Source organism: Oncorhynchus mykiss, chromosome 8 (genome assembly GCF_013265735.2).
Source record: "Oncorhynchus mykiss isolate Arlee chromosome 8, USDA_OmykA_1.1, whole genome shotgun sequence".
In the NCBI taxonomy this organism is placed as follows: Eukaryota; Metazoa; Chordata; class Actinopteri; order Salmoniformes; family Salmonidae; genus Oncorhynchus; species Oncorhynchus mykiss.
In genome coordinates, this window is record NC_048572.1 from 42607063 (window position 1) to 42751241 (window position 144179).

The 144179-nt window shown below is 43.6% G+C and overlaps 1 protein-coding gene across 1 annotated transcript; it reads left to right on the forward strand.

Moving 5' to 3' along the window:
- The first annotated feature begins 39197 nt into the window (after positions 1 to 39197).
- On the forward strand, positions 39198 to 92024 carry fam49ba (family with sequence similarity 49 member Ba). The gene is made up of 11 exons (XM_021612588.2): positions 39198 to 39366; positions 54981 to 55070; positions 56938 to 57059; positions 57772 to 57877; positions 61720 to 61856; positions 86757 to 86834; positions 89264 to 89380; positions 89776 to 89855; positions 90140 to 90266; positions 90695 to 90765; positions 91525 to 92024. Exons 2-11 carry the CDS (start codon positions 54998 to 55000, stop codon positions 91592 to 91594), a joined length of 981 nt encoding a protein of 326 aa, XP_021468263.1. The 5' UTR covers positions 39198 to 39366; positions 54981 to 54997; the 3' UTR covers positions 91595 to 92024.
- Positions 92025 to 144179: the final 52155 nt, after the last annotated feature.

A 144179-nucleotide genomic window follows, 5' to 3' on the forward strand; every position in this document is an offset into this window, starting at 1 on the left:
TGTTATATACCCTTTGTTGGCAATGACAGAGGTCAAATGTTTTCTGTCAGTCTTCACAAGGTTTTCACACACTGTTACTGGTATTTTGGCCCATTCCTCCATGCAGATCTCCTCTAGAGCAGTGATGTTTTGGGGCTGTTGCTGGGCAACACAGACTTTCAACTCCCTCCAAAGATTTTCTATGGGGTTGAGATCTGGAGACTGGCTAGGCCACTCCAGGACCTTGAAATGCTTCTTACGAAGCCACTCCTTCGTTGCCTGGGCGGTGTGTTTGGGATCATTGTCATGCTGAAAGACCCAGCCACGTTTCATCTTCAATGCCCTTGCTGATGGAAGGAGGTTTTCACTCAAAATATCACAATATATGGCCCCATTCATTCTTTCCTTTACACGGATCAGTCGTCCTGGTCCCTTTGCAGAAAAACAGCCCCAAAGCATGATGTTTCCACCCCCATGCTTCACAGTAGGTATGGTGTTCTTTGGATGCAACTCAGCATTCTTTGTCCTCCAAACACAACGAGTTGAGTTTTTACCAAAACTTTATATTTTGGTTTCATCTGACCATATGACATTCTCCCAATCTTCTGCTGGATTATCCAAATGCTCTCTAGCAAACTTCAGATGGGCCTGGACATGTACTGGCTTAAGCAGGGGGACACGTCTGGCACTGCAGGATTTGAGTCCCTGGCGGCGTAGTGTGTTACTGATGGTAGGCTATTATGTTACTTTGGTCCCAGCTCTCTGCCGGTCATTCACTAGGTCCCCTCATGTGGTTCTGGGATTTTTGCTCACCGTTCTTGTGATCATTTTGACCCCACGGGGTGAGATCTTGCGTGGAGCCCCAGATCGAGGGCGATTATCAGTGATCTTGCATGTCTTCCATTTCCTAATAATTGCTCCCACAGTTGATTTCTTCAAACCAAGCTGCTTACCTATTGCAGATTCAGTCTTCCCAGCCTGGTGCAGGTCTACAATTTTGTTTCTGGTGTCCTTTGACAGCTCTTTGGTCTTGGCCATAGTGGAGTTTGGAGTGTGACTGTTTGAGGTTGTGGACAGATGTCTTTTATACTGAGAACAAGTTCAAACAGGTGCCATTAATACAGGTAACAAGTGGAGGACAGAGGAGCCTCTTAAAGAAGAAGTTACAGGTCTTGTGAGAGCCAGAAATCGTGCTTGTTTGTCGGTGACCAAATACTTATTTTCCACCATAATTTGCAAAAAATTCATTAAAAATCCTACAATGTGATTTTCTGGATTTTGTCTCTCATTTTGTCTGTCATAGTTGAAGTTGTACCTATGATGAAAATTACAGGCCTCTCCCATCTTTTTAAGTGGGAGAACTTGCACAATTGGTGGCTGACTAAATACTTTTTTTGCCCCACTGTATGTGTATAGATAAACAAATCTATGTATGTCCATGTAAGTGTATCTTTGTACATACATATGCACACCTAAGAGTGTATATTTCTGTACTTAAATACAAGTGTGCAGATGTACATTGACCCTGCTTGCTCAGAAAGGTAGGGCTATCTTCTTGTTCCAACGGTCTACCATTTTAGCTTGACTGTTTTATGTCATTATCATCTCTTGAACTCTTGAAAGTAGTTCATGATCATGAGATTTGATAAGGAGTTTGTTACTCAGATAATATACAGTATATTAGCCCTTATGGCACATATCCTCTCTCTCTCTACTGGCCTGTTTATTTGGCAATGCAACAAAGTGAGTTTTGAGATAGCTGAAAGACTGAAAGGTTGGAGGAAGTATTTATTCATGACAAATATAAACTGTGTTTGTTTTATTTTTGCTTATAATGGGATCCATTTGAAGAGACTTTTCTGTCACGGTAAATTATACAATGCTAATTTGAGCGATAAAGTGATTAACAGCCTAGGAAGTCAAACCATTTGTTGTAGTGCTGGGGGCTGCCACAGTTACTGCATCAATCCCCCAGTTGTTAGTAGTTCTCCTTCACCTTAATTGTGATATTATATGTATAGTGCGAGAAATATGCATTTAACGAATCTTGAGATTGTTGTGAAACGTGCATTTTCATGGAAATCTCCCCTGCTTGACCAGAGTATCAATCCATGAAGTGAAAATGGTATTACACACACACACACTCACACTAATGCACACACATTGTTTCACAAGATCAACTATGAAAATTGTAACAAACCAAGCATTGTGTGTGATACAAATTTTAGCTTGAGGATAGATGCTTCGTTTCGTATCGGGCTTCCATCAGTATTGGTCTGCAAGTTTCAACGGAGAAGGATGAAGTTGCCCAACTAATGGTTAAAGGGGGGCTGAACTTCCTCATTTAGCCACATTTTTCATATTGCCCATTAAGAAATGCAGCAGCCATGACTGAAGCCAAATGAGAGTTGTCTTGTACATTCACTCCGCCAAAACAGTACACAATTAGTCACTCACCCTTATAGATAACTTGAAACAGTCAAACCAGGTCGTTTTCATGTTGCACACCTTTTAGTTTTCTTAGTAAATGCTTTCAATGTTTGTATATGAATTTCTATAATTTATAGCTGGAGGTTTTTAAGTCATAATAATTTGGAGATATTGTCGTTTTAAAATTTGAGGTTGACAATCTCCCCCTTCCCTGCTGATGACAAGCACACCCATAACATGAAAATACAGACAGTTTCACTTTGCATTTGATTTGACCCAATACTTTTGTTTTTAATTTAGGCCAGAAAGTTAAAATCTTTGCCGAGTTGTTTTGTTGGAAACAGAATGGATGATTTGTAGTGCATTTTTTAATACAGGCCGAAGCATGAGGTCATGTTGTTGAGCTTCAGGATTATTATAGCATTTTTTTTTTTACTCTTATTCAATTTTACGGTGGAATATGATTCATTTTTATGTTTGTTTAGATTTGTCATGGAGGAATTTGCTGTGACTGACAGAGGTGTGAAAATGACTCTGAATGACATGCCATTTTTAGGTACACGGTTTCGCCTTAGTTTAAAATAATGCTGTTGTCGTATTAACAGGAAAGAAATGATGAACTATTAATGCTTCTTGTATTATATTTGATGTTGATGGTCAGTGACATTTCTTATGACTATAGTTAGTGATTGCTAAAGGGAGACACCTTTTATTGTGTATTGAGTGTATGTTTGTTTCTGTTTGGGGTAGGAAAAAAACTGTGTCATTGACAGCTACACCACTATCCTTGTGTTTGGCATTGACTGTTTACAGTAGCTCATTCAGCTAGGTTATTCCTTGTGGGAGAAAATTTGTTAGCACGTCTTGTTATTGTTCCTAATATGTGTGATGAGAATTGAAGCTTTCATCACAGCCCCTTTAGACTAGGCTTTTTGTTACGTTTCTCAACAAAGTTTGTGGGATTTCAGCACAGGCAAAATCAGTGGGGCCCCACTGATGAAGGAGTGATTAAGCCATGGCAATCAATTGGCTGATTCCCAAATCCTCTAGATTTTTACATTTACTTGAATATTTATTTAATCTAGAATTATACCAGGTGCTGGACATGGGTAATAATAATTAATTAAACATATTCTAATGCATCAAATTCATGTCAGATTCCGCGCCTGTGTTATTCTGTGTTATTCCTCACTCAAGTTGGATGTATATTGGACTGGCACTGCCAAACTGTGCTTTTTAGAAGGCTAGTTTGACATTTGTTTTATTGTGAAATACAGTGCCTTGCGAAAGTATTCGGCCCCCTTGAACTTTGCGACCTTTTGCCATATTTCAGGCTTCAAACATAAAGATATAAAACTGTATTTTTTTGTGAAGAATCAACAACAAGTGGGACACAATCATGAAGTGGAACGACATTTATTGGATATTTCAAACTTTTTTAACAAATCAAAAACTGAAAAATTGGGCGTGCAAAATTATTCAGCCCCTTTACTTTCAGTGCAGCAAACTCTCTCCAGAAGTTCAGTGAGGATCTCTGAATGATCCAATGTTGACCTAAATGACTAATGATGATAAATACAATCCACCTGTGTGTAATCAAGTCTCCGTATAAATGCACCTGCACTGTGATAGTCTCAGAGGTCCGTTAAAAGCGCAGAGAGCATCATGAAGAACAAGGAACACACCAGGCAGGTCCGAGATACTGTTGTGAAGAAGTTTAAAGCCGGATTTGGATACAAAAAGATTTCCCAAGCTTTAAACATCCCAAGGAGCACTGTGCAAGCGATAATATTGAAATGGAAGGAGTATCAGACCACTGCAAATCTACCAAGACCTGGCCGTCCCTCTAAACTTTCAGCTCATACAAGGAGAAGACTGATCAGAGATGCAGCCAAGAGGCCCATGATCACTCTGGATGAACTGCAGAGATCTACAGCTGAGGTGGGAGACTCTGTCCATAGGACAACAATCAGTCGTATATTGCACAAATCTGGCCTTTATGGAAGAGTGGCAAGAAGAAAGCCATTTCTTAAAGATATCCATAAAAAGTGTTGTTTAAAGTTTGCCACAAGCCACCTGGGAGACACACCAAACATGTGGAAGAAGGTGCTCTGGTCAGATGAAACCAAAATTGAACTTTTTGGCAACAATGCAAAACGTTATGTTTGGCGTAAAAGCAACACAGCTCATCACCCTGAACACACCATACCCACTGTCAAACATGGTGGTGGCAGCATCATGGTTTGGGCCTGCTTTTCTTCAACAGGGACAGGGAAGATGGTTAAAATTGATGGGAAGATGGATGGAGCCAAATACAGGACCATTCTGGAAGAAAACCTGATGGAGTCTGCAAAAGACCTGAGACTGGGACGGAGATTTGTCTTCCAACAAGACAATGATCCAAAACATAAAGCAAAATCTACAATGGAATGGTTCAAAAATAAACATATCCAGGTGTTAGAATGGCCAAGTCAAAGTCCAGACCTGAATCCAATCGAGAATCTGTGGAAAGAACTGAAAACTGCTGTTCACAAATGCTCTCCATCCAACCTCACTGAGCTCGAAATGTTTTGCAAGGAGGAATGGGAAAAAAATTCAAAACTGATAGAGACATACCCCAAGCGACTTACAGCTGTAATCGCAGCAAAAGGTGGCGCTACAAAGTATTAACTTAAGGGGGCTGAATAATTTTGCACGCCCAATTTTTCAGTTTTTGATTTGTTAAAAAAGTTTGAAATATCCAATAAATGTCGTTCCACTTCATGATTGTGTCCCACTTGTTGTTGATTCTTCACAAAAAAATACAGTTTTATATCTTTATGTTTGAAGCCTGAAATGTGGCAAAAGGTCGCAAAGTTCAAGGGGGCCGAATACTTTCGCAAGGCACTGTAATTGGATGCAGAGCTACCCATGTTCCGCATGTGTGTTGGCTTCATTGTTTGATATTGTGTGTTGAGAACAGAACCATGACTCTATTATTCATCGAATAATAAAGATTTTATGTTGAATTATTGTGAATGCTTGTTTCATTTAAAAGCTTTAGGGGGGACTGAAAGATAGTGATGGACTCTGAGTCATGGGTGGCTGGAAGGAGAGAGTGACAGAGCCTAGGAAAAGGCCCTGTGGCCGAAGCTATGGAGCTTCAACCTGGGGGATGGTAAGGTGGCCCGCTGTGGGGGAACGGAGTCTGCGTGTTGATTGGTGGGGGAGAAAAGGTTTGTAGGTCAGAAGGAGGAGCTTGTAATCAATCAATCAACTGTATTTATAAAGCCCGTTTTACATCAGCTGATGTCACAAAGTGCTGAACAGAAACACAGCCTTAATCCCCAAACAGCAAGCAATGCAGATGTAGAAGCAAGGTGGCAAGGAAAACCCCACTAGAAAGACCAGAATTTAGGAAGAAACTGAGATGAACCAGGCTCTGAGGGGTGGCCAGTCCTCTTCTGGCTGTGCCAGGTGGCGATTATAACAGAACATGGCCAAGATGTTCAAACGTTCATAGATGACCAGCAGGGTCAGATAATAATCAGTGGTTGTAGAGGGTGCAGCAAGTCAGCACCTCAGGTGTAAATGTCAGTTGGCTTTTCATAGCCGATCATTCAGAGTTAGAGAGAGAGAGTCCAAAACAGCAGGTCCAGGACAAGGTAGCACGTCCAGTGAACAGGTCAGGGTTGCATAGCCGCAGGCAGAACAGTGGAAACTGGAGCAGCAGCATGATCAGGTGGACTGGGGACAGCAAGGAGTCATCAGGCTAGTTGTCCTGAAGCATGGTCCTAGGGCTCAGGTTCTCCAAGAGAAGAGGGAGAGAAAAAGAGAGCGAATTAGAGGGAGCATACTTAAATACACACAGGACGCGGGATACGACATGATAATTACTTCAGATATAACAAACTGACCCTAGCCCCCCGACACAAACTATTGCAGCATAAATACTGGCGGCTGAGACCGGAGGGGTCGGGAGACACCGTGGCCCCATCCGACGATACCACCGGACAAGGCCAAACAGGCAGGATATAACCCGACCCACTTTGCCAAGGCACAGCCCCCACACCACTAGAGGGATATCTTCAACCACCAACTTACTTACGAAGACCTCCCCCATGGTACGAACCCAAGGGTGGTGCCAACCCGGACAGGAAGATCATGTCAATGACTCAAGTGACGCACCCCTCCTAAGGACAGCATAGAAGAGCACAAGTAAGCCAGTGACTCAGACCCCATAATAGGGTTACACTCAATCATAGGACCTACTGAATAAATGAGTCTTCAATAAAGACTTAAAGGTCGAGATCCAAGTTTGCGTCTCTCAATTTCATTGGGAGCCAGTAGAGTTCACAGAGGACAGGGGTGATGTGCTGCCAGGACTTAGTGTGGGTGAGGAGTCACTTTGGAGCTTATGGAGGGCCCCTGATTTGATGCCGGAGAGTAGTGAGTAGCAGTAGTCATGAGGATTTCAGCAGCAGGACGGGTGAGGCCTTTGGCAAGGTGGAAGAATGAGGATTTGACAGTCTGTCTAATGTGGTGGTCAAATGAGAGGGTGTAGTTGTGTGCATGGATGGAGATTTCGTGGTGTCATCTTTGGTGAGGATGGATTTGGTGCCTATGAGGAGGAGTTCAATTTTATCACTGTTGAGCTTAAGGATGTTTTGTTGCATTGATGTTTTTATTTTATTGTTATTTAACCAGGTAGGCCAGTTGAGAACAAGTTCTCATTTACAACTGCGACCTGGCCAAGATAACGCAAAGCAGTGTGACACAAATAACAACACAGAGTTACACATGGAATAAACAAACATACAGTCAATAACACAATAGAAAAATGTATATACAGTGTGTGCAAATGGAGTAAGATTAGGGAGGAAAGGCAATAAATTGGCCTTTGTGGCAAAATAATTACAATTTAGCAATTAAACACTGGAGTGATAGATGACAGAAGATGAATGTGCAAATACTGGGGTGCAAAGGATCAAAACAAATACATAACAATATGGGGATGAGGTAGTTGGATGGGCTATCTACAGATGGGCTATGTACAGGTGCAATTATCTGTAAGCAGCTCTGACAGCTGATGCTTAAAGTTAGAGAGGGAGATATGAGTCTTCAGCTTCAGTGATTTTTGCAGTTCGTTCCAGTCATTGGCAGCAGAGAACTGGAAGGAAAGGCGGCCAAATGAGGAGTTGGCTTTGGGGTTGACAGGTGAAATATACCTGCTGGAGCGCGTGCTATGGGTGGGTGCTGCTATGGTGACCAGTGAGCTGATATTCTAGGAAGCCGATTCTAGATTTAATTTTGGATTGGAAATGCTTGATGTGAGTGTGGAAGGAGAGTTTACAGTCCAACCAGACTCCAGGTATTTGTAGTTGTTCACATATTCTAAGTCAGAACCGTCCAGAGTAGTGATGCTAGACGAGCGGGCTGGTGCGGGCAGCGATCGGTTGAAGAGCATGCATTTAGTTTTACTTGCATTTAAGAGCATTTGGAGGCCATGAGTTGTATGGCATTGAAGCTCATCTGGAGGTATGTTAACACAGTGTCCAAAGGGCCAGAGTGGTTTCCAAAATGGTGTCGTTTGCATAGAGGTGGATCAGATAATCAAAAGCAACAAGCGAAAAGAGTCGGCCTGAGAATTGAACCCTGTGGCACCCCCATAGAGACTGCCAGATGTCCGGGCAAAAGGACCTCCGAGATGACACACTGAACTCTGTCTGAGAAGTTGTTGGTGAACCAGGGCAGGCAGTTATTTGAGAAACCAAGGCTGTTGAGTCTACCGATAAGAATGCGGTGATTGATGGAGTCAAAAGCCTTGGCCATGTCGATGAAGACAGCTGCACAGTACTGTCTCTTATCGATGGCGGTTATGATATCATTTAGGACCTTGAGCGTGGCTGAGGTGCACCCATGACCAGCTCGGAAACCAGATTTCATAGCAGAGAAGGTACGGTGGGATTCGAAATGGTCGGTGAACTGTTTCTTAACTTGGCTTTCGAAGACCTTGTAAAGGCAGGGTAGAACGGATATAGGTCTGTAACAGTTTGGGTCTAGAGTGTCTCCCCCTTTGAAGAGGGGGATGACCGCGGCAGCTTTCCAACCTTTGGGGAGCACAGACAATATGAAAGAGAGGTTGAACAGGCTAGTAATAGGGGTTGCAACAATTGAGGCGGATCATTTTAGAAAGAGAGGATCCATATTGTCTAGCCCAGCTGATTTGTAGGGATCCAGATTTTGCAGCTCTTTCAGATCATCAGCTATCTGGATTTGGATGAAGGAGAAATGGGGGAGGCTTGGGCAAGTTGTAGTGGGGGGTGCAGAGCTGTTAACCGGGGGAGGGGTAGCCAGGTGGAATGCATGGCCAGCAGTAGAAAAATGCTTATTGAAAAAAATGCTTATTGACGCAGGCAATGAGGCAGTGATCGCTGAGATCCTGGTTGAAGACAGCAGAGGTGTATTTAGAGGGCAGGTTCATCTGGATGATATCTCTGAGGGTGCCCGTGTTTACGAATGTAGGGTTGTACCTGGTAGGTTCCATGATAATTTGTGTGAGATTGAGGACATCTAAGTTAGAATGTATGACGGCCGGAACTACTTCAAGATTGGTGGGTCCCCTGCGGGACGGTTGAGCTAATGTAGGCTAATGCCATTATCATGAGGTTGTACGTAGCAAGAACATTTCCCAGGACATAGACAAATCTGATATTGGCAGAAAGCTTAAATTCTTGTTAATCTAACTGCACTGTCCAATTTACAGTAGCTATTACAGTGAAATAATACCATGCTATTGTTTGAAGAGAGTGCACAGTTTTGAACATGAAAATATATTAATAAAATAGGCACATTTGGGCAGTCTTGATACAACATTTAGAAAATAAATGAAATGGTCCATTGGATCAGATAAAAACCTTTGCACATACATTGCTGCCATCTAGTGGCCAATATGTAAATTGCACATGGGATGGAATAATACATTATGGCCTTTCTCTTGCATTTCAAAGATGATGGTACAAAAAAAATACAAAAGAGCGGTTGTTTTTTTCTTTGTATTATCTTTTACAAGATCTAATGTGTTATATTCTCATACATTCCTACCACATTTCCACAAACTTCAAAGTGTTTCTCTACAGGCCGTTTGGGTATGTCATTTTAGGAGAAAATTGTAAAAAAGGGGTCGATCCTTAAGAATTTTTAAGCATATCCCAATTTAGGTCGCCGAACAAACTCTGAAGATAGATGGGGGGCAATTACTTCACATATGGTGTCCAAGGCACAGCTTGGGGCTGAGGGGGGTCTATAACAAGCGGCAACAGTGAGAGACTTATTTCTGTAAAGGGGGATATTTAGAAGTAGAAGCTTGAATTGTTTGGGCACAGACCTGGATAGCATGACAGAACTCTGCAGGCTATCTCTGCAGTATATTGCAACTCCACCCCCTTTAGCAGTTCTATCTTGGCGGAAAATGTTGTAGTTGGGGATGGAAATTTCAGAATTTATTGTGGCTTTCCTAAGCCTGGATTCAGACACGGCTAGGACATCAGGGTTGGCGGAGTGTGCTAAAGCAGTGAGAAGAACTTAGGGAGGAGGCTTCTAATGTTAACATGCATGAAACCAAGGCTTTTACAGTTACAGAAGTCAACAAATTATAGCTCCTGGGGAATAGGAGTGGAACGGGGGGCTACAGGGCCTGTGTTAACCTCTACATCACCAGAGGAACAGAGGAGGAGTAGGATAAGGGTACGGCTAAAGGCTATAAGAACGGGTTGTCTAGTGCGTTGGGGACAGAGAATAAAAGTAGAAGATTTCTGGGCGTGGTAGATTAAATATTCAAGGAATAATGTACAGACAAGGGTATGGTAGAATGTGAGTACAGTGGAGGTAAACCTATGCTTTTGATGAGAATGAGAGAGGTTTCTTCTCTGGAGGCATCAGTTAACCTAGGTGAGGTCTCCTCATGTGTGTGGGGTGGGACAAAAGAGCTATCTAAGGCATGTTGAGGGCTCTACAGTGAAATAGAACAATAAAAACTAGCCAAGCCAGGAGTAGATAAGGCATATTAACATTAGAGAGAGGTGTAAAGCAATCACAGGTGTTGATCAGAAGAGCTAAAACCACAACGTGTAAATGGCGATGAATGGGCAGAGCGGGTCAGCTAGGTACATACAGGACCTGAGTTCGAGGCTGGGGCCGGCAGGTAAACAAAATGAGGTACCATGTAATTGAAGCAGTCCAGGGGGCATCAGCTGTGTAGCCGAGGGGTCATAGTGTCAAAAGAGCAGCAATAGGTGAGTCAGGGTGCTGTTCTGTAGTCAATGTGGACACCAAGGAACTTGAAACTTGAAACTCCCGACCCGCTCCACTACAGCCCCGTTGATAATAATGGGGACCTGTTTTGCCAGTCTTTTCCTGTAGTCAACGATCAGCTCCTTTGTCTTGCTCACATTGAGGGAGAGGTTGTTGTCCTGGCCCCACACTGCCAGTTCTCTTACCTCCTCCCTGTGGGCCGTCTCATCGTTGTCGGTGATCAGGCCTACCGCTGTTGTGTCATCAGCAAACTTAATGATCGTGTTGGAGTCGTGTTTGGCCACGCAGACGTGGGTGAACAAGGATTTCAGGAGGGGCTCCAGTGTTAAGGATCACCACCTGAGGATGGCACGTCAGGAAGTCCAGGATCCAGTTGCAGAGGGAAGTGTTTAGTCCCAGCCTAGTGATGAGCTTTGTGGGCCCTATGGTGTTGAATGTGATTGAGATTGCGTAATCTGTGGATTTGTTAGGGCGGCGTGCGAATTGGAGTGGGTCTAGGGTGTCCAGGAGGATGCTGTTGATGTGAGCCATGACCAGCCTTTCAAAGCACTTCATGGCTACCGACGTGAGTGCCACGGGGCGTTAATCATTTGGGCAGATTACCTTCGCTTCCTTGGGCACAGGGACTATGGTGGTCTGCTTGAAATATGTAGGTATTACAGACTCGGTCAGGGAGAGGTTGAAAATGTCAGTGAAGACACTTGACAGTTGGTCCGTGCATGCTTTGAGTGCACATCCTGGTAATCTGTCTGGCGCAGCGGCTTTGTGAATGTTGACCTGTTTAAAAGGCTACCGAGAGCGTTATCACACAGTCATCCAGAACAGATGGTGCTCTCGTGCATGCTTCAGTGTTGCTTGCCTCGAAGCTAGCATAAAAGACATTTAGCTCATCTGGTAGGCACTGGGCAGCTCGCATCTGGGTTTGCCTTTGTAATCAATAATAGTTTTCAAGCCCTGCCACATCCGACGAGATTCAGAGTAACATATGAACAAAACCTGTAGTAGGATTCAATCTTAATCCTGTATTGACACTTTGCTTGTTTGATGTTTCGTCTGAGGGCATAGAGGGATTTCTTATAAGCGTCCGGATTAGTCTCCCGCTCCTTGAAAACGGCAGCTCTATCCTTTAGCTCGATGTGGATGTTGCCTGTAATCCATTGCTTCTGGTTGGGATATGTACGTACGGTCACTGTGGGGACGACGTCGTCAATGCACTTATTGATGAAGCCGATGACTGAGGTGGTGTATTCCTCAATGCCATTGGATGAATCCCGGAACATATTCCAGTCTGTGCTAGCAAAACAGTCCTTTAGCATAGTATCCGAGTCATCTGACCACTTCTGTATAGAGTAACTGACTGGAATAGTTGAGTGTATTTGTATTTATTATGGATCCCAATTAGCTTCTGCCAAGGCAGCAGCTACTCTTCCTGGGGCCGGCAAAATTAAGACCGTTATCCAAATTTTTAAACGTTACAATACATTCATTACAGATTCCACAACAGACTAAGTGTGTGCCATCAGGTGGGTTTCTGCGATAGTCGGAATATGAATGCCATCTGTTACAAGCAAGTCATTGACTTCATGGACCTTGTTAATAATCATGCTGCATACGTTAATATGGGCTATTTTAGCACTTTTCTGGGTTGCTTGATTGTTTGTAATGCTTTACTGGGAAGCTTATCAGAAGAAGACTTGATAGTGTATGGTGAGCTGCACAAAGTGTTCTTCCTAATATTGCACACCGCCTCAGTGCTAACAGTGTAACTCTGGTTCATAGGCTTATGATTACTGCATCCAATAGCCGTAGGATTAACAAAGGTATTCAGGGCAATTATTGTCACAATGGTAGGGATTGGCTGAGCTGGTCTTGGGTCATTGATAAATCATTGTTTCAACGCAGCCTTGAAGTGCGTGGACAGGAGTCCAGGAGCCAAGATGATTTGGATGGACTCCGTCATCCCTGTAGAGTATCTTCTCTTTCCAGAAGGTGTCATCAGCAAAGCAGTGGAAGTCAATGTTGAAATGATTGAGGATCTGACCAAGGGGGAGGATGTAGATGATGAAGAGTGAGGGACCATAGCACAGAGCCCCAGGGGACAAACTTTATAACTGCAGCTGAGTCTGGCCATTGAGGGTGATGTAGTGGGTCCAGTTTGTGAGGTATGATTGTAGCCAGGAGAGGGCAGTTCCCTCAACACCCAAGCCCTCAGCAGAGGTTAGGAGGTCATTAATAACTTTGAGGAGTGTAGTTTCACTACTGTGGAGGGGGCGGAAACAAGACTGGAGGGGCTCAAACAGGTTGTTGATTAGCAGGTGGGTTTGTAATTGGGAGGCAACAGTATGTTTCCAGAATCTTGTCAAGGAGGGGGGTTTGGAAATGGGGCGGAAGTTATTGAGGATGGTGACTTCCAGTGCTGGCATTTTTAAGATGTGGGTGAGCAGCTGTTTCATAGTTAGAGGGGACAGTAGCATGTGTGAGAGAGAGGTTGACGATGTGTGTGAAATATGGTTAGAGAGCAGGCAGGCAGACTTTGATGAGAACAGTAGGGAGAGGATCCAGGGAGAAGGTTGTAGTCTTGGATGACATGATACGTTTTGAGATATAGGGAGAGTCAATGGGGGCAAATTAAGAGGGCTGGGTTTCAGGGGTGACTGTTGGGAGGTTGACAGAGGGATGGGTGTCTGAGTGAGATTGATCAGTCATTGATTAGTTTATTTTGGTGATTTGTCCTTGAAAAACTGAAGGAAGGAGTTGCAGAGTTCAGTGGAGAGAAGGTGTGGTCACAGGGCTGAAGTAATTTGCTGACAGTTGTCTTGACGTGGCCCTCTTTGGGTATAGCGAGTACCATCCCCCTCTCTCTCACAATCTCTCTCCTTCCCCTACACCCAGGTTTTGTTATCTCAGGTCGTAAATTCCTGGAGGAGACTCTCTCCCCTGGCCAGTATAGAGAGAGAGAGTTTCACAGTAGAACAAAGGAACTTCTTCTACATCACAGAACTTGAGAACTGAACAATATCCATGTTTTGGAGAATGTGTAAATGGTCGGTGGAGAAGCCAGCTACGACCTGGCCCGTTTTGTTTCATTTTGTGACCTTATGAAAGACCCCCATCTGGAGAAATCCACTTCAGACCAGGCAAATGCTTGACTAGAGACCACAAAAACCTCAGTATAGGCTAAGGTTGTAATGGTTGTTGAATTCCTAACCAAACCACGTGAAGCATTGGCTACACGAGTGGAAATGGTTAAACTCTGAGACTATCGATGCCGACAGAATAAGAGCAAATCTTCAATACCAATTACTAGTCTGCAGCTATAAATTATGTACCATTTAATGCGAGGACCGACAACCGCCAAAACATCTATACTATAAGAACATTCCTGAATGGGACTCTGGAGTATCCATTATAACCACAAAAGACTTCTTGGAAGCAGATGGATCAAATCAAAAATCAAAATCAAATTTATTTATATAGCCCTTGGTACATCAGCCTATATCTCAAAGTGCTGTACAGAAACCCAGCCTACATCCCCAAACAGCAAGCAATGCAGGTGTAGAAGCACGGTGGCAAGGAAAAACTCCCTAGAAAGGCCAAAACCTAGGAAGAAACCTAGAGAGGAACCAGGCTATGAGGGGTAGCCAGTCCTCTTCTGGCTGTGCCGGGTGGAGATTATAACAGAACATGGCTAAGATGTTCATAAATGACCAGCATGGTCAAATAATAATAATCACAGGCCGAATAGTTGAAACTGGAGCAGCAGCATGGCCAGGTGGACTGGGGACAGCAAGGAGTCATCATGCCAGGTAGTCTTGAGGCATGGTCCTAGGGCTCAGGTCCTCCGAGAGAGAGAAAGAAAGAGAGAAAGAGAGAGCATACTTAAATTCACACAGGACACCGGATAAGACAGGAGAAGTACTCCAGATATAACAAACTGACCCTAGCCCCCCGACACATAAACTTCTGCAGCATAAATACTGGAGGCTGAGACAGGAGGGGTCAGGAGACACTGTGGCCCCATCCGATGATACCCCCGGACAGGGCCAAACAGGAAGGATATAACCCCACCCATTTTGCGAAAGCAAAGCTACTACACCACTAGAGGGATATCTTCAACCACCAACTTACCATCCTGAGACAAGGCCGAGTATAGCCACAAAGATCTCCGCCACGGCACAACCCAAGGGGGAGCGCCAACCCAGACAGGAAGATCACATCAGTGACTCAACCCACTCAAGTGACGCACCCCTCCTAGGGACGTCATGAAAGAACACCAGTAAGCCAGTGACTCAGCCCCTGTAATAGGATTAGAGGCAGAGAATCCCAGTGGAAAGAGGGGAACCGGCCAGGCAGAGACAGCAAGGGCGGTTTGTTGCTCCAGAGCCTTTTCGTTTACCTTCACACTCCTGGGCCAGACTACACTCAATCATATGACCCACTGAAGAGATGAGTCTTCAGTAAAGACTTAAAGGTTGAGACCGAGTCTGCGTCTCTCACATGGGTAGGCAGACCATTCCATAAAAATGGAGCTCTATAGGAGAAAGCCCTGCCTCCAGCTGTTTGCTTAGAAATTCTAGGGACAATTAGGAGGCCTGCGTCTTGTGACCGTACGTGTAGGTATGTACGGCAGGACCAAATCAGAGCAATAGGTAGGAGCAAGCCCATGTAATGCTCTGTAGTTTAGCAGTAAAACCTTGAAATCAGCCCTTGCCTTGACAGGAAGCCAGTGTAGGGAGGCTAGCACTGGTGTAATATGATCAAATTTTTTGGTTCTAGTCAGGATTCTAGCAGCCGTATTTAGCACGGGTAGCCGGAAAGTAGAGCATTGCAGTAGTCTAACCTAGAAGTAACAAAAGCATGGATAAATTTTTCTGCATCATTTTTGGACAGAAAGTTTCTGATTTTTGCAATGTTTCGTAGATGGAAAAAAGCTGTCCTTGAAACAGTCTTGATATGTTCGTCAAAAGAGAGATCAGGGTCCAGAGTAACACCGTGGTCCTTCACAGTTTTATTTGAGACAACTGTACAACCATTATAATTAATTGTCAGATTCAACAGAAGATCTCTTTGTTTCTCGGGACCTAGAACAAGCACCTCTGTTTTGTCCGAGTTTAAAAGTAGAACGTTTGCAGCCATCCTCTTCCTTATGTCTGAAACACAGGCTTCGAGCGAGGGCAATTTTGGGGCTTCACCATGTTTCATTGAAATGTACAGCTGTGTGTCATCTGCATAACAGTGAAAGTTAACATTATGTTTTTGAATGACATCCCCAAGAGGTAAAATATATAGTATATAGTGGTCCTAAAACGGAACCTTGAGGAACACCGAAATTTACAGTTGATTTGCCAGAGGACAAACCATTCACAGAGACAAACTGATATCTTTCCGACAGATAAGATCTAAACCAGGCCAGAACTTATCCGTGTAGACCAATTTGGGTTTCCAATCTCTCCAAAAGAATATAGTGATCAATGGTATCAAAAGCAGCACTAAGGTCTAGGAGCACGAAGACAGATGCAAAGCCTCGGTCTGATGCCATTAAAAGGTCATTTACCACCTTCACAAGTCAGTCTCAGTGCTATGGTGGGGTCTAAAACCAGACTGAAGCCTTTTGTATACATTGTTTGTCTTCAGTAAGGCAGTGAGTTGCTGTGCAACAGCCTTTTCTAAGATTTTGGAGAGGAATGGAAGATTCTATATAGGCCGATAGTGTTTTTATATTTTCTGGGCCAAGGTTTGGCTTTTTCAAGAGAGGCTTTATTACTGCCACTTTTAGTGAGTTTGGTACACATCCGGTGGATAGAGAGCCGTTTATTATGTTCAAAATAGGAGGTCCAAGCACAGGAAGCTCTTTCAGTAGTTTAGTTGGAAAAGGATCCAGTATGCAGCTTGAAGGTTTAGAGGCCATGATTATTTTCATCATTGTGTCAAGAGATATAGTACTAAAACACTTGAGTGTCTCTCTTGATACTAGGTCCTGGCAGAGTTGTGCAGACTCAGGACAACTGAGCTTCGAAGGAATACGCAGATTTAAAGAGGAGTCCGTTATTTGCTTTCTAATAATCATGATTTTTCCTCAAAGAAGTTCATGAACTTATTACTGCTGAAGTGAAAGCCATCCTCTCTTGGGGAATGCTGCTTTTTAGTTAGCTTTGCGACAGTATCAAAAGGAAATTTCGGATTGTTCTTATTTTCATCATTTATTTTTTTGTAAATTGAAATTTGCTATTGTAAATGTTAGCAACACCTCCGCCTTTGCGGAATGCACGGGGGATATGGTCACTAGTGTAACCAGGAGGTGGGGCCTCATTTAGCACAGTAAATTCATCAGGCTTTAGCCATGTTTCAGTCAGGCCAACACATCAAGATTATGATCAGTGATTAGTTCATTGACTATAATTGCCTTTGAAGTATAAGGGATCTAACATTAAGTAGCCCTATTTTGAGATGTGAGGTATCACGATCTCTTTCAATAATGACAGGAATGGAAGAGGTCTTTATCCTAGTGAGATTGCTAAGGCGAACACCGCCATGTTTAGTTTTGCCCAACCCAGGTCGAGGCACAGACACGGTCTCAATGGGGATAGCTGAGCTGACGACACTGACTGTGCTAGTGGCAGACTCCACTAAGCTGGCAGGCTGGCTAACAGCCTGCACCCAATTTCATTGTGAAGCTAGAGGAGTTAGAGCCCTGTCTATGTTGGTAGATAAGATAAGAGCACCCCTCCAGCTAGGATGGAGTCCGTCACTCCTTAGCAGGTCAGGCTTGGTCCTGTTTGTGGGTGAGTGCCAGAAAGAGGGCCAATTATCTACAAATTCTATCTTTTGGGAGGGGCAGAAAACAGTTTTCAACCAGCAATTGAGTTGTGAGACTCTGCTGTAGAGCTCATCACTCCCCCTAACTGGGAGGGGGCCAGAAACAATTACTCGATGCCGACACATCTTTCTAGCTGATTTACGCGCTGAAGCTATGTTGCGCATGGTAACCTCTGACTGTTTCATCCTAACATCGTTGGTGCCGACGTGGATAACAATATCTCTATACTGTCTACACTCGTCAGTTTTAGCTTTAGCCAGCACCATCTTCAGATTAACCTTAACGTCAGTAGCCCTGCCACCTGGTAAACAGTGTATGATCACTGGATGATTTGTTTTAAGTCTAATACTGCTGGTAAAGGAGTCGCCAATGACTAGGGTTTTCAATTTGTCAGAGCTAATGGTGGGAAGCTTAGGCGTCTCAGACCCTGTAACGGGAGGAGTAGAGACAAGAGAAGGCACGGCCTCAGACTCTGACTCGAGAATGAGCAACACTGGTTGAGCATTCGTACAGCATTTCCATCCAGAAGCCATGAGAAAGTTGTCCGGCTGCAGGGACCGTGCGAGTGGTTTTATACTAACGTTACTATCTGTACTTACTGGTGGCACAGACGCTGTTTCATCCTTTCCTACACTGAAATTACCCTTGCCTAACGATTGCGTCTGAAGCTGGGCTTGCATCACAGCTATCCTCGCCTTAAGGTGATCGTTCTCCTGGATATTATGAGTACAGCGACTGCAATTAGAAGGCATCATGTTAATGTTACTACTTAGCTTTGGCTGGTGGAGGTCCTGATGAACCATGTCCAGATAAAGCGTCCGGAGTGAAAAAGTTGAGTGAGGGAAAAACCAAAAATATAAACGGTAATTAAAAAGTAAACACTGTAAAGTTGTCAGGTAGCAAAGTAAGGTTGGCAACAAAACGCACAGCAACACGTAAACAAGTCTGCAAGTTGTGACCGGAAATGGCGTGGAGAATTGAACGGATTAACTTTCCAACAGGAAGACGGGCAATTCCAACAGAGAACTCTGACGACACACTGAGCGTAAATATATATCGATTGCAATGATTCCTGAATATCCAGAGAGTCCAGGGATGGGGATGGAGTGACATGCCTGTTGCTCCTGGTGACACACCTACTCTGGCAGATAACTCTGACAGAGGCGCTGTCCAAGGGGACAGAGAAACAACGACAGGAGAATGGGAAGGAGACTCCCTACCATCAACATCTCTGCACTCACATGGTCTTCCTAACAGACATTGGAAACCAGGACAGATGAAGAACGGTAGAATGACCTTGAAAGTAACAGTGGCAAACCTAGAAGAAATTGTAAAATCACCTCCCACTAGCATTTTACACCAACTAAGACAATGGCAAAACCACAAGAAAGTGGGTTGATGAAGAAAATCTGGACATCTGTTACCAACTGGGGAGGCTACAATGCAGAAACGACTCCTGAATCAAACATAGATTTTTTTTGAAAAGCAACAAAAAATGGCTGGTAGAAGTGGGCCAGCCAAAAAACATAGAATGGACAATTGTATACTTTGTTGCAAATCCCCCATGACAGGTAAATTAATAATACCTTAACCTGCAACGTTTGACGTTTGTGCAAATAGGCAAACTAGATGATGTTGTGAAATGTACCCAATTTTCTGTGCTGTGTGTCAAAAGGGTGACTGTCCCTTATGATTGGGATGAGAAATGTGTTTAAAGTAGACACATAGCATAACAGAATATAACCATGTACTCAATGTAACAGTTGCTGAATGACAAATTATGTTAGACCTTCTGAATATCTGTTCACCTAGACATGTATGGGTTTGTCCTTAATCCTACTTTTCATTATGATATAACAGTTGTAAGAGAGGTGTGTGCGAGGAAGGGTTTTATGTTTAGGTATCTTATTTAGAATGACATTGTAAGGGTTTATGAAGGTTACTTACCTTTTTGATTGTTTTATTATTTTCATATATTCTACATAACTGAGACTCGGTTTCAACCTTTAAGTCTTTACTGAAGACTCATCTCTTCAGCGGGTCATATGATTGAGTGTAGTCTGGCCCAGGAGTGTGAAGATGAACGGAAAGGCTCTGGAGCAACGAACCGCCCTTGCTGTCTCTGCCTGGCCGGTTCCCCTCTTTCCACTGGGATTCTCTGCTTCTAACCCTATTACAGGTGCTGAGTCACTGGCTTACTGGTTCTCTTCCATGCCGTCCCTAGGAGGGGTGAGTCACTTGAGTGGGTTGAGTCACTGACGTGATTTTCCTGTCTGGGTTGGCGCCCCCCCCCCCCCCCCCTTGGGTTGTGCTGTGGCGGAGATCTTTGTGGGCTATACTCGGCCTTGTCTCAGGATGGTAAGTTGGTGGTTGAAGATATCCCTCTAGTGGTGTGGGGGCTGTGCTTTGGCAAAGTGTGTGGGGTTATATCCTGCCTGTTTGGCCCTGTCCGGGGGTATCATCGGATGGGGCCACAGTGTCTCCTGACCCCTCCTGTCTCAGCCTCCAGTATTTATGCTCCAGTAGGTTATGTGTCGGGGGGCTAGGGTCAGTTATATCTGGAGTTCTTCTCCTGTCTTATCCAGTGTCCTGTGTGAATTTAAGTATGCTCTCTCTAATTCTCTCTTTCTTTCTCTCTCTCGGAGGACCTGAGCCCTAGGACCATGCCTCAGGACTACCAGTCCACTTGGCCGTGCTGCTGCTCCAGTTTCAACTGTTCTGCCTGCGGCTATGGAACCCTGACCTGTTCACCGGACGTGCTACCTGTCCCAGACCTGCTGTTTTCAACTCTCTAGAGACAGCAGGAGCGGTAGAGATACTTAATGATCAGCTATGAAAAGCCAACTGACATTTACTCCTGAGGTGCTGACTTGTTGCACCCTCGATAACTACTGTGATTATTATTATTTGATCATGCTGGTCATTTATGAACATTTGAACATCTTGGCCATGTTCTGTTATAATCTCCACCCGGCACAGCCAGAAGAGGACTGGCTACCCCTCATAGCCTGGTTCCTCTCTAGGTTTCTTCCTATGTTTTGGCCTTTCTAGGGAGTTTTTCCTAGCCACCATGCTTCTTCACCTGCATTGCTTGCTGTTTGGGGTTTTAGGCTGGGTTTCTGTACAGCACTTTGAGACATCAGCTGATGTCAAATTTGATTTGATTTTAATTTGATTTGCTGTTTCTCAGTAATTTTATAATTAAATCCCACCTGTTCCTGTCATTTCCAGTGAGATTGATCAGGCCTCACTGTAAAAGTCAGTTATAGAGGGCATGCGACACCATTCAAATATTTCCTCTCCCTGTCCTTTCCCTGACCTACTGAAACCATTTAAAAACCTTTCAAAACATTTCCATCCCTCTGTATACCCAATTTCAAACTGAAATGAAAAGAAACAATCACAAAACCCCTTTCCAGTAACCTTATCAGTTTAACCTGTTGCATTAGGTTAGTAAAATACAAAACTGTTATTTAACAAATGTAGAACCTTCAAAAAGTTGGTGCTGTCTAATGAGCTTGGCAGTCAATAGTTATTTATTTCCACTGTATTACTGGACACTGCTCCACGTAATGGAAATATATAATACTTTTATAATACATTAACTTCCTGCTCAAATTCACTGGAGTTACCTAACTATCAAACCAAGCAACAGTAATAAGAATGTTTCTCATACTTCTACTTCAAATGTCTACCTGCTTGATTTCAACTGCAGCTAATCTTGTTTTACAATCTCAAGGATCAATCCCTCTACTCATCCTTTAACCTTGTATTGAAACCTCAGCTGAGGTAAGAGAGAATGAAGGATCTTGTGGTCAGACAGTGGTAACAGGGAGGGGGCAATATGAGTTAGGTTGAGGTCAGACAGTGGGAACAGGAAGGGGTAATATGAGTTAGGTTGAGGTCAGAGGGTGGGAACATGAAGGTGTAATATGAGTTAGGTTGAGGTCAGACAGTTGGAAAAGAGAGGGGGCAATATGAGTTAGGTTGAGGTCAGACAGTGGGAACAGGAAGGGGTAATATGAGTTAGGTTGAGGTCAGAGGGTGGGAACAGGAAGGTGTAATATGAGTTAGGTTGAGGTCAGACAGTTGGAAAAGAGAGGGGGCAATATGAGTTAGGTTGAGGTCAGACAGTGGGAACAGGAAGGGGTAATATGAGTTAGGTTGAGGTCAGAGGGTGGGAACAGGAAGGTGTAATATGAGTTAGGTTGAGGTCAGACAGTTGGAAAAGAGAGGGGGCAATATGAGTTAGGTTGAGGTCAGACAGTGGGAAAGGGGAGAGGGTCAGACAGTGGGAAGAAGGAGGGGGTAATATGAGTTAGGTTGAGGTCAGACAGTTGGAACATTAGGGGTCAGACAGTAGGAACAGGGAGGGGTAATATGAGTTAGGTTGAGGTCAGAGGGTGGGAACAGGAAGGTGTAATATGAGTTAGGTTGAGGTCAGACAGTGGGAAAGGGCAGAGAGTCAGACAGTGGGAAGAGGGATGGGGTAATATGAGTTAGGTTGAGGTCAGACAGTGGGAAAGGGCAGAGAGTCAGACAGTGGGAAGAGGGATGGGGTAATATGAGTTAGGTTGAGGTCAGACAGTGGGAAATGGGAGAGGGTCAGACAGTGGGAAGAAGGAGGGGGTAATATGAGTTAGGTTGAGGTCAGACAGTTGGAACAGAGAGGGGGTAATATGAATTAGGTTGAGGTCAGATGTCAGTTAGGTTGAGGTCAGACAGTGGGAACAGGGTTGGGAAATAAATCAATCAAATTTGGTTAGCAGATGTTAATGCGAGTGTAGTGAAATGCTTGTGCTTCTAGTTCCGATAATGCAGTAATAACCAACGAGTAATCTAACCTAACAATTTCACAACAACTACCTTATACACACAAGTGTAAAGGGATGAAGAATATGTACATAAAGATATATGAATGAGTGATGGTACAGAACGGCATAGGCAAGATGCAGTAGATGGTATCAAGTACAATATATACATATGAGATGAGTAATGTAGGGTATGTAAACATATAAAAGTGGCATTGATTAAAGTGGCTAGTGATACATGTATTACATAAAGATGGCAAGATGCAGTAGATGGTATAGAGGACAGTATATACATGTGAGATGAGTAATGTAAGATATGTAAACATTATATTAAGTGACATTGGTTAAATTGACAAGTGATACATTTTTTACATCAATTTTTCCGTAATTAAAGTGGCTGGAGTTGAGTCAGTATGTTGGCAGCAGCCACTCAATGTTAGTGGAGGCTGTTTAACAGTCTGATGGCCTTCAGATAGAGGCTGTTTTTCAGTCTCTCGGTCCCTGCTTTGATGCACCTGTACTGACCTCGCCTTCTGGATGATAGATGGCAGTAGCTCGGGTGGTTGTTGTCCTTGATGATCTTCATGGCCTTCCTGTGACATCGGGTGGTGTAGATGTCCTGGAGGGCAGGTAGTTTGCCCCCGGTGATGCGTTGTGTAGACCTCACTAGCTTCTGGAGAGCCTTACAGGTTGTGGGTGGAGAAGTTGCCGTACCAGGCGCTGATACAGTCCGACAGGATGCTCTCGATTGTGCATCTGTAAAAGTTTGTGAGTACTTTTGGTGACAAGACAAATTTCTTCAGCCTCCGAAGGTTGAAGAGGCGCTCCGTGATGTGTACGCAGAGGAACTTAAAACGTAATACCCTTAACCACTACTGTCCCGTCGATGTGGATAGGGGGGTGCTCCTGCTGTTTCCTGAAGTCCACAATCATTTCCTTTGTTTTAGTGACGTTGAGGTTATTTTCCTGACACCACACTCCAAGGGCCCTCAGCTTCTCCCTGTAGGCCGTCTCGTCGTTGTTGGTAATCAAGCCTACCACTGTAGTGTCGTCTGCAAACTTGATTACTGAGTGGGAGGCGTGCATAGCCACGCAGTCGTGGGTGAACAAGGAGTACAGGAGAGGGCTCAGAACCCACCTTTGTGGGGCCCCAGTGTTGAGGATCAGCGGGGTGGAGATGTTGTTACCTACCCTCAACACCTGGGGGCGGCCCGTCAGGAAGTCCAGTACCCAGTTGCACAGGGCGGGGTCGAGACCCAGGGTCTCGAGCTTGATGACGAGCTTGGAGGGTACTATGGTGTTAAATGCTGAGCTGTAGTCGATGAACAGCATTCTCACATAGCATTCCTCTTGTCCAGATGGTTTAGGGCAGTGTGCAGTGTGGTTGCGATTGTGTCGTCTGTGGACCCATTGGGGCGGTAAGCAAATTGGAGTGGGTCTAGGGTGTCAGGTAGTGTGGAGGTGATATTGTCCTTGACTAGTCTCTCAAAGCACTTCATGATGACGGAAGTGAGTGCTACGGGGCGGTAGTTGTTTAGCTCAGTTACCTTAGCTTTCTTGGGAACAGGAACAATGGTGGCCCTCTTGAAGCATGTGGGAAGAGCAGACTGGGATAAGGATAAAACACACCAGCCAGCTGGTCTGCGCATGCTCTGAGGACGTGGCTGGGGATGCCATCTGGGCCTGCAGCCTTGCGAGGGTTAACACGTTTAAATGTTTTACTCACGTCGGCTGCAGTGAAGGAGAGTCCACAGGTTTTGGTAGCGGAACGTGTCAGTGGCACTGTATTGTCCTCAAAGCGAGCAAAGAAGATATTTAGTCTGTCTGAGAGCAAGACATCCTGCTCCGCGATGGGGCTGGTTTTCTTTTTGTAATCCGTGATTGACTGTAGACCCTGCCACATACCTTCTGTGTCTGAGCCGTTGAATTGCGCCTCTATTTTGTCTCTATACTGACGCTTAGCTTGTTTGATTGGCTTGCGGATGGAATAGCTACACTGTTTGTATTCGGTCATGTGTCCGGTCACCTTGCCCTGGTTAAATGCAGTGGTTCGCGCTTTCAGTTTCGCGCGAATGCTGCCATCAATCCACGGTTTCTGGTTTGGGAATGTTGTAATAGTTGCTGTGGGTACGACATCGCCGATGCACTTGCTAATAAACTCGCTCACCGAATCAGCATATTCATCAATGTTGTTGTTTGACGCAATGCGGAACATATCCCAATCCACGTGATCGAAGCAATCTTGAAGCGCGGAATCAGATTGGTCGGACCGGCGTTGAACAGATCTGAGCGCGGGAGCTTCCTGTTTTAGTCTCTGTCTATAGGCAGGGAGCAACAAAATGGAGTTGTGGTCAGCTTTTCCGAAAGGAGGGCGGTGGAGGGCCTTATATGCTTTGCGGTTGTTAGAATAACAATGATACAGGGTTTTACCAGCCCTGGTAGCACAATCGTTATGCTGATAGAATTTAGGGAGTCTTGTTTTCAGATTAGCCTTGTTAGAATCCCCAGCTACAATGAATGCAGCCTCAGGATATGTGGTTTCCAGTTTACATAGAGTCAAATAAAGTTTGTTCAGGGCCTTCGGGGGGAATATATGTGTCTGTGATTATAATCGAAGAGAATTCTCTTGGTAGATAATGCGGTCGACATTTTATTGTGGGAAATTCTAAGTCAGGTGAACAGAAGGACTTGAGTTCCTGTATGTTGTTATGATCACACCACGTCTTGTTTATCATAAGGCATACACCCCCGCCCCTCTTCTTACCAGAAAGATGCTTGTTTCTGTTGGAACGATGCGTGAAGAAACCAGCTGGCTGTACTGACTCCGATAGCGTGTCTCGAGTGAGCCATGTTTCCGTGAAGCAAAGAACGTTACAGTCTCTTATGTCTCTCTGGAATGCTACCCTTGCTCGGATTTCATACACCTTGTTGTCAAGAGACTGGACATTGGCAAGCAGTATGCTCGGGAGCGGTGTGCGATGTGCCTGTCTCCTGAGCCTGAACAGAAGACCGCTTCGACTGCCCCTTTTACGGAGTCGTTGTTTTGGTTCGGCGGCTGGGATCCGATCCATTGTCCTGGGTGGAGGGCAAAACACAGGATCCGCTTCAGGATAGTCATATTACTGGTCGAAATGATGGTGAGATGACGTTGCTCTTATATCCAGTAGCTCACGACTGCATGTAATCAACCTAAGATTACCTGGGGAACCAATGTAAGAAATAACACGTAAAAAAAACAAATACTGCATAGTTTCCTAAGAACGCGAAGTGAGGCGGTCATCTCTGTCGGAGCTGGAAGTTGAGTTAGGTTGAGGTCAGACAGTAGGAAAAGGGAGAGGGAATATGAGTTAGGTTGAGGTCAGACAGCGGGAACAGTGAGGGGGACAGACAGTGGGAACAGGGATGGGTAATATGAGTTAGGATATGGTCAGACAGTGGGAACAGGGAGAGGTAAAATGAATTAGGTTGAGGTCAGACAGTGGGAACAGTGAGAGGGTCAGACAGTGGGAACAACAAGCCAAGTCCTCCATCACCCCCAGTGGAGTGGGGTGACACAGGAAACATAACCAGCTGAGTCCTCCATCACCACCATTGGACTGACACAGGTAACCAAAACCAGCAGTGGCCTCCACCACTACCAGTGGAGTGGGATGACACAGGTAACCAAAACCAGCAGTGGCCTCCACCACCCCCAGTGGAGTGGGGTGACACAGGTAACCATAACCAGCTGAATCCTCCATCACCCCCAGTGGTGTGGGGTGACACAGGAAACGTAACCAGCTGAGTCCTCCATCACCACCATTGGACTGACATAGGTAACCACAACCAGCAGAGGCCGCCATCACTACCACTGGAGTGACACGGGTAACCACAACCAGCTGAGTCGTCCATCACCACCACTGGAGGGACACAGGTAACGACAACAAACTGAGTCCTCCATCACCAACATTGTTTTTGAGTGACACAGGAAACATAACCAGCTGAGTCCTCCATCACCGCCATTAGAGTCGAGTGACACAGGAAACATAACCAGCTAAGTCCTCCATCCCCACCTTTGGAGTGGAGTGACACAGGTAACCACAACCAGCTGAGATCTCCATCTACCTGTGTCATCCCACTCCACTGGTAGTGGTGGAGGCCACTGCTGGTTTTGGTTGCCTGTGTCACTCCAATGGTGACACAGGTAACAAAAACCAGCAGTGGCCTCCACCACTACCAGTGGAGTGGGATGACACAGGTAACCAAAACCAGCAGTGACCTCCACCACTACCAGTGGAGTGGGATGACACAGGTAACCACAACCAGCAGTGGCCTCCACCACCCCCAGTGGAGTGGGGTGACACAGGAAACATAACCAGCTGAGTCCTCCATCACCAACATTGGAGTGAGGTGACACAGGTAACCACATCCAGCTGAGTCCTCCATCACCCCCAGTGGAGTGGGGTGACACAGGAAACATAACCAGCTGAGTTCTCCATCAACACCATTGCAGTGGGGTGACACAGAAAACATAACCAGCTGAGTCCTCCATCACCACCATTAGAGTGGAGTGACACAGGAAACATAAATAGCAGAGGACTCCATCACCACCATTGGAGTGGGGTGACACAGGTAACCACAACCAGCTGAGTCCTCCATCACCACCATTGGAGTTACACAGGTAACCAGAGGCATCCACCACTACTAGTGGAGAGGGGTGAGATAGGTAGCCATAACCAGCAGATTCCTTACAGCTAACAGTGGAGTGACACAGGTAGCCATAACCAGCAGAGGCCTCCACCACTACCAGTGGAGTGGGGTGTCGTAGGTAACCATAACCACTAGAGGTCTCCACCACTACCAGTGGAGTGGGACAGGTAACCATAACCATCATAGGACTCCACCACTACCAGTGGAGTGGGACATGTCCCCATAACAATCAGAGGCCTCCACCACCACCAGTGGAGTATAACAGTCAACCATAACCAGCAGAGGCCTCCACCACTACCAGTTGAGTGGGACAGGTAACCATAACCAGCAGAAGCCTCCACCATTACCAGTGGAGTGGATGACACAGGTAACCATAATCAGCAGAGGCCTCCACCACTACCAGTGGAGTGGGACATGTCACCATAACAATCAGAGGCCTCCACCACCACCAGTGGAGTATAACAGTCAACCATAACCAGCAGAGGCCTCCACCACAACCAGTGGAGTAGGACAGGTAACCATAATCAGCAGAGGCCTCCACCACTACCAGTGGAGTGGGACATGTCACCATAACAATCAGAGGCCTCCACCACTTCCAGTGGAGTGGGACAGGTAGCCATAACCAGCAGAGGCCTCCACCACTACCAGCGGAGTAGGAAAGGCAACCATAACCAACAGAGGCCTCCACCTCTACCAGTGGAGTAGGAAAGGCAACCATAACCAACAGAGGCCTCCACCACTACCAGTGGAGTGGGACAGGTATCCATTACGAGCAGAGGCCTCCACCACTACCAGTGGAGTGGGGTGACATAGGTAGCCATAACCAGCAGAGGCCTCCATCACTACCAGTGGAGTTGGTTGACGAAGGTAACCATAACCAGTATAGGCCTCCACCACTAACAGTGGAATGGGACAGGTAACCACATCCGGCAGAGGGCTCCACCACTACCAGTGGAGTACAGTTAGCCACAACCAGCAGAGACCCCCACCACTACCAGTGGAGTAGGAAAGGCAACCATAACCAACAGAGGCCTCCACCTCTACCAGTGGAGTGGGAAGGGTAACTATAACCACAGAGGCCTCCACCTCTACCAGTGGAGTACAATTAGCCATAACCAGAAGAGGCCTCCACTACTACCAGTGAAGAGGGGTGACATAGGTAGCCATAACCAGCAGAGGCCTCCACCACTACCAGTGGAGTGGGGTGACGTAGGTAACCATAACCAGCAAAGGCCTCCACCACTAACAGTGGAATGGGACAGGTAACCATAACCAGCAGATTTCTCCAACACTACTAGTGGAGTGGGGTGACGTAGGTAGCAATAACCAGCAGAGGCCTCCACCACTACCAGTGGAGTGGGACAGGTATCCATTACGAGCAGAGGCCTCCACCACTACCAGTGGAGTGGGGTGACATAGGTAGCCATAACCAGCAGAGGCCTCCACCACTACCAGTGGAGTTGGTTGACGAAGGTAACCATAACCAGTATAGGCCTCCACCACTAACAGTGGAATGGGACAGGTAACCACATCCGGCAGAGGGCTCCACCACTACCAGTGGAGTACAGTTAGCCACAACCAGCAGAGACCCCCACCACTAACAGTGGAGTGTGAAGATGCAGGTAACCATAACCAGCAGAGGCCTCCACCCCTACCAGTGAAGTGGGACAGGTAACCATAACCAGCAGAGGCCTCCACCACTACCAGTGGAGTTGGGTGACGAAGGTAACCATAACCAGCAGAGTCCTCCACCACTACCAGCAGAGTGGAACAGGCATCCATAACCAGCAGAGTCCTCCACCACTACCAGCAGAGTGGAACAGGCATCCATAACCAGCAGAGGCCTCCACCACAACCAGTGGAGTAGGACAGGTAACCAAAACCAGCAGAAGTCTCCACCACTTCCAGTGGAGTGGGAAAGGCAACCATAACCAACAGAGGCCTCCACTTCTACCAGTGGAGTGGGAAAGGTAACTATAACCACAGAGGCCTCCACCTCTACCAGAGGAGTACAATTAGCCATAACCAGAAGAGGCCTCCACTACTACCAGTGAAGAGGGGTGACATAGGTAGTCATAATCAGCAGAGGCCTCCACCACTACAATGGAGTGGGACAGGTAACCATAACCAGTAGAGGCCCCCACCACTACAATGGAGTGGGACAGGGATCCATGTCCAGCAGAGGTCTCCTCCGTTAACCAGTTGAGTTTGACAGATATCCATAACCAGCAGAGGCCTCCACCACCACCAGTGGAGTAGGACAGTTAACCAAAGCCAGCAGAGGCCTCCACTACTACCAGTGGAGTGTGAAGACCCAGGTAACCATAACCAGCAGAGGCCTCCACCCCTACCAGTGGAGTGGGACAGGTAACCATTTCCGGCAGGGGCCTCCACCACTACCATTGGAGTTGGACAGGTAGCCATAACCAGCAGAGGCCTCCACCACTACCAGTGGAGTGGGACAGGTAACCATAACAAGCAGAGGCCTCCACCACTACCAGTGGAGAGAGATGACATAGGTAGCCATAACCAGCAGAGGCCTCCACCACTACCAGTGGAGTGGGGTGACGTAGGTAACCATAACCAGCAAAGGCCTCCACCACTAACAGTGGAATGGGACAGGTAACCACATCCGGCAGAGGGCTCCACCACTACCAGTGGAGTACAGTTAGCCACAACCAGCAGAGACCCCCACCACTACCAGTGGAGTGTGAAGATGCAGGTAACCATAACCAGCAGAGGCCTCCACCCCTACCAGTGAAGTGGGACAGGTAACCATAACCAGCAGAGGCCTCCACCACTACCAGTGGAATTGGGTGACGAAGGTAACCATAACCAGCATAGGCCTCCACCACTAACAGTGGAATGGGACAGGTAACCATATCCGGCAGAGGCCTCCACCACTACCAGTGGAGTACAGTTAGCCATAACCAGCATAGGCCTCCACCACTAACAGTGGAATGGGACAGGTAACCATATCAGGCAGAGGCCTCCACCACTACCAGTGGAGTACAGTTAGCCACAACCAGCAGAGACCCCCACCACTACCAGTGGAGTGTGAAGATGCAGGTAACCATAACCAGCAGAGGCCTCCACCCCTACCAGTGAAGTGGGACAGGTAACCATAACCATCAGAGGCCTCCACCACTACCAGTGGAATGGGAAAGGTAACCCATAACCAGCAGAGAACTCCACCACTAACAGTGGAGTGGGACAGGTAGCCATAACCAGCACAGGTCACCACTACCTGTGGAGTGGGACGGGTAACCATTTCCAGCAGAGGCCTCCACCACTACCAGTGGAGAGGGACAGGTATCCCTAACCAGCAGAGGCCTCCACCACTACAAGTGGAGTGGGACAGGTAACCATAACAAGCAGAGGCCTCCACCACTACCAGTGGAGTGGGATAGGTATCCATAACCAGCAGAGGCCTCCTCCACTACCAGTGGAGTGGGTCAGGCAACCATAACCAGCAGAGGCCTCCACCACTACCAGTGGAGAGGGACAGGTATCCCTAACCAGCAGAGGCCTCCACCACTACAAGTGGAGTGGGACAGGTAACCATAACAAGTAGAGGCCTCCACCACTACCAGTGGAGTGGGACAGGTATCCATAACCAGCAGAGGCCTCCTCCACTACCAGTGGAGTGGGTCAGGCAACCATAACCAGCAGAGGCTTCCACCACTAACAGTGGAGAGGGCTGACATAGGTAGCCATAACCATCAGATTTATCCACCACTACCAGGAGAGTGGGGTAACGTAGGTAGCAATAACCAGCAGAGGCCTCCACCACTACCAGTTTGTTACGACAGGTAAACATAACAAGCAGAGGTCTCCACCACTACCAGTGGAGTGGGACAGGTAACCATAACCAGCAGAAGCCTCCACCACTACCAGTGGAGTGGGACAGGTAACCATAACCAGCAGATGCTTCCACCACTAACATTGGAGAGGGGTGACATAGGTAGCCATAACCATCAGATTTCTCCACCACTACCAGGAGAGTGGGGTGACGTAGGTAGCAATAACCAGCAGAGGCCTCCACCACTACCAGTGGAGAGGGACAGGTATCCATAACCAGCAGAGGCCTACACCACTACCAGTGGAATGGGACAGGTATCCATAACCAGCAGAGGCCTCCACCACTACCAGTGGAGTGGGACAGGCATCCATAACCCTCCATCACGAGCAGTGGAATGGGACAGGTAGTCATAACCAGCAGAGGCCTCCACCACTTCCAGTGGAGTAGGACAGGTAGTCATAACCAGCAGAGGCCTCCACCACTACAAGTGGAGTGGGACAGGTAACCATAACAAGCAGAGGCCTCCACCACTACCAGTGGAGTGGGATAGGTAACCATAACCAGCAGAGGCTTCCACCACTAACAGTGGAGAGGGCTGACATAGGTAGCCATAACCATCAGATTTCGCCACCACTACCAGTGGAGTTGGACAGATAGCCATAACCAGCAGAGGCCTCCACCACTTCCAGTGGAGTAGGACAGGTAGTCATAACCAGCAGAGGCCTCCACCACTACCAGTGGAGTGGGACAGGCATCCATAACCCTCCATCACGAGCAGTGGAATGGGACAGGTAGTCATAACCAGCAGAGGCCTCCACCACTAAAAGTGGAGTGGGACAGGTAGCCATAACCAGCACAGGTCACCACTACCTGTGGAGTGGGACAGGTAACCATTTCCAGCAGAGGCCTCCACCACTACATATGGAGTGTGAAGACACAGGTAACCATAACCAGCAGAGGCCTCCACCACTACCAGTGGAATGGGACAGGTATCCATAACCAGCAGAGGCCTCCACCACTACCAGTGGAGTGGGTCAGGCAACCATAACCAGCAGAGGCCTCCACCACTACCAGTGGAGAGGGACAGGTAACCATAACCAGTAGAGGCCTACAATGGAGTGGGACAGGTAACCATATCCAGCAGGGTCTCCTCCATTAACCAGTTGAGTTTGACAGGTATCCATAACCAGCAGAGGCCTCCACCACTACCAGTGGAGTGTGAAGACACAGGTAACCATAACCAGCAGAGGCCTCCACCCCTACCAGTGGAGTAGGACAGGTAACCATTTCCAGCAGAGGCCTCCACCCCTACCAGTGGAGTTGGACAGGTAGCCTTAACCAGAAGAGGCCTCCTCCACTACAAGTGGAGTGGGACAGGTAACCATAACCAGAAGAGGCCTCCACCACTACCAGTGGAGTGGGTCAGGTAACCATAACCAGCAGAGGCCTCCACCACTACCAATGGAGTGGGACAGGTAACCATATCTAGCAGAGACTTCCATCATGGGCAGCGGATTGGGACAGGTAACAATAACCAGCAGAGGTCTCCTCTAATTCCAGTGTAGTTGGACAGGTAACCATAACCAGCAGAGTTCTCAATCATGAGCAGTGGAGTGGGACAGGTAACCATAACCAACAGATGTCTCCACCACTACCAGTGGAGTTGGACAGGTAACCATATCCAGCAGATGCTTCCGTCACTAGCAGTGGAGTGGGACAGGCAAGAATAACCATTAGAGGTCTCCACCACGGCAGGTGGAGCAGGTTGACATGATAGCCATAACCAGCAGAGGCCTCCACCACTACCAGTGGAGTACAGTTAGCCATAAACAGCGGAGGCCTCCACTATTACCAGTGGGGTGGGACAAGTAACCATAACCCGCAGATGTCCACCACTACCAGTGGAGTAGGACAGGTAACCATAACCATCAGAGGCCTCCACCACTACCAGTGGAGAGGGGTGACATAGTTAACCATAACCAGCAGATGCTTCCATCACTAGCAGTGGGACATGTACCCATAACCAGCAGAGGTCTCCAACATGGCAGGTAGAACAGGTTGACATGGTAGCCATAACCAGTAGAGGCCTCCACCACTACCACTTCATCACAGTGATTACGTGTCGTAAAGGTGAGTTCCATGAGAGAGAGAGAGAGAGAGAGAGAGAGAGAGAGAGCCTCTCCAAGCTCATAGTTTATAGATTGATGATCTGTAATAGTGTATTGCATGTGTTAACTTCATGCAAGAGAGAGGCAGCCATGATTTTATTTTTGATAATTGTGTAGAGTAGATTTGAGTTTGACCTGCTATACCAACATTTTTTGTAAATGTTTTCAACCGTATGTTGCTATTTATTAATACAGTAAAGTAACTGTATTATACATTGAAAATATTTTGCTAAGTTTCAAACCATACCGTGTGTAGAGCAGCAGTAGTAACAACCTGAAATAGGGGAAGTGAGAAAAATACTGGGAAATTATTCATACAGTAGCAGAGAAAAAGTACAAAATGGTAGTTTAATTGAACATATCCACAATACAGTCACACCAGTATTCAGTACAGTATGAATGGCCATGGCCCCCAAGAATGATTGGACTGTACCAGAGTAAGTTCCCCGCTGCAAGGCCCCCCTTATCCTTGTACATTTGCAAGTTAAGATTTGTCTGAATCCTTTTCTCAAAGTTACTAGAAATGAGCATTTAACACGAGTTTGTATTTAAAATGGGGGCATAACCCCAGACTACAGTCGCAAAATGTGTCCTGCCCCAATGTCAGAGTCGCTCCCACGCCCCTGGGCCTGGTTAATTTTCATTCAATACTGAGCAATCTGTGCTTAAGTGTCTCCAGAATTAAGAATATCCATGTACACCTTCTCAAGCAGTGCTCTATTACTTAGTAGCCGAAAGATGGGCTTGGCCTACAGTGTATCAATGTCAAAAGCCATCACACGTTGAATACAATTGCACACAGCATCTGCGTTCAGATTGCTGCTGTCACAAAAGTGTCACTTCCTACTTGCAAAATCAATTCCTTCCCAATACCTCCTCACCGAGGTAAAGTAGGTTTTATATCAGACATTCACCTTTAAATCTCTTGTTCGCAATCACTTTTGCATTGATTGTCATAGGAACATCAAAACAAGTGCTAATTATTCTAAAAATGTCTGGCCTACTTTTATAAATCAAATCAAATGTATTTATAAAGCCCTTTTTACATCAGCAGATGTCAAGTGCTTATACAGTAACTCAGCCTAAAACCTCAAGAAATTCAGATGTAGAAGCACGGTGTCTAGGAAAAACTCCCTAGAAAGGCAGGAACCTAGGAAGAAACTCAAAGAGGAACCTGGCTCTGAGGGGTGGCCAGTCCTCTTCTGGCTGTGCCAGGTGGAGATTATAACAGAACATGGCCAGATTGTTCTTCAAGACGTTCAAACATTCATAGATGACCAGCTGGGTCAAATAATAATCAGTGGTTGTAGAGGTTACAACCTTAGGAGTAAATGTCAGTTGGATTTTCATAGCCGAGCACTCAGAGGTCGAGACAGCAGGTGTGGTAGAGACGAGGGAGAGAGAAGGAGAGTCGAAAACAGCAGGTCCGGGACCAGGTAGCACGTCTGGTGAACAGGAACTGGAGCAGCAGCACGGCCAGGTGGACTGGGAACAACCAGGAGTCATCAGGCCTGAGGCCTAGTCCTAGGGCTCAGGTCCTTCGAGAGGGAGAGCATACTTAAATTCACACAGGACACCAGATAAGACAGGAGAATTACACCAGATACAACCTTTGATTTGCATAAAAATGTATGTGTTGATTTGATAGAAATAAGGAAATCATATAAAAATGCATTTAAATCTCTTGTTCGCAATAACTTTTGCATTGATTGTGATAGAAACATCAAAACAAGTGCAAAATATTCTAAAAACATCTGGGAAAGAAGTTCAAAGACGAGACAGATACTTTAATTGGAGAAACAGGAAGGACTGAGATCAAAAAGAGGATAACAGAATGCAGAGAACATTTCATGATTAATCCTATCTTCATGGCTTCACCCTCTTATTATATTGAAAAACTTTGTCTCTTTCTTAAAAAATGTTGAGTTAGCTTTAGTTCTGTAAACCATTTTCCAACAGTATCTACTGAATCTCAATTGCTTAAACAGTATGTCGCATTAAATCTGCATTAGGCAATACACTCACATAGCTCATTTTTAAAGATTTGTGGAAAAGGAAGAGGACACCCATGTGCCTTTTGACAATGTGTATCACAGTCCACATTAGTTTAGGTATACAGCTGAGGAATGTCATCCCTCTCCAATTAATGAATGTTGAATGTCAACAATTCATTTTATAATCCAACGACAGGGCAGTTTCTCAAACCTTTTCAAAATGTATTTTTCAATAAATCACTAACTCAAGATGAACTGGAAGAGGTGGCTGACTGGACGAGGTGGCTGACTGGACGAGGTGGCTGACTGGACGAGGTGGCTGCAGCTAATGTCCATGAATCCCAGTAAAGGATCCTGGCCAAACACGCCCCCATTCACATCGACTGGGCTGTACAGGAGTGGGTAAAGAGCTTTAAGTTCCATGTCTTCACATCGCTAAGGACCTATCATGGTCCAAGCACACCAACACAGTCACGAACAGGGCACGACAACGCCTCTTCCGCCTCAGGAAGCTGAAAAGATTTGGCATGGGCCCTCAGATCCATAAAATGTTCAACAGCAACACCATGGAGAATGTCTGGACAGGCTGCATCACAGCTTGGTATGGCAACTGCTCTGCATCCGTCCGCAAGGGTAGTGCATACGTCCCAGTACATCACTGGGGTCGAACTCCCTGCCATCCAGGACCTCTATGCCAGGAGGTGTCAGAGGAAGGCCCTAAAAATTGTCAGACTCCAGCCATTCAAGTCTGGGACCAAAAGGCTCCTGAACAGCTTCTACCCCTAAGCCATAAGACTGCTAAATAGTTAACCAAATAGCTACCAGGACTATCTGCAAAGACCCTTTTACTATTTTTTGACTGTGTGCACACACTGGACTCTACCCATACACTCACACATACTGACACTGACACTCCAACACATGCACACATCATTTTAAAATGTGGAGTCAATGCATGCACCTGTGCGAAAATCTATTTAGCATATTAATACAATCCCCATCAAAATCTGTCCGTTTAAGCTATGGGCCAAGTCTTAATCCTCAGCATCTGCCGATATCGGCCTTCCGCATCTGCGGTGAAAAGTGGCAGAGCTGAGGAGGTGTTTGAAAGTCCAGGAGACATTACGAAATTCGGTCTTCTCAAGAAAACGTCTGTACGCCGAACAGTTTGGGCTACAAACTATTATGACCACTCTATCGAAAGATGAGACTCTAACAAACACAAGAGATGTAGATCTACCACATAGATAGGACAGACACTTCAAAACAAACGTCCTTCTGATTTATTTTTTGACTATCTGGTTTTCCATGTATGAATCTGTTATTCAAAGTGTTTCGAAAGGATAATAGCAGTAAATTTCATCAAATACATGTAAAAATATTTTTGTTATATATTTTTTATATTCATTTTATACCTACAGGGATCCTACAATTATAAATCTAATGGCTAAAATATCCTTGGTATGACCAACATAAAATATTTATATATGTTAGCTTAGTAGAAATCCAGCCCCGTGCCCTTAGAGTCTAGGGAGTTATAGGGTAGGGCAATGTCTCTTCTTCCTTAGTCCACAGAGAGAAATTGACTATTTGTTTCACAGGACCAGAACCTCAAAGTAACAGATTCATATAGTAGTTAACATCTTCCAAGAACAGCTATTCATATAGCAGAAATGACATGCCATTCATATGAGAACATCAATTCATAAACTTTAAAGTCCCACAAATACTCCATTATGAAATGGGCCCCTGCTGACAGGCGAGTAGAAACATACCGGGCCATGACAGACGGAGCGGGGACAGGGGACACTTTTCCTCCTACCAGTGTGGATGCAACCATGACATACCCAGTACTTACCGTATATATACAGTTCCTTGCGAAGGTATTCGGCCCCCTTGAACTTTGCGACCTTTTGCCACATTTCAGGCTTCAAACATAAAGATATAAAACTGTATTTTTTTGTGAAGAATCAACAACAAGTGGGACACAATCATGAAGTGGAACGACATTTATTGGATATTTCAAACTTTTTTAACAAATCAAAAACTGAAAAATTGGGCGTGCAAAATTATTCGGCCCCTTTACTTTCAGTGCAGCAAACTCTCTCCAGAAGTTCAGTGAGGATCTCTGACACACCAAACATGTGGAAGAAGGTGCTCTGGTCAGATGAAACCAAAATTGAACTTTTTGGCAACAATGCAAAACGTTATGTTTGGCGTAAAAGCAACACAGCTGAACACACCATCCCCACTGTCAAACATGGTGGTGGCAGCATCATGGTTTGGGCCTGCTTTTCTTCAGCAGGGACAGCGAAGATGGTTAAAATTGATGGGAAGATGGATGGAGCCAAATACAGGACCATTCTGGAAGAAAACCTGATGGAGTCTGCAAAAGACCTGAGACTGGGACGGAGATTTGTCTTCCAACAAGACAATGATCCAAAACATAAAGCAAAATCTACAATGGAATGGTTAAAAAATAAACATATCCAGGTGTTAGAATGGCCAAGTCAAAATCCAGACCTGAATCCAATCGATAATCTGTGGAAAGAACTGAAAACTGCTGTTCACAAATGCTCTCCATCCAACCTCACTGAGCTCGAGCTGTTTTGCAAGGAGGAATGGGAAAAAATGTCCGTCTCTCGATGTGCAAAACTGATAGAGACATACCCCAAGCGACGTACAGCTGTAATCGCAGCAAAAGGTGGCGCTACAAAGTATTAACTTAAGGGGGCTGAATAATTTTGCACGCCCAATTTTTCAGTTTTTGATTTGTTAAAAAAGTTTGAAATATGCAATAAATGTCGTTCCACTTCATGATTGTGTCCCACTTGTTGTTGATTCTTCACAAAAAAATACAGTTTTATATCTTTATGTTTGAAGCCTGAAATGTGGCAAAAGGTCGCAAAGTTCAAGGGGGCCGAATACTTTCGCAAGGCACTGTATGTACTGTAGCTGGACTGAGGGTTTGCATTTGGACCATAATTCAGGCATGGGTTTCCTTTGCTTGATATTAACAGATGTCATGTTTCAAGCAGCACATCAGAATCATTAGTACAACAAACATCATTAACAGTCCTCACATCAACCTAACAAACCATATCCCATCATAGATACCCTGGTCTATAGACACCCTGGCACAGTGCAACTTGTGGCATGTGGGATACAGCATTTACTACTTATCCAAATGAATCTTGACTTCTTCAGCTTGTTCTGTGGCAGACAGGTGGAGGTCATCAGGGTTGTGGTGTTGTTTTGGAAGGAACAGTGTTGTCTCCATAAGTACATCGAAACAAAACAGTGGTCAGGGCACTGGACATACAAGGGGACCTACACATTATGTAATGATGTACATCAATAATTGCACACCGCTGTGCTCAGTAATATACACCATTCTCTGTATTTTGCTGGTCTGTTACCCGCTAGCACTGTCCCCGGTCAGAGGATATGGGGAATGATTCAACCTCAGAGTTACACACAGGGATACTTTATTGACATACACAAGCAGAAATGGAAAGTAGAATGGTAGTGGTCCTTTAACAGGAAAAAATAGAGACAATAAATATTCACATACCAAATTAACACGCAAGAATGCACAGAAATAGAACCTTACCGAATAGAGGAGAAACAAATGGCAAAGAACTGTACAGAACTAAAAGCTAATATTGTACTGAATAACCAGTAGTAATATACAAAACCACAATGTCCCTCCCTCTACTACTACTGACCAAACAGCAGTAATATACACAACTACAATGTCCCTCCCTCTACTTACTTTACACACCATCCCTCAATGTCAAGATATGAGTCTAGTTGTGTTGGGCAGGGAAGAGGTGTAGGAGCTTGATGCTCTCTCGGCAACTGCTTGACGAAGGCTGAGAGGGGGCGACAGGAATTGGGGATCTGCAACCCAAGATGACTGCCTTTGATTGGCTGACCCCACGGTATGATAAGGCACCTGGCAACCTGAATTTTTATATGATTTGATTATTTCTATCAAATCAACACAACTTTTTATGCAAATCAAAGGTTGTAAAAGTAGGCCAGCCATTTTTTAAATAATTAGCACTTGTTTTGATGTTTCTATGACAATGCAAAAGTGATTGTGAGCAAGAGATTTAACGTCAAATGTCTGTTGAATGTCTGATATAAAACCTACTTTACCTCGGTTCAGCCCTCTCGGTGATGGCTGGTGACGTCATACAAATAGTCCGCAGTACTAGAAGGAACCTGTGCAATTGACAACCATCATTTTTCCGAGTTGGCCTGTCATGCAAAAGGAGGCACACGGGACTGCGTACCTGGTTGTTTTGAGTTCTACGTGTTAATACGAAGATTTCCTTATCGATTCCAGGTGTAGACCTATATTTTCTCGATCTTGAAGGTATGTGTTTATCTGGACTGTAATCTACTGTTGTGCTTTCACTTTGAAGGTACTAAAGTGTCTTCAATTAATCTATGTAGGGTTACTACAAACGCGCAGCATAATTTCAGGCATTAGCAACAGGTATCATGACTAAAAAAATGTGTTAATGTTTTGGTTGTAGCATGTTGAAACACTTTTGCCTGTAAACAAATTAAGTTGGGCGCCTGAGTGATAGCCTAGGCCTATATCCTTCAAATTGTTATAAACTGATAAAGCAAACTCAGATATGAACTCGACGGCTGAAAATTGCATAGCCTAAGAGAAAGCAATTGGTTGATTTAAATTCTCATCTCAAAGAATGATCATGCTTATGTCAAATAATTAGCAAAATGGTTATAGTTGCTGTTGTGAGAATAGAGCCAGTCTACAAATTGAAAGGAAAAAAGCAAAACTATTCTCATACTTCCTCAATGTGAAGGCAGCTTTTCAAAGTAATTATACCACTTCCTCATTTTGTTTATTCAAAACACGCATTTAATTCGCCAAATTCTCTCATTTGCTTTGTCGATCTTATGCATTGTTACTTATAGTTTGAGATGTGTTATTTTGTGCAACAATGTAATTTTGTGTAACGATACATTACAATAGATTTTTTTTATTGAAGGTTACAAGTAGACTACAGTTATTCAGCCTTGATAACATTTCCCAGGAGAGAAAGAAGGTAGTCAGCAGGAGAGAAGCGGTCTTATCGGCATTCACTTGAATGATACTACAATATATGCAGAGAGAATAGGTCTTATAGGCATTCACTTGTATGATACTACAATATATGCAGAAGGACGTTTAGAAGATTTTAGGAAGCAATAGTGATGACACAGAAAGGACACTGTCACCTGTGCTTTGACATGCATTTCATCTTGTAAGAACAAGGTTGATGATTCTGCATGGAAATTAAAGGACTTGAGATGCGCTATGCAGATATCGCTCCTCCATTTCCTGGTTCTTAAAATTCGAATAATTAGCCTAAATTCGGTTTATGTGACAAGACAAGAAAGTATAGTGTAGAGAGTCATTGTACTATCTAAACAGCGGCGAAATATATTTTCCAGAACCAAAAATATAGTTTTTTTTCAGCTGTTTGAAACTGGTGTACAAAACTGAAAGTACAAGACGCAAAAACGAAACTTAAGAACGGGAAGTATAGAAATAACGCACATAGAACAAATCTACCGCTTCTTAGACTTGCTTTCGATGGGAATGACAGATCTAACACTTATATTTCTATGTGAATATGGTCGGACAGCCCAAAAAGTTACATATTGCAGCTTTAAAGGCTTATCATACTAAGAATGATCTTTGTCTGTTACTTCTGCTTGCTGGAGTTGTGTATTGCCTTGTACTTCACAGATCATACTATATTTGAGTTAAAAACCTGTCCAGAGAACTTACTGAAAGCTTCAGTGTGGGAGTTGATGTCTGACTCTAATGCAATGCTATCTTTTGGTATAAATCCTTTGTAATGAGATGAACCTCTCAATCTCTTTGCTGTGGTGTCAGTTACTAGTGGGTAGAGTAAACACCTCATGTTCAGCTATTGTCTGTTTATTTGCAAACCCTTGAAATTGTGCATGCTGCAAACAGGTATTGCAGTTATAAGTACTATATTGGTGTATGTAGTATACTAGACTGTAATTCCATTTCAAAGTGGGACCACTTTGTGGTTAGAGTTATTACTTAGCTACATGAGATCCACAGCAAGGTGACTTCCTTCAAATCAACCAAGACTGCCGCTATTGGCTCTTCTCAGTTTGAGCCATCCTTTCAGGTCTGTCCACATTTGGAACAGCCAGCCAATAGTGGAAGTCTTCTTGGGAGATTTAACTGTTATTGATATTGATTTCTCTAAGTAAGAAGTCATGTTTTAGAGTAAACCTTTTGCTAAATTAAGTTCAAGTTTTATTAGTCGTATGTACAGGATACACATGGTATACATTGTCCAACGAAATGCTTACTTGCAGGTTCCTTCTAGACAATGCAACAACAATAATAAATAATAAAATATAAGAATACGAACATAAAGTAAATGGCTCAGTGGAATAGAATAAACATTTTAGCATCAGTATAATACAGGAAGGCCCAATTTATAGTCCAATATTTACACGTATATTGGGGAAGGGTGGGGATGGGGGACAAATGTTTAAATTCAGCAGTTTATTAAGAGCAGCAGTTGTGATGTGTGTGTGTACATCTGTGTGGTTGTGTGCATGAGTGGGTGCATGTGTGCCAAGGTGCAGAGAATCTGAGCAAGTGGTCAGTCCAGTTCAACTTGGAATGATTATGAGTAGTAACATAGTAATGAAGTTCCTAATATTTTAATGATTATGAGTAGTAACATAGTGATGAAGTTCCTAATATAGGAATGATTATGAGTAGTAACATAGTGATGAAGTTCCTAATATTGGAATGATTATGAGTAGTAACATAGTGATGAAGTTCCTAATATTGGAATGATTATGAGTAGTAACATAGTGATGAAGTTCCTAATATTGGAATGATTATGAGTAGTAACATAGTAATGAAGTTCCTAATATTGGAATGATTATGAGTTGTAACATAGTGATGAAGTTCCTAATATTGGAATGATTATGAGTAGTAACATAGTGATGAAGTTCCTAATATTGGAATGATTATGAGTTGTAACATAGTGATGGAGCTTGTTCATGCTTCTACATCTGCTCTGGCAGAATGTTTACACATCATGGTATTCTAGATGTATCAGCCCAACGGCAGCCCTGTCACAGGGCTAGAGAAATCTAACCACTTTCAAATTCATAGATGTAAAGACTGACATTTTAAATAGGGCCGTCTCCATTTAGTTGACTGGTTGATTGTTTGGTCGATAGTATGTTGACAGATTTCTTTAGTCGAGCAGTAGCAAAACAATTAAATAATTGAATGGTGTACAAGACACCAGTCTGATAGGTTCCTGTCTGTGTGGACTAATCCATTGTGGAGGATGGCACGGTCCATCACTAAGACATGTGCTACTGAAATGGTATATTGTTTTATTATGTAAGAACAATGGTGCAATACTAATAAACATTTTATTATTTTATAACGAATGCACTTTCTCCTGCATTGGATAGCGGTCATTGTCTGAGGTTCTGAAACATCAGTGCGCTGTTGAATTGTGCCTTTTCCTAGACCATAATAGCAAAGTTAACCAGCATATTGGTGTTGAGAACAATGCGGTAGAGGGAGAAGCGGAGTTAGGAGACGAGAAAACAGCCCCTGCCTTATTGTCTAAGAAAAGTGAGAGAGGAAACTCCAACTTAATTAGGTCTGTAATCAATAACCTAACTGTTAAATGTCGCTGGCTTCATAAATCATCCATATATATCTACAGAAATAAGACAGATCCTGTTTCTGCTTGTGTTTTTTTAGTAGCCTACTGTTTCAGTGAGCACCAAGCTTCACACCAAGCTTCACACCAAGCTTCACACCAAGCTTCACACAACCACATGTCGGTTAAACAATTTCACAAATGTGTCTGTTTTTAATGTTTGCTAAGCTGTAATAAAGGCTTTACACTTTTTGTTCGTTAGAACAGCCTCTCTGGTATCATTTATTTAGTGTTGTTTACACTCTTCCAAATTGTCAGAAAAGTAATATTTATAATAAAAATAACCCTCCTTTTTCTTGATCTCCGTATCGTTATTATTAGTATGCTTAGTATAGCAGCTTTGTGTAACCACCACCGAGCTGCAGGCCAAAGAGTGCATCCTGTTTAGTCTTAAAACCGTGACTCACTTAGGCCTATATTTCAAAATTATATAGGTTACTGTATCAGTCAGTCATTAATTTGTTCATGTCATCACACAGCAGACGAGTCATTCATGATTTGAAATGCAATCAAGCATTTTAGTTTTAGTTTTAAAATAAAGCGACCCTTGGCGAATTAGCATAAACAAAAAATACACCGTTCCATTTTGGAAATTGCATTCACAAATGAATGTGACTGTTTTTAGTCTTCGCTGTAATAACGGCTTTACAAAAAAAACATTACGACAGACTCTCTGGTACGCTTGTCATGTATTTAGTGTTGTTTACATTGTTCCAAATGGTCAGAAAAATTATATTGTAATCTAACAGCACATGTTCGACCCACATATTATGCACGCAGTACTTTCTCCTTACCTTCTTTTTCTTGATCTCCAGTATTTTCCACAACTAGTCAAATTTATTCCACACATCTGACTTCCCCTTTACCTCGCGAGCAACCAGTAAACATACCCCTGTTTAGAGTTTATTTGCCACGTCCTCTGCATCCATTTTGCTGTCACATGTGTTTGGAGTTTGTTATAACCAATATATTGATGTGACTATGATATGCTATAGTTCAGGCCCTATTGGTCACCTACATGCGATGCATACATGTGTCATGTAAAGACAGCAAGAGTTGAGGAATAGGGAATCAGTTTCGGTATCAGGACTTCTCAGTCAGAAATTGCTGTAATTATGTTGTAGCTTCAGCAACATGGACAGCACGATAAACACTGATGAAGTTCTGTAGTTGTCGCAGCAGCAGGGAGGACAGAGAGACAACGGGTGCTAGTCACACAATCACTCGCTGTCATTTTTTCAACACAGCACAGCATGTCTGAGCACAATCTAATTAAGAAATGTCAACCAATCGATTGGTGGAAAGAATAGACAGCTCTCGGTCGACCAATATTTTTTGGGGTTAAAAATTACATTATTGGGTTATTCTGAGGCGTTTATAAGTTATATTCTACTCAAAATATTCGGTATCATTAAATTAAATGGCCATTGAATAGCAGGAAATACAGTTGAAGTCGGAAGTTTACATACACTTAGGTTGTAGTCATTAAAACTAATTTTTCAACCACTCCACAAATTTCTTGTTAACAAACTATAGTTTTGGCAAGTCGATTAGGATATCTACTTTGTGCATGAAGTTTACATTCACTAAGTTGACTGTGCTTTCAAACAGCTTAGAAAATTGCAGAAAAGGATGTCATGGCTTTAGAAACTTCTGAGAGGCTAATTGACATCATTTGAGTCAATTGGAGTTGTACCTGTGGATGTATTTCAAGGCCTACCTTCAAACTCAGTGCCTCTTTGCTTGACATCATAGGAAAATCGAAAGAAATCAGCCAAGACCTCAGAAAAACAATTGTAGACCTCCACAAGTCTGGTTCATCCTTGGGAGCAATTTCCAAATGCCTGAAGGCACCACGTTCATCTGTACAAACAATAGTACGCAAGTATAAACACCATGGGACCACGCAGCCATCATACCGCTGAAGGAGACACCTTCTGTTTCCTAGAGATGAACGTACTTTGGTGCGAAAAGTGCAAATCAATCCCAGAACAACAGCAAAGGACCTTTTGAAGATGCTGGAGGAAACAGGTACAAAAGTATCTATATCCACAGTAAAATGAGTCCTTTATTGACATAATCTGAAAGGCCGCTCAGCAAGGAAGAAGCCGCTGCTCCAAAACCGCCATAAAAAAGCCAGATAATGTGCAGATTTGCAACTGCACATGGGGACAAAGATTGTACTTTTTGTAGAAATGTCCTCTGGTCTGATGAAACAAAAATAGAACTGTTTGGCATAATGACCATTGTTATGTTTGGAGGAAAAAGGGGGTCGCTTGCAAGCTGAAGAACACCATCCTAACTGTGAAGCACTGGGGTGGCAGCATCATGTTGTGGGGGTGCTCTGCTGCAGGAGGGACTGGTGCACTTCACAAATAGATGGCATCATGAGGTAGGGAAATTATGTGGATATATTGAAGCAACATCTCAAGACATCAGTCAGGAAGTTAAAGCTTGGTCGCAAATGGGTCTTCCAAATGGACAATGACCCCAAGCATACTTCCAAAGTTTTAGCAAAATGGCTTAATGACAACAAAGTCAAGGTATTGGAGTGGCCATCACAAAGTCCTGACCTCAATCCTATAGAACATTTGTGGGCAGAACTGAAAAAGCGTGTGCGAGCAAGGAGGCCTACAAACCTGACTCAGTTACACCAGCTCTGTCAGGAGGAATGGGTCAAAATTCACCCAACTTATTGTGGGAAGCTTGTGGAAGGCTACCCAAAACATTTGACACAAGTTAACAATGTAAATGCAATGCTACCAAATACTAATTGAGTGTATGTAAACTTCTGACCCACTGGGAATGTGATGAAAGAAATAAAAGCTGAAATAAATAATTCTCTTTACTATTACTTTCACATTCTTAAAATAAGGTGGTGATCCTAACTGACCTAAAACAGGGCATTTTTACTAGGATTAAATGTCAGGAATTATGAAAAACTGAGTTTAAATGTATTTGGCTAAGGTGTATGTAAACTTCTTACTTCAACTGTAGATTCTGCCTTAACATTTACCTTGCAGCAGAAGAATGTATACGTGTTCAAGGTACTGTATGTAGAGGGAACTGTATCTCTGGTGTGTGAATACTATAATGTTGAGCCTAAGAAGTGTTATGGAAATCAAAATGATAAGAGAGCATAAGTGTAGGTTTAGTCTGCATAGGGCAGGACCAGAAGGTGGCATTCCTATGTGCTGCAGCATAACTTAAGTGCTGCTTGACATAGCCTTAAGGCAAAGATACTTGTCTGACTAGCTAGCTCTGTTATTGTTGATTTGTGTTTGGCCTCTTGTCTCTCTCCTGTATGCCAGCAGTCTTTCATGGATGTTAGTGTTTTGGTAATGGTGTTATGAAGTTTTTATTCCTTCCTTGTATGTTTTAGGTTTACCTGTGATATAATTGTTTACATAAAGTTGCAGAGAACATGAATGTAGCATGATGATTACATCATGAATACAACAACATGTTATCACAATCATACACTGCATTTCACATCTGTTAAATAAGCTTCTGGATTTTCCTAGACCACATTGCTGCTATACTAATGGTCTATTGCTGGTCTGAAAGAGAAATTGGAGTTTGTCTCTGGTGTATGTCACCAACAGATGTAGCGTTTACCTTTGTTAGTTGGCTACAATTTGTTCAATGTGTTGTTAAGCTTGGCATGTCTGTTTGACAGACTGAAGATAGACACTGACACATTGCCAAAAAGAGAATTGAGTGGAGAAGACAAGAGAGACAGCCAAACACAAATACAGAGGAAATGCCAGTCTAATACTTTGTAACTTCCTGGATGGCTTGTGTCTGATGTAGCACATTTGTCACACTATAAAATTGACACATCCGTCTTTAAACACTCTGCAACACGCTGCAGGACTAAAGCAATGTGAACTAGTCCCCAGAAGCCTTCAACATATTTTGAGTTGTCTTTTCCGTCATCTTACCCTCCTTTAGAAATTAGCATGATAAATTGAATTGAGGGTAACACTTAGGCAGGGTTCAATCCAAAATTACGCTGTAGCATGCTTGACATTTTAAAGTTCCAGTATGTAGCCTTGTGGGCGACCTGACCAAATGCAAAAATAAATGTGTGTTTATCGATCTGTCATTCTCATTGACAGCAAGCGGTAGATCCCTTCTGTGTGCGCTATTTCTCAGTGATTTAGATTGTACAATGATTTTGTCACAAACTGAAATTAGTCGAACATGATAGAATTTTAGCAACCAGGAAATGGCGGAGACATTTCTACACATTGTGGCTTTAAAGGTCATTTTCAATTGAGCCAATATCTGCAGCATTTTCCTTGAATGCGATCTCTGCAGAAACCGTAACATTTTCTTTAAAATACACATGGTCTACGTATGATCGGATTGAATCCCAGCTTGACTCTAGTAAAGTTCATTCTTCTGAAATGTATCTATTTACAGTGCCAATCGGTGATTGGTACATCTATTTTTGGACTTTTAAATAATTATATTTTATTAAGAATGGAATATAACTTAAAATAGTTAGAATAGTTTGAATGTCTAACCCATCAGAATCCAACATATAAGCATTTTGTACTCCATTGTTTGTGAACAAACACTGTCTAGCCTCAAAACAAGGATAACACTATAATTTGTATCCCATGGATGGTCAGTCCTTGCATCAATAGCTCTCTATGAATTTGAGAGTGGTTACATTTCCCAGGCCCCATCCCTCAGCGTTGTACTAAAACAGTGGGAGGGTGCCCTTTAATGTGTTTACCATAATACTTATTGTAAAATGTGGTATCGGCAGTCAGAATGTCAAAGCAACTATTGCTGTTGTGCATCACTGAGTTTAAACCCCTAGGCAATAACAATGCCTAATATTACACCTTCTCAGAGCTCCTAGATTTAAAATTCTAAACACTGTGCTTGGTCAATAAGATGTAGTTTTCTAAAGAGATTTCTGTTGTTTATAGATATTAATTAGACATTATCTGTACATAATGTACACACTTCCTAAAGAATTTAGTTACATGCTTGCTTTGCTTCATGTTTGCTCCATAATCTTTTGTGAATGCTTTATGTTGCTGAGGTTTAATATTTGGCAAGCATTCAAATTGGTTATGAAGGTAAAGTAGCTCCTTTGTAGTTGCGTTTTACTATTTTATAAATCCTTTACAAAACCTTTGTAGAAGTGTCCATGGTAAAAAAAAAAATGTTTTGTTTGTGCATGTGTACTAGAAGTCGACTGATTAATTAGGGCCGATTTCAAGTTTTCATAACAATCAGTACGGCATTTTTGGATGCCGATTATGGCCGATTACATTGCAATCCACGAGGAGACCTTTTGGCAGGCTGACCACCTGTTACGCGAGTGAAGCATCAAAAGGACCTTGTGGCTGCAAGGAGCCAAGGTAAGTTGCTAACTAGCATTAAACATATCTTATAGAAAACAATCAATCTTCACATAATCACTAGTTAACTACACATGGTTGATGATATTACTAGTTTAACTAGCTTGTCTTGCATTGCATATTATCAATGCAGTGCCTGTTAATTTGTCATCGAATCACAGCCTACTTCAACTTCGCCAAAGCGCATTCGCGAAAAAAGCAGAATCGTTGCACCAATGTACATAACCATGAACATCAATGCCTTTCTTAAAATCAATACACACGTATATATTTTTAAACCTGCATATTTAGTTAAAACAAATTCATTTATCAGGAAATATTAACTAGGAAAATTGTGTCTCTTCTCTTGCGTTCTTTGCAAGCAAAGTCCGGGTATGTGCAGCAGTTTGGGCCGCCTGGCTTGTTGCGAACTGTGTGAACTGTGTGAAGATAATTTCTTACTAACTAAGACCGTAATTAATTTGCCAGAGTTTTACATAATTATGACATAACATTGAAGGTTGTGCAATGTAACAACAATATTTAGACTTAGGGTTGACACCCGTTCGATAAAGTACGGAACGGTTCCTTATTTCACTGAAAGAATAAACATTTAGTTTTTGAAATGATAGTTTCCAGATTTGACCATATGACCTAAGGCTCATATTTCTGTGTGTTTATTATATTATAATTAAGTCTATTATTTGATAGAGCAGTCTGACTGAGTGGTGGTAAGTAGCAGCAGGCTCGTAAGCATTCATTCAAACAGCACTTTCCTGCTTTTGCCAGCAGCTCTTAGCAATGCTTGAAGCACAGCGCTGTTTATGACTTCAAGCCTATCAACTCCCGAGATTAGGCTGGTAATACTATAGTGCCTATAATAACATCCAATAGTCAAAGGTATATGAAATACAAATGGTGTAGAGAGAAAAATCCTATAATAATAACAACAACCTAAAACTTCTTAACTGGGAATATTGAAGACTCATGTTAAAAGGAACCACCAGCTTTCATATGTTCTCATGTTCTGAGCAAGGAACTGAAACGTTAGCTTTCTTACATGGCACATATTGCACTTTTACTGTCTTTTCCAACGCTGTTTTTGCATTATTTAAACCAAAGTGAACATGTTTCATTATATATTTGAGACTAAATGTATTTTATTTATGTATAATATTAAGTTAAAATAAAAGTGCTCATTGTTCATTCAGTATTGTTGTAATTGTCATTATTACAAATATATAAAAATCGACCGATTAATTGGTATCTGCTTTTTTTGGAACTCCAATAATGGATATCGGTATCGGCGTTGAAAAATCATAATCGGTCGACCTCTAGTGTGTACGTGTGTGCATGTACATGTGTGTGTACGTGTGTGTACGTGTGTGTGTGTGTGTGTGTGTACATGAGCTCAAGACACAGAGGCTGCATAGCAGGCCTGCCTCTGCAAAAAGGAGGCTAACGCTCAGATTCAGTAGTTGGTGGTAGCATGCCTTGGTGGAATAAACAATACTGTATGTAGACCTCTCCCTAATTGAATAACTGGTGAAATGATGCATTGAGTTGTACTTCAAGCACACAAGTCCATAGGCCTACACCTGCAATGCGTAAATAGTACACCTCTACAAAATGTTCATTCTGTCTAGTATGTCACAATGCTTCATTGTGGATCCCACTAAAGCATTCAACTAGATGTGCAAAGTATGTTCATTCAGACATGTATGCACAGTCACGCGATGGGTGGCAAGTTCACACAGGTTTCCCCCAAGTTGCGGATCACACCTCTCCTGCCCTTTGCATTTTTCTGTGCTCTCTCGTTCCCCTTTTATTCCATGGCACAGATACATGGGTATGCAGTAGACTAGAGGGGTAAACTACAAAGATACACAGATACATGGGTATGCAGTAGACTAGAGGGGTAAACTACAAAGATACACAGATACATGGGTATGCAGTAGACTAGAGGGGTAAACCACAAAGATACACAGATACATGGGAATGCAGTAGGCTAGAGGGGTAAACTACAAAGATACACAGATACATGGGTATGCAGTAGGCTAGAGGGGTAAACTACAAAGATACACAGATACATGGGTATGCAGTAGACTAGAGGGGTAAACTACAAAGATACACAGATACATGGGTATGCAGTAGACTAGAGGGGTAAACTACAAAGATACACAGATACATGGGTATGCAGTAGACTAGAGGGGTAAACTACAAAGCAGGATCAAGGAGTTAGCCAGCAAATGTTCCTAAATATTATTAATTACATTTTTGAAAGGTAAGCTTTAAGTGGGCATGATCTAATTGATACAACAACCAAACACACATTGAAGTTAAGCTTTCTTAACAAACCAGAGCATCTGTAGTTCATTTTGGTTGCTTATCAAAGTTAAGCTTTCTTAACGAACCAGAGCATCTGTAGTTCATTTTGGTTGCTTATCAAAGTTAAGCTTCCTTAATGAACCGGAACATCTGTAGTTCATTTTGGTTGCTTATCAAAGTTAAGCTTTCTTAATGAACCGGAACATCTGTAGTTCATTTTGGTTGCTTATCAAAGTTAAGCTTTCTTAACGAACCAGAACACCTGTAGTTAATTTTGGTTGCTTATCAAAGTTAAGCTTCCTTAATGAACCGGAACATCTGTAGTTCATTTTGGTTGCTTATCAAAGTTAAGCTTTCTTAATGAACCAGAACTTGGTTGCTTTTCAAAGTTAAGCTTTCTTAACGAACCAGAACATCTGTAGTTCATTTTGGTTGCTTATCAAAGTTAACTCATTGATTCTGCTTTGTAGTATACCCCTCAGGAGTCTCCAACACCTGTCTTCTGTTTTGTTTTGTGTGTTTTTGTTCCAACCCAGCAGTAACATCTGATTCGTCAAATTGTGGTTCTAACCTTTATTTAAACAGGGAGTCCTATTAGAAATGAGTGGTTCAGGGTGGTGATCTGAAGACCATGATTAGCTGCACACATTCTGGCCTAGTAGGTCTATATATGATAGAGTATACGCACGTTCAGTATAAATCAAGCTATACTGTAAGACCAACAGACAGACCAGATTATATACAGTACCAGTCAAAAGTTTGGACAAACCAACTCATTGAACGATTTTTCTATTTTTTTAAACTCATTTCTACATTGAAGACATTAAAACGATGAAATAACACATATGGAATCATATAGTAACCAACAAAGTGTTAAACAAATCAAAATATATTTTATGTTCTTCAAATAGCCACTCTTTGACTTGATGACAGCTTCACACACTCTTGGCATTCTCTCAACCAGCTTCAACTGGAATGCTTTTCCAACAGTCTTGAAGGAGTTCCCACATATGCTGAGCACTTGTTGGCTGCTTTTCCTTCACTCTGCGGTCCAACTCATCCCAAACCATCTCAATTGGGTTGAGGTCGGGTGATTTTGGAGGCCAGTTCATCTGATGCAGCACTCCATCACTCTCCTTCTGGAGGTGTGTTGGGTCATTGTCCATTTTCCTGTAGCCATGCTGGTTAAGTGTGACTTGAATTCTAAATAAATCACTGACAGTGTCACCAGCACAGCACCCTCACATTCTCAAATGTGGACTATAAAAATTTCCACCAGTCTAATGTTCATTGCTCGTGTTTCTTGGCCCAAGCAAGTCTCTTCTCATTATTGGTGTCCTTTAGTAGTGGTTTCTTTGCAGCAATTCAACCATGAAGGCCTGATTCACGCAGACTCCACTGAACAGTTGATGTTGAGATGTGTCTGTTGCTTGAACTCTGAAGCATTTAATAGGGCTGCAATTTCTGACGCTGGTAACTCTAATGAACCTATCCTCTGCAGCAGAGGTAACTCCGGGTCTTCCTTTCCTGTGGCGGTCCTCATGATGGCCAGTTTCATCAGAGTGCTTGATGGTTTTTGCGACTGCACTTTCAAAGTTCTTTAAATTCTCCGGATTGACTGACCTTCATGTCTTAAAGTAATGATGGACTGTCATTTCTCTTTGCTTATTTGAGCAGTTCTTGTCATAATATGGACTTGGTCTTTTACCAAATAGGGCTGTCTTCTGTATACTCCCCCTACCTTTTCACAACAGAACTGATTGGCTCAAATGCATTAAGAAGGAAAGAAATTCCACAAATTAACTATTAACAAGGCACACCTGTTAATTGAAATGTATTCCAGGTGACTACCTCATGAAGCTGGTGGAGAGAATGCCAAGAGTGTGCAAAGCTGTCATCAAGCAAAAGGTGGCTACTTTGGAGAATCTGAAATATAAAATATATATTGATTTGTTTAACACTTTTTTGGTTACTACATGATTCCATATGTGTTATGTCATAGTTTTGATGTCTTCACTATTATTCTACAACGTAGAACATTTTAAAAATAAAGAAAACCCTTTGAATGGGAGTAGATGTGTCCAAACTTTTGATTGGTACTATACATGTATAAAATCAATCATTTTGGATTTACTGTAACATATCTAAAATACTGTGTGTTTGAATTATTGTCTGGGCAGCATTTAAAAAACCTTAATATTCTCAACTTTCCTTTTAACAATTTCCATGAGTAGATGACAATATGGATGTGGATATGAGGTCAACAGCACGAAGAAGCATTACATGCCGTAATCACGAGCTGCATCCTGTCTATTTAGAATATCACAGTTTTTTTTAGGGCATTGTCTGGGCTGCATTGCATGTGTAAAACCCAATTCCAGTGGGTCAGAAGTTTACATACACTAAATTGACTGTGCCTTTTAAACAGCTTGGACAATTCCAGAAAAGTATGTCATGGCTTTAGAAGCTTCTAATTGACATCATTTGAGTCAATTGGAGGTGTACCTGTGGATGTATTTCAAGGTCTACCCTCAAACTCAGTGCCTCTTTCTTGACATCATGGGGAAATCGAAAGAAATAAGCCAAGACCTCAGAAAAACAATTGTAGACTTCCACAAGTCTGGTTCATCCTTGGGAACAATTTACAGAAGCCTGAAGGTACCACTGTCACGACTGCTGCCGAAGTCGTTGCCTCTCCTTGTTCGGGCGGTGCTCGGCGTTCGACGTCACCGGTCTTCTAGCCATCATTGATCCTTTTTTCATTTTCCATTGGTTTTGTCTTGTCTTCCCATACACCTGTTTTCAATCCCATTCATTACCTGTTGTGTATTTAACCCTCTGTTTCCCCTCATGTCTTTGTCAGAGATTGTTTTATTGTCAGTGTAGTGTGATTGTTATATAGGTGTGCGTCGGGTCCTTGTACCCATGTTTATGTACATTTAGTGTTATGGAGCATACTCTGTGGACTTTATTAAAAGACTCCATTTTACACTCCATTTGACTCTCCTGCGCCTGACTTCCCTGCCACCTATTACATCTACGCATGACAACCACATTCATCTGGACAAACAATAGTACGCAAACCGCTCAGGAAGGAGACGCGTTCTGTCTCCTCGAGATGAACGTACTTTGGTGCGAAAAGTGCAAATCAATCCCAGAACAACAGCAAAGGACCTTGTGAAGATGCTGGAAGAAACGGGTACAAAAGTATCTATATCCACAGTAAAACACGTCCTATATCGACATAACCTGAAAGGCCGCTCAGCAAGGAAGAAGCCACTGCTCCAAAACCGCCATAAAAAAAGCCAGACTACGATTTGCATCTGTACATGGGGACAAAGATCATACTTTTTGTAGAAATGTCCTCTGGTCTGATGAATCAAAAATAGAACTGTTTGGCCATAATGACCATGGTCATGTTTGGAGGAAAAAGGGGGAGGCTTGCAAGCTGAAGAACACCATCTCAACCGTGAAGCACGGGGGGTGAGTGGCCATCAAAAAACCCTGACCTCTATCCTATAGAAAATGTGTGGGTAGAACTGAAAAAGTGTGTGCGAGCAAGGAGGCCAACAAACCTGACTCAGTTACACAAGCTGTCAGGAGGAATGGGCCAAAATTCACTCAACTTATTGTGGGAAGCTTGTGGAAGGCTACCTCGAAACATTTGACCCAAGTTAAAGATTTTAAAGGCAATGCTACCAAATAGTTATTGAGTGTATGTAAATGTCTGACCCACTTGGAATGTGATGAAATAAATAATGCTTAAATAAATCATTCTCTCTACAATTATTCTGACATTTCACATACTTAAGATAAAGTGGTGATCCTAACTGACCTAAGACAGGGAATTGTTTATGGATTAGATGTCAGGAATTGAAAACTGAGTTTAAATGTATTTGGCTAAGGTGTATGTAAACTTCAACTGTATGTCTTTTCATTTGTTACATCAATTAAACCATGCCCATTTCAAGCTTATCCATCTTCAAAATAATACGTTTTTTCAGAATATTTAGGCAAGTTAGCTGGCTAACTCATCAATCCTTATTTGTAGTATAGCCCTGTGCTTACGATGAATTAGTCAGGTTAAGCCCTGTTGTAGGTGGCAGTTGGCAGTGAGGGAAGAGTTAATGTGGTGTCGCACGAACGCTTGACACACACACACACACACACACACACACACACACACACACACATATGCACACACTCCTCTCCCCCTGTTCCTGTCCCCAAGTTGCAGCTGTTTTCTGTCACGCTCTCTGTGGCGTCCAGATGTGTCCATCGTGACTGAGCAGGTGGCTGAGAGAGGGTTAGGCAGGCACGTACACACACGCATTTTACACACTCAAACAAGCAGACTCTGTTGTATGTTAATCTTGAAGTCGTCATGCAATATGCACGTTTTTCTGGACATATGGTCTCACAAAGACACACAATCACACAGACGTACATGCCCCGCAATGCCCACAGGAATGGTGAGGGTACTAAATAAGGATGAGCCTGTCATGCATGTCTAATGTTACCCGCCCCCCTGTGTTTAGGTTCTTGATTTGCCAGAATGGGGAACCTGATCAAGGTGTTGACCAGGGACATAGACAACAATGCAGGGAATTTCTTCCTGGACTTTGAGAGTAAGTGATTTACACGCATTCATGCACACACCACATCTATAGCGCCACTGATTCCTCCAAAGAAAAAAGTACTGGTAGGGTGGTGTATTGGGGTGAAATGATAATTAAAACAAACTTGTTACTTTCATTTTATTTCCTGAATTGACTACTCTAAACTACAAATTGTCCCCAAGCCTAAAATATCCTCAGCCCTGATGTTATCTAGAAGTTGTCTAAAAGATTGCGTTCCATGCATTCAGCTCGTCCCTGTACAAACTCAACCATGTTATTAGCAAAGTATCAAATCCATGGCCCTCTTTTTCCTCTTAATTCTGGTCCAACATGTTGGAGACTACTTGTGACTTCCATCCGGTTAAATTCAGATCCTTGATTTGCATAGTTCTCTTAAGGCAACAGTTCATGGTAAGGCTAAAATACCAGTCTGTTCTATTTATCCACATTTCCATAACAACTGGAGTTTTTTTCCTCACAGAGTATCTGGTGAATCTATTGGATTGGGATGCGAAAAGCATAGGAGCATCAGGCTTACCTATCAAATTTAGATCAAATATTTTTAAGGGCTTCACAGGCACAGCAGGGTCTGGAAATGCTACATGGCATGAAATCTGATTGGAGGATCAGATTGTGCCTTCAAAAACCTCTCCCAGCTCTCTCTATTCCCCCCTCATCTTGGAATTTGTAGCTTAGGTCAGAATTTGGAATTAGCTGAGGGTTAGTTTATGGGGTTTAGCAGGGCGAGAGAGGGAGAAATGCAGAGAAGCGAGTCGGGATTAAAAAATATGGTAGAATGGATCAAATAATCTTTAGAAGGCCCACGTAGGTAGGATACAGAGAAGGAAAGAGCTACCTGAATTGAAGGAATCTGGCAAAAATGGGCTTGAGAAAAAATAAAAATTTTCCCTAATAAAAAATCCATTATTTGATATTTTTGGAAAAAGCTCTCTGTTTTTCTTTCTTTAGATATCGGGGAGTAGGGTGAGGGAGTAGCCATGCCCGTTGGGGTGATGGGACGAGCTTGGGTGGGAAATCATACACACTATTTCTAATGTACAGACATAATATCTCCACTTAATGTACTGTATAATGGATTAGTACATAGTTTATTCATTATTTAGTAATCATTACTCAATTTTTAAGATGTTAATATCCTTATAAACCATTTACTAATCATTAGTTAAGTCTTTGCATTACCTCATCTAGTGTGGGCTATTTATACTTTAGAAACTCTTTATAAATGTTTTGAATGACCAGTGTAATTTCTCACAAAAAGATGGGCTTGCCATTGGTAGACATTCCGAGACTACCTGATGCTCCTTAAGGTCTCAAAATAAATCCTTAAGGATCATCAGGTACTGCTGGAATGTCTACAAATGGCATGTCCATCGTTTTGTAAGAAATTACACTGGGCACTCAATACATTTATAAGGTATTCATAAATAGCCCACAATTTAGATGAGGTCACGTAAAAATACTAAACTAATGATTAGTGAATGGTTTATAAGAACCTATATTAAACATCTTATAAATGGAATCATCATTAAACACTATAAAAAAGTTGTTTATAAATGTGTGAATACCTAGGTTACTAACTTTACAAATTTGGGAGTAATTATTACTAAATGATGAATAAACTATCTACTAATCCATTATAAATGCTTTATTACATGATGTTATTATTAAGTGCTACCCTGCACTATTTTTGTCTGTTTTGCATGTAGAGATAATTAACAACTAAAAAGGAATCACACCAAAAAATGCCCAATGCTCTCACTGATGCACAGATGAATACTGGTACTCTGCGCCACTTTGCTTCAACATACTATAAAAGTTTCAATGTTTGCTCTGAATTGCTTCCTGACCTACTCAGATGCCCAGCCTACAGAGGCAGAGAGGGCAGTATGGGAGCAGGTGAACGAGGTACTGATGGAGGCTCTGGCTATCCTAGATGACCTGCAGTCCTACAACGGAGCAGGAGAAGAGATACGACAGGTGGGTTAAGTTAATAAACACCAGAGTTTGGTTAAATTTCCTCAATCTTAGCAAATGTTCTGGAAAAAATACTGGAATATTTTAGCATTCTAGTGCAGAGGTATTCAACCTGAGGTCTGCGGCCCCGAGGTACAGCAGTTAGTAGGCAATATTCTTTTAAAACATTTTTTATGAATGTACCTTCATTTTATGTACCTTCAGTATTCATATTTTTTAAGATGTGAACTTTATTTCTCAATTTCTAATATTGAGCAAATTACACTCATTGGATTATCTGCCAGGCTTTGAAAAAGCTCCCACGAGTACCTGTAGCGGCAAGTGCCGCTGGCAGCTGGTTAGCTTTCTTGACATGGACATTTTGCTAACATATGATGGGGGTCCCTGTGTCGCCGCTTTGCACAACATTTTAATACCACTGAATTAAATACAAAGGACATTTAGAAATGTTATGCCAAACTCTATGGCTTTCATTACCAGTAGCCAATTATGGCTTGATACAGGCTACTGTTCATGGTTGCCATGGAAACAGGGGAGCCAGTTTGTCTTCAGCTACTGATCACTTTTTTTCTGTGCAAATGTTCTGAATTCTTCTTACAAATTTTTTTTTGTTTGTTGTTGTTGTTCAAACCGTCTCATTGTGTGTAAAGGGGGTCCATTGAGGAGTTTCATCTGACATTTTAATCCTCTCACTCACTCATTCACTCTCATCCAGGCGATACAGAATCCAAGTGAGGACCAGGTACAGGAGCGAGCCTGGGCTGCTGTGGTCCCACTGGTCGGGAAACTAAAGAAGTTCTATGAGTTCTCTCTGAGGTTGGGTAAGTATGCCTTGACAACCCTGAATGCTGTGATCAGGGGCCATATCCACAAAGCGGTCATAAGTGCTGAGAATAGAGACATTTTACTCCTACTTTTATGGGTAAAAATAAAAGCTTCGCATGAAGCCTCTTTAGTCATAATAGCCACACCTAGTCGACAGATATTTAGGACACTTCATGAGCTGTTCTAACCAGTCACATGCAACAGTAGGCTATCCATTGCGACTTAATTTACATGATGACCACTAGGCTAATACATAATCATCTTTTTATTTTGATTATTTGATCAACCTACATGTTATTTCAAGTTATTCCTTTGGAGCACAACATCACGTTGTTAAAATATATGCCTTAATTGGGCATGCCTATAAGTTGGGCAATTGACAGCATCTAGAGCAGGGATGGGTAACTCTGTCCCCCCTTTTAACACCCTTGGATCAACTTCCAAATATATTATATTATTATTTTTGGTGGGGGACTCAGTTGGGGTCTCAACTTACTGTTGTGAGTTAGGATAGTATATAGAATACACAAGGTGCACATCAGCACTCTAGTTACAGTGCCTTGCAAAAGTATTCATACAAAGTGGGATTCAAATGGGTTTAATTGTAATTTTTTGGTCAACCATGCACACAAAATACTCTGTAATATTCAAAGTAGAAGTAGAATTATATATATATTTTCAAGATTAATATAAATGATAACTAAAATATAGTCTTTGCATAAGTATTCATCCCCTTTGTTTAGGCAAGCCTAAATTATTTCAGGACAAAAATGTGGCATATCAAATCACATAATAATTTATATGAACTCACTCAGTGTGAAATAATAGGGGTTGACATGATTTTTGAATGACTAACCATTTATCTGTCCCCCATACATACAACATCTGTCAAGTATTGAATTTAAAGCACAGAGTCAACATCAAAGACCAGAGAGCTTTTCAAAAGCATCAAAGAAGGGCAGTGATTGGTAGATGTGTAACAATAAACAATCAGACATTGAATATCTCTTTAACTATGGTCATGTTAATAATTATTATGTGGATGATGTATTAAACCACCCAGACACATCAAAGACACAGTCATCCTTCTGAACTGAGCTGCAGGACAGGAATGAAACTGCTTAGGGTTGTTACCATGAGGCCATTATTGATTTTAAAACAGCTACAGACACACACACACACACACACACACACACACACACACAGCACAGCACTGCACAGAGGGGCCTAGCTCAAGAGCTCCATCAGCAGCAGATTTAAATTTAGAATGAAAAATGAATGTGCTTATGCAACAAATGTTAGTGCATCATATCATATTGAACCGCATCGATTCGTTCCTCTAATAAACCCGAATCGCACCGAATAATTTCAAACTAAAACGTATAATTTCTGTATTGTATCGGAGCCCATGTACAGTGCCTTCAGAAAGTATTCACACCCCTTGACTTTTTGCCCTGAATACAAAGTGTTATGTTTGGGGAAAATCCATGTTTTTTTCTAGCAATGATCAACAACCACAGAGCTTGAAGAATTTTGAAAATAAAATGTGCAAATGTTGCACAATCCACATGTGGAAAGCTGCTAGAGACTTACCCAGAAAGATTCACAGCTGTAATCGCTGCCAAACATACTTCTACAAAGTATTGACTCAGGGGTGTGAATAATTATGTTAATGAGATATTTTGGGGATTTCATTTTCAATAAATTAGCAAAACTGTACAAAAACATGTTTATGGGGTATTGTGTGTAGATGGGTGAGAAAAAAAGTGTTTAAAGTTGAGTCTTTATGCGTGACTGAAAGATGACATTTGTTATAATAATAATATGATTTATTATGTATATATAATGTAATACATTTTCATTATATAAATAATATGTATACAGTACCAGTCAAAAGTTTGGGGACACCTACTCATTCCAGTGTTTTAATTTATTTGTACTATTTTCTACATTGTAGAATAATAGTGAAGACATCAAAACTATGAAATAACACTGTGTCTCACCATCCATCTGATGGTCAGTCTAGAGGGAGGGCTGTTTCTCACCATCCATCTGATGGTCAGTCTAGAGGGAGGGCTGTTTCTCACCATCCATCTGATGGTCAGTCTAGAGGGAGGGCTGTTTCTCACCATCCAGCTGATGGTCAGTCTAGAGGGAGGGCTGTTTCTCACCATCCATCTGATGGTCAGTTCAGATCAGATGAGGCCACTGAGTCAATGGGTTTACCTTGTACTGTCCATTGTTGCATACTGTGACGACAAATGGCTTCTTTTGAATAAGAGTAACAATCATATTGTGACGGCCCTGAATTTTTCTGAACCGTCTCAGTGCTTCTCCTTCCAATAGGGGCTTCCCCTTCAATTCCCAATTAAATAGTCAATTAAATAATCAATCCGCTAACAGATCTCCAGCGGAGAAAGGCCACGAAGAACAGAGAGGTGTAGTCCACGGACGCAAAGAGTGGATCCGGTCCTGGGTAAACTCTATTAGGCTACAAAACAAACGGAATAGAGAAGCTTCGGAACTGAGGGATGAACACATCCTCATCACGTCTCCATCACAACCCCCCTTTTGCGCAGCTGATGCTGGCTATTTAATTGGGAATTAAAGGGAAAGTGCCATATTGGAAGGAGAAGCACTATTTAATTGGGAATTGAAGGGGAAGCGCCCTATTGGAAGGAGAAGCACTATTTAATTGGGATTTGAAGGGGAAGTGCCCTATTGGAAGGAGAAGCACTATTTAATTTGGATTTGAAGGGGAAGCGCCCTATTGGAAGGAGAAGCACTATTTAATTGGGATTTGAAGGGGAAGCACCCTATTGGAAGGAGAAGCACTGAGACGGTTCAGAAAAATTCAGGGCCGTCACAATACGGTTGTTACTCTTATTCAAAAGAAGCCATTTGCTTCCTACATCAAAATGAGCTTGATAAGGTCATTGAGTCAAATAAGCAAATGATTGACAGCTTGGTAAAGGCAGTACCGCCCATTGTAGGGAGCACATTTACGTCATTCCTCAAAGACCAATATTATAGTCTAGCTAGCAGCTAGGATCAAGTCTTTTCTATTTCCCATTATTATTTTATAGGGACAAGGAAATATTGTCAGAATCTTCTGCAGCAATTCCATTGTAATTCTGAGAATAATGGTCATTGGTGGTCAATGGTAATTATGTTGAATTGCAGTTAATTCCCATGAAGTTGAACTGCCTACTTATTGCCTACAATGTTTGACAACTTTCACTGACAGTATAATTTGCACTATCCTGCCCTCTCTAGCTTTACCGCTCTATTTCATTTCTCCTCCATCCTTCCATTCTCCTTTACTGTAGCTCCATCTGTCCTTCTCATATTTATCATTTCCTGTTACACTACTCCATATCCTAGTTTTACTTTCGCCTATCCCTCTATCCATTTCTGCATCTCACTCTCCCTCCATCTCTAATCCACCTCTCCAAGTTCTCATTTAACTTGCATCTTCACCTCTTTTTACCCCTCCTTGGCTATGTCCCTCCATCTTTTCCTCCACCTCCTCTGTCCATCTATCCTGATCGCATTCATCCCATCTGGCCTGCATATGCTCATTCTAATCCCTCCATGTCTTTTCTCTATCTCCCACTTTCCCCTCTCTTTCACCTGGTCTCCCTCCCTCTCTACCCTCTATTTTCCTCTCTCCCCCTGTATATCTATCCATTATATCCCCTATTTTCTTCCCTTACTTTCTCTCTCTCTCTCCCTCCCTTTCACCATTCACCCCCCCCGTTATCTCTTTCTCCATTCATTCCCTTCTCCCTTCTTTCTCTCACTTCCCCTATTCCATCCCCCCATCTCTTTGATACAGAGGGGTCATTGCATGGTCTCCTGAAGGCTCTGACGAGCGCTCGCTGCAGTCCCACCCAGCATCTGGAGCAGGAGCAGGCATTGGCTCGACAGTTTGCAGAGATCCTGCATTTCACCCTGCGCTTCGATGAGCTCAAGGTACTTCTATCCCCTCCAATGAGCAATATATACAGAGTGCTTCTTCCTTCTTTGCTCCATCAGTCTGACAGTAGATCCACTCACTACAGGAGCAGCCATAGTAGCTCCACCAGTCTGACAGTAGATCCACTTACTACAGGATCAGCCATAGTAGCTCCATCAGTCTGGCAGTACATCCACTTACTACAGGGGCAGCCATAGTAGCTCCATCAGTCTGACAGTAGATCCACTTACTACAGGATCAGCCATAGTAGCTCCATCAGTCTGACATTAGATCCACTTACTACAGGAGCAGCCATTGTAGCTCCATCAGTCTGACAGTAGATCCACTTAATACAGGAGCAGCCATAGTAACGACATCAGTCTGACAGTAGATCCACTTACTACAGTGGCAGCCATAGTAGCTCTATCAGTCTAACAGTAGATCAACTCACTACAGCAGCAGCCATAGTAGCTCCATCAGTCTGACAGTAGATCCACTCACTACAGGAGCAGCCATAGTAGCTCCATCAGTCTGACAGTAGATCCACTCACTACAGGAGCAGCCATAGTAGCTCCATCAGTCTGACAGTAGATCCACTTACTACAGGAGCAGCCATAGTAGCTCCATCAGTCTGACAGTAGATCCACTCACTACAGGAGCGGTCATAGTAGCTCAATCAGTCTGACAGTAGATCCACTCACTACAGGAGCAGTCATTGTAGCTCCATCAGTCTGACAGTAGATCCACTTACTACAGGAGCAGCCATAGTAGCTCCATCAGTCTGACAGTAGATCCACTTACTACAGGAGCAGGCATAGTAGCTCCATCAGTCTGACAGTAGATCCACTCACTACAGGAGCAGCCATAGTAGCTCCATCAGTCTGACAGTAAATCCACTCACTACAGGAGCATCCATAGTAGCTCCATCAGTCTGACAGTAGATCCACTTACTACAGGATCAGCCATAGTAGCTCCATCAGTCTGACATTAGATCCACTTACTACAGGAGCAGCCATAGTAGCTCCATCAGTCTGACAGTAGAGCCACTTAATACAGGAGCAGACATAGTAACGCCATCAGTCTGACAGTAGATCCACTTACTACATGAGCAGCCATAGTAGCTCCATCAGTCTGACAGTAGATCCACTTAGTACAGGAGCAGGCATATTAGCTCCATCAGTCTGACAGTAAATCCACTCACTACAGGAGCAGCCATAGTAGCTCCATCAGTCTGACAGTAGATGCACTCACTACAGGAGCAGTCATAGTAGCTCCATCAGTCTGACACTAGATCCACTTACTACATGAGCAGCCATAGTAGCTCCATCAGTCTGACAGTAGATCCACTCACTACAGGAGCAGCCATAGTAGCTCCATCAGTCTGACAGTAAATCCACTCACTACAGGAGCAGCCATAGTAGCTCCATCAGTCTGACAGTAGATCCACTTACTACAGGATCAGCCATAGTAGCTCCATCAGTCTGACATTATATCCACTTACTACAGGAGCAGCCATAGTAGCTCCATCAGTCTGACAGTAGAGCCACTTACTACATGAGCAGCTATAGTAGCTCCATCAGTCTGACAGTAAATCCACTCACTACAGGAGCAGCCATAGTAGCTCCATCAGTCTGACAGTAGATCCACTCACTATAGGAGCAACCATAGTAGCTCTATCAGTCTGACAGGAGATCCACTCACTACAGGAGCAGTCATAGTAGCTCAATCAGTCTGACAGTAGATCCACTCACTACAGGAGCAGTCATTGTAGCTCCATCAGTCTGACAGTAGATCCACTTTCTACAAGAGCAGGCATAGTAGCTCCATCAGTCTGACAGTAGATCCACTCACTACAGGAGCAGCCATAGTAGCTCCATCAGTCTGACAGTAGATCCACTTACTACAGAAGCAGGCATAGTAGCTCCATCAGTCCATCAGTCTGACAGTAGATCCACTTACCACAGGCGCAGCCATAGTAGCTTCATCAGTCTGACAGTAGATCCACTTACTACAGGAGCTGCCATAGAAGCTATATCAGTCTGACAGTAGATCCACTCACTACAGGAGCAGTCATAGAAGCTCCATCAGTCTAAAAGTAGATCCACTTACTACAGGAGCAGCCATAGTAGCTCCTTCAGTCTGACAGTAGATCCACTTACTACAGGAGCAGCTATAGTAGCTCCATCAGTCTGACAGTAGATCCACTTACTACATGGGCAGCTATAGTAGCTCCATCAGTCTGACAGTAGATCCACTTAATAAAGGAGCAGCCATAGTAGCTCCATCAGTCTGACAGTAGATCCACTCACTACAGGAGCAGCCATAGTAGCTCAATCAGTCTGACAGTAGATCCACTCACTACAGGAGCAGTCATAGGAGCTCCATCAGTCTGACAGTAGATCCACTTACTACAGGAGCAGCCATAGTAGCCCCTTCAGTCTGACAGTAGATCCACTTACTAAAGGAGCAGCTATAGTAGCTCCATCAGTCTGACAGTAGATCCACTTACTACATGAGCAGCCATAGTAGCTCCATCAGTCTGACAGTAGATCCACTTACTACAGGAGCAGGCATAGTAGCTCCATCAGTCTTACAGTAGATCCACTCACTACAGGAGCAGCCATAGTAGCTCCATCAGTCTGACAGTAAATCCACTCACTACATGAGCAGCCAAAGTAGCTCCATCAGTCTGACAGTAGATCCACTTACTACAGGAGCAGGCATAGTAGCTCCATCAGTCTGACAGTAGATCCACTCACTACAGGAGCAGCCATAGTAGCTCCATCAGTCTGACAGTAAATCCACTCACTACAGGAGCAGTCATAGTAGCTCCATCAGTCTGACAGTAGATCCACTTACTACAGGAGCAGCCATAGTAGCTCCTTCAGTCTGACAGTAGATCCACTTACTACAGGAGCAGGCATAGTAGCTCCATCAGTCTGACAGTAGATCCACTCACTACAGGAGCAGCCATAGTAGCTCCATCAGTCTGACAGTAGATCCACTCACTACAGGAGCACCCATATTACCTCCATCAGTCTGACAGTAGATCCACTTACTACAGGAGCAGCCATAGTAGCTCCATCAGTCTGACAGTAGATCCACTTGATATAGGAGCAGCCATAGTAGCTCCATCAGTCTGACAATAGATCCACTTACTACAGGAGCAGCCATAGAAGCTCCATCCGTCTGACAGTAGATCCACTCACTACAGGAGCATCCATAGTAGCTCCATCAGTCTGACAATAGATCCACTTACTACAGGAGCAGCCATAGTAGCTCCATCAGTCTGACAGTAGATCCAATTACTACAGAAGCAGGCATAGTAGCTCCATCAGTCCATCAGTCTGACAGTAGATCCACTTACCACAGGCGCAGCCATAGTAGCTCCATCAGTCTGACAGTAGATCCACTTACTACAGGAGCAGCCATAGTAGCTCCATCAGTCTGACAGTAGATCCACTTGATATAGGAGCAGCCATAGTAGCTCCATCAGTTTGACAATAGATCCACTTACTACAGGAGCAGCCATAGTAGCTCCATCCGTCTGACAGTAGATCCACTCACTACAGGAGCATCCATAGTAGCTCCATCAGTCTGACAATAGATCCACTTACTACAGGAGCAGCCATAGTAGCTCCATCAGTCTGACAGTAGATCAAATTACTACAGAAGCAGGCATAGTAGCTCCATCAGTCCATCAGTCTGACAGTAGATCCACTTACCAGAGGCGCAGCCATAGTAGCTCCATCAGTCTGACAGTAGATCCACTTACTACAGGAGCAGCCATAGTAGCTCCATCAGTCTGACAGTAGATCCACTCACTACAGGAGCAGCCATAGTAGCTCCATCAGTCTGACAGTAGATCCACTTACTGCAGGATCAGCCATAGTAGCTCCATCAGTCTGACAGTACATCCACTTACTACAGGGGCAGCCATAGTAGCTCCATCAGTCTGACAGTAGATCCACTCACTACAGGATCAGCCATAGTAGCTCCATCCGTCTGACAGTAGATCCACTCACAGGAGCATCCATAGTAGCTCCATCAGTCTCACAGTAGATCCACTTACTACAGAAGCAGGCATAGTAGCTCCATCAGTCCATCAGTCTGACAGTAGATCCACTTACTACAGAAGCAGGCATAGTAGCTCCATCAGTCCATCAGTCTGACAGTAGATCCACTTACCACAGGCGCAGCCATAGTAGCTCCATCAGTCTGACAGTAGATCCACTTACTACAGGAGCAGCCATAGTAGCTCCATCAGTCTGACAGTAGATCCACTTACTACAGGAGCTGCCATAGTAGCTATATCAGTTTGACAGTAGATCCACTTACTACAGGAGCAGCCATAGTAGCTCCATCAGTCTGACAGTAGATCCACTTACTACATGAGCTGCCATAGTAGCTATATCAGTTTGACAGTAGATCCACTTACTACAGGAGCAGCCATAGTAGCTCCATCAGTCTGACAGTAGATCCACCTACTACATGAGCCGCCATAGTAGCTCCATCAGTCTGACAGTAGATCCACTTGATATAGGAGCAGCCATAGTAGCTCCATCAGTTTGACAATAGATCCACTTACTACAGGAGCAGCCATAGTAGCTCCATCCGTCTGACAGTAGATCCACTCACTACAGGAGCATCCATAGTAGCTCCATCAGTCTGACAATAGATCCACTTACTACAGGAGCAGCCATAGTAGCTCCATCAGTCTGACAGTAGATCCAATTACTAAAAAAGCAGGCATAGTAGCTCCATCAGTCCATCAGTCTGACAGTAGATCCACTTACCACAGGCGCAGCCATAGTAGCTCCATCAGTCTGACAGTAGATCCACTTACTACAGGAGCAGCCATAGTAGCTCCATCAGTCTGACAGTAGATCCACTTACTACAGGAGCAGCCATAGTAGCTCCATCAGTCTGACAGTAGATCCAATTACTACAGAAGCAGGCATAGTAGCTCCATCAGTCCATCAGTCTGACAGTAGATCCACTTACCAGAGGCGCAGCCATAGTAGCTCCATCAGTCTGACAGTAGATCCACTTACTACAGGAGCAGCCATAGTAGCTCCATCAGTCTGACAGTAGATCCACTCACTACAGGAGCAGCCATAGTAGCTCCATCAGTCTGACAGTAGATCCACTTACTACAGGATCAGCCATAGTAGCTCCATCAGTCTGACAGTACATCCACTTACTACAGGGGCAGCCATAGTAGCTCCATCAGTCTGACAGTAGATCCACTCACTACAGGAGCAGTCAAGGTAAGCTCCATCAGTCTGATAGTAGATCCACTTACTATAGGAGCAGCCATAGTAGCTTCATCAGTCTGACAGTAGATCCACTTACTACAGGGGCAGCCATAGTAGCTCCATCAGTCTGACAGTAGATCCACTCACTACAGGAGCAGCCATAGTAGCTCCATCAGTCTGACAGTAGATCCACTTACTACAGGATCAGCCATAGTAGCTCCATCAGTCTGACAGTAGATCCACTTACTACAGGAGCAACCATATTTGCTCCATCAGTCTGACAGTAGATCCACTTACCACAGGAGCAGCCATAGTAGCTCCATCAGTCTGACAGTAGATCCACTTACTATAGGAGCAGCCATAGTAGCTCCATCGGTCTGACAGTAGATCCACCTACTACATGAGCCGCCATAGTAGCTCCATCAGTCTGACAGTAGATCCCCTTACTACGGGAGCAGCCATAGTAGCTCCATCAGTCTGACAGTAGATCTACCTACTACAGGAGCAGCCATAGTAGCTCCATCAGTCTGACAGTAGATCTACTTACTACAGAAGCAGGCATAGTAGCTCCATCAGTCCATCAGTCTGACAGTAGATCCACTTACTACATGAGCCGCCATAGTAGCTCCATCAGTCTGACAGTAGATCCCCTTACTACGGGAGCAGCCATAGTAGCTCCATCAGTCTGACAGTAGATCCACTCACTACAGGAGCAGCCATAGTAGCTCCATCAGTCTGACAGTAGATCCACTTACTACATGAGCAGCCATAGTAGCTCCATCAGTCTGACAATAGATCCACTTACTACAGGAGCAGCCATTGTAGCTCTATCAGTCTGACAGTAGATCCACTTACTACAGGAGCAGCCATAGTAGCTCCATCAGTCTGACAGTAGATCTACTTACTACAGGAGCAGCCATAGTAGCTCCATCAGTCTGACAGTAGATCCACTTACTACAGGAGCAGCCATAGTAGCGCCATCAGTCTGACAGTAGATCCACTCACTACAGGAGCAGCCATAGTAGCTCCATCAGTCTGACAGTAGATCCACTCACTACAGGAGCAGCCATAGTAGCTCCATCACTCTGCCTAGTAGTTCCACCAATCTGTCTTACAGCCTCTGCGTATGATACATCATGATTGTTTCTATATCTCTGGGCCATTCTTTACTCTCTCTGTACCTGGCATCCACCAAATGCTGCACTAAGTTCCCCCCCCACAATTACAACAGTTAACCTTCACATTGCTTCCACAGTCACCGTAATCATGTTTTCATCCACACATCTTTTCTTTCCTTTCCACTGAGCAGCTACATGGCCCATTCTTTGGCATTTGAAACACCGCAATGGGGATGGGACAAATTCTCTGATATTGAAACTAAGGAATCCTATCTGTACTTTTCCAGTCAATTCCTTCTAAAACCTCAGCAGCACTGATAAGCTTTCAGTTATTTGTCCCTCTTTCCTACTGATCAACCTTTTGGCCTCAATCACTCTGCTTCCCTTCACATTTTCTTTAATATCTAGTGGACATACAGTGCCTTGCGAAAGTATTCGGCCCCCTTGAACTTTGCGACCTTTTGTCACATTTCAGGCTTCAAACATAAAGTTATAAAACTGTATTTTTTTGTGAAGAATCAACAACTAGTGGGACACAATCATGAAGTGGAACGACATTTATTGGATATTTCAAACTTTTTTAACAAATCAAAAACTGAAAAATTGGGTGTGCAAAGTTATTCAGCCCCTTTACTTTCAGTGCAGCAAACTCTCTCCAGAAGTTCAGTGAGGATCTCTGAATGATCCAATGTTGACCTAAATGACTAAATGACTATAAATACAATCCACCTGTGTGTAATCAAGTCTCCGTATAAATGCACCGTATAAATGACTGTGATAGTCTCAGAGGTCTGTTAAAAGCTCAAAGAGCATCATGAAGAACAAGGAACACACCAGGCAGGTCCGAGATACTGTTGTGAAGAAGTTTAAAGCCGGATTTGGATACAAAAAGATTTCCCAAGCTTTAAACATCCCAAGGAGCACTGTGCAAGCGATAATATTGAAATGGAAGGAGTATCAGACCACTGCAAATCTACCAAGACCTGGCCGTCCCTCTAAACTTTCAGCTCATACAAGGAGAAGACTGATCAGAGATGCAGCCAAGAAGCCCATGATCACTCTGGATGAACTGCAGAGATCTACAGCTGAGGTGGGAGACTCTGTCCACAGGACAACAATCAGTCGTATATTGCACAAATCTGGCCTTTATGGAAGAGTGGCAAGAAGAAAGCCATTTCTTAAATATATCATAAAAAGTTATATATATATTTTTTCCTACTGGTAAGAATAGAAGAGTTTCCATGTTTTAGTCTGCGGTTGTCAGCGACTGTATCCTCAACTCCTTTCAAATGCACATTCCTCTGCATAGCATTATTTTCGCAGGGAGAAAAGAACGATATTCTGAATGAAAGACTACAAGAAATCAGAGATCATGAGGAAATAGTATGGATGAAACACTAAATCGATTTTCTCAATGATCTCCACTGTGGTAATTTTTTGTATAATGGTATTAAGTGTAAATTATCAGCGACAAAGAAAGTGATAGAGATATGAGATGATACGGAGAGAATGAAAGAGGGAGAGAAGATGACAGGGAGAATAAATCGAATCAAAGTTTATTTGTCACGTGTGCCAAATATAACAGGTGTAGTAGACCTTAAAGTGAAATGCTTACTTACAGGCCCTAACCAATAGTGCAATCTTTAAGTATAAAATAGGTATTAGGTGAGCAATAGATAAGTAAGGAAATAAAAAACAGTAGCGAGAAATAATAACAGTAGCGAGGCTATAACAGTAGCGAGGCTATATAACCAGCTTATCCAGAGATACAACCTCTCTTATCATCACTCAGTGCCTGGGCTTACCCCCGCACCCCACCATACCCATGTCTGCGCATTATGCCTTGAATCTATTCTACCATGCCCAGAAATCTGCTCCTTTTATTCTTTAGCCGTACCCTCATCCCACTCCTCCTCTGTTCCTTGGGTGATGTGGAGGTAAACCCAGGCCCTGCGTGTCCCCAGGCACCCTCATTTGTTGACTTCTGTGATCGCAAAAACCTTGGTTTCATGCATGTCAACATCAGAAGCCTCCTCCCTAAGTTTGTTTTACTCACTGCTTTAGCACACTCCGCCAACCCGGATGTCCTTGCCGTGTCTGAATCCTGGCTTAGAAAGGCCACCAACAATTCTGAGATTTCCATACTCAGCTACAAAATGTTCCGTCAAGATAGAACTGCCAAAGGGGCAGGAGTTGCAATCTACTGCAGAGAGAGCCTGCAAAGTTCAGTCATACTTTCCAGGTCTATACCCAAACAGTTTGAACTTCTAATTTGAAAAATGAACCTCTCCAGAAATAAGTCTCTCACTGTTGTTGCCTGCTATCGACCCCCCTCCGCTCCCAGCTGTGCCCTGGACACCATTTGTGAATTGATCGCCACCCATCTAGCTTCAGAGTTCGTTCTGTTAGGTGACCTAAACTGGGATATGCTTAACACCCCGGCAGTCCTATAATCTAAGCTAGATGCCCTCAATCTCACACAAATCATCAAGGAACCCACCAGGTACAACCCTAAATCCGTAAACATGGGCACCCTCATAGACATTATCCTGACCAACTTGCCCTCCAAATACACCTCCGCTGTTTTCAATCAGGATCTCAGCGATCACTGCCTTATTGCCTGTTTCCGCTATGGGTCTGCGGTCAAACGAACACCCCTCATCACTGTCAAACACTCCCTAAAACCCTTCTGCGAGCAGGCCTTTCTAATCGACCTGGCCCGGGTATTCTGGAAGGATATTGACCTCATCCCGTCAGTAGAGGATGCCTGGGCATTCTTTAAAAGTAATTTCCTCACCATCTTAGATAAGCATGCCCCATTCAAAAAATGCAGAACTAAGAACAGATATATCCCTTGGTTCACTCCAGACCTGACTGCCCTTGACCAGCACAAAAACATCCTGTGGCGGACTGCAATAGCATTGAATAGTCCCCACGATATGCAACTGTTCAGGGAAGTCAAGAACCATTACATGCAGTCAGGAAAGCAAAGGCTAGCAAGCAAAGGCTAGCTTTTTCAAGCAGAAATTCACATCCTGTAGCTCTAACTCCAAACTCCACAGGTGCACCTCAGCCACGCTCAAGGTACTAACTGATATCATAACCGCCATCGATAAAAGGCAGTACTGTGTACCCGTCTTCATCGACCTGGCCAAGGCTTTCGACTCTGTCAATCACCGTATTCTTATCGGCAGACTCAATAGCCTTGGTTTTTCTAATGACTGCCTCGCCTGGTTCACCAACTACTTTGCAGACATAGTTCAGTGTGTCAAATCGGAGGGCCTGTTGTCCGGACCTCTGGCAGTCTCTACCACAGGGTTAAATTCTCGGGCCGACTCTTTTCTCTGTATATGTCAATGATGTCGCTCTTGCTGCGGACGATTCCGTGATCCACCGCTACGCAGACGACACCATTCTGTATACTTCTGGCCCTTCCTTGGAAACTGTGCTAACTACAACACTCCTTCCGTGGCCTCCAAGTGCTCTTAAACGCTAGTAAAACCAAATGCATGCTTTTCAACTATTCACTGCCCGCACCCGCCCGCCCGACTAGCATCATCACCCTGGACGGTTCCGACCTAGAATATGTGGACAACTATAAATACCTAGGTGTCTGGCTAAACTGTAAACTCTCCTTCCAGACTCATATTAAACATCTCCAATCCAAAATCAAATCTAGAATCGTCTTTCTATTTCGCAACAAAGCCTCCTTCACTCACGCCGCCAAACTTACCCTAGTAAAACTGACTATCCTACCAATCCTCAACTTTGGCGATGTCAACTACAAAATAGCTTACTCTACTCAGCAAACTGGATGCAGTCTATCACAGTACCATCCATTTTGTTACCAAATCACCTTATACCACCCACCACTGCGACCTGTATGTTCTAGTCGGCTGGTCCTCGCTACATATTCGTCGCCAGACCCACTGGCTCCAGGTCATCTATAAGTCTATGCTAGCTAAAGCTCCGCCTTATCTCAGTTCACTGGTCACAATAACAACACCCACCCGTAGCACACGTTCCAGCAGGTATATCTCACTGATCATCCCCAAAGCCAACACCTCATTTGGCCGCCTTTCCTTCCAGTTCTCTGCTGCCAGTGACTGGAACGAATCACTGAAGTTGGAGACTTTTATTTCCCTCACCAACTTTTAACATCAACTTTCTGAGCAGCTAACCGATCACTGCAGCTGTACATAGCCCATCTGTAAATAGCCCATCCAATTTACCTACCTCACCCCCATACTGTTTCTATTTTATTTACTTTTCTGCTCTTTTGCACAGCAGTATCTCTACTTGCACATCACCATCTGCTCATTTATCACTCCAGTGTTAATCTGCTAAATTGTAATTATTCGCTCCTATGGCCTATTTATTGCCTACCTCCTCATGCCTTTTACACACACTGTATATAGACTTTCTTTTTTCTACTGTGTCATTGACTTGTTTATTGTGTTTTTGTCTTGTTTACTCCATGTGTAACTCTGTGTTGTTGTCTGTGCCACACTGCTTTGCTTTATCTTGGCCAGGTCGCAGTTGCAAATGAGAACTTGTTCTCAACTAGCCTGCCTGGTTAAATAAAGGTGAAATAAAAAATAAATATACAGGCACTGGTTAGTCGGGCTAATTGAGGTAGTATGTACATGTAGGTATGGTTAAAGTGACTATGCATATATGATAAACAGAGAGTAGCAGTAGCGTAAAAGAGGGGTTTGGTTTTGATTACCTGTTCAGGAGTCTTATGGCTTTCGGGTAAAAGCTGTTGAGAAGCCTTTTGGTCCAAGACTTGGCACTCCGGTACTGCTTGCCATGCAGTAGTAGAGAGAACAGTCTATGACTGGGGTGGCTGGGGTCTTTGATACCTTCCTCTGACACCGCCTGGTGTAGAGGTCCTGGATGGCAGGTAGCTTAGCCTGTTTGATGGTTTGTCAGAGGGCATAGCAGGATTTCTTATAAGCTTCGGGGTTAGAGTCCCGTACCTTGAAAGCGGCAGCTCTACCCTTTAGCTCAGTGCGAATGTTGCCTGTAATCTATGGCTTCTGGTTGGGGTATGTACATACAGTCACTGTGGGGACGACGTCGTCAATGCACTTATTGATAAAGCCAGTGACTGATTGGGTGTACACCTCAATGCAATCGGAAGAATCCCGGAACCTGTTCCAGTCTGTGATAGAAAAACAGTTCTGTTGTTTAGCATCTGCTTCATCTGACCACTTTTTTTTGTAGACCACTGGTGCTTCCTGCTTTAATTTTGGCTTGTAAGCAGGAATCTGGAAGATAGAATTGTGGTCAGATTTTCCAAATGGAGGGCGAGGGAGAGCTTTGTACTCATCTCTGTGTGTGGAGTACAGGTGATCTAGAATGTTTTTCCCTCTGGTTGCGCATTTAACATGTTGATAGAAATGAGATAAAACTGATTTTAATTTCCCTGCATTAAAGTCTCCGGCCACTAGGTTTGGCGCCTCTGGGTGAATGGTTTCCTGTTTGCTTATTTCCTTATACAGCTGACTGAGTGCGGTCTTAGTGCCAGCGTCCGTCTGTGGTGGTAAATAAACAGCCACGAAAAGTATCGATGAAAACTCTCTTGGCAAATAGTGTGGTCTGCAGTTTATCATAAAATACTTCACGCTAGCAAAATCTAGAGGCTTCCTTAGATTTCGTGCACCAGCTGTTGTTTACAAATATGCACAGACCGCCGCCCCCCCTCGTCTTACCGGAGTGTGCTGTTCTATCTGTTCTATCTAGCCGGTGCAGTGTGTGTGTACCCTGCTATCTGAATATCCATGTCATCATTCAGTGCAATGCAGAAAACAAACCAGGGGAACTGAATCTGAGAGGGACTGAATATAAACACAAGAAAGAGGAGACAAGAGTCAGATAAAATAAGGCAGAAAGGGAGGACAATGTGTGAGCAAAGCCTAGTTTCAATCAGACAAAGTATTTACTTGTACTTGCCAACACCCGCATATTGATGTTTGGCAGTCTCGGAGGAGTAACTGCGTTGGAGCTGTCAAAACGGTGAGCGCCTTCTCTTGTGGTCATTATCATGAAGCCACACCCTTTCCACCTGCGTATTATGTGTAGGCTATATAGAAACAGTGATGCTCAAATTGAAAATCATTACCCCCAAATTATACAGATCTCTATCAGCCTAATTTGAGGTGTAGATTACTTCACAAGTGTCCACACTTGTAACACAGCTGCATGAGATTTCTACTAATGCAACTCGGTGCATCCAATGGCAATGTCCGCTTTAGGTGTAATGCCGGGAGCCACTTGTGGATCTTCACAGCTCTAACACAGTTCCACCTCCGACACTGCCAAAACAACAGCTATGCGAGTGTCGGCTAGCTGGGATATGATTGAATTTAGGCCGAAGTGAGGAGGAAGGGGTTAGAGATAGCAGAGGACTATAGAAAACTAGAAAGGGGGAATAAGAAATGTTAAGGAAAAATTAAAGTTGGAGTAAAGGCAGCTTGTATACAATAGGTTCCCTGGAGGTAAATATCACTTCAAAATGGAAAGGATTTGTCCTGGAGGGGAAGCCTGGGTCATTAGTGAATACCTTTTTAAATGCAAGCTGTGCTGGAACACAGGTATATTCCCTCTCCTCCCCCCATCCACACTGTCTTCCTAAAACCTCATTCAAACCTTTAATTGACACTACCATACATGATTTTGTAATGGAGTTCGTATTAGTATTTAGCATTTTATTACGATCCGCCAATTAGCTGCTTCCAAGGCAGCGACTACTCTTCCTGAGGTCCAAACAGGAAAAAAAAACACAACAAATGCAATATACACAACAAATACAATATACAGTGCCTTCAGAAAGTATTCAGACCTCTTGACTTTTTCTACATTTTGTTACGTTACTGTCATGTACTGTCATGTTGTCTTGTCTCTGTCCTTTCCCTTCACCCTGTCTCCCTCTGCTGGTCGTGTTAGGTTACCTTTTCTCCCCCGCTTTCCCCCAGCTGTCCCTTGTCTCCTCTAACTACCCATTCACCCCGTTCCCCACCTGTTCCCTTTTTTCCCTCTGATTAGGTCCCTATATCTCTCTCTGTTTCTGCTCCTGTCCTTGTCGGATTCTTGTTTGTTTGTGTCATTCATGCCTGAACCAGACTGTCGTCATGTTTGCTGTAACCTTGTCCTGTCCTGTCGGAATCTGCCGGTCCATCTGAGCCTACCTATGTTTGGTAATTAAAGAAGCTCTGTTTAAGTTGATTCGCTTTTGGGTCCTCATTCACGCACCGTAACAGAAGAATCCGACCAAGAATGGACCCAGCGACTTCGGATCCTCTCCACTCAGCCGTCGAGATCCAGGGAGCGATGCTAGGCAGACACAAGCAGGAATTGTCTGCTGCTCGACATGCCGTTGAGACCCTGGCCACCCAAGTCTCCAACCTCACAGAACAGGTTCACCATCTCCGCCTCGATCCACCGGCCACTTCCAGGGCTTTCGAATCTCCGGAGCCCAGAATCAATAACCCGCCGTGTTACTCTGGGGAGCCCACTGAATGCCGCTCGTTCCTCACCCAGTGTGATATTGTGTTTTCTCTCCAGCCCAACACTTACTCCAGGAGCACTGCTCGTGTCGCCTACGTCATATCTCTCCTTATTGGACGGGCTCGTGAGTGGGGCACGGCAATCTGGGAGGCAAGGGCTGAGTGTACTAACCAGTATCAAGACTTTAAGGAGGAGATGATACGGGTTTTTGATCGATCTGTTTTTGGGGAGGAGGCTTCCAGGGCCCTGTCTTCCCTATGTCAAGGCAATCGATCCATAACAGACTACTCTATTGAGTTTCGCACTCTTGCTGTCTCCAGTGGCTGGAACGAGCCGGCCTTGCTCGCTCGTCTTCTGGAGGGTTTCCGCGCAGAGGTAAAGGATGAGATTCTCTCCCGGGAGGTTCCTTCCAGCGTGGATTCCTTGATTGAACTCGCTATTCGCATTGAGCGACGGGTTGATCTTCGTCACCGAGCTCGTGGAAAGGAGCTCGCGCTCTCCGTCGCCTCCCTCTCCGCATCACTACCATCTTCCTCTGCCGGCTCGGGTGCTGAGCCCATGCAGCTGGGAGGTATCCGCATCTCGACTGAGGAGAGGGAACGGAGAATCACCAACCGCCTCTGTCTCTATTGCGGTTCCGCTGGTCATTTTGTCACTTCATGTCCAGTAAAAGGCCAGAGCTCGTCAGTAAGCGGAGGGCTACTGGTGAGCGCTACTACTCCTGTCTCTCCTTCAAGATCCTGCACTACCTTGTCGGTCCATCTACGCTGGACCGGTTCGTCAGCTTCCTGCAGTGCCTTAATAGACTCTGGGGCGGAGGGCTGTTTTATGGACGAGACCTGGGCTCGGGAACATGACATTCCTCTCAGACAGTTAAAGGAGCCCACGGCCTTGTTCGCCCTGGATGGTAGTCCTCTCCCCAGGATTCAGCGTGAGACGCTACCTTTAACCCTCACTGTTTCTGGTAATCATAGTGAAACCATTTCTTTTTTAATTTTTCGTTCACCTTTTACACCTGTTGTTTTGGGCCATCCCTGGCTAGTTTGTCATAATCCTTCCATTAATTGGTCTAGTAATTCTATCCTCTCCTGGAACGTCTCTTGTCATGTGAAATGTTTAATGTCTGCTATCCCTCCTGTTTCCTCTGTCTCTTCTTCACAGGAGGAGCCTGGTGATTTGACAGGGGTGCCGGAGGAATATCACGATCTGCGCACGGTGTTCAGTCGGTCCAGGGCCACCTCTCTTCCTCCACACCGGTCGTATGATTGTAGTATTGATCTCCTTCCGGGAACCACCCCCCCCCGGGGTAGACTATACTCTCTGTCGGCTCCCGAACGTAAGGCTCTCGAAGATTATTTGTCTGTAGCTCTTGACGCCGGTACCATAGTCCCCTCCTCCTCTCCCGCCGGAGCGGGGTTTTTTTTTGTCAAGAAGAAGGACGGGTCTCTGCGCCCCTGCATAGATTATCGAGGGCTGAATGACATAACAGTGAAGAATCGTTATCCGCTTCCTCTTATGTCTTCAGCCTTCGAGATCCTGCAGGGAGCCAGGTTTTTCACTAAGTTGGACCTTCGTAACGCTTACCATCTCGTGCGCATCAGGGAGGGGGACGAGTGGAAGACGGCGTTTAACACTCCGTTAGGGCACTTTGAATACCGGGTTCTTCCTTTCGGCCTCGCTAACGCTCCAGCTGTCTTTCAGGCATTAGTCAATGATGTCCTGAGAGACATGCTGAACATCTTTGTTTTCGTTTACCTTGACGATATCCTGATTTTTTCACCGTCACTCCAGATTCATGTTCAGCACGTTCGACGTGTCCTCCAGCGCCTTTTAGAGAATTGTCTTTTTGTGAAGGCTGAGAAGTGCACTTTTCATGCCTCCTCCGTCACATTTCTCGGTTCTGTTATTTCCGCTGAAGGCATTAAGATGGATCCCGCTAAGGTCCAAGCTGTCATTGATTGGCCCGTCCCTAAGTCACGCGTCGAGCTGCAGCGCTTTCTCGGCTTCGCGAACTTCTATCGTCGTTTCATCCGTAATTTCGGTCAGGTGGCAGCTCCTCTCACAGCCCTTACTTCTGTCAAGACGTGCTTTAAGTGGTCCGTTTCCGCCCAGGGAGCTTTTGATCTCCTCAAGAATCGTTTTACATCCGCTCCTATCCTTGTTACACCTGACGTCTCTAGACAGTTCGTTGTCGAGGTTGACGCGTCAGAGGTGGGAGTGGGAGCCATCCTTTCTCAGCGCTCCCTCTCTGACGACAAGGTCCACCCATGCGCGTATTTTTCTCATCGCCTGTCGCCGTCGGAACGTAACTATGATGTGGGTAACCGCGAACTGCTCGCCATCCGGTTAGCCCTAGGCGAATGGCGACAGTGGTTGGAGGGGGCGACCGTTCCTTTTGTCGTTTGGACTGACCATAGGAACCTTGAGTACATCCGTTCTGCCAAACGACTTAATGCGCGTCAGGCGCGTTGGGCGCTGTTTTTCGCTCGTTTCGAGTTCGTGATTTCTTATCGTCCGGGCTCTAAGAACACCAAGCCTGATGCTTTGTCTCGTCTCTTCAGTTCTTCAGTAGCCTCCACTGACCCCGAGGGGATTCTCCCTGAGGGGCGTGTTGTCGGGTTGACTGTCTGGGGAATTGAGAGGCAGGTAAAGCAAGCACTCACTCAAACTCCGTCGCCGCGCGCTTGTCCTAGGAACCTTCTTTTCGTTCCCGTTCCTACTCGTCTGGCCGTTCTTCAGTGGGCTCACTCTGCCAAGTTAGCCGGCCACCCTGGCGTTCGGGGTACGCTTGCTTCCATTCGCCAGCGTTTCTGGTGGCCCACCCGGGAGCATGACACGCGTCGTTTCGTGGCTGCTTGTTCGGTCTGCGCGCAGACTAAGTCCGGTAACTCTCCTCCTGCCGGCCGTCTCAGGCCGCTTCCTATTCCCTCTCGACCGTGGTCTCACATCGCCTTAGATTTTGTCACCGGACTGCCTTCGTCAGCGGGGAAGACTGTTATTCTTACGGTTGTCGATAGGTTCTCTAAGGCGGCTCATTTCATTCCCCTTGCTAAGCTTCCTTCTGCTAAAGAGACGGCACAAATCATCATCGAGAATGTTTTCAGAATTCATGGCCTTCCGTCAGACGTCGTTTCGGACAGAGGTCCGCAATTCACGTCTCAATTTTGGAGGGAGTTTTGCCGTTTGATTGGGGCTTCCGTCAGTCTCTCTTCCGGCTTTCACCCCCAGTCTAACGGTCAAGCAGAACGGGCCAATCAGACTATTGGTCGCATCTTACGCAGTCTTTCTTTTCGCAACCCTGTGTCTTGGTCAGAACAGCTCCCCTGGGCAGAATACGCCCACAACTCGCTTCCTTCGTCTGCGACCGGGCTATCTCCTTTTCAGAGTAGCCTCGGGTACCAGCCTCCGTTGTTCTCATCTCAGTTCGCCGAGTCCAGCGTCCCCTCCGCTCAGGCTTTTGTCCAACGTTGCGAGCGCACCTGGAAGAGGGTCAGGTCTGCACTTTGCCGTTATAGGGCGCAGACTGTGAGAGCTGCTAATAAGCGTAGAACTAAGAGCCCTAGATATTGTCGCGGTCAGAGAGTTTGGCTCTCCACTCAGAACCTTCCCCTTAAGACGGCTTCTCGCAAGTTGACCCCGCGGTTCATTGGTCCATTCCGTATCTCTCAGGTCATTAATCCTGTCGCAGTGCGACTTCTTCTTCCGCGATATCTTCGTCGCGTCCACCCGGTCTTCCATGTCTCCTGTGTTAAGCCCGTTCTTCGCGCCCCCGCTCGTCTTCCCCCCCCCCCCCCCATCCTTGTCGAGGGCGCACCTATCTACAGGGTCCGTAAAATCTTGGACATGCGTCCTCGGGGCCGTGGTCATCAGTACCTAGTTGACTGGGAGGGGTACGGTCCTGAGGAGAGGAGTTGGGTTCCCTCTCGGGACGTGCTGGACCGTGCGCTGATTGATGATTTCCTCCGTTGCCGCCAGGTTTCCTCCTCGAGTGCGCCAGGAGGCGCTCGGTGAGTGGGGGGGTACTGTCATGTACTGTCATGTTGTCTTGTCTCTGTCCTTTCCCTTCACCCTGTCTCCCTCTGCTGGTCGTGTTAGGTTACCTTTTCTCCCCCGCTTTCCCCCAGCTGTCCCTTGTCTCCTCTAACTACCCATTCACCCCGTTCCCCACCTGTTCCCTTTTTTCCCTCTGATTAGGTCCCTATATCTCTCTCTGTTTCTGCTCCTGTCCTTGTCGGATTCTTGTTTGTTTGTGTCATTCATGCCTGAACCAGACTGTCGTCATGTTTGCTGTAACCTTGTCCTGTCCTGTCGGAATCTGCCGGTCCATCTGAGCCTACCTATGTTTGGTAATTAAAGAAGCTCTGTTTAAGTTGATTCGCTTTTGGGTCCTCATTCACGCACCGTAACAGTTACAGCCTTATTCTAAAATGGATTTTAAACAATTAAATCCTCAGCTATCTACACACAATACCCCATAATGACCAAGTGAAAACAGGTTTTTATAAATGTTTGCAAATGTATTAAAAATATAAAACATAAATACCTTATTTACATACAATACCAGTCAAAAATTTGGACACACCTACTCATTCAAGGGTCTTTCTTTATTTGGACTATTTTCTACATTGTAGAATAATAGTGACGACATCCAAACTAGGAAATAACACATATGGAATCATGTAAACTCCTTTTCCAGAACCCTGTCTTTCAAAGATTTTGTAAAAATCCAAATAACTTTACAGATCTTCATTGTAAAGGGTTTCCCATGCTTGTTCAATGAACCATAAATAATTAATGAACGTGCACCTGTGGAATGGTCTTTAAGACACTAACAGCTTACAGAAGGTAGGCAATTAAGGTCATAGTTATGAAAACTTAGGACACTAAAGAGGCCTTTCTACTGACTCCAAAAACACCAAAGAAAGATGCCCAGGGTCCCTGCTCATCTGCGTGAACATGCCTTAGGCATGCAGCAAGGAGGCATGAGAACTGCAGATGTGGCCAGCTCAATAAATTGCAATGTCCGTACTGTGAGACACCTAAGACAGCGCTACAGGGAGACAGGACGGACATCTGATCATCCTCGCAGTGGCAGACCACGTGTAACAACAGCTGCACAGGATCGGAACATCCGAACATCACACCTGCGGGACAGGTACAGGATGGCAACAACAACTGCCCGAGTTACACCAGGAATGCACAATCCTTCCATCAGTGCTCAGACTGTCTGCAATAGGCTGAGAGAGGCTGGGCTGAGGGCTTGTAGGCCTGTTGTAAGGCAGGTCCTCACCAGACATCACCGGCAACAATGTTGCCTATGGGCACAAACCCACCGTTGCTGGACCAGTCAGGACTGGTAAAAAGTTATCTTCACTGACGAGTCACGGTTTTGTCTCACAAGGGGTGATGGTCGGATTCACGTTTATCGTCGAAGGAATGAGTGTTCCACCAAGGCCTGTACTCTGGAGCGGGATCGATTTGGAGGTGGAGGGTCATGGTCTGGGGTGGTGTGTCACAGCATCATCGGACTGAGCTTGTTGTCATTGCAGGCAATGTCAATGCTGTGCGTTACAGGGAAGACATCCTCCTCCCTCATGTGGTACCCTTCCTGCAAGCTCATCCTGACATGACCCTCCAGCATGACAATACCACCAGCCATACTACTCGTTCTGTGCGTGATTTTCTAAAAGACAGGAATGTCAGTGTTCTGCCATGGCCAGCGAAGAGCTCGGATCTCAATCCTATTGAGCACGTCTGGGACCTGTTGGATCGGAGGATGAGGGCTACGTATGAGGGCTACGTAGAAATGTCCAGGAACTTGCAGGTGCCTTGGTGGAAGAGTGGGGTAACATCTCACAGCAAGAACTGGCAAATCTGGTGCAGTCCATGAGGAGGAGATAATATGCAGCTGGTGGCCATGCAGCTGGTGGCCACACCAGATATTGACTGTTACTTTTGATTTTGACCCCACCTTTGTTCAGTGACACATTATTCAATTTCTGTTAGTTTATGTCTCAGTTGTCGAATCTTGTTATGTTCATACAAATATTTACACGTTAGTTTGCTGAAAATTAAAGCAGTTGACAATGAGAGGACGTTTCTTTTTTTGCTGAGTTTAGTAACCAAAAAAGTGGTCTCCATCATTCTTCTTGGAAGAAGTTTGGAACCCTCAAGGCTCTTCCTGGAGCTGGACGTCCGGCCAAACTGAGCAATTGGTGGAGAAAGACCATTGTCAGGGAGGTGACCAAGAACCCGATGGTCAGTCTGACAGCTCTAGAGTTCCTCTGTGGTGATGGGAGAACCTTCCAGAAGAACAACCATCTCTGCAGAACTCCCATCAATCAGGCCACACAGCCAAGACAATGCACGAGTTGCTTCGTGACAAAATCTCAGAATATCCTTGAGTGGCCCAGCCAGAGCCTAGACTTGAAACCTATCAAAGATCTCTGGAGAGATCTGAAAATAGATGTGCAGCAACACTCCCCATCCAACCTGACAGCGCTTGAGAGGATCTACAGAGAAGAATGGGAGAAACTCCTCAAATACAGGTGTGCCAAATTTATAGCGTCCTACCCAAGAAGACTCAAGGCTGTAATCGCTGCCAAAGGTGCTTCAACAAAGTACTGAGTAAGGGTCTGAATACTTATGTAAATGTGATATTTCAGTTGTTTATTTTTAATAGATTTGCACAAATAAAAAAAACGTGTTTTTTGGGGGAGTATTGTATGTAGATTGAGGGAAATATTTGTTTTAATCCAGTTTAGAATAAGGCTGTAATGTAACGAAATGTGGAAAAGGTGAAGGGGTCTGAATACTTTCTGAATGCACTGGACATACCACTACATAATATAATACAATACATAATATGCATAACCCTACATAATACAATACATAATACTATACATAATATACGTAACCCTACATAATACAATACATCATATACATAACACTACATAATACAATACATAAAATAAAAAATGTACAGTTATGTACCGTATATTATTTTTTTATTTCACCTTTATTTAACCAGGTAGGCTAGTTGAGAACAAGTTCTCATTTGCAAATGCGACCTGGCCAAGATAAAGCATAGCAGTGTGAACAGACAACAACACAGAGTTACACATGGAGTAAACAATAAACAAGTCAATAACATAGTAGAACAAAAATAATCTATATACAGTGTGTGCAAAAGGCATGAGGAGGTAGGCCATAGGAGTGAATAATTACAATTTAGCAGATTAACACTGGAGTGATAAATGATCAGATGAACATGTGCAGGTAGAGATACTGGTGTGCAAAAGAGCAGAAAAGTAAATAAAATAAAAACAGTATGGGGATGAGGTAGGTAAATTGGGTGGGCTATATACCGATGGACTATGTACAGCTGCAGCGATCGGTTAGCTGCTCAGATAGAAGATGTTTAAAGTTGGTGATGTTTAAAGTCTCCAACTTCAGAGATTTTTGCAATTCGTTCCACTCGCAGGCAGCAGAGAACATAATATACATAACACTGCATAATACATTACATAATATACATTACACTACATAATACAATACATAATATACTGTACATAACTGTACAGAATACACTACATCATACAATACATGATATATACAGTGCCTTGCGAAAGTATTCGGCCCCCTTGAACTTTGCGACCTTTTGCCACATTTCAGGCTTCAAACATAAAGATATAAAACTGTATTTTTTTGTGAAGAATCAACAACAAGTGGGACACAATCATGAAGTGGAACGACATTTATTGGATATTTCCAACTTTTTTAACAAATCAAAAACTGAAAAATTGGGCGTGCAAAATTATTCAGCCCCCTTAAGTTAATACTTTGTAGCGCCACCTTTTGCTGCGATTACAGCTGTAAGTCGCTTGGGGTATGTCTCTATCAGTTTTGCACATCGAGAGACTGAAATGTTTTCCCATTCCTCCTTGCAAAACAGCTCGAGCTCAGTGAGGTTGGATGGAGAGCATTTGTGAACAGCAGTTTTCAGTTCTTTCCACAGATTCTCGATTGGATTCAGGTCTGGACTTTGACTTGGCCATTCTAACACCTGGATGTGTTTATTTTTGAACCATTCCATTGTAGATTTTGCTTTATGTTTTGGATCATTGTCTTGTTGGAAGACAAATCTCCGTCCCAGTCTCAGGTCTTTTGCAGACTCCATCAGGATGGTCCTGTATTTGGCTCCATCCATCTTCCCATCAATTTTAACCATCTTCCCTGTCCCTGCTGAAGAAAAGCAGGCCCAAACCATGATGCTGCCACCACCATGTTTGACAGTGGGGATGGTGTGTTCATGGTGATGAGCTGTGTTGCTTTTACGCCAAACATAACGTTTTGCATTGTTGCCAAAAAGTTCAATTTTGGTTTCATCTGACCAGAGCACCTTCTTCCACATGTTTGGTGTGTCTCCCAGGTGGCTTGTGGCAAACTTTAAACGACACTTTTAATGGATATCTTTAAGAAATGGCTTTCTTCTTGCCACTCTTCCATAAAGGCCAGATTTGTGCAATATACGACTGATTGTTGTCCTATGGACAGAGTCTCCCACCTCAGCTGTAGATCTCTGCAGTTCATCCAGAGTGATCATGGGACTCTTGGCTGCATCTCTGATCAGTCTTCTCCTTGTATGAGCTGAAAGTTTAGAGGGACGGCCAGGTCTTGGTAGATTTGCAGTGGTCTGATACTCCTTCCATTTCAATATTATCGCTTGCACAGTGCTCCTTGGGATGTTTAAAGCTTGGGAAATCTTTTTGTATCCAAATCCGGCTTTAAACTTCTTCACAACAGTATCTCGGACCTGTCTGGTGTGTTCCTTGTTCTTCATGATGCTCTCTGCGCTTTTAACGGACCTCTGAGACTATCACAGTGCAGGTGCATTTATACGAAGACTTGATTACACACAGGTGGATTGTATTTATCATCATTAGTCATTTAGGTCAACATTGGATTATTCAGAGATCCTCACTGAACTTCTGGAGAGAGTTTGCTGCACTGAAAGTAAAGGGGCTGAATAATTTTGCACGCCCAATTTTTCAGTTTTTGATTTGTTAAAAAAGGTTGAAATATCCAATAAATGTCGTTCCACTTCATGATTGTGTCCCACTTGTTGTTGATTCTTCACAAAAAAATACAGTTTTATATCTTTATGTTTGAAGCCTGGAATGTGGCAAAAGGTCGCAAAGTTCAAGGGGGCCGAATACTTTCGCAAGGCACTGTATATAACACTACATAATACAATACGTAATACAATACATAACACTACATAATACAATACATAACATACATAAAATTGCTTAATACAATACGTAATATGCATAACACTACTTAATACAATGCATAATACAATACATAACATTGCATGATACAATACGTAATATGCTTAACACTACATAGTACAATGCATATTATACAGTACATAACACTACATATTATACAATACATAATAGACTACATAATACAATGCATAATATACATAACACAATACATAATACAACACAATACACTACATCATATACATAACACTACATAATGGAATACATTATACACTACATGATAATACAATACATCATACACATAGCACAACATAATACATTGCATAATACATTACATAATATACATAACAATATTTAAAACAATACATAATATACATAGCAATACATAATATACAGTACATAATACAATACATAATATACATAACATTGCATTATACACTACATAATACAATACGTGATATATGCATAGCACTACATAATACAATGCATATTATACAGTACATAACATATTATACAATACATAATAGACTACATAATACATTGCACAATATACATAATACAACACATAATGCACTACATCATATACATAACACTACATAATACAATACATATTGCAATACACTATAATACAATACATCATATACATAGCACAACATAAAACAATCCATAATACACGGCATGAATATACAATGCATCATATACATAGCACAACATAATACATTACATAATATACATAACAATATATAATATACATAGCAATACATAATATACAGTACCTTCAACACATCAACACCTTGCACAAAGATCAATAGTGATGCAGTCAATCTCTCTTCAACTTTGAGCAAGGAGAAATTGACATGCATGTCATTGACATTCGTGGACATCTAAGTGCAATATGTGGACAACTAATTGCTGCTCTGTTCTGGACCAACTGCAATTTGCCTATGTCCTTCTTTGCAGCACATGACCACACATCTGGACAGTAGTCCAGGTACGACTAAACTAGGGCCTGTAGGACCTGTCTGGTTGATTGAGATGTCAAGAAAGCAGAGCAATGCCTTATCATACACAGACCTCTTCCCATTTTAGTACCATAGAGGCTATATGTTTTCTCCATGACATTTGGTTATCTAGGGTGAAACCCAGCAGTCTCTTCAACTTGCTCAATAGCCACATTATTCAATAATAAATCCAGATGATGTTTTAGTTTTGGAGATAAATAGCACCAGCCTATTAGTAGTTACCCATTCTAGATTGATTGGTAATCCATCATTTTGTCCAAGACAGACCCCTGTCCAATGCAGTAGGTTGCTTATTTTTTATAATCAATTAGAAATGTGTTTTTAATCTATCACAGAATATGTACTGTCTCATAGTGCTGCAGTGAGTTAGGTCTACAGCTTGAAATGCCATCAAATTGCTATATTTCGTCTGTGCACTTGGCTAAGGTGTTGTTATGTTTGTTTGCGAGACAGAGGACACAATGAATTGTGAACAAGAATTATATATTTTTAAGCAAGCTAAGTGTTGCTGTCACACTTTTGTTCTAGTGCAGCATGAACACACCTGTTTTAAATAGTCAACTGGCCATCAAGACAGTCAGAGTTCAGGAGATAGTACGACAGGCTAAGTACTAATAACTGGATTTCAAATTGGCACAATCCCTCCTCAACTCCCCACTGTGGGACATTGAAGATAATCATGAGTGATTGTGTTAACATTTGCACCCTCTACTACAGATGACGAACCCTGCCATCCAGAATGATTTCAGCTACTACAGGAGAACACTCAACCGCATGCGCATCAACAATGTTGCCGTGAGTGTACATTTACATATAAGTCATTTAGCAGATGCTCTTATCCAGAGCGCCTTACATTTGTGAGTGCATACTTTTTCATATCAACTTTTGACTGATACTGTATATACACACACACACACACACACAGTTAAACATACCCACAGTAAATGGATTCTAACAGTAGTGCATTAGTCACCTCATCCTCCCATTGGTCAAAGGGAAAGCCCCATGGGCGGTGACGAGACAGGGGGATCATTGACCTTGTGTCTCCAATTAAGAGCCCATGCGACTTGTGAATAATTACTTGATGGCCTATGTAATGAGGCAGAAGAGCGCATGTAAAATGACATGTAGAATGCATGCAGAACAGCACAGCAAGTAGTGTGCTGACTGTGTAATGTCTTATTACAGTTTTGATAGAATGAATTGCCCAAAATTCACAAGTTGCACTTGAAGTCAGAAGTTTACATACACCTTAGCCAAATACATTTAAACTCTGTTTTTCACAATTCCTGACATTTAAACCTAGTAAAAATTCCCTGTCTTAGTTCAGTTAGGATCACCACTTTATTTTAAGAATGTGACATTTCAGAATAATAGTAGAGCGAATGATTTATTTCTTTCATTGCATTCCCAATGGGTAGTTTACATACAGTACACTCAATTAGTATTTGGTAGCATTGCCTTTAAATTGTTTAACTTCGGTCAAACGTTTCAGGTAGCCTTCCACAAGCTTCCCACAATAAGTTGGGTGAATTTTGGCCCATTCCTCCTGACAGAGCTGGTTTGAGTCAGGTTTGCAGGCCTCCTTGCTCGCACATGCTTTTTCAGTTCTGCCCACAAATTTTCTATAGGGTTGAGGTCAGGGCTTTGTGATGGCCACTCCAATACCTTGACTTTGCTGTCCTTAAGCAATTTTGCCACAACTTTGGAAATATGCTTGGGGTCATTGTCCTGTTGGAAGACCCATTTGCGACCAAGCTTTAACTTCCTGACTGATGTCTTGAGATGTTGCTTCAATATATCCACATACATTTCCTTCCTAATGAAGCTATTTATTTTGTGAAGTGCACCAGTCCCTCCTGCAGCAAAGCAGCCCCACAATATGATGCTGCCACCCCCATGCTTCACGGTTGGGATGGTGTTCTTCGGCTTGCAAGCCTCCCCCTTTTTCCTCCAAACATATCAATCAATGGTCATTGTGGCCAAACAGTTATATTTTTGTTTCATCAGACCAGAGGACATTTCTCCAAAAAGTACAATCTTTGTTCCCATGTGCAATTGCAAACCGTAGTCTGGCTTTTTATGGCGTTTTTTGAGCAGTGGCTTCTTCTTTGCTGAGCGGCCTTTCAGGTTATGTCGATATAGAACTCATTTTACTGTGGATATAGATATTTTTGTACCTGTTTCCTCCAGCATCTTCACAAGGTCCTTTGCTGTTGTTCTGGGATTGATTTGCACTTTTCGCACCAAAGTGCGTTCATCTCTAGGAGACAGAATGCGTCTCCTTCCTGAGCGGTATGACGGCTGCGTGTTCCCATGGTGTTTATACTTGCGTACTATTGTTTGTACGGATGAACGTGGTACCATCAGGTACACCTCCAATTGACTCAAATACATTAATTAGCCTATCAGAAGCTTCTATAGCCATGACATAATTTTCTTACATTTTCCAAGCTCTTTAAAGGCACAGTGAACTTAGTGCACGTAAACTTCTGACCCACTGGAATTGTGATACAGTGAATTATAAGTGAAATAATCTGTCTGTAAACAATTGTTGGAAAAATTACTTGTGTCATGCACAAAGTAGATGTCCTATCCGACTTGCCAAAACTATAGTTTGTTAACAAGACATTTGTGGCGTGGTTGAAAAATTATGTTTAATGACTCCAACCTAAGTCTATGTAATCTTCCAACTTCAACTGTATTTTGCATACGAATTTGAAATTATATACTAAATTAAATATTTGTAAAAAAATAAAAAAATGTGTGTCTGAGGTATAACTACATTAGAGCTGTCAAATACACAAGCGGCTCCTTACGTTACTTATCGCGGACATTGCCAATGGATTCACTAAGTCACATTATTAGAAATCCCATGCAGCCACATTACAAGTTTGAACACAGGAATGCATGATGTACTCTACACCTCAATTAGGCTGATAGAAATCCCTATCAGTTTCTTTAATGATTTTACATTTGAGTGTCATTATTTCTAGATAGCCTGACTTTCTTGTTTAGAGCTTCTAACTCTTGTGGGTTATAAGGACGGTTTTGTTTTGTGACAATGACCATAAGATCAGCCATGCGGTCACCGATTTGACAGCTCTAACGCAGTTACATCTCAGACACCGCTGAAACAAAATCCATGAAAAGCTATGTGTTTGTCTGCTAACATGGGTTACCACTGATCTGATTCAATCCTGGCCCAACTCTTTTGCTTTCAGGCAGAGGAGGAGAACGAAGTCAACAATGAGCTGGCCAATCGGATGTCTCTGTTCTACGCCAATGCCACGCCCATGCTGAAAACGCTAAGCGACGCTACAACAAAGTTTGTTTCAGACGTAAGTGAAAAAGCATTACATTGTTTAAGAATAATAGCTCCTATTTCATAGTGTGAAAGTCCTGGATAGGCAGTTCACTGGACAACTTGATGGTACTTTAGTTGAATTGTAATTTGCCAAATGTAATGGAACAGGGCAGCATCTGTCTCTGATAAAGAGGGAGCTACAGTATCAGTTTATTTGACAGTGATCATGGAAAACAAACATGGCAAAATATGTTAGCTACATAGTTTATTCTCATCTTCTGGCTTATCGTACAGCAGTTTTTCTTTAAACAGAATCGCACAGTCAAATAAAATTCCACCGTTTAGTGATGTTTTGCTTTAGGAAAACATCAATGTGAAAGGTTACAAAAGCTGTGTCAATAAGATGGTGTTTTCTGTTGATTTGACCAGAACACAGATCTACCCATTGAAAACACAACGGACTGCTTGTGCACGATGGCCAGCGTATGCAAAGTCATGCTGGAAACTCCGTGAGACAGACCTCTTTTCTAGTCCAATTTATTTCCCCCTCTGTGACATTCAGAAAGTCAGATCACAAATTACTCTGTACTGTACTTTCTACCATGAAGTCTGTCTGCTTTGTTGCATCTGCTTTGAGGTTGAATTTCTTTGAACACTAAACATTATCTAAAAATGCTGTTTGTTTTTTGGTTTGTCTGTGTGTTTGGGGGCATGCATGTGACTGCGTGTGTACGCTTGTGTGTCTACACACGTGTCTTTGCATACGCGTGTTTGTGTGTGTGTGCGTCCACAGGGAATACCGTAGCCGTTTTGCCAGCGAGGATACTGTGTCCTTCTGTTTGCGTGTGATGGTGGGAGTGATCATTCTTTATGACTATGTTCACCCTGCTGGAGCCTTCGTCAAGTCCTCCAAGATCGAGGTGCGTTAACAGAGTTCTTATGAAATTTATTGTGGCCGTATGTATCAAGCGTCTTAGGGTAGGACTGCTGATCTAGGATCAGGTCTCCCCTGTCTATGTAATCTGATTCATTGTGATCTAAAAGGCCAAACTGATACTTAATCAGCACTCCTACACTGAGATGCTTAATACATACAGCCCCAGATGTTGTCATACCTGAAAAACGACTTAATATATCACTGTTGTATCAACAGGGAGGGGAAACGTTGTTCTAGTCCAACAACACAAATTAAATAATCCACTAACAACCAGCCCATGATTAGTTGAATCAGGTGTGTTACTGCTGGGCTAAGACAAAAATGTGCACCTCCTAGGGATCCCGCAGGAATACATACAGGGACACTGACATATGGAACCATAAATGTGTAACTGACTTTGTTTTGATATAGATGAAAGGGTGCATCAAAGTCTTAAAGGATCAGCCTCAAAGCAGTGTGGAAGGCCTGCTAAATGCTCTCAGGTAAGTGGCTTCTCTGTCCTATACATGCTATGGTTATCTGCCAACTTGAATGTATAATAGTGTGTGTGTACTTACATGCTAACTACATGTTAAATTACTTTTCAATGACAGGGGTCACAACTTCCGTTTAAAGGGCCACGCTAACACACCTGACTCATGTAATCAACCAATTTATGGGTCTTCAAAGTTGACCATGATTAGATTAATCAGATGTGTAAGAGTTTGGCATTGCAGCCACCCATGACTGAAGTTGTCCACCCATGTTATATTACATTGTTTGTGTTTGTATTTGTATTTATTAAGGATCCCCGTTAGTTCCTGGTAAGGCAGCAGCTATAACACATTAAGTGTGTGCCCTCAGGCCACTACTATACTAGCATGTTGTTGATTTGTCCTTGAACACTTTTTCCAGTAGTGATGATATTTTATTCCGACTAAGCCACTCTGTTCAGTCCCCTGCCCGCCACATGCTTTTGTATGTTGTATGTTATCTATTTTTATGTCATGTGAGGAGTTTATTTATGAGGCACATTTCTGTGAAGCAGACAATAAAATGCTTTCTTATCTATGTTATCTTACCCTAGAGTCCAGACCTTTCCATCAGTACATCAAATGACTCAACAATTCTTCAGAGCAATTATGTGGATGTTAAGATGATTTATACCATTTAGGTGCAATCTACTGTTAATATTGTTTTTAGGTAACACTAGAGTTGTTTTGGATAGATGTTCAGACTGTACTCTCTTTCTTCACGTTCAGGTACACAACAAAACATCTGAATGACGAGACTACCTCCAAGCAAATCAAAAATATGTTGCAAGTTAACTGAGAGAATGTTTAAATAGCATCCAACGTTCTGTAGTTTCTGGAATAAGGATGATCTTCTATTTCCAGTGAGAGGCACCATGTTTGGTACTGTTGTAAAGAAATCATTCATGTAACAAGGCCATATCAAGTAGCAGCTACTGACTTAGTGTCTCATCAGCTGGATGTCTGGACATTTGTGGATCAGTAAGGAAAGTCATTTCACTGGAACATTTTGACTGAAACAATAATCATTTGTAATAATTTCACAGTATGAGGTACTTTATTGAAGAATATACTGCTCGAGGGACTTAATTTTATATGATGGCAGCATAAATCTTGTATTAAAATTTTTACAGGGGGAGTTTTACAGTATTTGTATAATATAATGTCAAGTTATTTTTCAATGACAATTCATGTGAGAGGGAAAGTAAAGCTTTTGTGATTTTTCTAAAGCTTTTCTCTGATCACTTATTTCTTAATAGATTTACGGGTTCAAATAATGTGTCACCATTACTGACTCTTACCTCACTATTTAAGTACAAACTATTTCCCTTATGAATACCACACCCTACAACCCCATGAGAAACATGAACAGTTTGGGAAACTCTTTCTCAGAAACGCAGTCCTAGGCCATTTAGTAGTTCTTATGAAATGATGTAGGATTATTAGATCATTTGGTAACACTTTATTTTAAAGCCTGGCATTGACACAACTAGGGCTGTGGCGTTCACAACATTTAGTCAGTCGGTGATTGTCAAGCAACTGTCAGTCTCACGGTAATTGACCATTAATTAACAAATACATTTAGCATCTCCTGGCTTCCACACATGGCCTAACAAGCCACTAATGCAGACCTTTAGAACATCTACATTTTGCGAAGTCTAATCAATCCATGTAATATAGCCTACACCTTCACGATAAATCCATTATTTATTTATAAGAAACATGATAAGAAAATGTAGTCTATTTCAGAAGAACAGAATAGCATACTTTTGAGTTGTCCTTCTGTTAGGTTCTGATCTGTCTATGCCAAGTGGCTGTGGGCTACACTAGTTCATTTAGCAGACAAGATCTGCTTTGGGCTCAGAGCTGTAAAACAGTTCGAGAACCGCAAATGTGTCACGTCTGCTTCCGCTCTCCCCCCCTTGCGCTTGAGGGCGCCAGGCTGCCCTGCATCATGCACTCCTATCATCCATTACGCACACCTGCCTTCCCTCGTCACGCGCATCAGCGATATTGGACTCACCTGGACTCACTCAATCACCTGTTTATTACCTCCCCTATATTTGTCTGTTCCCCAGCTCTGTTCCCCGCCTTCTGCATTAATAGTTTTTTGTTTGCGTTACCTGTTTGCTGATGCTGTTCCTGTCTTGTTCCTTGTGCGTTATTTATTACATGTTTTACTCCCCGTACCTGCTTCGTCTCTCCAGCGGCATTCCATGTGACAAAATCCTCTCCTACTTCTAACTCGATTCCACTGTGCCTCCGATGATGTAGAGCAAGACGCAGTAGTTCGTTGGTGGGATGTGTTAATAAAGGAAAGTGGTCCAAGGTAGTACCCTCAGTAGCTACTGTAGAGAATCCCAGTCTCATAGAACACCCTGGATTATCCTCTTTGTCATTTAGAATTGTCGCATCAAAAACAGCATGCAGTCTTGAAGTCTTCTTAGCCAGAGCGAGATGTTCTTTTCAAATCAATTCAAATTAAACAAAAGGCGTGGACTAACAGTGAAATGCTTACTTACGAACCATTCCCGATAATGCAGAGAGAAAAAAATGTAATATAGTAGAAGAAAAAAATTCCACAATGAGTAACGATAACGTGGCAATATGCACGGGTCACCGCTACCATGTCCATGTGCAGGGGTATAATGTAATTGAGGTAAATATGTACATTTGCTTTGTCTTGGCCAGGTCGCAGTTGTAAATGAAAGCAGCATCGCTGGTGCGGGCAGCAATTGGTTGAAGAACATGCATTAGTTTTACTAGCATTTAAGAGCACTTGGAGGCCACGTAAGGAGTGTTGTATGGCATTGATTTGGAGGTTAGTTAACACAGTGTCCAAAGAAGAGCCAGACATATACAGAATGGTGTCGTCTGCGAAGAGGTGGATCAGAGAATCACCAGCAGCACGAGCGACATCATTGATGTATACAGTGAAAAGAGTCGGCCCGAGAATTAAACCTTGTGGCACCCCTATAGACGGGTCAGTTTGTCAGAGGTCCGGACAACAGGCCCTCCGATTTGACACACTGAACTCTATCTGAGAAGTAGTTGGTGAACCAGGCGAGGCAGTCATTTGAGAAACCAAGGCTGTTGAGTCTGCTAATCACAATGCGGTGATTGACAGAGTCGAAAGCCTTGGCCAGGTCGATGAAGACGGCTGTCTTTTATCGATGGCGGTTATGATATCGTTTAGGACCTGAAATGCACCCATGACCGGCTCGGAATATACCAGGATCTGGGTGGGGCTAAAAAGTATTTAGTCAGCCACCAATTGTTCAAGTTTTCCCACTTAAAAAGATGACAAAGGCCTGTAATTTTCATCATAGGTACACTTCAACTATGACAGACAAAATGAGAAAAAAAATCCAGAAAATCACATTGTAAGATTTTGAATGAATTTATTTGCAAATTATGGTGGAAAATATTTTTGGTTTGAATTATGTCTGTGAGTATAACAGAACTCAAATGGCAGACAAAAACCTGAGAAGAAATCCAAACAGGAAGTGAGAACTCAATTTAGAAAACAGTGCCATTGGATGTCCACCTTAGATATGGATGAGAATGCACTTCCTAGGGCTTCCACAAGATGTCACCGTCTTTAGATTCTGGTTGTATGATTCTACTATGAAGGAGGGGCTCATAATAGCTCTTTGTGTGGGTGGTCTGGCAGAAAGCCTCAGTCTCATTACGCGCGGTCACAAGAGAGTGTTCTTGCGTTCCTATGCTTTTCTTCAGACAATGAAATTCTCCGGTTGTAACCTTATTGCTGATTAATGTTTAAAACATCCTAAATATGGATTGCATACATCATTTGACTTGTTTCTACGACCGGTAACGGAACTTTTTGAGTTTTTGTCTGGAGGAATTGCTTGTGCTTTTTGATGATTGAATGCTGGGCTGAACAAGCTAAAAACAAGTGGCTAAATTATGGGCTTTATGGAACTTTATGGAACAAATCAGTCATTTATTGTCGAACTGGGATTCCTGGAACTGCCTTCTGATAAAGATATTCAAAGGTAAGTGAATATTTATAGTGTTTTTTGTAGCTTCTGTTGACGCCAAAATGGCGGCTATTTCTTTGGGTTCTGAGCGCCTTTCTCAGATTATTACTTTTCTGTAAAAAAAAAAAATTGAAATCTGACAGCGGTTGCATAGGGGATACATTTATTTTAAATTCTGTGAATAACACTTGCATCTTTTATCAATGTATATTGTGAGTATTTCTGCAAAATCACTGGATGTTTTGGAATCAAAACATTACTGCACGTAACGCGCCAATGTAAACTGAGATGTTTTATATATACAGTGCCTTGCGAAAGTATTCGGCCCCCTTGAACTTTGCGACCTTTTGCCACATTTCAGGCTTCAAACATAAAGATATAAAACTGTATTTTTTTGTGAAGAATCAACAACAAGTGGGACACAATCATGAAGTGGAACGACATTTATTGGATATTTCAAACTTTTTTAACAAATCAAAAACTGAAAAATTGGCCGTGCAATATTATTCAGCCCCTTTACTTTCAGTGCAGCAAACTCTCTCCAGAAGTTCAGTGAGGATCTCTGAATGATCCAATGTTGACCTAAATGACTAATGATGATAAATACAATCCACCTGTGTGTAATCAAGTCTCCGTATAAATGCACCTGCACTGTGATAGTCTCAGAGGTCCGTTAAATGCGCAGAGAGCATCATGAAGAACAAAGAACACACCAGACAGGTCCGAGATACTGTTGTGAAGAAGTTTAAAGCCGGATTTGGATACAAAAAGATTTCCCAAGCTTTAAACATCCCAAGGAGCACTGTGCAAGCGATAATATTGAAATGGAAGGAGTATCAGACCACTGCAAATCTACCAAGACCTGGCCGTCCCTCTAAACTTTCAGCTCATACAAGGAGAAGACTGATCAGAGATGCAGCCAAGAGGCCCATGATCACTCTGGATGAACTGCACAGCTGAGGTGGGAGACTCTGTCCATAGGACTACAATCAGTCGTATATTGCACAAATCTGGCCTTTATGGAAGAGTGGCAAGAAGAAAGCCATTTCTTAAAGATATCCATTAAAAGTGTTGTTTAAAGTTTGCCACAAGCCACCTGGGAGACACACCAAACATGTGGAAGAAGGTGCTCTGGTCAGATGAAACCAAAATTGAACTTTTTGGCAACAATGCAAAACGTTATGTTTGGCGTAAAAGCAACACAGCTCATCACCATGAACACACCATCCCCACTGTCAAACATGGTGGTGGCAGCATCATGGTTTGGGCCTGCTTTTCTTCAGCAGGGACAGGGAAGATGGTTAAAATTGATGGATGGAGCCAAATACAGGACCATTCTGGAAGAAAACCTGATGGAGTCTGCAAAAGACCTGAGACTGGGACGGAGATTTGTCTTCCAACAAGACAATGATCCAAAACATAAAGCAAAATCTACAATGGAATGGTTCAAAAATAAACATATCCAGGTGTTAGAATGGCCAAGTCAAAGTCCAGACCTGAATCCAATCGAGAATCTGTGGAAAGAACTGAAAACTGCTGTTCACAAATGCTCTCCATCCAACCTCACTGAGCTCGAGCTGTTTTGCAAGGAGGAATGGGAAAAAATGTCAGTCTCTCGATGTGCAAAACTGATAGAGACATACCCCAAGCGACTTACAGCTGTAATCGCAGCAAAAGGTGGCGCTACAAAGTATTAACTTAAGGGGGCTGAATAATTTTGCACGCCCAATTTTTCAGTTTTTGATTTGTTAAAAAAGTTTGAAATATCCAATAAATGTCGTTCCACTTCATGATTGTGTCCCACTTGTTGTTGATTCTTCACAAAAAAAAACAGTTTTATATATTTATATTTGAAGCCTGAAATGTGGCAAAAGGTCGCAAAGTTCAAGGGGGCCGAATACTTTCGCAAGGCACTGTATATATATATATATATATGCACATTATCGAACAAAACACACAATACATGTATAACATGATGTCCTATGAGTGTCATCTGATGGAGATAATCAAAGGTTAGGGATTAATTTTATCTATATTTATGCTTTTGTGACTGTGAAATATCCCTCTGTGTTTTTGAATTTGGTTTCATATTTAAATAAATATATGTTGTGTTTTCACTGTAAAACATTTTTTTTTTAATCGGACACGATGGGTAGATTAACAAGATGTTTATCTTTCATTTGCTGTATTGGACTTGTTAATGTGTGTAAGTTAAATATTTCTAAAGAATATTTTTATCAGCTGAATGTGAGGGCGTGTTCCCTTCAGGGAACTCCTTGTGCCACCCTAGCCCCAACAGGATAAAGTCATACAAAATAAATAGTCACAAGCTACTCATATACAGCCTCTAAATGTTTTTATTGTCTGGGCAAAATTGTATGATTTGTTTTGGCTCTGTTGTTTGAAGTGTTTTAAAGGTTTTAAATGAACTTGTCTCAGCAGTACTGTACATAATGGATACAAAGAGGGTAGAAATTGCTTATTTGGTCGACATTACTTGCCAAGCCAAGCAGAGCTGTTTCATTGAGATACAAATATCCAGTGCTTTTTCATTTGGCGCCTACTGACGCCGCTTGGCTACATTGTAAATATGAAGCATATGGGGCTCAGCCGGGACTGTTACTTTTGTAACTGAATGAAACCATTTTGACAATGTGATTTAACCTAGTTGAGGTTGGGAAAATAGATGGCAAAAATGTAGAATGGTGTTAAAGGCCTGTAAACAGCTTGGGGAGGAAAAATATTTCACTGTTTTAATCATGTAATAATGGACCTACTGATTATTTCTCAGTATCTATTTGCTAGCTACTCATTGACAGATGGCGAGCTACAGGAACGTTTGGTAGGCTGATGGAAGGCTACACAGATTCAGTCTGCTTTACTGAGAAGCCTAATCAGACAAGCCGGTGCTCATCATGGTTCTGACGGTCAAAGTGAAATGACAGAATTAATTTGCTTGTGATGCATACAGCTCAAATGATATGCAACAACACTATTGGACCAACACAATCGGACATGAAACAACGATACAAACGTAAGAACAGCACAACAAAACACTTTTCTTTTGCAGGTGCGTTTTCATTTTATACAGCAGTGTGGCACAGCAGTGTGGCTTTCTAAGTGCACTGAACCAAAACAGTGGTGCGCGGGAGTGAAGAAAAACTTTCCAGAGCTCAAAACCACTCATCTTGAGTCGATGGGGGGTTACAATTTAAATCTGGTAATTATCATATATAATATGGACATATTAACACACCTAGACTTTTTCCACATTTGGTTTTTACAGCCTGAATTCAAAATGTATTAAGTTGTGATTTGTTCCATCACTGGTCTATACCCTATAATGTTAAAGTGGAATTATTACAAATACTCGAAAGGAAAAAACTATTTTTCAGGACCCTGTCTTTCAAAGTAATTAGTAAAAATCCAAATAACTTCACAGATCTTCATTGTAAAGGGTTTAAACATTTAGGACACTAATGAGGACTTTCTACTGAAAGGAAGATGCCCAGGGTCCCTGCTCATCTGCATGAATGTGCCTTAGGCATGCTGCAAGGAGGTATGAGGACTGCAGATCTGGCCAGGGCAATAAATTGCAATGTCCGTACTGTGAGACGACTAAGACAGCGCTACAGGGAGACAGGACGGACAGCTGATCGTGTAACAACACCTGCACAGAATCGGTACATCCGAACATCACACCTACCGGACAGGTACAGGATGGCAACAACAACTGCCCGAGTTACACCAGGATTGCACAATCCCTCTATCGGTGCTCAGACTGTCCACAATGGGCTGGGAGAGGCTGGACTGAGGGCTTGTAGGTCTGTTGTAAGGCAGATCCTCACCAGGGTGAAGGCTAGGGCTATCCCCCACCCCCAGAAATGTGCTTTGGTGGAAGAGTGGGGTAACATCTCAAATCAAATCAACGTTTATTTGTCACGTGCGCTGAATACAACAGGTGTAGACCTTACAGTGAAATGCTTACTTACAGGCTCTAACCAATAGTGCAAAAAAATGTGTTAGGTGAACAATAGGTAAGTAAATAAATAAAACAATAGTAAAAAGAAAGGCTATATACAGTAGCGAGGCTATAAAAGTAGCGAGGCTACAAACAGACACCGGCTAGTCAGGCTGATTGAGGTAGTGTGTACATGTAGATATGGTTAAAGCTACTATGCATATATGATGAACAGAGAGTAGCAGTAGCGTAAAAGAGGGGTTGGTGGGTGGTGGGACAAAATGCAGATAGCCCGGTTAGCAAATGTGTGGGAGCACTGGCTGGTCGGCCCACTTGAGGTAGTATGTACATGAATGTATAGTTAAAGTGACTATGCATATATGATAAACAGAGAGTAGCAGCAGTGTAAAAAGAGGGGTTGGGGGGGGTCACACGATGCAAATAGTCTGGGTAGCCATTTGATTACCTGTTCAGGAGTCTTATGGCTTGGGGGTAAAAACTGTTGAGAAGCCTTTTTGTCCTAGTCTTGGCACTCCGGTACATCTTGCCATGCGGTAGTAGAGAGAACAGTCTATGATTGGGGTGGATGGGGTCTTTGACAATTTTTAGTGCCTTCCTCTGACACCACCTGGTGTAGGGGTCCTGGATGACAGGCAGCTTAGCCCCAGTGATGTACTGGGCCGTACGCACTACCCTCTGTAGTGCCTTGCAGTCGGAGGCCGAGCAATTTCTGTACCAGGCAGTGATGCAACCATGCTCTCGATGTTGCAGCTGTACAACCTTTTGAGGATCTTTTTTAGTTTCCTGAGGGGGAATTGGCATTGTTGTGCACTCTTCACTACTGTCTTGGTGTGTTTGGACCATTCTAGTTTGTTGATGTGGACACCAAGGAACTTGAAGCTCTCAACCGGCTCCACTACAGCCCCGTAGATGGGGCGTGCTCGGTCCTCCTTTTCCTGTAGTCCACAATCATCTCCTTAGTCTTGGTTACTTTGAGGGATAGGTTGTTATTCTGGCACCACCCGGTCAGGTCTCTGACCTCCTCCTTATAGGCTGTCTCGTCATTGTCGGTGATCAGGCCTACCACTGTTGTGTCATCTGCAAACTTAATGATGGTGTTGGAGTCGTGCCTGGCCATGCAGTCGTGGGTGAACAGGGAGTACAGGAGGGGACTGAGCATGCACCCCTGTGGAGCTCCAGTGTTGAGGATCAGCGTGGCAGATGTGTTGCTATCTACCCTCACCACCTGGGGGCGGCCCGTCAGGAAGTCCAGGATCCAGTTGCAGAGGGAGGTGTTTAGTCCCAGAATCCTTAGCTTAGTGATGAGCTTTGAGGGTATTATGGTGTTGAACGCTGAGCTGTAGTCAATGAATAGCATTCTCACATAAGTGTTCCTTTTGTCCATGGGGGAAAGGGCAGTGTGGAGTGCATTAGAGATTGCATCATCTGTGGATCTGTTTGGGCAGTATGCAAATTGGAGTGGGCCCAGAGTTTCTGGGATAATGGTGTTGATTTGAGCCATTACCAACCTTTCAAAGCACTTCATTGCTACGGACGTGAGTGCTATGGGTCTGTAGTCATTTAGGCAGGTTGCCTTTGTGTTCTTGGGCACAGGGACGATGGTGGTCTGCTTGAAACATTTTGGTATTACAGACACAATCAGGGACATGTTGAAAATGTCAGTGAAGACACCTTCCAGTTGGTCAGCACATGCCCGGAGCACACGTCCTGTTAATCCGTCTGGCCCCTCAGCCTTGTGAATGTTGACCTGTTTAAAGGTCTTACTCACGACGGCTACGGAGAGTGTGATCACACGGTCGTCCTGAACATCTGATCCTCTCGTGCATGCCTCAGTGTTGCTTGCCCCGAAGAGAGCATAGAAGTGATTTAGTTCGTCTGGTAGGCTCGTGTCACTGGGCAGCTCACGGCTGTGCTTCCCTTTGTAGTCTGTAATAGTTTGCAAGTCATGCCACATAAGACAAGCGTCGGAGCCGGTGTAGTACGATTCAATCTTAGCCCTGTATTGACGCTTCGCCTGTTTGATGGCTCGTCGCAGGTTATATCAGGATTTCTTGTAAGTCCCGCACCTTGAAAGCGGCAGCTCTACCCTTTAGCTCAGTGCGAATGTTACCTGTAATCCATGGCTTCTGGTTGGGGTATGCACATACAGTCACTGTGGGGACGACGTCCTCGATGCACTTATTGATAAAGCCAGTGACAGATGTGGTGTACTCCTCAATGCCATCGGAAGAATCCCGGAACATGTTCCAGTCTGTGATAACAAAACAGTCCTATAGTTTAGCATCTGCTTCATCTTTTCACTTTTTTATAGACCGAGTCACAAGTGCTTCTTCCTGCTTTAATTTTAGCTTGTAAGCAGGAATCAGGATGATAGAGTTGTGGTCGGATTTCCCAAATGGAGGGCGAGGGAGAGCTTTGTACGCGTCTCTGTGTGTGGAGTACAGGTGATCTAGAATTTTTTTCCCTCTGGTTGTGCATTTAACATGTTGATAGAAATTTGGTAGAACTTATTTAAGTTTCCCTACATTAAAGTCTCCGGCCACTAGCCGGAAGAACTGTTAAATCTGGTGCTGTCCACAAGAAAGAGATGCACTGCCGTGCTTAATGCAGCTGGTGGCCACACCAGATACTGACTGTTACTTTTGATTTTGACTCCCCCCTTTTGTTCAGGGACACATTATTCCATTTATGTTAGTCACATGTCTGTGGAACTTGTTCCGTTTATGTCTCAGTTGTTCTATCTTGTTATGTTCATACAAATATTTACACATGTTAAGTTTGCTGAAAATAAACGCAGTTGGAGAGGACGTTTATTTTTTTGCTGAGTTTATTTGTTAAAAAAAGAAATAATAATTGAAAATGAAAAGCAGAAATTTCTTGAGAATATGTATTCAACCCCTTAATTAAGTCAGGAAGTAAATATCTTCAATAATAGTTTTTAACATGATTTTTGAATGTCTACGTCATCTCTGTATCCCACACATTCAATTATCTGTCCCTCAGTCGAGCAATGCATTTCAAACACATATTCACCTATAACGACCAGAGAGGTTTTCCAATGAACATTTTGAACTTCTATCCTCTCAGACCAGGGGCAAAATGTATGCATTTATGGTTGGATCAGAATTGCCATTATAGTCATTGGCCGGTACGGAGAATTAAGTAAAACCACAAGTCCAAATCCATCCATGGATATTTAGGAAAGGGAAGATTTTAGCTCGCTAGCTATCCACCGGAGGACAACGACACAATGAGATGCCACAATTACATTTTTTTCTGACGTTTTGCTTTTGATTTGATGTGATTAGTCTGAAGCCAAATCTAAACTGGATTCCATTGACACTTTTTTTTGGTGAGCCAGGACCATTCACAGTTGACCTCAGTCAGTTTAGCTCAATGCTGATTCGCTATTGTTATAATTTTTTAATTATCAAAGGAGGCCAAGTGACCGCTGGCTTCCCTTGCTACTGAATTCAATGCTATGGGTGACAACATTGTCATACAGTTTTGGGCCAGACAACATAAGATAAATGTGCTACACATACTGGGGCACTGTTTCGCTCGCTCTGTTGTTTTCTCCGGTGAGACAAATTAAACCTCTTGCGAATTTAAAGAAAATGATGAAACACAAAGAGATGAAAGATAAATGATTTTATTCTTAAAGAAAAAATACACTACATGACCAAAAGCATGTGGACAATAGCTCGTCGAACATCTCATTCCAAAATCATGGGCATTAATATGGAGTTGGTCCACCCATTGTTGCTATAATAGCCTCCACTCTTCTGGGAAGGCTTTCCACTAGAAGGTCGAACATTGCTGCAGGGACTTGCTTCCATTCAGCCACAAGAGCATTAGTGAGGTCGGGCACTGATGTTGGGTGATCATCCCAAAGGTGTTCAATGGGGTTGAGGTCAGGGCTCTGTGCAAGCCAGTCAAATTCTTCCTCACCGATGTCAACAAACTGTTTCTGTATGGACCTTGCTTTGTGCACGAGGGCATTGTCATGCTGAAACAGGAAGGAGCCTTCCCCAAACTGTTGTCACAAAGTTGGAAGCACACAATCATCTAGAATGTCATCGTATGCTGTAGCATTAAGATTTCCCTAAGGTTTTTACCCGAACAATGAAAAACAGCCCCAGACCATTATTCCTCCTCCAAACAGTTGGTACTATGCATTCAGCCAGGTAGCGTTTTCCTGGCATCTGCAACCTTTCAAGCATGCAAAGAGAATGGCAAAACATATTTCGGTATGCAGCCTTTGTCTGTTTTTGCTGACTACTACTGTGTGTGTTCCCTGTAGGGAAAATGAAGATGGGAGCCGACGTTTTGCGGATTCACAAACTGAGGGTCTCGAATGAGTGAACTTGATATGAATCCTAATGCACTAGTGCAGGCTTGCAATACACTGTGGAGAGATTAGATTGGAGGGGTGTGTGTGCGTGTATGTAAGTGTGCGTGAGAGAGAGAGAAGGTGTGTTCATGTCAATTAGTGTGTGTCTGTTTCAGAGCATGCACGCATGCTCCTGTGACCATATCAAAGCTTTTCTTGGGCTGTGAGTGTATGCGGTCACGAAAGCACTGAGATTCATGACAGACGAATATGAACAGGAGTCAGGGATCTGCAGGTGGCAGTGGACACTTGTTAGTCTGGAGACAGTCACATATTTAGCCCTGCAGTGGCTCTGGGGGTGAAGTTTCCACCAGGTATAGATCTAGAATCTGCTTCCCCTTCTCCAATCCTAAACCTAACCATCAATGGGGAACATGCAAAACTGAACCAATGTCAGCGTCAAAGGCAACTTCTCCCTACACCCCCACAAAGCAGACACTATAGATGTCTCTTGATGTACAGAATCCCTTTCTGACACACTGACTGTACTTTTCTACTGCAAGTTTAAAATAATGTTTCTCACTTGGAAACAGACCTCATACTCTCATATAATGAGTACATCTTTCTTCCTTATACACTAACTTTGGTCACAGTTGAGCAACCTTGAGCTCTTATGCTTCTGGAAAGTATTTTGATGCACTATGGGTTGATAACAGGCACTAGAAGTGCAATCATAATGACTCATAATGCATTATAAACAACCATATCACAGAAAGTGTTTCTATTATGTTTTTGTAAGACTACAGTGCCCATTTATTTTTACCTACCCATTCATTCCCTATTCTGACCCCAATACCATTCACATCAAGTGTCTGCTTCATAGAATGTGTAAAGACATTTCAATGAGAGGGCTAGTAAAGGTCTTATCTACCTGTATCTATGAGGATAGCTGCCCACCTTAGAGCTATAGTTTATCCCCTCCCTGCCATTGCAGATCTTTTCTCAGTCCATTATCTAAATTGCGTAATCTACCAGAAGGACCTCGGCTATTTGGTAGGAAAATCGCTAGGTTCTCTGTTTCCCCATTGAAATAACAACAAAGTAGGAGCATCAGAAACTTTAGCCTGATAAATGTAAACTGTAAGCAGTCAACTGTTAGTCTACACTTGTTGATTACGAACGATGTGACAAATAAACATTTGATTTGAATATAGGAGTATTAGATCTATACTTCATACAAACAGTTCATCTTAAATGGTAGAATAATTTAATCTGTCCCATTTTAAATAACTTTATTCAACATTATTTTCATTTGATAAAATGTTGAGATATATAACTCAATCAATTTGTTTAGTTACACATTTCAAATATGGACAGTGCATAATGATCATTACTAGACAGCCATTTTCACTTCTTGCCATAGATTTTCAAGACAATTTAAGTCAAAACTGTAACTCAGCCACTCAGGTTACATTCAATGTCATCTTGGTAAACAATTCCAGTGTATAACATGATGTAGCCACCACCATGCTTGAAAATATGAAGAGTGGTATTCAGTGATGTGTTGGATTTGCCCCAAACACAACACTTTGTATTCAGGACATTTCTTTGACACATTTTCTGCAGCTTTACTTTAGTGCCTTATTGCAAACAGGATGCATGTTTTGGAATATTTGTATTCTGTACAGGCTTCCTTTTTTTCACTTTGTCATTTAGACTAGCATTATGGAGTAACCACAATGTAGTTGATTCATCCTCAGCCAACTCACTGAGTGGTTTCATTTCTCTCTGGCAACTGAGTTAGGAAGGACGCCTATATCTTTATAGTGAGTGTAATTAATAACTTCACCATGCTCAAAGGGATGTCCAATGTCTGCTATTTATTTTAGGTGCTCTTCTTTGTTAGCCATTGGAAAACCTCCCTGGTCTTTGTGGATGAAACTGTGTTTAAATTTCTCTGCTCGACTAAGGGACCATACAGATAATTGTATGTGTGGTGTACAGAGATGAGGTAGTCATTCAAAAATCATGTTAAACACTATTATTGCACACAGAGTGCAGAGTCCAACCAACATTTTGTGACTTTTTTTTTCTCCTGAAAGTATTTAGGCTTGCCATAACAAAGGGGTTGAATACTTATTGACTCAATAAATTTCAGATTTTATTATGTGTAGGCCAGTGACACAAAATCTAAATTTGATCCATTTTAAATTAGGGCTGTAACACAAGAAATTGTGGAAAAAGTCAAAGGGTGTGATTAGTTTCTGAAGGCACTGTATATAATGGTGTGTATAGACAGTATGGACCTGAATAGAAAAGGTGTGTGTATAGCAGTAGTTATATGTAGGATGAGCCTTGACCGTCAGGAAGTTCTGGACCCACTTGCATGGGGAGGGGTTCAGACCCACGACCCTGAGCTTAGTGATGAGCTTGGAGGGTACTATGGTGTTGAAGGCTGAGCTGTAGTCGATGAACTAGTCGATGGACATTGTATCAAATGGTGGGATGAACAACTACATTGGTATGTGTTCATATACAAAGTCCTTATTTACCGCCTTATCTTCCGCCTGCTCTCCTTCACCGCTAGCAGATACCAGACACAGTCTACTAAGTGGTTGCTACTTAAAAGCACCCAGGGCCGTTACCGAATACTGTTCACGAAAAGTGTACATCTTTCCTGTAGGCTGGATTGTGTTGCTGTACCGATTGTATTGTATGTTTAACATTTTGTAATGTATTGCCTATTGCTGCCTTTGCAGGTGTCCCTTGCAAAATATACTCTGTCTCAATGCCAACTGTTTCATGTTGGCGAAACGGTCTATGACTGTCATACAGTACACACTTTTAGTTTTTTGTTGTACTAGGCTACCTGGCTAAAATGCTTGCTCGCTAGGCTAACTTCCTTTCACGACACAGCTAGTTAACATTAGCCTACTACATCTAGCTACATATTAAACTTCCATCATCTCAGACCAGGGGTACAATGTATGAATTTATGGTTGGATCAGAGTCTCCGTTATAATCATTGACCAGTACGGAAAATTAAGTAAAACCGCAAGTATAAATCCTTATCTCGTTTTTTTCTGTAAATTATGTTTCATATTTGATGCGTTGTGATTGGTGTGAAGCCAAATACTTTTTTTGGTGCGCCAGGACCATTCACAGTTGAGCTCACTCAGTTTAGCTCAATGCTGATTGGATATTATTATTTTTTGTTTTCTATCAATGCTCGCTGGCTTCCCTTGCGTTCAATGTGTTCATTCTAGGTGTTTATGTAAATCTATGGTTGCCTGGATTGTTTCTCAATCAGAGGCAGGTGTTTATCGTTGTCTCTGATTGGGAACCATATTTAGGCAGCCATGTTCTTTGGGTATTTTGTGGGTGATTGTTTCCTGTGTCAGTGTTTGTGCCACACGGGAATGTTTCGTTGCCAGTTCACTTAATTATTTTGTATTTTTGTTCATGTTTAGTTTTTCTTATTAAAAACCATGGACACCTACCACACTGCGTATTGGTCCGATCCTTGTTTCACCTCTTCAGAGGAAGAGGAGGAAATCTGCCGTGACAGAATCACCCACCACTACAGGACCAAGCAGCGTGGTTACAGGCAGCGGCAGGAGGAGCAGCGATGGCAGGACTATTGTACTTGGGAGGAGATACTGGATGGAGATGGACCCAGCCGGGGGAATATCGCTGCCCCAAGGCAGAGCTGGAGGCAGCCAAAGCGGAGAGGCGACGGTTTGAAGAGGCAGCACGGAAGCAGGGCTGGAAGCTCGAGTGTCAGCCCCAAAAATGTCTTGGGGGAGGCACACAGGAAGTATGGCGAAGCCAGGTGCCAACTTCCTGTGCTTACCGGAGAGCGAGAGAGACCGGGCAGGCACCGTGTTATGCTGTGGAGTGCACAGTGTCCCCAGTGTGGGTGCATAGCCCAGTGCGGTACATACCAGCTCCTCGCATCGGCAAGGCTAGAGTGGGCATTGAGCCAGGTGCCATGAAGCCAGCTCTACGCATCTGGTCTCCAGTGCGTGTCCTTGGGCTGGCGTTCATGGCACCGGCCTTATGCATGGTGTCCCCGGTTCGCCTGCACAGCCCAGTGTGGGCTATTCCACCTCGCCGCACTGGCAAGGCGACCGGGAGCATTCAACCAGGTAAGGTTGGGCAGGCTCGGTGCTCAAGAGCTCCAGTGCGCCTGCACGGTCCGGTCTATCTAGTGCCACCTACACGCACCAGCCCTCCAGTGGCAGCCCCCAGCACCAGGCTTCCTGTGCGTGTCCAGAGCCCAGTACTCCCTGTTCCTCCTCCCCGCACTTGCCCTGAGGTGCGTGTCCTCTGCCCAGTACCACCAGCGCCGGCACCGCGCACCAGGCCTACAGTGCGCCTCGCCTGTCCAGCGCCGCTAGAGCCTTCCTCCTCTCCTGTCTCTGATTGGGAACCATATTTAAGCAGCCATGTTCTTTGGGTATTTTGTGGGTGATTGTTTCCTGTGTCAGTGTTAGTTAGTTAGTTAGTTTCATTGCCAGTTCACTTTATTATTTTGTATTTATGTTCATGTTTAGTATTTCTTCTTAAAAACCATGGACACCTACCACACTGCGTATTGGTCTGATCCTTGTTTCACCTCTTCAGAGGAAGAGGAGGAAATCTGCCGTGACAGACAACTCATCTAAATGTAAATCAAAACTGTTGAAATTATGTCTGTTCCCAGTGGGTTGTTGACCATTTTAAAATGGCACACGCTATAATGGCACAGATACAAATATGAATCTGCAATATATCTCTATGGCCTGTCTCATTGGCTAGAATGGTCCAGCCCTATCTCACCTCCTCCCGTCTAACTTCCATCTTTGAGGACATCTATTTCCATTGTCAGAGCGGTCACTCGACTATCTTGCCAATATAATAGACAATCTTTGGCTTTAAGTGTGGTATTAAGGTGGCCAATAATGGTTTCAATTGAGATCGGTGCTGGTGATCTTGATACATATTGATGGTTTATCATAAGATCACCTCGTTATAATACAGTGGCCAATATTGGTTTGGAATAGGTCCCAATGTTTACTCTAACTGCCTTAGCAGTGCTAACAAGTAGGTTTGAATTATTTGGGCCAAATTCAGGCATAGAATATCTATTCCTTTTTAATGTGCTTTGAATTAAGTTGGTATTCAGACATCCCGTATGCAGGTGCATAACAGGCTTTGCAGGTGTTTCTACCTTGCGTGCACTGAATACATTTAAATAAACTACTGAAAACCTTGCCACATGCTGGCCAACAGCTTTTCTCGTGGGGTTTTCATTTAATATGGTTTTCAGTATATTCATCTAAAGTCATTCCTTTAAATACAGATTACCTGTAATACATCTTTTTCGACAACCTAGAATATACTCTACATGGAGATACAGTTGAAGTCAGAAGTTTACATACACTTAGGTTGGAGTCATTAAAACTCGTTTTTCAACCACTCCACAAATGTCTTGTTAACAAACTATAGTTTCGGCAAGTCGTTAGGACATCTACTTTGTGCATGACACAAGTAATTTTTCCAACAATTGTTTACAGACAGATTATTTCACTTAATCACAATTTCGGTGGGTCAGAAGTTTACATACACTAAGTTGAATGTGCCTTGAAACAGCTTGGAAAATTCTAGAAAATTATGTCATGGCTTTAGAAGCTTCTGACAGGCTAATTGACATCATTTGAGTCAATTGGAGATGTACCTGTGGATGTATTTCAAGGCCTACCTTCAAACTCAGTGCCTCTTTGCTTGACATCTGTAGGAGAGGGACATTCTTCTTACCAAACCACATTACCTTTGTTTTGGAGGTGTTCAGAACAAGGTTAACGGCAGAGAAAGCTTGTTGGACATTAAGAAAGCTTTGATGTAGAGCGTTCAACACAACATCTGGGGAGGGGCCAGTTGAGTATAAGACTGTATTATCTGCATATAAATGGTTGAGAGGGCTTCCTATTGCCTTAGATACGTTGATGTAAATTGAGAAGAGCGTGGAGCCAAGGATCGAGCCTTGAGGTGACAGTGTTACGCACGCCTCTTGACGAGGGGGCGGGGTCAGCTCTCCAATTAGCCCTGGAGTCGACCAATCAGCTGCTTGAGGGATTTCAGGAAGCCATTTCCTGAAATAAAACACATGCAAATACACAAACTACAACACATAAACTGGGGAACGTAACAGACAGCAGATGTTCTGACATTATGCACTGCAGTCTTTGAGAGAGGTAGTTAGCAAACCAGGCCAAAGAGACACCAATACTCCTTAGCTGGCCCACAATAATGGAATGGTATACCGTATCATCAAGAAAACCAGTCAGTTGATTATTGACAAGTTTTTCCAACACTTTTGATAAACAGGGTAAAAATGAATAGGCCTGTAACAGTTCCAAGCAATGGGAACCTCCCCAGAGAGAAGAGAGGTTAAAAAGGTCAGAGATATGCTTGGCGAGTATAGTGGAGTCTAGGCAGCAACATTAAAGAAGAAAGAGTCGAAACCATCTGACCCAGATGTTTTTTGGGGTCAAGTTTAAGGAGCTACTTTAGAGCCTCAGACTCAGTGACCGCCTGCAGGGAGAAACTTTGTAGCTGGGCAGGGGAAAAAGAAGGAGAAGCATTGGGGATAGTTGCATTAGAAGGGGTGGGAGATGAGGAAATGTTGATGGGCAAGGAGGCATGGCTGAGTCCAAAAAGAATCCTGACTCCTCTTAAGTCGACCCACTACTTTTTCGAACATTCTGTTAAGTGGTGTGATTGTGATTCTTGTAAGTAACAAAAACATCATCAACTTTTAGGGACATGGGCAGTTTTGAGGAGGAGGGTTTATTCTCTATTATTTTCTCCCGAACTTCTTGGAGTTACAATAAGAGAACAGCTCCTATCAAGAGCCAGTCAGCCTGAGTATGCATGTGCCGAGCATGCAGAAATGCAGACCACTCTGGATAGTACCAAGCAGTGATGCTGTACTGCAGACCACTCTGGATAGTACCAAGCAGTGATGAAGTACTGCAGACCACTCTGGATAGTACCAAGCAGTGATGCTGTACTGTAGACCAATCTGGATAGTACCAAGCAGTGATGCAGTACTGCAGGCCAATCTGGATAGTACCAAGCAGTGATGCAGTACTGCAGGCCAATCTGGATAGTACAAAGCAGTGATGCAGTACTGCAGACCAATCTGGATAGTACCAAGCAGTGATTCAGTACTGCAGACCACTCTGGATAGTACCAAGCAGTGACGGCGTACATCAGATCACTCTGGATAGTACCAAGCAGTGATGAAGTACTGCAAACCAATGTGAATAATACCAAGCAGTGATGCAGTACTAAAGACCACTCTGGATAGTACCAAGCAGTGATGCTGTAATGCAGACCACTCTGGATAGTGCCAAGCAGTGACACAGTACATCAGACCACTCTGGATAGTACCAAGCAGTGATTAAGTACTGCAAACCAATGTGAATAATACCAAGCAGTGATGCAGTACTTAAGACCTCTCTGGATAGTACCAAGCAGTGATGCTGTACTGCAGACCACTTTGGATAGTACCAAGCAGTGATAAAGTACTGCAGGCCAATCTGGATAGTACAAAGCAGTGATGCAGTACTGCAGACCAATCTGGATAGTACCAAGCAGTGATTCAGTACTGCAGACAACTCTGGATAGTACCAAGCAGTGATTAAGTACTGCAAACCAATGTGAATAATACCAAGCAGTGATGCAGTACTTAAGACCTCTCTGGATAGTACCAAGCAGTGATGCTGTACTGCAGACCACTTTGGATAGTACCAAGCAGTGATAAAGTACTGCAGGCCAATCTGGATAGTACAAAGCAGTGATGCAGTACTGCAGACCAATCTGGATAGTACCAAGCAGTGATTCAGTACTGCAGACAACTCTGGATAGTACCAAGCAGTGACGCAGTACATCAGACCACTCTGGATAGTACCAAGCAGTGATGAAGTACTGCAAACCAATGTGAATAATACCAAGCAGTGATGCAGTACTAAAGACCACTCTGGATAGTACCAAGCAGTGATGCTGTAATGCAGACCACTCTGGATAGTGCCAAGCAGTGACACAGTACATCAGACCACTCTGGATAGTACCAAGCAGTGATTAAGTACTGCAAACCAATGTGAATAATACCAAGCAGTGATGCAGTACTTAAGACCTCTCTGGATAGTACCAAGCAGTGATGCTGTACTGCAGACCACTTTGGATAGTACCAAGCAGTGATAAAGTACTGCAGACCACTCTGGATAGTAGAAAGCAGTGATTGAGTACTGCAGACAACTCTGGATATTACCACGCAGTGATGCTGTACTAAATAGCACTCTGGATAGTACCAAGCAGTGATGCAGTACTAAAGACAACTCTGGATAGTAGAAAGCAGTGATGGAGTACTGCAGACAACTCTGGATAGTACCAAGCAGTGATGATGTACTGCAGACACCTCTGGATAGTACCAAGCAGTGATGCTGTACTGCAGACAACTCTGGATAGTACCAAGCAGTGATGAAGTACTGCGAACCAATCTGAATAATACCAAGTAGTGATGCAGTACTAAAGACAACTCTGGATAGTAGAAAGCAGTGATGGAGTACTGCAGACAACTCTGGATAGTACCAAGCAGTGATGCTGTACTGTAGACCAGTCTGGATAGTACCAAGCAGTGATGCAGTACTGCAGGCCAATCTGGATAGTACCAAGCAGTGATGCAGTACTGCAGACCAATCTGGTAAGGACCAAGCAGTGATGCTGTACTGCACACCATTCTGGATAGTACAAAGCAGTGATGAAGTACTGCAAACCAATCTGAATAATACCAAGTAGTGATGCAGTACTAAAGACAACTCTGGATAGTACCAAGCAGTGATGAAGTACTGCAAACCAATGTGAATAATACCAAGCAGTGATGCAGTACTAAAGACCACTCTGGATAGTACCAAGCAGTGATGCTGTACTGCAGACCACTCTGGATAGTACCAAGCAATGATGCAGTACTGCAGACCAATCTGGATAGTACCAAGCAGTGATTCAGTACTGCAGACCACTCTGGATTGTACCAAGCAGTGATGCAGTACTGCAGGCCAATCTGGATAGTATCAAGCAGTGATGCTGTACTGCAGACCACTTTGGATAGTACCAAGCAGTGATAAAGTACTGCAGACCACTCTGGATAGTAGAAAGCAGTGATTGAGTACTTGCAGACAACTCTGGATATTACCACGCAGTGATGCTGTACTAAATAGCACTCTGGATAGTACCAAGCAGTGATGCAGTACTAAAGACAACTCTGGATAGTAGAAAGCAGTGATGGAGTACTGCAGACAACTCTGGATAGTACCAAGCAGTGATGATGTACTGCAGACACCTCTGGATAGTACCAAGCAGTGATGCTGTACTGCAGACAACTCTGGATAGTACCAAGCAGTGATGAAGTACTGCAAACCAATCTGAATAATACCAAGTAGTGATGCAGTACTAAAGACAACTCTGGATAGTAGAAAGCAGTGATGGAGTACTGCAGACAACTCTGGATAGTACCAAGCAGTGATGCTGTACTGTAGACCAGTCTGGATAGTACCAAGCAGTGATGCAGTACTGCAGGCCAATCTGGATAGTACCAAGCAGTGATGCAGTACTGCAGACCAATCTGGTAAGGACCAAGCAGTGATGCTGTACTGCACACCATTCTGGATAGTACAAAGCAGTGATGAAGTACTGCAAACCAATCTGAATAATACCAAGTAGTGATGCAGTACTAAAGACAACTCTGGATAGTACCAAGCAGTGATGAAGTACTGCAAACCAATGTGAATAATACCAAGCAGTGATGCAGTACTAAAGACCACTCTGGATAGTACCAAGCAGTGATGCTGTACTGCAGACCACTCTGGATAGTACCAAGCAATGATGCAGTACTGCAGACCAATCTGGATAGTACCAAGCAGTGATTCAGTACTGCAGACCACTCTGGATTGTACCAAGCAGTGATGCAGTACTGCAGGCCAATCTGGATAGTACAAAGCAGTGATGCAGTATTGCAGACCAATCTGGATAGTACCAAGCAGTGATTCAGTACTGCAGACCACTCTGGATAGTACGAAGCAGTGACGCAGCAGATCAGACCACTCTGGATAGTACCAAGCAGTGATGAAGCACTGCAAACCAATATGAATAATACCAAGCAGTGATGCAGTACTAAAGACCACTCTGGATAGTACCAAGCAGTGATGCTGTAATGCAGACCACTCTGGATAGTACCAAGCAGTGACACAGTACATCAGACAGCTCTGGATAGTACCAAGCAGTGATGAAGTACTGCAAACCAATGTGAATAGTACCAAGCAGTGATGCTGTACTGCAGGCAACTCTGGATAGTACCAAGCAGTGATGAAGAACTGCAAACCAATGTGAATAGTACCAAGCAGTGATGCTGTACTGCAGGCAACTCTGGATAGTACCAAGCAGTGATGCTGTACTGCAGTCCACTCTGGATAGTAGAAAGCAGTGATGGAGTACTGCAGACAACTCTGGATAGTACCAAGCAGTGATGCACTACTAAAGATCACTCTGGATAGTACCAAGCAGTGATGTTGTACTGCAGACCACTCTGGATAGTAGAAAGCAGTGATGGAGTACTGCAGACAACTCTGGATAGTACCAAGCAGTGATGATGTACTGCAGACACCTCTGGATAGTACCAAGCAGTGATGCTGTACTGCAGACAACTCTGGATAGTACCAAGCAGTGATGAAGTACTGCAAACCAATCTGAATAATACCAAGTAGTGATGCAGTACTAAAGACAACTCTGGATAGTAGAAAGCAGTGATGGAGTACTGCAGACAACTCTGGATAGTACCAAGCAGTGATGCTGTACTGTAGACCAGTCTGGATAGTACCAAGCAGTGATGCAGTACTGCAGGCCAATCTGGATAGTACCAAGCAGTGATGCAGTACTGCAGACCAATCTGGTAAGGACCAAGCAGTGATGCTGTACTGCACACCATTCTGGATAGTACAAAGCAGTGATGAAGTACTGCAAACCAATCTGAATAATACCAAGTAGTGTTGCAGTACTAAAGACAACTCTGGATAGTACCAAGCAGTGATGAAGTACTGCAAACCAATGTGAATAATACCAAGCAGTGATGCAGTACTAAAGACCACTCTGGATAGTACCAAGCAGTGATGCTGTACTGCAGACCACTCTGGATAGTACCAAGCAATGATGCAGTACTGCAGACCAATCTGGATAGTACCAAGCAGTGATTCAGTACTGCAGACCACTCTGGATTGTACCAAGCAGTGATGCAGTACTGCAGGCCAATCTGGATAGTACAAAGCAGTGATGCAGTATTGCAGACCAATCTGGATAGTACCAAGCAGTGATTCAGTACTGCAGACCACTCTGGATAGTACGAAGCAGTGACGCAGCAGATCAGACCACTCTGGATAGTACCAAGCAGTGATGAAGCACTGCAAACCAATATGAATAATACCAAGCAGTGATGCAGTACTAAAGACCACTCTGGATAGTACCAAGCAGTGATGCTGTAATGCAGACCACTCTGGATAGTACCAAGCAGTGACACAGTACATCAGACAGCTCTGGATAGTACCAAGCAGTGATGAAGTACTGCAAACCAATGTGAATAGTACCAAGCAGTGATGCTGTACTGCAGGCAACTCTGGATAGTACCAAGCAGTGATGAAGAACTCCAAACCAATGTGAATAGTACCAAGCAGTGATGCTGTACTGCAGGCAACTCTGGATAGTACCAAGCAGTGATGCTGTACTGCAGTCCACTCTGGATAGTAGAAAGCAGTGATGGAGTACTGCAGACAACTCTGGATAGTACCAAGCAGTGATGCACTACTAAAGATCACTCTGGATAGTACCAAGCAGTGATGTTGTACTGCAGACCACTCTGGATAGTAGAAAGCAGTGATGGAGTACTGCAGACACATCTGGATAGTACCAAGCAGTGTTGCTGTACTAAAAGACTCTCTGGTTAGTACCAAGCAGTGATGCTGTACTAAATAGCACTCTGGATAGTATCAAGCAGTGATGAAGTACTAAAGACAACTCTGGATAGTACCAAGCAGTGATGCTGTACTGCAGACAACTCTGGATATTACCAAGCAGTGATGCTGTACTGCAGACCACTCTGGATAGTACCAAGCATTGACAAAGTACATCAGACCACTCTGGATAGTACCTAGCAGTGATGCAGTACTGCAGAACAATCTGGATAGGACCAAGCAGTGATGCTGTACATCAGACAACTCTTGATAGTACCAAGCAGTGATGAAGTACTGCAAACCAATGTGAATAATACCAAGCAGTGATGCAGTACTAAAGACCACTCTGGATAGTACCAAGCAGTGATGCTGTACTGCAGACCACTCTGTATAGTACCAAGCAGTGACACAGTACATCAGACAACTCTGGATAGTACCAAGCACTGATGAAGTACTGCAAACCAATGTGAATAATACCAAGCAGTGATGCAGTACTAAAGACCACTCTGGATAGTACCAAGCAATGATGATGTACTGCACACCACTCTGGATAGTACCAAGCAGTGATGCAGTACTGCACACCACTCTGGATAGTACCAAGCAGTGATGCACTACTAAAGACCACTCTGGATAGTACCAAGCAGTGATGCTGTACTGCAGACCAATCTGGATTGTAACAAGCAGTGATGCAGCACTGTAAGACCAATCTGGATAGTACCAAGCAGTGATTCAGCACTGCAGAAAACTCTGGATAGTACCAAGCAATGATGCTGTACTGCAAACCAATGTGAATAATACCAAGCAGTGATGCAGTACTAAAGACCACTCTGGATAGTACCAAGCGGTGATGCTGAACTGCAGACATCTCTGGATAGTACCAAGCAGTGATGCAGTACTGCAGACCAATCTGGATAGGACCAAGCAGTGATGCTGTACTGCACACCACTCTGGATAGTACCAAGCAGTGACACCGTACATCAGACAACTCTGGATAGTACCAAGCAGTGATGAAGTACTGCAAACCAATGTGAATAATACCAAGCAGTGATGCAGTACTAAAGACCACTCTGGATAGTACCAGGCAGTGATGCTGTACTGCAGACCACTCTGTATAGTACCAAGCAGTGACACAGTACATCAGACCACTCTGGATAGTACCAAGCAATGATGCAGTACTGCAGACCAATCTGGATAGTACCAAGCAGTGATTCAGTACTGCAGACCACTCTGGATAGTACCAAGCAGTGATGCAGTACTGCAGGTCAATCTGGATAGTACCAAGCAGTGATTCAGTACTGCAGACCACTCTAGATAGTACCAAGCAGTGACGCAGTAGATCAGACCACTCGGATAGTACCAAGCAGTGATGAAGCACTGCAAACCAATATGAATAATACCAAGCAGTGATGCAGTACTAAAGACCACTCTGGATAGTACCAAGCAGTGATGCTGTAATGCAGACGACTCTGGATAGTACCAAGCAGTGATGAAGCACTGCAAACCAATGTGAATAATACCAAGTAGTGATGCAGTACTAAAGACAACTCTGGATAGTAGAAAGCAGTGATGGAGTACTGCAGACAACTCTGGATAGTACCAAGCAGTGATGATGTACTGCAGACACCTCTGGATAGTACCAAGCAGTGATGCTGTACTGCAGACAACTCTGTATAGTACCAAGCAGTGATGAAGTACCGCAAACCAATCTGAATAATACCAAGTAGTGATGCAGTACTAAAGACCACTCTGGATAGTAGAAAGCAGTGATGCAGTACTAAAGACCACTCTGGATAGTACCAAGCAGTGATGCTGTAATGCAGACCACTCTGGATAGTACCAAGCATTGACACAGTACATCAGACCACTCTGGATAGTACCAAGCAGTGATGAAGTACTGCAAACCAATGTGAATAATACCAAGCAGTGATGCAGTACTTAAGACCACTCTGGATAGTACCAAGCAGTGATGCTGTACTGCAGACCACTCTGGATAGTAGAAAGCAGTGATGGAGTAATGCAGACAACTCTGGATATTACCAAGCATTGATGCTGTACTGCAGACCACTCTGGATAGTAGAAAGCAGTTATGGAGTACTGCAGACAACTCTGGATAGTACCAAGCAGTGATGCTGTACTGCAGACCACTCTGGATAGTAGAAAGCAGTGATGGAGTACTGCAGACAACTCTGGATAGTACCAAGCAGTGATGATGTACTAAAAGACCACTCTGGGTAGTACCAAGCAGTGATGCTGTACTAAATAGCACTCTGGATAGTACCAAGCATTGATGCAGAACTAAAGACAACTCTGGATAGTAGAAAGCAGTGATGGAGTACTGCAGACAACTCTGGATAGTACCAAGCAGTGATGATGTACTGCAGACACCTCTGGATAGTACCAAGCAGTGATGAAGTACTGCAAACCAATCTGAATAATACCAAGCAGTGATGCAGTACTAAAGACAACTCTGGATAGTACCAAGCAGTGATGCTGTACTGCAGACCACTCTGGATAGTACCAAGCAGTGACAAAGTACATCAGACCACTCTGGATAGTACCAAGCAGTGATGCAGTACTGCAGACCAATCTGGATAGGACCAAGCAGTGATGCTGTACTGCATACCACTCTGGATAGTACCAAGCAGTGATGAAGTACTGCAAACCAATGTGAATAGTACCAAGCAGTGATGCTGTACTGCAGGCAACTCTGGATAGTAGAAAGCAGTGATGGAGTACTGGAGACAACTCTGGATAGTACCAAGCAGTGATGCTGTACTAAAAGACCACTCTGGTTAGTACCAAGCAGTGATGCTGTACTAAATAGCACTCTGGATAGTACCAAGCAGTGATGACCACTCTAAAGACAACTCTGGATAGTACCAAGCAGTGATGCTGTACTGCAGACAACTCTGGATATTACCAAGCAGTGATGCTGTACTGCAGACAACTCTGGATAGGACCAAGCAGTGATGCTGTACTGCACACCACTCTGGATAGTACCAAGCAGTGACACCGTACATCAGACAACTCTGGATAGTACCAAGCAGTGATGAAGTACTGCAAACCAATGTGAATAATACCAAGCAGTGATGCAGTACTAAAGACCACTCTGGATAGTACCAGGCAGTGATGCTGTACTGCAGACCACTCTGTATAGTACCAAGCAGTGACACAGTACATCAGACCACTCTGGATAGTACCAAGCAATGATGCAGTACTGCAGACCAATCTGGATAGTACCAAGCAGTGATTCAGTACTGCAGACCACTCTGGATAGTACCAAGCAGTGATGCAGTACTGCAGGTCAATCTGGATAGTACCAAGCAGTGATTCAGTACTGCAGACCACTCTAGATAGTACCAAGCAGTGACGCAGTAGATCAGACCACTCGGATAGTACCAAGCAGTGATGAAGCACTGCAAACCAATATGAATAATACCAAGCAGTGATGCAGTACTAAAGACCACTCTGGATAGTACCAAGCAGTGATGCTGTAATGCAGACCACTCTGGATAGTACCAAGCAGTGATGAAGCACTGCAAACCAATGTGAATAATACCAAGTAGTGATGCAGTACTAAAGACAACTCTGGATAGTAGAAAGCAGTGATGGAGTACTGCAGACAACTCTGGATAGTACCAAGCAGTGATGATGTACTGCAGACACCTCTGGATAGTACCAAGCAGTGATGCTGTACTGCAGACAACTCTGGATAGTACCAAGCAGTGATGAAGTACCGCAAACCAATCTGAATAATACCAAGTAGTGATGCAGTACTAAAGACCACTCTGGATAGTAGAAAGCAGTGATGCAGTACTAAAGACCACTCTGGATAGTACCAAGCAGTGATGCTGTAATGCAGACCACTCTGGATAGTACCAAGCATTGACACAGTACATCAGACCACTCTGGATAGTACCAAGCAGTGATGAAGTACTGCAAACCAATGTGAATAATACCAAGCAGTGATGCAGTACTTAAGACCACTCTGGATAGTACCAAGCAGTGATGCTGTACTGCAGACCACTCTGGATAGTACCAAGCAGTGATAAAGTACTGCAGACCACTCTGGATAGTAGAAAGCAGTGATGGAGTAATGCAGACAACTCTGGATATTACCAAGCATTGATGCTGTACTGCAGACCACTCTGGATAGTAGAAAGCAGTTATGGAGTACTGCAGACAACTCTGGATAGTACCAAGCAGTGATGCTGTACTGCAGACCACTCTGGATAGTAGAAAGCAGTGATGGAGTACTGCAGACAACTCTGGATAGTACCAAGCAGTGATGATGTACTAAAAGACCACTCTGGGTAGTACCAAGCAGTGATGCTGTACTAAATAGCACTCTGGATAGTACCAAGCATTGATGCAGAACTAAAGACAACTCTGGATAGTAGAAAGCAATGATGGAGTACTGCAGACAACTCTGGATAGTACCAAGCAGTGATGATGTACTGCAGACACCTCTGGATAGTACCAAGCAGTGATGAAGTACTGCAAACCAATCTGAATAATACCAAGCAGTGATGCAGTACTAAAGACAACTCTGGATAGTACCAAGCAGTGATGCTGTACTGCAGACCACTCTGGATAGTACCAAGCAGTGACAAAGTACATCAGACCACTCTGGATAGTACCAAGCAGTGATGCAGTACTGCAGACCAATCTGGATAGGACCAAGCAGTGATGCTGTACTGCATACCACTCTGGATAGTACCAAGCAGTGATGAAGTACTGCAAACCAATGTGAATAGTACCAAGCAGTGATGCTGTACTGCAGGCAACTCTGGATAGTACCAAGCAGTGATGCTGTACTGCAGACCACTCTGGATAGTAGAAAGCAGTGATGGAGTACTGGAGACAACTCTGGATAGTACCAAGCAGTGATGCACTACTAAATAGCACTCTGGATAGTACCAAGCAGTGATGACCACTCTAAAGACAACTCTGGATAGTACCAAGCAGTGATGCTGTACTGCAGACAACTCTGGATATTACCAAGCAGTGATGCTGTACTGCAGACCAATCTGGATAGTACCAAGCAGTAACAAAGTACATCAGACCACTCTGGATAGTACCAAGCAGTGATGCAGTACTAAAGACCACTCTGGATAGTACCAAGCAGTGATGCTGTACTGCAGACCTCTCTGTATAGTACCAAGCAGTGACACAGTACATCAGACAACTCTGGATAGTACCAAGCAGTGATGAAGTACTGCAAACCAATGTGAACAATACCAAGCAGTGATGCAGTACTAAAGACCACTCTGGATAGTACCAAGCAATGATGATGTACTGCACACCACTATGGATAGTACCAAGCAGTGATGCAGTACTGCAGACCAATATGGATAGTACCAAGCAGTGATTCAGTACTGCAGACCAGTCTCGATAGTACCAAGCAGTGATGCAGTAAATCAGACCACTCTGGATAGTACCAAGCAGTGATGCACTACTAAAGACCACTCTGGATAGTACCAAGCAGTGATGAAGCCCTGCAAACCAATATGAATAATACCAAGCAGTGATGCAGTACTAAAGACCACTCTGGATAGTACCAAGCAGTGATGCTGTAATGCAGACCACTCTGGATAGTACCAAGCAGTGACACAGTACATCAGACCACTCTGGATAGTACCAAGCAGTGATGAAATACTGCAAACAAATGTGAATAATACCAAGCAGTGATGCAGTACTTAAGACAACTCTGGATAGTAGAAAGCAGTGATGGAGTACTGCAGACAACTCTGGATAGTACCAAGCAGTGATGCTGTACTGCAGACACCTCTGGATAGTACCAAGCAGTGATGCTGTACTGCAGACAACTCTGGATAGTACCAAGCAGTGATGAAGTACTGCAAACCAATCTGAATAATACCAAGTAGTGATGCAGTACTAAAGACCACTCTGGATAGTAGAAAGCAATGATGCAGTACTAAAGACCACTCTGGATAGTACCAAGCAGTGATGCTGTAATGCAGAGCACTCTGGATAGTACCAAGCAGTGATAAAGTACTGCAAACCGCTCTGGATAGTAGAAAGCAGTGATGGAGTAATGCAGACAACTCTGGATATTACCAAGCAGTGATGCTGTACTGCAGACCACTCTGAATAGTAGAAAGCAGTTATGGAGTACTGCAGACAACTCTGGATAGTACCAAGCAGTGATGCTGTACTGCAGACCACTCTGGATAGTAGAAAGCAGTGATGGAGTACTGCAGACAACTCTGGATAGTACCAAGCAGTGATGATGTACTAAAAGACCACTCTGGGTAGTACCAAGCAGTGATGCTGTACTAAATAGCACTCTGGATAGTACCAAGCAGTGATGCAGTACTAAAGACAACTCTGGATAGTAGAAAGCAGTGATGGAGTACTGCAGACAACTCTGGATAGTACCAAGCAGTGATGAAGTACTGCAAACCAATGTGAATAGTACCAAGCAGTGATGCTGTACTGCAGGCAACTCTGGATAGTACCAAGCAGTGATGCTGTACTGCAGACCACTCTGGATAGTAGAAAGCAGTGATGGAGTACTGGAGACAACTCTGGATAGTACCAAGCAGTGATGCACTACTAAAGATCACTCTGGATAGTACCAAGCAGTGATGCTGTACTGCAGACCACTCTGGATAGTAGAAAGCAGTGATGGAGTACTGCAGACAAATCTGGATAGTACCAAGCAGTGATGCTGTACTAAAAGACCACTCTGGTTAGTACCAAGCAGTGATGCTGTACTAAATAGCACTCTGGATAGTACCAAGCAGTGATGCAGTACTAAAGACAACTCTGGATAGTACCAAGCAGTGATGCTGTACTGCAGACAACTCTGGATATTACCAAGCAGTGATGCTGTACTGCAGACCACTCTGGATAGTAGAAAGCAGTGATGGAGTACTGCAGACAACTCTGGACAGTACCAAGCAGTGATGCTGTACTAAAGACCACTCTGGATAGTACCAAGCGGTGATGCTGAACTGCAGACATCTCTGGATAGTACCAAGCACTGATGCTGTATTGCAGACCACTCTGGATAGTAGAAAGCAGTGATGGAGTACTGCATACAACTCTGGACAGTACCAAGCAGTGATGCTGTACTAAAGACCACTCTGGATAGTACCAAGCAGTGGTTCAGTACTAAAGACCACTCTGGATAGTACCAAGCAGTGATGCAGTACTGCAGACCAATATGGATAGTAACAAGCAGTGATTCAGTACTGCAGACCACTCTCAATAGTACCAAGCAGTGATGCAGTAAATCAGACCACTCTGGATAGTACCAAGCAGTGATGCACTACTAAAGACCACTCTGGATAGTACCAAGCAGTGATGCTGTACTGCAGACCAATCTGGATAGTACCAAGCAGTGATTCAGCACTGCAGAAAACTCTGGATAGTACCAAGCAATGATGCTGTACTGTAAACCAATGTGAATAATACCAAGCAGTGATGCAGTACTAAAGACCACTCTGGATAGTACCAAGCGGTGATGCTGAACTGCAGACATCTCTGGATAGTACCAAGCAGTGATGCAGTACTGCAGACCAATCTGGATAGGACCAAGCAGTGATGCTGTACTGCATACCACTCTGGATAGTACCAAGCAGTGACACAGTACATCAGACAACTCTGGATAGTACCAAGCAGTGATGAAGTACTGCAAACCAATGTGAATAATACCAAGCAGTGATGCAGTACTAAAGACCACTCTGGATAGTACCAGGCAGTGATGCTGTACTGCAGACCACTCTGTATAGTACCAAGCAGTGACACAGTACATCAGACCACTCTGGATAGTACCAAGCAATGATGCAGTACTGCAGGCCAATCTGGATAGTACAAAGCAGTGATGCAGTACTGCAGACCAATCTGGATAGTACCAAGCAGTGATTCAGTACTGCAGACCACTCTAGATAGTACCAAGCAGTGACGCAGTAGATCAGACCACTCTGGATAGTACCAAGCAGTGATGAAGCACTGCAAACCAATATGAATAATACCAAGCAGTGATGCAGAAAAAAATACCACTCTGGATAGTACCAAGCAGTGATGCTGTAATGCAGACCACTCTGGATAGTACCAAGCAGTGACACAGTACATCAGACCACTCTGGATAGTACCAAGCAGTGATAAAGTACTGCAGACCACTCTGGATAGTAGAAAGCAGTGATGGAGTAATGCAGACAACTCTGGATATTACCAAGCAGTGATGCTCTACTGCAGACCACTCTGGATAGTAGAAAGCAGTTATGGAGTACTGCAGACAACTCCGGATAGTACCAAGCAGTGATGCTGTACTGCAGACCACTCTGGATAGTAGAAAGCAGTGATGGAGTACTGCAGACAACTCTGGATAGTACCAAGCAGTGATGATGTACTAAAAGACCACTCTGGATAGTAGAAAGCAGTGATGGAGTACTGCAGACAACTCTGGATAGTACCAAGCAGTGATGCTGTACTAAATAGCACTCTGGAAAGTATCAAGCAGTGATGCAGTACTAAAGACAACTCTGGATAGTAGAAAGCAGTAATGGAGTACTGCAGACAACTCTGGATAGTACCAAGCAGTGATGATGTACTGCAGACACCTCTGGATAGTACCAAGCAGTGATGAAGTACTGCAAACCAATCTGAATAATACCAAGCAGTGATGCAGTACTAAAGACAACTCTGGATAGTACCAAGCAGTGATGCTGTACTGCAGACCACTCTGGATAGTACCAAGCAGTGACAAAGTACATCAGACCACTCTGGATAGTACCAAGCAGTGATGCAGTACTGCAGACCAATCTGGATAGGACCAAGGAGTGATGCTGTACTGCATACCACTCTGGATAGTACCAAGCAGTGATGAAGTACTGCAAACCAATGTGAATAGTACCAAGCAGTGATGCTGTACTGCAGGCAACTCTGGATAGTAGAAAGCAGTGATGCTGTACTGCAGACCACTCTGGATAGTAGAAAGCAGTGATGGAGTACTGGAGACAACTCTGGATAGTACCAAGCAGTGATGCTGTACTAAAAGACCACTCTGGTTAGTACCAAGCAGTGATGCTGTACTAAATAGCACTCTGGATAGTACCAAGCAGTGATGCAGTACTAAAGACAACTCTGGATAGTACCAAGCAGTGATGCTGTACTGCAGACAACTCTGGATATTACCAAGCAGTGATGCTGTACTGCAGACCACTCTGGATAGTACCAAGCAGTGACAAAGTACATCAGACCACTCTGGATAGTACCAAGCAGTGATGCAGTACTAAAGACCACTCTGGATAGTACCAAGCAGTGATGCTGTACTGCAGACCACTCTGTATAGTACCAAGCAGTGACACAGTACATCAGACAACTCTGGATAGTACCAAGCAGTGATGAAGTACTGCAAACCAATGTGAACAATACCAAGCAGTGATGCAGTACTAAAGACCACTCTGAATAGTACCAAGCAATGATGATGTACTGCACACCACTCTGGATAGTACCAAGCAGTGATGCAGTACTGCAGACCAATATGGATAGCACCAAGCAGTGATTCAGTACTGCAGACCACTCTCGATAGTACCAAGCAGTGATGCAGTAAATCAGACCACTCTGGATAGTACCAAGCAGTGATGCACTACTAAAGACCACTCTGGATAGTACCAAGCAGTGATGAAGCACTGCAAACCAATATGAATAATACCAAGCAGTGATGCAGTACTAAAGACCACTCTGGATAGTACCAAGCAGTGATGAAGTACTGCAAACCAATCTGAATAATACCAAGTAGTGATTCAGTACTAAAGACCACTCTGGAGAGTAGAAAGCAGAGATGCAGTACTAAAGACCACTCTGGATAGTACCAAGCAGTGATGCTGTAATGCAGACCACTCTGGATAGTACCAAGCATTGACACAGTACATCAGACCACTCTGGATAGTACCAAGCAGTGATGAAGTACTGCAAACCAATGTGAATAATACCAAGCAGTGATGCAGTACTAAAGACCACTCTGGATAGTACCAAGCAGTGATGCTGTACTGCAGACAACTCTGGATATTACCAAGCAGTGATGCTGTACTGCAGACCACTCTGGATAGTACCAAGCAGTGACAAAGTACATCAGACCACTCTGGATAGTACCAAGCAGTGATGCAGTACTAAAGACCACTCTGGATAGTACCAAGCAGTGATGCTGTACTGCAGACCACTCTGTATAGTACCAAGCAGTGACACAGTACATCAGACAACTCTGGATAGTACCAAGCAGTGATGAAGTACTGCAAACCAATGTGAACAATACCAAGCAGTGATTCAGTACTAAAGACCACTCTGGATAGTACCAAGCAATGATGATGTACTGCACACCACTCTGGATAGTACCAAGCAGTGATGCAGTACTGCAGACCAATATGGATAGCACCAAGCAGTGATTCAGTACTGCTGACCACTCTCGATAGTACCAAGCAGTGATGCAGTAAATCAGACCACTCTGGATAGTACCAAGCAGTGATGCACTACTAAAGACCACTCTGGATAGTACCAAGCAGTGATGAAGCACTGCAAACCAATATGAATAATACCAAGCAGTGATGCAGTACTAAAGACCACTCTGGATAGTACCAAGCAGTGATGAAGTACTGCAAACCAATCTGAATAATACCAAGTAGTGATTCAGTAGTAAAGACCACTCTGGAGAGTAGAAAGCAGAGATGCAGTACTAAAGACCACTCTGGATAGTACCAAGCAGTGATGCTGTAATGCAGACCACTCTGGATAGTACCAAGCATTGACACAGTACATCAGACCACTCTGGATAGTACCAAGCAGTGATGAAGTACTGCAAACCAATGTGAATAATACCAAGCAGTGATGCAGTACTAAAGACAATTCTGGATAGTACCAAGCAGTGATGCTGTACTGCAGACAACTCTGGATATTACCAAGCAGTGATGCTGTACTGCAGACCACTCTGGATAGTACCAAGCAGTGACAAAGTACATCAGACCACTCTGGATAGTACCAAGCAGTGATGCAGTACTAAAGACCACTCTGGATAGTACCAAGCAGTGATGCTGTACTGCAGACCACTCTGTATAGTACCAAGCAGTGACACAGTACATCATACAACTCTGGATAGTACCAAGCAGTGATGAAGTACTGCAAACCAATGTGAACAATACCAAGCAGTGATGCAGTACTAAAGACCACTCTGGATAGTACCAAGCAATGATGATGTACTGCACACCACTCTGGATAGTACCAAGCAGTGATGCAGTACTGCAGACCAATATGGATAGTACCAAGCAGTGATTCAGTACTGCAGACCACTCTCGATAGTACCAAGCAGTGATGCAGTAAATCAGACCACTCTGGATAGTACCAAGCAGTGATGCACTACTAAAGACAACTCTGGATAGTACCAAGCAGTGATGAAGCACTGCAAACCAATATGAATAATACCAAGCAGTGATGCAGTACTAAAGACCACTCTGGATAGTAGAAAGCAGTGATGCAGTACTAAAGACCACTCTGGATAGTACCAAGCAGTGATGCTGTAATGCAGACCACTCTGGATAGTACCAAGCATTGACACAGTACATCAGACCACTCTGGATAGTACCAAGCAGTGATGAAGTACTGCAAACCAATGTGAATAATACCAAGCAGTGATGCAGTACTTAAGACCACTCTGGATAGTACCAAGCAGTGATGCTGTACTGCAGACCACTCTGGATAGTACAAAGCAGTGATAAAGTACTGCAGACCACTCTGGATAGTAGAAAGCAGTGATGGAGTAATGCAGACAACTCTGGATATTACCAAGCAGTGATGCTGTACTGCAGACCACTCTGGATAGTAGAAAGCAGTTATGGAGTACTGCAGACAACTCTGGATAGTACCAAGCAGTGATGCTGTACTGCAGACAACTCTGGATAGTAGAAAGCAGTGATGGAGTACTGCAGACAACTCTGGATAGTACCAAGCAGTGATGATGTACTAAAAGACCACTCTGGGTAGTACCAAGCAGTGATGCTGTACTAAATAGCACTCTGGATAGTACCAAGCAGTGATGCAGTACTAAAGACAACTCTGGATAGTAGAAAGCAGTGATGGAGTACTGCAGACAACTCTGGATAGTACCAAGCAGTGATGATGTACTGCAGACACCTCTGGATAGTACCAAGCAGTGATGAAGTACTACAAACCAATCTGAATAATACCAAGCAGTGATGCAGTACTAAAGACAACTCTGGATAGTACCAAGCAGTGATGCTGTACTGCAGACCACTCTGGATAGTACCAAGCAGTGACAAAGTACATCAGACCACTCTGGATAGTACCAAGCAGTGATGAAGTACTTCAAACCAATGTGAATAGTACCTAGCAGTGATGCTGTACTGCAGGCAACTCTGGATAGTACCAAGCAGTGATGCTGTACTGCAGACCACTCTGGATAGTAGAAAGCAGTGATGGAGTACTGGAGACAACTCTGGATAGTACCAAGCAGTGATGCACTACTAAAGATCACTCTGGATAGTACCAAGCAGTTATGCTGTACTGCAGACCACTCTGGATAGTAGAAAGCAGTGATGGAGTACTGCAGACAAATCTGGATAGTACCAAGCAGTGATGCTGTACTAAAAGACCACTCTGGTTAGTAACAAGCAGTGATGCTGTACTAAATAGCACTCTGGATAGTACCAAGCAGTGATGCAGTACTAAAGACAACTCTGGATAGTACCAAGCAGTGATGCTGTACTGCAGACAACTCTGGATATTACCAAGCAGTGATGCTGTACTGCAGACCACTCTGGATAGTACCAAGCAGTGACAAAGTACATCAGACCACTCTGGATAGTACCAAGCAGTGATGCAGTACTAAAGACCACTCTGGATAGTACCAAGCAGTGATAAAGTACTGCAGACCACTCTGGATAGTAGAAAGCAGTGATGGAGTAATGCAGACAACTCTGGATATTACCAAGCAGTGATGCTGTACTGCAGACCACTCTGGATAGTAGAAAGCAGTTATGGAGTACTGCAGACCACTCTGGATAGTACCAAGCAGTGATGCTGTACTAAAGACCACTCTGGATAGTACCAAGCAGTGATGAAGCACTGCAAACCAATATGAATAATACCAAGCAGTGATGCAGTACTAAAGACCACTCTGGATAGTACCAAGCAGTGATGAAGTACTGCAAACCAATCTGAATAATACCAAGTAGTGATGCAGTACTAAAGACCACTCTGGATAGTAGAAAGCAGTGATGCAGTACTAAAGACCACTCTGGATAGTACCAAGCAGTGATGCTGTAATGCAGACCACTCTGGATAGTACCAACCATTGACACAGTACATCAGACCACTCTGGATAGTACCAAGCAGTGATGAAGTACTGCAAACCAATGTGAATAATACCAAGCAGTGATGCAGTACTTAAGACCACTCTGGATAGTACCAAGCAGTGATGCTGTACTGCAGACCACTCTGGATAGTACCAAGCAGTGATAAAGTACTGCAGACCACTCTGGATAGTAGAAAGCAGTGATGGAGTACTGCAGACAACTCTGGATAGTACCAAGCAGTGATGAAGTACTGCAAACCAATGTGAATAATACCAAGCAGTGATGCAGTACTAAAGACCACTCTGGATAGTACCAAGCAATGATGATGTACTGCACACCACTCTGGATAGTACCAAGCAGTGATGCAGTACTGCAGACCAATATGGATAGTACCAAGCAGTGATTCAGTACTGCAGACCACTCTCGATAGTACCAAGCAGTGATGCAGTAAATCAGACCACTCTGGATAGTACCAAGCAGTGATGCACTACTAAAGACCACTCTGGATAGTACCAAGCAGTGATGCTGTACTGCAGACCAATCTGGATTGTAACAAGCAGTGATGCAGCACTGTAAGACCAATCTGGATAGTACCAAGCAGTGATTCAGCACTGCAGAAAACTCTGGATAGTACCAAGCAATGATGCTGTACTGCAAAACAATGTGAATAATACCAAGCAGTGATGCAGTACTAAAGACCACTCTGGATAGTACCAAGCGGTGATGCTGAACTGCAGACATCTCTGGATAGTACCAAGCACTGATGCTGTACTGCAGACCACTCTGGATAGTAGAAAGCAGTGATGGAGTACAGCAGACAACTCTGGACAGTACCAAGCAGTGATGCTGTACTAAAGACCACTCTGGATAGTACCAAGCAGTGGTTCAGTACTAAAGACAACTCTGGATAGTACCAAGCAGTGATGATGTACTGCAAACCAATGTGAATAATACCAAGCAGTGATGCAGTACTAAAGACCACTCTGGATAGTACCAAGCAGTGATGCTGTACTGCAGACAACTCTGGATAGTACCAAGCAGTGATGCTGTACTAAAGACCACTCTGGATAGTAACAAGCAGTGATGCTGTACTGCATACCAATCTGGATAGTACTAAGCAGTGATGTAGCACTGCAGACAGCTCTGGATAGTACCAAGCAATGATGCTGTGCTGCAGACAACTCTGGATGGTACCAAGCAGTGATGAAGTACTGCAAACCAATCTGAATAATACCAAGCAGTGATGCAGTACTAAAGACCACTCTGGATAGTACCAAGCAGTGATGCTGTACTGCAGACAACTCTGGATAGTACCAAGCAGTGATAAAGTACTGCAGACCACTCTGGATAGTAGAAAGCAGTGATGGAGTAATGCAGACAACTCTGGATATTACCAAGCAGTGATGCTGTACTGCAGACCACTCTGGATAGTAGAAAGCAGTTATGGAGTACTGCAGACCACAATGGATAGTACCAAGCAGTGATGCACTACTAAATACCACTCTGGATAGTACCAAGCAGTGATGAAGCACTGCAAACCAATATGAATAATACCAAGCAGTGATGCAGTACTAAAGACCACTCTGGATAGTACCAAGCAGTGATGAAGTACTGCAAACCAATCTGAATAATACCAAGTAGTGATGCAGTACTAAAGACCACTCTGGATAGTAGAAAGCAGTGATGCAGTACTAAAGACCACTCTGGATAGTACCAAGCAGTGATGCTGTAATGCAGACCACTCTGGATAGTACCAACCATTGACACAGTACATCAGACCACTCTGGATAGTACCAAGCAGTGATGAAGTACTGCAAACCAATGTGAATAATACCAAGCAGTGATGCAGTACTTAAGACCACTCTGGATAGTACCAAGCAGTGATGCTGTACTGCAGACCACTCTGGATAGTACCAAGCAGTAATAAAGTACTGCAGACCACTCTGGATAGTAGAAAGCAGTGATGGAGTAATGCAGACAACTCTGGATATTACCAAGCAGTGATGCTGTACTGCAGACCACTCTGGATAGTAGAAAGCAGTTATGGAGTACTGCAGACAACTCTGGATAGTACCAAGCAGTGATGCTGTACTGCAGACCACTCTGGATAGTAGAAAGCAGTGATGGAGTACTGCAGACAACTCTGGATAGTACCAAGCAGTGATGATGTACTAAAAGACCACTCTGGGTAGTACCAAGCAGTGATGCACTACTAAAGACCACTCTGGATAGTACCAAGCAGTGATGAAGCACTGCAAACCAATATGAATAATACCAAGCAGTGATGCAGTACTAAAGACCACTCTGGATAGTACCAAGCAGTGATGAAGTACTGCAAACCAATCTGAATAATACCAAGTAGTGATGCAGTACTAAAGACCACTCTGGATAGTAGAAAGCAGTGATGCAGTACTAAAGACCACTCTGGATAGTACCAAGCAGTGATGCTGTAATGCAGACCACTCTGGATAGTACCAAGCATTGACACAGTACATCAGACCACTCTGGATAGTACCAAGCAGTGATGAAGTACTGCAAACCAATGTGAATAATACCAAGCAGTGATGCAGTACTTAAGACCACTCTGGATAGTACCAAGCAGTGATGCTGTACTGCAGACCACTCTGGATAGTACCAAGCAGTGATAAAGTACTGCAGACCACTCTGGATAGTAGAAAGCAGTGATGGAGTAATGCAGACAACTCTGGATATTACCAAGCAGTGATGCTGTACTGCAGACCACTCTGGATAGTAGAAAGCAGTGATGGAGTACTGCAGACAACTCTGGATAGTACCAAGCAGTGATGATGTACTAAAAGACCACTCTGGGTAGTACCAAGCAGTGATGCTGTACTAAATAGCACTCTGGATAGTACCAAGCAGTGATGCAGTACTAAAGACAACTCTGGATAGTAGAAAGCAGTGATGGAGTACTGCAGACAACTCTGGATAGTACCAAGCAGTGATGATGTACTGCAGACACCTCTGGATAGTACCAAGCAGTGATGAAGTACTGCAAACCAATCTGAATAATACCAAGCAGTGATGCAGTACTAAAGACAACTCTGGATAGTACCAAGCAGTGATGCTGTACTGCAGACCACTCTGGATAGTACCAAGCAGTGACAAAGTACATCAGACCACTCTGGATAGTACCAAGCAGTGATGAAGTACTTCAAACCAATGTGAATAGTACCTAGCAGTGATGCTGTACTGCAGGCAACTCTGGATAGTACCAAGCAGTGATGCTGTACTGCAGACCACTCTGGATAGTAGAAAGCAGTGATGGAGTACTGGAGACAACTCTGGATAGTACCAAGCAGTGATGCACTACTAAAGATTACTCTGGATAGTACCAAGCAGTGATGCTGTACTGCAGACCACTCTGGATAGTAGAAAGCAGTGATGGAATACTGCAGACAAATCTGGATAGTACCAAGCAGTGATGCTGTACTAAAATACCACTTTGGTTAGTACCAAGCAGTGATGCTGTACTAAATAGCACTCTGGATAGTACCAAGCAGTGATGCAGTACTAAAGACAACTCTGGATAGTACCAAGCAGTAATGCTGTACTGCAGACAACTCTGGATATTACCAAGCAGTGATGCTGTACTGCAGACCACTCTGGATAGTACCAAGCAGTGACAAAGTACATCAGACCACTCTGGATAGTACCAAGCAGTGATGCAGTACTAAAGACCACTCTGGATAGTACCAAGCATTGATGCTGTACTGCAGACCACTCTGTATAGTACCAAGCAGTGACACAGTACATCAGACAACTCTGGATAGTACCAAGCAGTGATGAATTACTGCAAACCAATGTGAATAATACCAAGCAGTGATGCAGTACTAAAGACCACTCTGGATAGTACCAAGCAATGATGATGTACTGCACACCACTCTGGATAGTACCAATCAGTGATGCAGTACTGCAGACCAATATGGATAGTACCAAGCAGTGATTCAGTACTGCAGACCACTCTCGATAGTACCAAGCAGTGATGCAGTAAATCAGACCACTCTGGATAGTACCAAGCAGTGATGCACTACTAAAGACCACTCTGGATAGTACCAAGCAGTGATGCTGTACTGCAGACCAATCTTGATTGTAACAAGCAGTGATGCAGCACTGTAAGACCAATCTGGATAGTACCAAGCAGTGATTCAGCACTGCAGAAAACTCTGGATAGTACCAAGCAATGATGCTGTACTGCAAAACAATGTGAATAATACCAAGCAGTGATGCAGTACTAAAGACCACTCTGGATAGTACCAAGCGGTGATGCTGAACTGCAGACATCTCTGGATAGTACCAAGCACTGATGCTGTACTGCAGACCACTCTGGATAGTAGAAAGCAGTGATGGAGTACTGCAGACAACTCTGGACAGTACCAAGCAGTGATGCTGTACTAAAGACCACTCTGGGTAGTACCAAGCAGTGATGCTGTACTAAATAGCACTCTGGATAGTACCAAGCAGTGATGCAGTACTAAAGACAACTCTGGATAGTAGAAAGCAGTGATGAGTACTGCAGACAACTCTGGATAGTACCAAGCAGTGATGATGTACTGCAGACACCTCTGGATAGTACCAAGCAGTGATGAAGTACTGCAAACCAATCTGAATAATACCAAGCAGTGATGCAGTACTAAAGACAACTCTGGATAGTACCAAGCAGTGATGCTGTACTGCAGACCACTCTGGATAGTACCAAGCAGTGACAAAGTACATCAGACCACTCAGGATAGTACCAAGCAGTGATGAAGTACTTCAAACCAATGTGAATAGTACCTAGCAGTGATGCTGTACTGCAGGCAACTCTGGATAGTACCAAGCAGTGATGCTGTACTGCAGACCACTCTGGATAGTAGAAAGCAGTGATGGAGTACTGGAGACAACTCTGGATAGTACCAAGCAGTGATGCACTACTAAAGATTACTCTGGATAGTACCAAGCAGTGATGCTGTACTGCAGACCACTCTGGATAGTACCAAGCAGTGATGAAGTACTGCAAACCAATCTGAATAATACCAAGCAGTGATGCAGTACTAAAGACAACTCTGGATAGTACCAAGCAGTGATGCAGTACTAAAGACCACTCTGGATAGTACCAAGCAGTGATGCTGTAATGCAGACCACTCTGGATAGTACCAAGCATTGACACAGTACATCAGACCACTCTGGATAGTACCAAGCAGTGATGAAGTACTGCAAACCAATGTGAATAATACCAAGCAGTGATGCAGTACTTAAGACCACTCTGGATAGTACCAAGCAGTGATGCTGTACTGCAGACCACTCTGGATAGTACCAAGCAGTGATAAAGTACTGCAGACCACTCTGGATAGTAGAAAGCAGTGATGGAGTAATGCAGACAACTCTGGATATTACCAAGCAGTGATGCTGTACTGCAGACCACTCTGGATAGTAGAAAGCAGTGATGGAGTACTGCAGACAACTCTGGATAGTACCAAGCAGTGATGATGTACTAAAAGACCACTCTGGGTAGTACCAAGCAGTGATGCTGTACTAAATAGCACTCTGGATAGTACCAAGCAGTGATGCAGTACTAAAGACAACTCTGGATAGTAGAAAGCAGTGATGGAGTACTGCAGACAACTCTGGATAGTACCAAGCAGTGATGATGTACTGCAGACACCTCTGGATAGTACCAAGCAGTGATGAAGTACTGCAAACCAATCTGAATAATACCAAGCAGTGATGCAGTACTAAAGACAACTCTGGATAGTACCAAGCAGTGATGCTGTACTGCAGACAACTCTGGATAGTACCAAGCAGTGACAAAGTACATCAGACCACTCTGGATAGTACCAAGCAGTGATGAAGTACTTCAAACCAATGTGAATAGTACCTAGCAGTGATGCTGTACTGCAGGCAACTCTGGATAGTACCAAGCAGTGATGCTGTACTGCAGACCACTCTGGATAGTAGAAAGCAGTGATGGAGTACTGGAGACAACTCTGGATAGTACCAAGCAGTGATGCACTACTAAAGATTACTCTGGATAGTACCAAGCAGTGATGCTGTACTGCAGACCACTCTGGATAGTAGAAAGCAGTGATGGAATACTGCAGACAAATCTGGATAGTACCAAGCAGTGATGCTGTACTAAAATACCACTTTGGTTAGTACCAAGCAGTGATGCTGTACTAAATAGCACTCTGGATAGTACCAAGCAGTGATGCAGTACTAAAGACAACTCTGGATAGTACCAAGCAGTAATGCTGTACTGCAGACAACTCTGGATATTACCAAGCAGTGATGCTGTACTGCAGACCACTCTGGATAGTACCAAGCAGTGACAAAGTACATCAGACCACTCTGGATAGTACCAAGCAGTGATGCAGTACTAAAGACCACTCTGGATAGTACCAAGCATTGATGCTGTACTGCAGACCACTCTGTATAGTACCAAGCAGTGACACAGTACATCAGACAACTCTGGATAGTACCAAGCAGTGATGAATTACTGCAAACCAATGTGAATAATACCAAGCAGTGATGCAGTACTAAAGACCACTCTGGATAGTACCAAGCAATGATGATGTACTGCACACCACTCTGGATAGTACCAAGCAGTGATGCAGTACTGCAGACCAATATGGATAGTACCAAGCAGTGATTCAGTACTGCAGACCACTCTCGATAGTACCAAGCAGTGATGCAGTAAATCAGACCACTCTGGATAGTACCAAGCAGTGATGCACTACTAAAGACCACTCTGGATAGTACCAAGCAGTGATGCTGTACTGCAGACCAATCTTGATTGTAACAAGCAGTGATGCAGCACTGTAAGACCAATCTGGATAGTACCAAGCAGTGATTCAGCACTGCAGAAAACTCTGGATAGTACCAAGCAATGATGCTGTACTGCAAAACAATGTGAATAATACCAAGCAGTGATGCAGTACTAAAGACCACTCTGGATAGTACCAAGCGGTGATGCTGAACTGCAGACATCTCTGGATAGTACCAAGCACTGATGCTGTACTGCAGACCACTCTGGATAGTAGAAAGCAGTGATGGAGTACTGCAGACAACTCTGGACAGTACCAAGCAGTGATGCTGTACTAAAGACCACTCTGGGTAGTACCAAGCAGTGATGCTGTACTAAATAGCACTCTGGATAGTACCAAGCAGTGATGCAGTACTAAAGACAACTCTGGATAGTAGAAAGCAGTGATGGAGTACTGCAGACAACTCTGGATAGTACCAAGCAGTGATGATGTACTGCAGACACCTCTGGATAGTACCAAGCAGTGATGCAGTACTAAAGACAACTCTGGATAGTACCAAGCAGTGATGCTGTACTGCAGACCACTCTGGATAGTACCAAGCAGTGACAAAGTACATCAGACCACTCAGGATAGTACCAAGCAGTGATGAAGTACTTCAAACCAATGTGAATAGTACCTAGCAGTGATGCTGTACTGCAGGCAACTCTGGATAGTACCAAGCAGTGATGCTGTACTGCAGACCACTCTGGATAGTAGAAAGCAGTGATGGAGTACTGGAGACAACTCTGGATAGTACCAAGCAGTGATGCACTACTAAAGATTACTCTGGATAGTACCAAGCAGTGATGCTGTACTGCAGACCACTCTGGATAGTAGAAAGCAGTGATGGAATACTGCAGACAAATATGGATAGTACCAAGCAGTGATTCTGTACTAAAATACCACTTTGGTTAGTACCAAGCAGTGATGCTGTACTAAATAGCACTCTGGATAGTACCAAGCAGTGATGCAGTACTAAAGACAACTCTGGATAGTACCAAGCAGTGATGCTGTACTGCAGACAACTCTGGATAGTACCAAGCAGTGATGATGTACTGCAGACACCTCTGGATAGTACCAAGCAGTGATGAAGTACTGCAAACCAATCTGAATAATACCAAGCAGTGATGCAGTACTAAAGACAACTCTGGATAGTACCAAGCAGTGATGCTGTACTGCAGACCACTCTGGATAGTACCAAGCAGTGACAAAGTACATCAGACCACTCTGGATAGTACCAAGCAGTGATGAAGTACTTCAAACCAATGTGAATAGTACCTAGCAGTGATGCTGTACTGCAGGCAACTCTGGATAGTACCAAGCAGTGATGCTGTACTGCAGACCACTCTGGATAGTAGAAAGCAGTGATGGAGTACTGGAGACAACTCTGGATAGTACCAAGCAGTGATGCACTACTAAAGATTACTCTGGATAGTACCAAGCAGTGATGCTGTACTGCAGACCACTCTGGATAGTAGAAAGCAGTGATGGAATACTGCAGACAAATCTGGATAGTACCAAGCAGTGATGCTGTACTAAAATACCACTTTGGTTAGTACCAAGCAGTGATGCTGTACTAAATAGCACTCTGGATAGTACCAAGCAGTGATGCAGTACTAAAGACAACTCTGGATAGTACCAAGCAGTAATGCTGTACTGCAGACAACTCTGGATATTACCAAGCAGTGATGCTGTACTGCAGACCACTCTGGATAGTACCAAGCAGTGACAAAGTACATCAGACCACTCTGGATAGTACCAAGCAGTGATGCAGTACTAAAGACCACTCTGGATAGTACCAAGCATTGATGCTGTACTGCAGACCACTCTGTATAGTACCAAGCAGTGACACAGTACATCAGACAACTCTGGATAGTACCAAGCAGTGATGAATTACTGCAAACCAATGTGAATAATACCAAGCAGTGATGCAGTACTAAAGACCACTCTGGATAGTACCAAGCAATGATGATGTACTGCACACCACTCTGGATAGTACCAAGCAGTGATGCAGTACTGCAGACCAATATGGATAGTACCAAGCAGTGATTCAGTACTGCAGACCACTCTCGATAGTACCAAGCAGTGATGCAGTAAATCAGACCACTCTGGATAGTACCAAGCAGTGATGCACTACTAAAGACCACTCTGGATAGTACCAAGCAGTGATGCTGTACTGCAGACCAATCTTGATTGTAACAAGCAGTGATGCAGCACTGTAAGACCAATCTGGATAGTACCAAGCAGTGATTCAGCACTGCAGAAAACTCTGGATAGTACCAAGCAATGATGCTGTACTGCAAAACAATGTGAATAATACCAAGCAGTGATGCAGTACTAAAGACCACTCTGGATAGTACCAAGCGGTGATGCTGAACTGCAGACATCTCTGGATAGTACCAAGCACTGATGCTGTACTGCAGACCACTCTGGATAGTAGAAAGCAGTGATGGAGTACTGCAGACAACTCTGGACAGTACCAAGCAGTGATGCTGTACTAAAGACCACTCTGGGTAGTACCAAGCAGTGATGCTGTACTAAATAACACTCTGGATAGTACCAAGCAGTGATGCAGTACTAAAGACAACTCTGGATAGTAGAAAGCAGTGATGGAGTACTGCAGACAACTCTGGATAGTACCAAGCAGTGATGATGTACTGCAGACACCTCTGGATAGTACCAAGCAGTGATGAAGTACTGCAAACCAATCTGAATAATACCAAGCAGTGATGCAGTACTAAAGACAACTCTGGATAGTACCAAGCAGTGATGCTGTACTGCAGACCACTCTGGATAGTACCAAGCAGTGACAAAGTACATCAGACCACTCAGGATAGTACCAAGCAGTGATGAAGTACTTCAAACCAATGTGAATAGTACCTAGCAGTGATGCTGTACTGCAGGCAACTCTGGATAGTACCAAGCAGTGATGCTGTACTGCAGACCACTCTGGATAGTAGAAAGCAGTGATGGAGTACTGGAGACAACTCTGGATAGTACCAAGCAGTGATGCACTACTAAAGATTACTCTGGATAGTACCAAGCAGTGATGCTGTACTGCAGACCACTCTGGATAGTAGAAAGCAGTGATGGAATACTGCAGACAAATATGGATAGTACCAAGCAGTGATTCTGTACTAAAATACCACTTTGGTTAGTACCAAGCAGTGATGCTGTACTAAATAGCACTCTGGATAGTACCAAGCAGTGATGCAGTACTAAAGACAACTCTGGATAGTACCAAGCAGTGATGCTGTACTGCAGACAACTCTGGATATTACCAAGCAGTGATGCTGTACTGCAGACCACTCTGGATAGTACCAAGCAGTGACAAAGTACATCAGACCACTCTGGATAGTACCAAGCAGTGATGCAGTACTAAAGACAACTCTGGATAGTACCAAGCAGTGATGCTGTACTGCAGACCACTCTGTATAGTACCAAGCAGTGACACAGTACATCAGACAACTCTGGATAGTACCAAGCAGTGATGAAGTACTGCAAACCAATGTGAATAATACCAAGCAGTGATGCAGTACTAAAGACCACTCTGGATAGTACCAAGCAATGATGATGTACTGCACACCACTCTGGATAGTACCAAGCATTGATGCAGTACTGCAGACCAATATGGATAGTACCAAGCAGTGATTCAGTACTGCAGACCACTCTCGATAGTACCAAGCAGTGATGCAGTAAATCAGACCACTCTGGATAGTACCAAGCAGTGATGCACTACTAAAGACCACTCTGGATAGTACCAAGCAGTGATGCTGTACTGCAGACCAATCTTGATTGTAACAAGGAGTGATGCAGCACTGTAAGACCAATCTGGATAGTACCAAGCAGTGATTCAGCACTGCAGAAAACTCTGGATAGTACCAAGCAATGATGCTGTACTGCAAAACAATGTGAATAATACCAAGCAGTGATGCAGTACTAAAGACCACTCTGGATAGTACCAAGCGGTGATGCTGAACTGCAGACATCTCTGGATAGTACCAAGCACTTATGCTGTACTGCAGACCACTCTGGATAGTAGAAAGCAGTGATGGAGTACTGCAGACAACTCTGGACAGTACCAAGCAGTGATGCTGTACTAAAGACCACTCTGGATAGTACCAAGCAGTGGTTCAGTACTAAAGACAACTCTGGATAGTACCAAGCAGTGATGATGTACTGCAAACCAATGTGAATAATACCAAGCAGTGATGCAGTACTAAAGACCACTCTGGATAGTACCAAGCAGTGATGCTGTACTGCAGACAACTCTGGATAGTACCAAGCAGTGATGCTGTACAGCAGACTACTCTGGATAGTAGAAAGCAGTGATGGAGTACTGCAGACAACTCTGGATAGTACCAAGCAGTGATGCAGTACTAAAGACCACTCTGGATAGTACCAAGCAATTATGCTGTGCTGCAGACAACTCTGGACAGTACCAAGCAGTGATGAAGTACTGCAAACCAATCTGAATAATACCAAGCAGTAAAGCAGTACTGAAGACAACTCTGCATATTACCAAGCAGTGATGCTGTACTGCAGACCACTCTGGATAGTACCAAGCAGTGACACAGTACATCAGACAACTCTGGATAGTACCAAGCAGTGATGAAGTACTGCACACCAATGTGAATAATACCAAGCAGTGATGCAGTACTAAAGACCTCTCTGGATAGTACCAAGCAGTGATGCTGTACTGGTGACCACTCCGGATAGTACCAAGCAGTGACATTGTACATCAGACCACTCTGGATAGTACCAAGCAATGATGCTGTACTGCACACCACTCTGGAGAGTACCAAGCAGTGATTCAGTACTGCAGACCAATATGGATAGTACCAAGCAGTGATTCAGTACTGCAGACCACTCTCGGTAGTATCAAGAAGTGATGCAGTACATCAGACAACTCTGGATAGTACCTAGCAGTGATGAAGTACTGCAAACAAATGTGAATAATACCAAGCAGTGATGAAGTACTAAAGACCACTCTGGATAGTACCAAGCAGTGATGCTGTACTGCAGACATCTCTGGATAGTACCAGGCAGTGATGCTGTACTGTAGACCACTCTGGATAATAGAAAGCAGTGATGGAGTACTGCAGACAACTCTGGATAGTACCAAGCAGTGATGCTGTACTAAATAGCACTCTGGATAGTACCAAGCAGTGATGCAGTACTAAAGACAACTCTGGATATTACCAAGCAGTGATGCTGTACTGCAGACCACTCTGGATAGTTCAAAGCAGTGACAAAGTACATCAGACCACTCAGGATAGTACCAAGCAGTGATTCAGTACTGCAGACCAATCTGGATAGTACCAAGCACTGATGCAGTACTGCAGACCACTCTGGATATTACCAAGCAGTGATGCTGTACTGCAGACCACTCTGGATAGTACCAAGCAGTGACAAAGTACATCAGACCACTCTGGATAGTACCAAGCAGTGATGCAGTACTAAAGACCACTCTGGATAGTACCAATCAGTGATAAAGTACTGCAGACCACTCTGGATAGTAGAAAGCAGTGATGGAGTAATGCAGACAACTCTGGATATTACCAAGCAGTGATGCTGTACTGCAGACCACTCTGGATAGTAGAAAGCAGTTATGGAGTACTGCAGACCACTCTGGATAGTACCAAGCAGTGATGCTGTACTAAAGACCACTCTGGATAGTACCAAGCAGTGATGAAGCACTGCAAACCAATATGAATAATACCAAGCAGTGATGCAGTACTAAAGACCACTCTGGATAGTACCAAGCAGTGATGAAGTACTGCAAACCAATCTGAATAATACCAAGTAGTGATGCAGTACTAAAGACCACTCTGGATAGTAGAAAGCAGTGATGCAGTACTAAAGACCACTCTGGATAGTACCAAGCAGTGATGCTGTAATGCAGACAACTCTGAATAGTACCAACCATTGACACAGTACATCAGACCACTCTGGATAGTACCAAGCAGTGATGAAGTACTGCAAACCAATGTGAATAATACCAAGCAGTGATGCAGTACTTAAGACCACTCTGGATAGTACCAAGCAGTGATGCTGTACTGCAGACCACTCTGGATAGTACCAAGCAGTGATAAAGTACTGCAGACCACTCTGGATAGTAGAAAGCAGTGATGGAGTACTGCAGACAACTCTGGATAGTACCAAGCAGTGATGAAGTACTGCAAACCAATGTGAATAATACCAAGCAGTGATGCAGTACTAAAGACCACTCTGGATAGTACCAAGCAATGATGATGTACTGCACACCACTCTGGATAGTACCAAGCAGTGATGCAGTACTGCAGACCAATATGGATAGTACCAAGCAGTGATTCAGTACTGCAGACCACTCTCGATAGTACCAAGCAGTGATGCAGTAAATCAGACCACTCTGGATAGTACCAAGCAGTGATGCACTACTAAAGACCACTCTGGATAGTACCAAGCAGTGATGCTGTACTGCAGACCAATCTGGATTGTAACAAGCAGTGATGCAGCACTGTAAGACCAATCTGGATAGTACCAAGCAGTGATTCAGCACTGCAGAAAACTCTGGATAGTACCAAGCAATGATGCTGTACTGCAAAACAATGTGAATAATACCAAGCAGTGATGCAGTACTAAAGACCACTCTGGATAGTACCAAGCGGTGATGCTGAACTGCAGACATCTCTGGATAGTACCAAGCACTGATGCTGTACTGCAGACCACTCTGGATAGTAGAAAGCAGTGATGGAGTACAGCAGACAACTCTGGACAGTACCAAGCAGTGATGCTGTACTAAAGACCACTCTGGATAGTACCAAGCAGTGGTTCAGTACTAAAGACAACTCTGGATAGTACCAAGCAGTGATGATGTACTGCAAACCAATGTGAATAATACCAAGCAGTGATGCAGTACTAAAGACCACTCTGGATAGTACCAAGCAGTGATGCTGTACTGCAGACAACTCTGGATAGTACCAAGCAGTGATGCTGTACTAAAGACCACTCTGGATAGTAACAAGCAGTGATGCTGTACTGCATACCAATCTGGATAGTACTAAGCAGTGATGTAGCACTGCAGACAGCTCTGGATAGTACCAAGCAATGATGCTGTGCTGCAGACAACTCTGGATGGTACCAAGCAGTGATGAAGTACTGCAAACCAATCTGAATAATACCAAGCAGTGATGCAGTACTAAAGACCACTCTGGATAGTACCAAGCAGTGATGCTGTACTGCAGACAACTCTGGATAGTACCAAGCAGTGATAAAGTACTGCAGACCACTCTGGATAGTAGAAAGCAGTGATGGAGTAATGCAGACAACTCTGGATATTACCAAACAGTGATGCTGTACTGCAGACCACTCTGGATAGTAGAAAGCAGTTATGGAGTACTGCAGACCACTCTGGATAGTACCAAGCAGTGATGCACTACTAAAGACCACTCTGGATAGTACCAAGCAGTGATGAAGCACTGCAAACCAATATGAATAATACCAAGCAGTGATGCAGTACTAAAGACCACTCTGGATAGTACCAAGCAGTGATGAAGTACTGCAAACCAATCTGAATAATACCAAGTAGTGATGCAGTACTAAAGACCACTCTGGATAGTAGAAAGCAGTGATGCAGTACTAAAGACCTCTCTGGATAGTACCAAGCAGTGATGCTGTAATGCAGACCACTCTGGATAGTACCAACCATTGACACAGTACATCAGACCACTCTGGATAGTACCAAGCAGTGATGAAGTACTGCAAACCAATGTGAATAATACCAAGCAGTGATGCAGTACTTAAGACCACTCTGGATAGTACCAAGCAGTGATGCTGTACTGCAGACCACTCTGGATAGTACCAAGCAGTAATAAAGTACTGCAGACCACTCTGGATAGTAGAAAGCAGTGATGGAGTAATGCAGACAACTCTGGATATTACCAAGCAGTGATGCTGTACTGCAGACCACTCTGGATAGTAGAAAGCAGTTATGGAGTACTGCAGACAACTCTGGATAGTACCAAGCAGTGATGCTGTACTGCAGACCACTCTGGATAGTAGAAAGCAGTGATGGAGTACTGCAGACAACTCTGGATAGTACCAAGCAGTGATGATGTACTAAAAGACCACTCTGGGTAGTACCAAGCAGTGATGCACTACTAAAGACCACTCTGGATAGTACCAAGCAGTGATGAAGCACTGCAAACCAATATGAATAATACCAAGCAGTGATGCAGTACTAAAGACCACTCTGGATAGTACCAAGCAGTGATGAAGTACTGCAAACCAATCTGAATAATACCAAGTAGTGATGCAGTACTAAAGACCACTCTGGATAGTAGAAAGCAGTGATGCAGTACTAAAGACCACTCTGGATGGTACCAAGCAGTGATGCTGTACTGCAGACCACTCTGGATAGTAGAAAGCAGTTATGGAGTACTGCAGACAACTCTGGATAGTACCAAGCAGTGATGCTGTACTGCAGACCACTCTGGATAGTAGAAAGCAGTGATGGAGTACTGCAGACAACTCTGGATAGTACCAAGCAGTGATGATGTACTAAAAGACCACTCTGGGTAGTACCAAGCAGTGATGCACTACTAAAGACCACTCTGGATAGTACCAAGCAGTGATGAAGCACTGCAAACCAATATGAATAATACCAAGCAGTGATGCAGTACTAAAGACCACTCTGGATAGTACCAAGCAGTGATGAAGTACTGCAAACCAATCTGAATAATACCAAGTAGTGATGCAGTACTAAAGACCACTCTGGATAGTAGAAAGCAGTGATGCAGTACTAAAGACCACTCTGGATGGTACCAAGCAGTGATGCTGTAATGCAGACCACTCTGGATAGTACCAAGCATTGACACAGTACATCAGACCACTCTGGATAGTACCA

What these genes read in the sequence shown, in the direction of transcription:
- fam49ba (XM_021612588.2), top strand. Translation starts at nt 54,998, where the DNA reads ATGGGGAACCTGATCAAGGTGTTGACCAGGGACATAGACAACAATGCA. An exon ending in CAACAAAGTTTGTTTCAGAC is followed by an intron (nt 89,381 to 89,775) that starts GTAAGTGAAAAA and finishes TGATTTGACCAG; the next exon opens with AACACAGATCTACCCATTGA. An exon ending in AAAGTCATGCTGGAAACTCC is followed by an intron (nt 89,856 to 90,139) that starts GTGAGACAGACC and finishes GTGCGTCCACAG; the next exon opens with GGAATACCGTAGCCGTTTTG.